This window comes from Phacochoerus africanus, chromosome 11, assembly GCF_016906955.1.
Source record: "Phacochoerus africanus isolate WHEZ1 chromosome 11, ROS_Pafr_v1, whole genome shotgun sequence".
Lineage (NCBI taxonomy): Eukaryota > Metazoa > Chordata > Mammalia > Artiodactyla > Suidae > Phacochoerus > Phacochoerus africanus.
In genome coordinates, this window is record NC_062554.1 from 10,424,485 (window position 1) to 10,562,359 (window position 137,875).

The following is a 137,875-nucleotide window of genomic DNA, read 5'->3' on the forward strand; positions in this document are numbered from 1 at the left end:
AGATATTTTCCCCTGTGAGGTGGCTGCCTCTAAGCTCCTCCTCCTCCTGGAGATGCCATGCTGAGAATTTCCACGATGTCGACAGAGACTTATAAATCACCCCACCCCCGGTCCCCGTTGTGACAGCTGTCAGTCTTGGGGAGGGAGCCAAGGCTGCTGAGGTTTCTGGTCCACAATTCAAAATGTCAATTCATGGAAGCAAGTCATTTTTCACCTTTTTTAAAATACCAATTTTTTTTTCTTATTACTCATGACTAATGTAAGTTAACTGTATTTAAAAAATCTGAAAACACAGGGGCATTGGGTCTTATAAGGTGAAAATTGCCTCCAATAAAAATGACCCTGGGTAATCTCTGAAGTGGAAGGACCTAGATACTAGAAATTCAAAAGACAAAGGTTACATTGTGTAATGACCTTCTTTTTTTAGGGCCGCCCCTGCAGCATATGGAAATTCCCAGGCTTAGGGGTCGAATTGGAGCTGTAGCTGCTGGCCTACACCACAGCCACAGCAAAGAGGGATCTGAGCCACGTCTGTGACCTACATCACAGCTCACGGCAACGCCGGATCCTTAACCCACTGCGCAAGGCCAGGGATCCATCCCGCATCCTCATGGATACGTTGGGTTTGTAACCCACTAAGCCACAGCAGGAACTCCCTGAAATGATGTTCTGATTGTTACCTCTGGTTCCCTGGAGCATCAAAGACCAAGGTCTAGTTTGAAGTGGGTGAGCGGGCAGAGTTTGGAGGTGGTGGTAGCCAGATTAAGACCTTGCTGGATACGTCAAAGAAGAAAATTAAAGTTACCTGAAATCCTCCACCTCCTCTTATTTTTTGGGTGAATACCTTCTTTTCAGCCTCCCCTTCCCCTCGCTCTCCCCACCCCAGAGTGTATTAAAAGCCATACTCCGTGGAGCACGAAGTGCCTCTTGATGTGGTGACCTGAGAAAGACACATTGCCTCTGCGGTGTTCCTGCCCAAAAGGCAGAACCTGACAGAGGAAACATCAGACAAACCCAAACTGAAAACCAATCTACGAGATTATTGGCCCCGGGCTCATCGAAAATATCAGTGAAAGACTCTTGCAGACGAACGGAGATAAAAGATAGAAGGCATGATCCCGGGTTTCATCCTAGATCAGAGGGGGAGTGGCTATAAAGGACATTATTGGGGCACTTAGCGAAATTTGGGTCCGGCCTGAGGATAAGATAGTGGTACTAGGAGTTCCCATCGTGGCTCAGTGGGTGATGAACCTGAGTGGTGTCCCTGAGGAGGCAGGTTCAATCCCTGGTCTCCATCCCGTGTTGCCGTGAGCTGCGATGTAGGTTGCAGACGTGGCTTGGATCCCATGTTTCTGTGGCTGTGGCGTAGGCTGTTTTGACCCCTAGCCTGGGAACTTCCATATGCCATGAGTGTGGCCCTAAAAAGATAAACACACACACACACACACACACACACACACATACACAAAGGCTAGTGGTATTATGGCAATGCTAAATTTCCTGAATTTGATAACTGTACTGTGGTCATGAAGAGAATGTCTTTTTTCTTAGGAAAAAGATGTTGAAATATATTTGGGGAATGATGTATGCAACTTCTCAAAGAGTTTGGGGGAAATGTGTATATAAAGAGATAGAAAATGACAAAGCAAAAATGTTAACTGCTTACAGCTGGTGAGACTTAGTGAAGGATATTTGTACGATGCTTGCAATTCTTCAGCAAGTTTGAAATAGTTTCAAAACTAAAAGGTTAAAAAAAAAAAAAAGTCCAGTCCAATTCAAATAAAAACTCCAGTCTCTAGGAGAAAATATCTAAAAAGATACATCTGATAAAGGACTGTTAATCCACAATATACAAAGAACGCTTGAAACGCAGCAAGATAACAACGCCATTTAGGAAACGTGCGAAATACCTGAACAGACAACTCACCAAAGAAGATACAGCAATGGAAATACGCATATAAAAAGATCAGATGTTATTAGGGAGCTGCAAGTTAAAGGAACATTGAGATACCACTACACACCTATTTGAATATCAAAAAAAAAAAAAAAACCCTGCCAATACCAAATGCTGGTGAGGAGGTGGAGCAACAGAAACTCTCGTTTACTGCAGGTTGGAATGTAAAATGGTACAGCCACTTGGGAAGAGAATTTGACAGTTTCTTGGAAAACAAACCATACATTTTACTATACAATCTAGCCAGTACCTTCCTTGGTCTTTACGCTTTGGATCGAAAACATGTCCACACAAAAACCTGCACCCAGATGTTTATGGCAGCTGCATTCATAATTGCTAAAACCAAGTTATCCTTCAGGAGATGAGCAGACAAATAAACTGTGGTACATCCAGACAAGGGAATGTTATTCAGAGCTAAACAAAAATGAGCTATCAAGCCATGATAAGACATGGAGGAAATTTAAATGCATGCTTCTGGAGAGAAGAAGCCAGTCTGAAAGCACTCCGTGTTCTATGATTCCAATCACATGACAATCTGGAAAAGGCAAAACCCTGGATACAGTAAAAAGATCAACGGCTGGGATGGGGGAGGTTGGTTCTGGGAAGAAGTTGTGCCTTTCAGGAATTCTCTGTACTTTCTGTTCAACTTGGCTGTGAACCTGAAACCGCTCTTTGAAAAAGTCTATTAAAACAAAACAAGGAGTTCCCGTGGCGGCTCAGCGGTTAATGAATCTGACTAGGAACGATGAGGTTGCCAGTTCAAACCCTGGCCTCGCTCAGTGGGTTAAGGATCCGGCGTTGCCATGAGCTGGGGTGTAGGTTGCAGACGTGGCTCAGATCCTGTGTGTCTGTGACTTAGGCCGGCCACTGTATTTCCAATTGGACCCCTAGCCCAGAAACCTCCATATGCCACAGGTGTGGCCCTAAAAAGCAAAATAAAATAAAATAAAAATACTTTCCAAGTTGGATAGTTTTATTTATTTATATGTCGCATAAAGAATAAAGTTATTGAAGGGAAGAAAACTCTTATCAAGTGGATTAAAAAGAAAAACCACCTAAACTGCTGAAGCTAAAGAGCAACTTGAACTCTTATTCATGGCTGATGGGAAATGAACATTGAACAACCGTTTTGGAAAACAATTTGGCAACGTCTTTCAAAGGTAAGCACACACCTGCCATAGGACCCAACATGCCCACGCCTGGGTATTTACTCAAGAGAGCTTTATTCATAATTCCAGCCCCAAAGGGGAAACAACTCGTGTTCTCCAACAGGTGAATAGTTGGACAAACTGTCATCCATCTGTTCAGTGTAATACCGCTCAGCAATGGGAAGGAGCCTTGCTACTTCCAGCTCCAAGGATGACTCTCAAGTGGGCTGGGCTGCGGGAAAGAGCCCAGACTCACAAGGCTGCAGGCTGTGCGCTTTCATTTACGGGACATTCTGGGAAAAGCAACCTGATGGCAGAAAACAGATCAGTGATTCCTAGGGGCTGGGGATGGAGAAGGAAACTGATGACAGAAGGGTGCGAGGGAGTTTTTAGGGTGATGGGAAAGTTTTACAGCTCAACTGCAGCAGTGCTTACATGACCGTAGGAGTTTGTCAAAACATAGGTCTGTACTTGAGGGCTGAACTTTACCATATGGAAATTACATCTCAGTTACACAAAAAGACAAACGAACGGCGTGTCAATTCTTCTACCCCACAGCTCTCAGCCAGACACGCTTCAAAAATCTGCAGTGGGGAAAGGAGGGCGCGTCTCTTTTTCTGTTCTGCAGCTTCCGATTGGGCTCAGGGTTGAGTGGAGGTCGGAGGAGGTAAAGGAAAGTGCCAGGGCTGCCCAGAAGGGAGTTATCATAACACTGGCGTTAGAACCCCCTGGGGGGCAGAGGCTCAAACTCTGGCCCTTGCTCTCATGAGACAAACAATTTTGGGGTCTCCCCACTGGTCCCTGGGCTTGGGACACCTACTCTCTGGCGGACCACCTGTGCTTGTCCCTCCACTCCTACTGAAGGAAGGTCCTTCTATATAGGCTGCCTTTGCCCTGGAGGGCACACTTCTTGTGCAGGGGTGTTTGGGGACCCTGCACTGTGTCCAGTTAGTCCACTAGGAAACATTCTTCCATTTTGCGGCCACGCTCTGGAAGCACAGGCTGCTCCTGCAGCAGCCGATGTCCCCGCTTTGGGGTACCAGTGAGTGACAGCTCCCACCATTCTCTCATCTTCAGACTTTTCCATGCAAGGTGTGGGCTCAGGTTCTGTGTCCTCTAAGCTCCAGGGAAGCCCCAGTGGCTTGGCTTGAGCCGTGTGGGGTGACGCACAGCACGTGGACAGCTTGCTCCACGGAGAGCCTCGGCCTCTGTCCTCCTCTCCTGGCTCGGGCTGAGGCTGGAGGCAGGTGATGGGGTGAGGACGTCACAGTTGCTGCCCAAGTCCCACTGGGTGCTGCTTCTGAGGTTCCGGGGGACAGCAGCAATTCTGGGGCAGGAAAGTCCTGTTGAGCATCCTATTACACATAACTTGTGTGCTATTTTTAACAAAACTGGGATCTTACACGTATTTTATAACCTGCTTTTCCCCTTCACACGATGTTTTGGGCATCTTTTCATGGCAAGAAACGCGCCTCTCCATTCATACCATTTAAAACGACAGGGCAGTCTTTCCCTGTCTAGATATGGTGTAATGTCCTGTATTGAACCCAGGTTGTTGGCTGGTTTTAGGTTGTTTCCAATTTTACATTAATATGAACAGTGTTATGATTGGGTCAGTTGAGGTGCAGGGTCCTCGCTTGCGCAGAACTTTTCCACCTGCCCAGGAGAGAGGGGTCTGGCAGTTTTATGTTCATGATTTTGTCTTCTTTTTGTAAAAGGAGCCCTCTAGATTGTAAAGTATGAAGTTTTTCAGGCTCCACAAAAGTTGGAGGGGCCCCTGGCTATACTAAACATCCTCACAGCCAATTCTCTCTCTCTCTCTCTCTCTTTTTTTTTTTTTTTGTCTTTTTGCCATTTCTTGGGCCGCTCCTGCCGCATATGGAGGTTCCCAGACTAGGGGTCGAATTGGAGCCGTAGCTGTCAGCCTAAGCCAGAGCCACAGCAACTCAGGATCCGAGCGGCGGCTGCAACCTACACCACAGCTCATGGCAACGCCGGATCCTTAACCCACTGAGCGAGGCCAGGGACAGAACCCGAAACCTCATGGTTCGGAGTCAGATTCGTTAACCACTGCACCACGATGGGAACTCCCCCAATTCTCTTTTGACTACATCTTTATTTCCTTAGGATAAACCCCTAGAAACAGAATTGCTGGGTTAAAGTAGATGCATGGTTTCTTTTGGGGTTTTTTGTTGTTTTTGTCTTTTTTTTTTTTTTTGCAATTTCTTGGGCCACTCCCATGGCATATGGAGATTCCCAGGCTAGGGATCAAATCAGAGCTGTAGCTGTCAGCCTATACCAGAGCTCACAGCAACGCTGGATCCTCAACCCACTGAGAAAGGCCAGGGATGGAACCCACAACCTCATGGTTCCTAGTCGAATTCATTAACCACTGAGCCATGACAGGAACTCCTAGATGCATGTTTTTAAGATTCATGGAACATATTGCCAATGGCCATCAGAAAGAGTAATCTAATTTTCACCCCCAACCCTGCCCTTGGACAAGCATACCCAAGTCCGAGGTGGTTTCTAGGGGCCTGCGTTTCCTCGTTATTGTGGCTTGGTTGTTGCTGCCATTAGCACTTTCTCCCCAGAGCAGGGGTCCTGACCCTGAGATCTAGGGGACCCAAGGGTTGAACTCTTGGGAATGTGAATTTGGATTAGGAAAAAATTACATCTTTATTTTCATCACTAGCTTCTTGTTGAAAGATAATAGCTCTTCCCATCATGAATGTGGGTCACAAGTCCTTGTAGCATTCCCAGTACCTGTGACAGTAGCAGTCCCACCAGCAACATGAAGTCACAGATGTTTCCATGTTTGTTACAGCTGCTGGAAGATCTCTCAAAATATTCTTCATGCTCCTCAGTGCTTCAAAATTACAGTCATTAGGGAGTTCCCGTCGTGGCTCAGTGGTTAACAAATCCGACTAGGAACCATGAGGTTGCGGGTTTGATCCCTGGCCTTGCTCAGTGGGTTAAGGGTCCAGCGTTGCCATGAGCTGTTGTGTAGGTTGCAGACGCGGCTAGGATCCCGAGTTGCTGTGGCTGTGGTGTAGGCTGGCAGCTACAGCTCCGATTCGACCCCTAGCCTGGGAACCCCCATATGCCGCAGGAAGTGGCCCAAGAAATGGCAAAAAGACAAAAAAAAAAATTACAGTCATTATTAGACCTGCCACTAGATTGTCATTTAACATACTCATAAACTACATGTATTATCCAATTGGTTTTGTTTGTTTGTTTGTTTGTTTGTTTTGCTCTTTAGGGCCAGGGCATATGGAAGTTCCCAGGTTAGGAGCTACAGCTGCCAGCCTACACCACAGCCACAGCAATGTGGGATCCATACCGCATCTGTGACCTACACCCCACCTCACAGCAATGCTGGATCCCCCACCCACTGAGTGAGGCCAGGGATCGAACCTGTCTCCTCATGGATACTAGTCAGATTCATTTCCCCTGCACCACAACAGGAACTCCCTGCAATTATTTTTTAATATTTTCATAGCTGCATTCACTAGGATTGACTTCCTTGGTAATCATATATATTTTTTGTTTTATGCATTAAAAAACCTTTTTCTGAGGAGTTCCTGATGTGGCACAGCGGAAACAAATCCAACTAGGAACCATGAGGCTGCAGGTATGATCCCTGGCCTTGCTCAGTGGGTTAAGGATCCAGCGTTGCCGTGAGCTCTGGTGGAGGTCGCAGATTCAACTCCGATCTTGTGTTGCTGTAGCTGTGGTGCAGGCCAGTGGCTATGGCTTTGATTCGACCCTAGCCTGGGAACCTCCATACGCCCCAGGTGCAGCCCTAAAAAGCTAAAACAAACAAAGAAACAAACAAAAAACCACCTTTTTCTGAGAAGGGGTCCATAAGCTCATGAGATGGCCAAAGGGTTCACATACAATCAAGGTCAGAATCCTTCCTGTGTGGGACTCTTGACTCATGTCCTTGAAACTTGTGCATGATACAAAAAGAAAGGAATTAGGCTTTCATGACCTCTGCCTGGAGCCAGGCTCTGTGTCAGATGCTGGGATACAGTGGGGGCAGGATGGCCCCCTGCCCTAGAGGAGTTCACAATCTAGGCAAGAGCTGCAATTTAACAGCTCTGCCACTCATTGTCCTATGGGCTGGGGGCTCAGGGTCTCAGATTTTTCAGGATTTTAAGAAAATCAGAAATCCAAATTTTTATACATTCCCACACAAAACAACTCTCAATTTCTAAAGGTTGGCAACCAATCCAGATTTTTATAAACCACTGTGTGGGCCAAATAAAGCATGTCTAAGGGCTAAATCTGGCCCATAGGGCACCAGTTTTCAACCTTTGCTCTAGGAGGAGAACAGAGTTCCAGTTAGGGTGGAACAAACTCATTCTGTGCAGCAAAGTAGCAGGGATTCTGAGCTCCCCCACCCCCCACTCCTCCACACACACACTCTGTTCTGCAAACCAAAGAGACAGGGCATTGGAGCCTTGGTCTTGGGAAGGGAAGATATGGAAGAAGGAGCTCTGTAGTGGGCAGTGGAGGGTTCCTGCAGTCCAGCCGCAGGCCTGGAGAGGAGAGGCATGGCTGGAGGCAGATGCTACTGTAGTGAGGGCTTCAAGGGAGATTTGGGAACAATGACGTCCAGTAAATGATTGTGAACCCAGAAAACCCAAGAGCCTCTAGTAGAGAGAGAGAAAAAAAAACAAATGCAAAAACAAATGCAAAAACAAAACAACTTATTTGATTTTAGAAAACCTGATAAGGTTATTAGATACAAGATAAATATACGAAACCAACTATTACTTTTCTTTATTTTGGCAATAAAAACGTAAAAATGAAAACGGAAAAAAAATGCATTTACAATCTTGACAAAAAGTTCAAAATAGTTAGGAATAGATTTAACAAGAAAAACAGGGCCCATAGAAAGAAAGCTATATGATCCTGTGGAAGGATTGAACAGGACATCTAAACAAACGGGCAGACATACCACGCTCCTGGATGGAAAGACTTAACACCATAGAAATGTCAAAACTCCTCAGGTCAGTTCCAAACAGAGTGAAACATTTATACGAAAGAGTAAATGCCTGAAAATAGCCCAAATGTTAGGGAAATAATAACGGTGCAAGAGGATTTGATTTATTTGTATCAGAACAAACTCCAAAGGCAATCAGTGGAATATCAGTATAGAAATAGAGAAACATATCAGTGAAATATGCAGAATAGGAAATCTAGAAATAGACACCAAATGTATATCAGAATTTAGACTTGTTGGAGTGAACTTTTGATTATTTAATAAATGATGCTGGCACAATTACAATCCATCTGAAAGCAAATAAATCTTTCCATCTTCATAATAATTTCAGATTCTTTAAAGATTTAAATGTGGAAAAGAACACAAGAATAAAAAGAAAAAAATTTAGGAGCATATATGAGTACTCTGAGTGAAACAAATTGAGGAGCTATGAAGGAAAAGCAAGGCCCCAAAAAGCACTGTAGAACAAAGGTACGTAAGTAGAGTCAATAAACAGATGAGAGATTTGGAGAACACTTGTTTTAAAAATGCTAGATAAAGTTAAAAACTGAAGTGTATAATGAGATCTAACAAACAGACAAGAAAATGATAATGCAACAGAAAAAATGAGCATAGGATAAAAAATAGCAGTTTCTGAAAGAATCAATCCACACAGCCAACAAACACGTGAAAAGCTGCTCAGATTCAGCAGTAGGGAAATACAGTTTAAAGTAACAATGCACTTATGATGGAGCATGATAATGTGAGAAAAAGAATGTATATATGTTTGTATAACTGGGTCACCTTGCTGTCGTACAGTAGAAAATTGGCAGAACACTGTAAACCAGCTATGATGGAAAAAATAAAAATCACTTAAAGAAAACCACAGTAAAAAAAAATAATAATAAATAAAGTAGCAATGAAAGACCACTTTGCATCTCTAGCTATTACCCGCATTTCTGGCAGCAAGTATAAGAAAAGATTATCTCATAAGTTGTTTGTGGAAATATGAAACATTATTGTCTTTTTGAAAAGTAATTTTATTTTAAGAAGTAATGTACATACATACATATTTTTATATATGATAAATATATATATATATGTATACATCTGTCCATTGATGTAGAATCTTACTTGTAAATATTTATCTGACAGAAGTACAACTCCCAGAGCCTATGGGCATATGAACAGGGATGATTTTGCAGCATGTTTACAGTTGTGAGAAAAGATAACGAAGTAAATGTCCAACACTTGAAAAATGGCTCAACGAATTACGGAACCTTCGCACTCTGGAATATTGCGTCCTGTCAAAAATGAATCAGAGCTATCTGATTCTCTTCGGTGGGATTTCCTTAAAGTATTGTTTTAAAAAAGCAAGATGCAGGAAACCGCATATAAGAGCTCATTTTTATAAAACAATGATACACGCAAAAGCTCATTTGCATATAATTTAAATATGTCTGCCCGTGGTTCCTTGATTGTGGAGAACACACACAGAAGGTTAGGTAGGAGGATGTTGGTAAGTTACCTAGGGCGACAGAGGATGGTCGGTGCAAGCCGACATGGGTGCCCCAGGAATGGCGGAGGGAGCCAAGGCCATCCAACCTCCCCAACTCAAATTTTAAAGCAGAGACCTTTGGAACTTGACTCTCTTACCCCGTAGCCTAGCCAGCCCCCGACCCCCACAGTGCTTCACCCCTGGGGTCCATCCCTTGGCCATCCTCCCACCACCCCTTATGGGTGGCCTTCCATGTTCTTCTCTATGATTCTAGAATGCAACAGCCAAGACACTTAGGGCAAGGCCAGACCAGGAGGGTCTCCATGTAGGGGGACCTCAGGGTCTAGAGGGCAGCTCTTGCTCTCCTAAGGTGCTGTGACACATTCAGGGGAGTGGAGGGGAAGAGGCTGGAAGGAATAGTCATTCACTGGCTCAACTCAAGTCCGCCTGCAGTCTCAGCTCACGGATCCCAGCCTCGGAGAGGACATCTCTGAGTCTGCGCATTTCAACTTCATCTCCCTATTATTTCCTCTCATGATGCTCATCACAATTTGCTGTCTTGTCTTTATTCTTGCGTGTGTGTGAGCGTGTACACGCGTGTTTAATGCCAATTCCCCACTCCTGCAAAAACACCAGCCCCACGAGGGGAGGGGGCTTGTACATAGAGCGCCATATGCCAGTTGAATTCGATAACTTACGACTCACGTATTGTCTTTCATTGACTCACCCTTTTATTCATTCCTTTATTCATTTATTCCCTTATTCATTCCAGAAACATGTGCTATTGGCCAGCGACTTTTCCCCTGATCTGAGTCTTCCACTTTCTAGGGTGGCTTTGGGGAGAGAGGGCGTAGGGACGTGACTGCAAAATTCCGGGAATGTATCCACAACTTGGGGGAGCTGGGTGAGTCTGAAGCACTCCAGGGAAGGAGGGAAGATTCCAAAAGGCTAGAGGGTCAGAGGGGAAGGTGCTGGAGGGTCAGAGAGGCCGAAGCTGGGAGCGATAGGGTGGAGGCTGGGCAGGGGGAGTCCCCTCTCAGCTCCCCCACCCCCAGGCCGGCATCTGCCTGCTGCCCCGCCTGTGCTTTAGCCGAGTCGATACGCTGCCTGGAGGAGGCTTCTCCATGTCCACATGCGGAAATCCTACCCTTGCCTGCAGCGCCAGCCCAGATGTCCTCGAAGTCTCCCCTCCCTCCAGCTGGAAGGCCTGCTCGCTGCTGCAAACAAACTCCCAGAACACAGAGTCTGGATCTCCCTCGCGGCGCTGACCACTTCCTGCCTGTGCTGTGCTGGGGCCTCTCCCTCCACCCAATAGGCAGAAGCTCTGCCAGCCGGTTCCCAGGGACCCCACAGGGGTGGGGGCTCTCCCCGCACACTCTGGTCTAACATGTGAGGTGGCGGGGCGTGGTCGGGGGAGACAGTGATTACAGCCCCATTTTACAGACAGGGAAGTGGAGGCACGGGCAAGCAGGGTGACGTGTCCTTGCTCTGAAAGCCAGGCAGAGCGCAGCCTAGCCTCAGCCCCGTGTCTCTGGTCTCGGAGGCAGAGCTCCTTCCAGGGGGCAGCTCGGTGGGAGGTGGGAGTGGGGTGGGGTGGGGTGGGAACTGGGTCCTGAGAACCAGCAGGCCAGAGAGATTTGGAGTTCGAATGGCCAAGTTCAGGGAAAGCACAGCTGGGGAGGAGCCAAGGTATTTATTATGCTTGGTCTCCAGCTCCAAACAGAGCTGATGGATGGAGCTGCTCCAGTTCCTATAAACAGCTCGGGCCTCCCTCCCTTCACCCCTCTGCGTTCTCAGCACCACAGCCCCGACTGCTCCCAGTGAGAGGGGTGGGGGAGAGGTGGCCAAGGCAGAAGATGCAGAAGAGAGGGTGGGGGTGGGGGAGAGCGGGGTCCCAGAGGCAAGAGGAACGAAGGGGAACGAGGCTGGGGAGAGGAGAGGCCTCTCCCCCGGGCAGCCCACACCCTGCAGTCCCCTGTGTCCCTTGGGTCTGTCTGAACAGCCTGGCCCTCATTTTTGGTCTGAGAGCTGATCTTACTCCCAAAGCCTTTAGGTCCTGGAGGGCAGCACCATCCATCCAGGAGACTTCTCTGAACTTGCCTCAGTGCTGGTTCACCAGCCCAGGAGCGCAGAAAGGATCCGGTGGGACCTACCCCCAGGAGCTCCCAGCCTGGTGGTGGACCAGGCAGACATCCCAGGACTGTGGCCCAGGGCAGCCCAAGGCCGCTGGCAGCTGGAGGAGGGCAATCAGGGCGGTCTTCCCAGAGGAGATGAGGCCAGGGGTTGAATAAGGCATTTGGCAGGTGGATCAGGGTGGGTGAGACACTTCAAATAGAGGAGGTCGGGGAGAGCCTGGTGTTCACAAGATCAGGACGGGTGCTCCCTAATGGTCCCTAAGATCACTGCCTAATGGTTAAGAGGAGGGAGGTGGACCTGGGTTCAAATCTCCGCTGTGGCATCTTACAGCCGTGGGCTCTTGAGTCTCAGCTTCGCTAAAATGAGGATGATGGGAGTTCCTGCTGTGGCTCGTGAGGACGCGCGTTCGATCCCTGGCCTTGCTTGGTGGGTTAAAGATCTGGTGTTGCTATGAGCTGCGGCGTAGGTCACAGATGCAGCTTGGATCTGGCGTTGCCATGGCTGTGGCGTAGGCTGGCAGCCGCAGCTCCGATCAGACCCCTAGCCCAGGAACTTCCATATGCGTGTGTGCACATAATAATAATAATAATAATAATAATAAAATGAGGGTCTCTCCAAAGACTAGTAGAATTATCTAAGACTATGGACACCAAGTGGTCCATGCAGGGCCCCCCCGGAAATGCTCAGTGATCATCAGCTTGAGTGAGAGGTGGGAGGTGGCCAGAGGGGATGGCGCTGGAGGGCCGTGGGGACCCAGACTTGCAGGGCCTTGTGAGCTGCTAGATGACAGGGACCCAGAAAGCAGAAGGGAGACCCTGGGTCCCAGGGGGTATGCTAGCACAGGGGACAGAGAGGGGGAGGCAGCGGCCGGCCATGGCTGCCGGCTTCTTCCTCTCCTGCCAGGCCTGCAAGCTTGGCTTCTGCTGGGCCCTGGTCCTCGTGGAGGGCCGGAGCAGCTCACTGGATCAAGGGAGCCGTGAGACCTGGCACTGCAGTCCGTCTGTGACGGGGGCTGGGCGAGGGCCTCCTCTCTCCCTGGAACTTACCGGATGCTCTGATGACCTAGTGGGCAGCTGTGTCTATGTTCGGCCGAAAACAGGAATTTCTGCCTTGCTGGAGGTCTTGGCCGGGGGCGAGCAAACTCCCCTGTTTGCCAGGAAGAGGGGTCACGGCTGGGTGGGCTCCCGGCAGGGTTGGAGGCCCACCGGCAGAGTCCTAAGCTGAGCGCAGCCCATGCTAGTGACTTCCTTAAGGCCTTCATGGAGCACCTACTATGTGTCAGGGCATCAAGCCATCTGCCCTCTCCACCCCAGCCCCACCCATGGACTAGGCAGTTCACGCTTCCTTCTGACGGGAGCAGGAACGGGGAGGTGAGGGGTCACAGCCCAGGGAAGAAGCTGGGCTGGAGGGACCGCCAGGATCCTTGGGGGTGGGGGAGGCCGAGCTGGAGCTTGCACGAGAGGAGGCAGAAAAAAGCAGGCTGGCACCTACCAAGGGGGAGTGTCTGGGGGTCAGGCAGCTGAGAAGAGGAGATGGGGCCACCTGAAGACAAGGACAGAGGCTGCAAAGTGGGAGAGCCGGGGACGCCCCTTCCCCAGGCCCCACAGCCCACCCTCGCCCTCCAGCTCCCTTCCAGGAACCAGGAACGCTCTTCTTCTGGCCCCCCCTGGCTCTTCCAAGTTCAACCTTGAACTGCAGCCTGGCTGCTCATTCTCGGTCCTCCAGTCCCTGGGAGATGGGCAGCTGTCTAGCTGGGGAGGCCTCTGGGGGTCGGGGTATCAGGGCAGGATGCTCAGGAGGGGCTGGGGCTGAAGACAGGGATGTGGGTGTCGTCAGAGCCACGGGGTGGCTACAGCGCTGAGGGCAATGACCTTCCTGGGAGAAGAGTCCTGGCGGTCGCCATGCAGATGGCCCGAGGAAGAGGAGCACACGCAGAGCCTGAAGAGGAGTGGCCTGGGAGGAAGGCCTCTGGGGTCCTAGACGTCAGAAGTGTGTCCAGGGGGTGGGGGTGACGGGGAGGACAGAGGCGAGGGGCGCTGCAGCGGAGGGTCAAGGAGGCTGAGGGCCTGAAAGGTGCATCCTTGGTGGCCTCAGCCAGGGCACCAGGGAACAAGGTGGAAGTGGGGTCGGAGGCAGCCCGGGGTGTGCGAGGCTGGGCGGGGGGGGCGCAGGGGAAGCTACTGTACCAGAAATTGATTCGGGAAGTAGGTAAAGGAGAGCAGAGAGTGGTTTAAGGGTCTTCTTATGGTTCTGGAGATGGGTGAGCCTTGGGCACAGCTGAAGCCTGAGAGGAAGAGGCCGACAGAGAGGAGGGAGGGGCGGAGGGAGCGGCGAGTGAGGACGAGAGAGGGCGGCCAAGGCCCCGGGGGAGGGGGCCAGCGGAAGCCGGGTCAGAGGAGGGAAGGCCGACGACGGGCTTCCTGCTGGAAGCCGCCATCTTCTCAGGGGGGTGGGGCTCGCGGAGGGGGAGGGGACAGAGGTGTGGCAGGGGACGTGCCAGGGGCTGAGGGGCCAAGGTCCAGGGTGGTGATGCCCCAGAGCCTCAGCCCCCCACCCAGCGGTCCTCAGCCTGTCCCCCCCCCTCAGGCAGGGGTCTGCATGAGGCCTCAGACGCCGGAAGGACCATAGAGGAGCGCGGGGTTCAATGGACACCCTGATGCCAACTACCCACTGCGAGGAAGAGGTTGGCAGGCCGCACGGGTTCTCCAAAATCCTTTTTTAATACATTCACGTGGGTTATACAAAGAGCTGCTCCCGAGGCCTGGCTCCTGGGAGGTGACAGCAGCATCGTGTAGTGTTTTCCAAGATCAGACCCAGGGCAGAGGGGGAGCCCACACCTGGCCCCCCGGGGCCTAAGGAAGAGTGTGGGGGAACGCCTGGGGTCAGGCCCCCAAACAGCACTGGAGCCACCCGCTGCCCCGTAGGCCACCGGGTTCTAGCCCCGGCTCTGCCGTGGACTCTCTGAGTCCTCGACCCTCTCTGGGCCTCAGTTTTCTCATCTGTGAAACGGGGCAGAGAGAGAGGCGTTTTCGTCGTCTCACCCTTGACTGAGCACCGTCGCGCACCTGACCGTGGGTCGGGCACAGGTAAGAGGGTGAAGCCAATGACACGGGAGCCTGGGCGGATCCCAGGCTTCCTTCGTCCCAGACAGCCCACGATTCCATGGGTATGAGAAGCAGGGGGTTTTATCTGGATGGGTGTTTCTTTCCCTCCATTTTTCTAGGGTGGAAAAAAAAAAATCCCTGCATGATAAGGACCAAAAGGAGAGTCTGGAACCAGTGTTATTGTGCAATGTGACACAGCTGAGAGAGAAGGAAACCGCTGAAGTCCAACCTCCCCCCTCCCCGCCCTCCCCGCGAGGTCCCCGAATCCACCTTCTTCCTTTAGTCACAGGATCTGCCACGGACTCGTGCAGCTCTGAGCGGATCCCATTCTCTTCCTAAGGCTCAGCTTCCCTCTCTGTGCAACGGGGAGGTGAAACTCAGTGGCTCTGCTCCACGGAGGGAGAGGAAAGGAGGGGATGGAGGGGCAAGAAACGGGGGCGCCCACCCAATCTGCAAAGGAGGGAATAAGGGAGCCTGAGGCCGAGATGGAGGAGATGCCCGTCTTCTCTCTCCCCGCCCGGGGGAGGAGCGGGTGCGTGTCCACAGCGCAGGATGCTCCTGGCTCTGTTCCGGCCACATGGGGCCCTAACAGCCTGTGGCCCCGGCCGCGGTCCAGCTCAGGCCCTGGACTCGGGCAGATGTGTGAGTCTGAACCTCAGTCCTGGCCTTTCTTGGCTGGAGGTCCGCGGAGAGAGACTTTCAGAGCCTCTTTTGTAAAACAGGATAAACTACCAACCTCAGGGAGTTGTCATAAAGAGGCAGGTGCAGGCGTGGGTTTGTCACCGCTGTCAGGCACGGTGCAAAACAGAACCCGATACCGAAGGTCCTAACTCCTGGCTCACCAGCCAGGGTGGGGCTGGGATGGAACAGGGGGCCTGGGGGGGGGAGTAGGGGGCTAGGGCAGTATTCGGGCCAGTGTGTGCCACGAGAGTGCCAAGGCGGGGAAGAGCCTGTCCTGGGCAGGAAACGGAACGGTCCAGTGCTGGGCCGGAGCCCAGGGAGACCACCTCTTAACTGGGCCTGCTGGAGCTGTCACAGCCCGCCTAATAGCACTGGATGCGAGCCGTGCTCAAGTGGCTCCAGCTCTCTTCCGGTCACAAGCTCTTTCTGTTCCAGAGAAGCTGAAAGTCATTATCAGAAGATGTGACAAACAGTCTGCTTGGAAACGTCTGAGACAAACCCTCTGGGTCTTGCAAGACCATCCGCACTCAGCCAGCTGGGGCTGCGGAGTTCTGGAGGCCTGGCTTCCACACCCCGCGTGGGCCCTGCACACTCTGCAACCCCCTCCCCGCCCAGACGGGGAGGTGCTGAGGGCAGGGATGTGTCTCGTTCCCCAGCATCCCTGATGCCCAGGCCCGGGTGTGGCCCAAAGCAGATGCCTGGCAAAGATTTCTTGATCCGATGGGTCGAACGTGCACTCGGTCACTCCTGAAACTGCCCAACTTCCGGCTTCCACAGCTGGACCACATGTGTGGCCGGGAAGCAGGCTGCCTGCTGATGCAGACGGACGCAGGGAAAGGAGCCCCGGGCTGGGATTTAGAGACCAGGGGTCTCGGACCCTGGCTCGCTGTGCGATCACGGGTCAGTCTCCCCCCTTTCTGTGCCTCTGGCTCCCCCACTGACCTGGAAGGGTCTCCTGGCTGAGCTGGTCCGCAGCCCCCAGCCTCTCTAGGCTTTGTACTGCTGGTTGAACTTCTGCCGGCGGACACAGCAGCAGGTGGCCAGCGTGGTAAGGAGGACAGCAGCCACCAGTGCGAACGTGAGGATGATGACGAGGTTGACGTTCTTGAGCCCCCCCTTCTCACAGTCCTCGGGCCGCACGTGGCTCAGGGACACTGCCTCCTGGGAGCCGAAATGGCAGGTCAGGTCCTGGGTGGCGTCCACGTCCACACGGCCCTGGTGCAGCTGGGCCGCCAGCCAGCCATTGCCACAGCAGCTGAGCGGATTCCCCTGCAGGTAGAGGCGCCGGAGGCTGGTCTCCAGGCCGCCCATGGCACTGCCTGGCAGGAGGCTGAAGCTGTTGTTTCTCAGGTCCAGCACCTCCAGGGACACGGCCTGCGTCCAGGCAGGCAGGCGGCTGAGGCGGTTCTCGGCCAGATTGAGCCGCTTGAGGCAGCTGAAGCAGGGCAGGTCCACCTGCAGGACAGCCAGCCCATTGCCCTGCAGGGCCAAGACCTCCAAGGAGCCCTCCAGGCCCGCCAAGGCCCCCGTGGCCACATCCAGCCCAGGGTTGGCGGAGAGGTCCAGCTCGGTCAGCGGCGTGTGCAGGAAGGCACCTGCCCGGAGCGTCTCCACTTTATTGTCCACCAGGTTCAGGAAGCGGAGCGAGGAGATACCAGAGAAGGCCACGCAGCCCGAGGGTCCAGGCTCACCTGGCCCCCCGCAGGGGCTGATCCGGTTCCCCTGCAGGTTGAGCCTCTGCAGGCTGGCCAGGCTGGCGAAGGCGTATGGGGGCAGGTCCCGCAGGGCGTTGTCCTGCAGCAGCAGCGTCCGCAGAGACCCCAGGGCCCCGGCGCCCAGCTCCAGCTTCTCCAGCGCATTGTGGCTGATGTCCAGGCGAACAAGGCAGGGCAGGGAGCCGGCCCCCCAGGCCCTGAAGGCCTGCAAGCAGTTCCGGCTGAGGTTCAGAAAGCGCAGCGAGGTCAGGTGCTCGAGAAAGCCCTCGGGGACGAGCTCGATCTCGTTGTAGCTCAAATCCAGATTCAAGAGCTGGGAGAGGGGCGGGGTGCTGGCGTTGCGGCCGGGGTTGGAGGCGGGCAAGGCTGCCCAGCCCTCGGAAGGCGCGTGGATGCCCTCGCCGCCCTGGGGCGGCCCCGCAGGCAGCCGGATGAGGTTGTTGGACACGTTCAGGTAAACGAGCCGCGGGAGGGAGGTCACGTCGGGGAAGTGGAGTAGTCTGTTCTCCCGAAGGTCGAGCCAGGCGAGCTGGTACTCGGCCGGGGGCTCGGGCGCTGTCTGAAAGGCCTCGATGCTGTTGCAGCTCAGGTCGAGGACCCGCAGCTGCTGGAGGCGGAAGTCCGAGATGCAGGTGAGGGAGTTCCTGGAGAGGTTGAGGTGCGCCAGGCGCGGCAGGGCCTCGAAGGCGCCGTCCTCAATGTCCATCAGCACGTTGCTGTGAAGGTCCAGCTGCTCGAGGGCCGGCGCACCCCGGAAGGTGTGGCGGGCCAGGCGCGTGAGGCTGTTCTCGGCCAGCGAGAGGGTCCGCAGGGCGGGCGCCTCCCCCAGCAGCTGCTCGGCCAGGCCGCTGTACAGGCTGTTCCCCGACAGGTCCAGCGCCGTCAGGTGCGGCAGGGGGCCCAGCCCCCCAGGGCCCAGCGCCATGCCCTGCGCCAGGCGGTTGTGGGCCAGGTTGAGGTGCTCCAGGTGGGGCAGGGCCTGGAACGCACCCGGGTGGAGGGAGCTGATCTCGTTGGCGCTCAGGTCCAGGCGGCGAAGCGCCACGTAGAAGCCCAGGGGCGAGGCCGGGATGCTCCGCAGCTGGTTCCCAGAGAGGTCGAGGGCCTCGATGTCCCTCGCGAGCATCGAGGGGACCTGGAGCAGCCCAAGGCCCTGGCACGAGGCCTCCTTGTCCACCTGGGGCGGGGGAGGGCAGGAAGGGCAGCGGGCGTTAGTGGGCGCAGCAGGAGGGGGACTCAGCTACGGGCCCCTGGGAAGAATGCGTTGAGCCCCCGGAGGGCCTGCCTAGGCCTCTCCGCTGCCCTCCCCATCCTTGTGGTTCCTCTGCCCCAGCGCTGTGGTCACCCCATGTCCAGAGGACCCCCCACCTCCACTCCCTCCCCCTGACTCTGGTACCCAGTCCATCAGGGAGCCGCTCAAGGAAGCTCTGAGGAGTAAAGAGACAGAGAGATGATAGACGGACAAACGAACTAACAAACACTGTGCCGACATTTACCCCTTTTATAGGAAACTAAGTCAGGAATCACCTAGGGTGACCCAGAGCCAGTGAGGAGCAGGGCCAAGCTGAGACCCAGGCCCCCTGGTTCCACAGCCCGAGTTCCTTCCATGAGCCCAGTGAGTTCAATTCACCCAGCTGGTGTTCGACTAGAACCTACTTTGGGAGACATGGCTCCGAAAGGGAGAAATATTATTTGCAAATCTTCAGGTTTGTTTGGGGGTGGTTTTTTTTTTTTTTTTGGTCTTTTTTTTTCAGGGCCACAGCCACGACATATGGAAGTTCCCAGGCTAGGGGTCAAATCAGAGCTGCAGCCGCCAGCCTACACCACAGCCACAGCCACGCCAGATCCAAGCCGCGTCTGCGACCTACACCACAGCTCATAGCAAGGCTGGATCCTTAACCCACTGAGTGAGGCCAGGGATCGAACCTACATCCTCATGGAGGCTGTTCAGATTCATTTCCACTGAGCCATGATGGGAACTCCCCATTTTCAGTTGTAATGTTGGCCTTTCATCCTCAGATCTCATCCAAGCCCTCACTCCATGGGGCAGAATTCTGGGTCCCACAGCCTGCCTTCCTCACTGAGGCTCCCCCCCACACAGCCTCTTTTCTGCTGTCGCTGCCCATGCCCCCCAGCCCCATGGGTGCCTCAACTTCCCGCCCAGATGGGCCCCTGGAGACAGGGTGGGGGGGCAGGGGATAGGATGACCACGGCCCCTACCCCCATTCTTTGATGACAAAACTGTGACTTTGCCGTTTGGGGCCCCTCAAATCACATCACCACTCTGGTTTCTTATCCAGAAAGCAGCGCATCCTTCCCCAGAGCCCATTCAGCATTCTACATTTATTTAGCATTTTCAGACCCTTGGTCTCACTAGATCGCAACAGCCCGCCCACTGAACCCGGCACCCTTCCCGCCCAAGAAACCCAAGCTCAGAGAGGAGAAGGGAGGTCCAGGGCACCCAGCTGGCGAGGAGCAGAGCTGGCTTTTGAACCCTGGTCTTTGAACAACAAAAGGCCCCACTTTTGTTTCTCTACCACGCGTGCCTCCAGGGGTTAGAATCCTTTCCATGCATGTGCCGTCTCCCTGTCTTTTCTAGGACGACCAGGAACCCCAGGCTTTCCCAGCAAAGGGTCTGCTTCCATAACCACCCGGCTGAGGCCCTCTCCTGCCCCCGCCTCTCTGTCGCCACTGACACTTTCTGCCCTACCTGCCAGCCAAATGCCCGGCAACTGCCCAGAGACGCCATTCTAACTGCGCTGCCCTTGGCTAAACCCCTTCAGGGTAAAGTCCAGGGTTCAAGGCTGTCTGTGGCTCCGGCTGACCAGTGCCCTCCCAACCCCCCAGCCCGGCCCACAGGCAGGGACTGCAGCTGCCCGCTGCCCACTGTGCCCGCCCACACCCACCTCTGGGCCTCCTCCTTGCTGTTCCCCTGCTGGTTATCTCCTTTCCAACCAGATCAGCCTGAGGAGCTCCGTGCTGAGCGCCAAGGCCTCCTCCACCCGCAGCCTTCCCTGACTGCTGGGCTCCTCTGGGCTCTCACAGCCCCTGTGCTTCCTCTTGCACAGCTTTGGCCCCTGAACTGGCTGTCTGCATGGGGACCTGCTAGACAGTGAGCTCGAGGCAAACAGGGACAGGTCTGACTGAGTGGATACCATGGAGCTGGCCCATAGAAAATGCTCTGCACTTTTTTTTTGTCTTTTTTTTTTTTTTTTTTTTTTTTTTTTAGGGCCGCACCTGCAGCCTATGGAAGTCTCCAGGCTAGGGGTCAAATTGGAGCTGCAGCTGCGGGCCTACAGCACAGCCACAGCCACACCAGATCCGAGCCGTGTCTGTGACCTATACCTCAGCTCATGGCAACGCCAGATCCTTAACCCACTGAGCGAGGTCAAGGACCAAACCCGCGTCCTCATGGATGCTAGTCAGGTTGGTGACCGCTGAGCCACGATGGGAGCGCCACTCTGTACTTTTTGTTTTTTCGGCATGTTTTCCTAATGAATGAAGAGGCTCAGACATGGGCTTGTAAAGATCTAATGGACTGATCCTCACTTTTCCCAAAGGAAAGGAAAGACATGACCCATCTAATCAGACTGGAGTCAAAGACCAACCGTCAGCACAAAAAGGGTCCAGCCCACCCACTTCCCAGGTCGGGAGACAGAGCCTGGAGATGGCGGTGCCCTGTGCGAGGTCACAGTGACTCAGCGGCTGAGGCCACGGGACAGGAACACCAGCCTGGGTGTTCCCTGCCTGGCCCAGCTCCGGGCTTCCTTCCCGGGGCCCCGAGGTGAGAAGCGGGGAGGAACGGGCTGCCCTCCATCAGGCAGGTGTGATTCTTCCAACTCCATGCTGCCTAGTGACTGGCCCTACTCCGAGTCTGGGGACACTCCTGCAGTTGGACATGCGTGCCGGGCCTGCCTGGCATCTTGCCCCTCCCTCCCTCACTACTTCCCTGCCAGCTGGGGCCACTGGGCATAGCCTCCCCATCGCTATATCCTCAGCTCCCTGGACCTTCCTGATTAAAGAGGAGACAGCAAAATTAACACAAGCACAATGACCATCACAAAGCAGGGCGCACCGGCTCTGAGCCAGGCTTGTGCCAAGGGCACGGACCCCTGGACTCATTGAATTTTCCTGAGCATCATATGCCCCACGGTATCCCCTGAGGAACTTGAGGCTCGAGGGGGTGGCCATCTCAGATCAGCTCGGATGGTCAGAGGCTCCAAACTGCCACTGGGAATTCCTTTTCCTTTTGGTGGCAGCCGAGTTCGACCACCTGGCCCTCAGGCGGTCAAGCACCCAGACGGATTCCTTCAGCCCCAGTAACTAACACCAGCCACCATTTCCTGACTAGTTATGGTGGGTGGGGGTGCTTATCCTATAGGCGAGCCCACACCCCACGGATGCTCAGTCTCCCTAGGCACCAGCCCTCGAGAGCTGAGCCAGGACACAAAGCTGGCCAAGCCCAGGGCCTAAGTCTTGCTTTCTGCCCAGTGCTCTGACCCAGAGGCCCAGAGGGGGCACTGCTGGGAGGCTGGGTTGCACGAGGCTGCCCAGGTCTCTGGTCCAGTTTGGGAAGGCACCTGAAGGCCAAGGCAGTTCCCGGAACCCCACCTGTAGGGCACCCAATGCACCCTGAGCTCCGAGCCCCCAGCATGAGGGAGGCCCTCGACCTCTCTGAGCCTGTCGCCCCAAGCGGAACACAGGGCTGCAGCTGGTGACGTCTGAGGCCCTCTCTGCCTGTCAGTCTGAGTTCCGGGAATTCCAGAAGGGCGCTGAGGAACAAGAAGTGAGGCAGCAACAGCAGGACACGGCCTACCCCAGGGGAGGGCTGCCGGGCTCTGGCGATGAGTGCATCCAGAGCCTCCACCCTGTGTCATGAGCTTCCAGTCCCAGGTCCACGTGGGGCTGTTGGAGGGCCTGTCCCTGCCCCAGTCTGAGCTCTAGACCCGACCTCAGTGACCGCTCAGACTTCCAAGTGAACCCAGATGGTCCCTCTTCTCTGGACCCCACAGGGTCACAGGAACGTCAGGGCTGGTCTCCCTGCCTCCAGGCAGGAAAATGCAACTAAGCGAACCAAACCTGGCCGCTGCCCTTGGGAAGCTTTTGGTCTGGTGGCTGAGACAGGCATGGACCCACTCACCAACTACCCCAAGTGCTCGATGTTGAGAGAGCGGGGAGCCCAGAAAAGAGAACAGACAGAAGCTGGGCAGCCGGGAGGGGTCGGGGGAGGCTTCCTGGAGGAGGCAGTATTTGACCTGGGCCGTAACAAGTGTGAGACAGCGCAGCAGGGATGTGGCAGATGGGTCCCGCTTAAGGAGCCCAGTGAGAGGAGGGGATCTGTCCCCAGGAGGGACTCAGTACAGAAGATCCCCTCCCAGCTGGCCCGCCCCCAAGTTCCCCACCCATATACATACGCTTCATCACCTAGCTGGACCCATGGCCCTATGGGGCAGCTTGAGGGACCAGAGTCCAAAATCAGCCCTAGTTGAGTGACCCTGGACGAGTTACCCAACTTCTCCAACCCTCGGCTTCTAATTCTATAAAATGGGAATAATGTCACTATCCCTGGCAGGGGTAACAGCAAACAAGGCGCTTAAACCTTCCCGTGGGTGCTCATCAAATGCAAGGTTTAAAGGCATTAAATGCCTCTGGCTGCTGGGGCTGGGGCAGTGGGATGCCCTTGAGAGGGTGGGGGGAGCGCTCTGCTCTCTTACCTTCTTACAGGGCACCTTGTCTCGGTGTTGGGAGCTAGCCAGGCCCAGGGTCAGCATGGCCAGGAGCAGCAGGATCTGGTGGCTCATGGCTCTGCATGGAGAGGAAGAAAGGTGAACGCCGGTAAGACCGCAGGCTCCTTCGGGCCCCCACCGCTCCATCCTGCCGGTGCTCCGGGAGCCCCAGGCCACAGCCAGACTGAAGGTGCCGCAAAGGGGTGGGAAGTGGGCCTGCAGCTGACCACAGAGGGCCTCCAATGTCGGCCAGGGAGCTAGGCCATCACCCTGGACTTTTAGCAGTGGGTGACATGGTCAGATTTGGGTTTCAAAAGACCCCACGTGGCGGAAGACATCCTGGAGGGGATGAGCAGGAGGCAGAGGGACCCTCAGGGCTGCCCTGGGCCAAGCTCCTGGCGGGGGCGGGAGGGGGGGGGAGGAGGTCAAGAGCTGCGCTTCTGGCTCCATTTCCACCCAGGCTACTCGCAGGTGCCCCCAGCCGAGCTCTTCAAGCCCCAGACAGAATTCCTCAATCCCCCCACCCGCAGACTTTTTCTTTGGCCCATTTTCTTTTGATTTTCTGACTCGCGAGTCCCTGCTATTGTTTGAAGGCCGGACCCGAAGCCTTGACAGGAAGCCCCACCAGGAGGCCTGCCCTGCCCCCAGCACCGTGGCCGTGGCCGTGGACTTCCCCAGGAACAGGCTGCCAGAACTTAACTTTCACTGACACCGCCGGCTGCTCAGTGGGACACCCAGGCCTGCTGGGCCAGCCCTTCTCTCTGATGAACCGCTCGGCAGGGGGTTGAGGGGCCCACAGGGGCCTCAGCAGGCTCACCTCCTGCTTCTGCTAGGGACTCACTCACTGAGAATCTGGGCCAGATGCTAGGAATACACAGCTCAGTCCATCAATTTCATTCATTCATTCATTCATTCACATGTTTACTGAACACCTCCTCATGTCCGGCTCTGCACTGGGAATTGAGGACACAAACAAAGGCACACAAGTGACCATAATACATACAAAACATTAACAAGGAGAGACACATAAGCTGTCCGAGAGCCCTGGACTCAACTGCCCACACCAGACGGCTTCCTCCTCTCCTCCACTTAACTGGCTGTGTGACTTTGGACAAGTGTCTTCACCTCTCTGAGCCTTGGTGACCTCTTCTGAGGTTCAGGCCCACCTCGCCAAGTTCTGTTAAAGATCAAATGAGACATACTCTATGCAAGGGTCACTTCCAGAGCCCTCACTAAGCACCAGGCCCTCTTCTAGACTCTTCACATGTACGAATTCATGGCATCCTTACACTAATTCAATGACTTGGGTCCGTGGTTGTCCTTCCCAGTGTGCAGAGGGGAGAACTGAGGCTCAGAGAACTTGAGCAACACGCCCAAGGTCACACAGCGAACCAGGGGCAGGCCCAGGAAGTCTGGCGCCCGGGTCTGTGCCCTCAACCTCTACTCTCTAAGGCCTCCTGCAGGTGTTCGATGAAGAAGTACTGAATTGCGTCTCCGAGGGACGCTTGAGAAGAAGAGGCGTTTAGAGACTCTTTAAGGGCTGAGTCTTCTCTGTCAGAACCACAAGCATTCTTGCTATGAATTTTACCTGAAGGCGGGTGCTCTGAGGTCCTTTCTTGCTCAAATAGGCAAAGGCCCCGGTGGTGACTTTGAAGCCCTGAGCGTCACCTGGAAATGTCGTTCTGCTGTTTAAGAGGCAGAACATCTCCGAACACCATTGTGCTCAGAATTGAGTGGAAACCCCTCTGCCGGGCCTTCGAGACCCTTGGGGAGCTGGCCCTGCCCAGCCAGCTCGGTGCTCCAGCTTCATTTCTCACTGTGCCCTCTCCCGCTCTGGGTCCTGGAAGCCGCCTATTTCCTTCAGCTCTCTGAGCACCTCTTCATTGCCCCAGACCTTCACTTCCTCCCCTCTCTTGTGCGCAATCCCTCCTCATCCTTTGGGTCTTAACTTGGACGTCACCTCCTCCAAGAAGCCTTCTTGAGTTCGCCACGTCCGGGCCACGTTTTGGCCCCTCCTCCAGCACTGAGCCCTCCGTGGCTCCCGGAGCCCACCCCCAGCCCCCAACATGGGAAGTGCCCCCAGGCAGAGGGGCCTCTCTCTGCTCTGGGACCCATCTCACTCGCTCCCTCCAGCGGGCAGGCTGGGGAAGGTATGAGAAGGGACACAAGGCATCGCTGGGGTGACACGGCGGCGACCTGGCGAGAATGGTTGTTCTGAGGTCCCCTTCCTGTCACACTCCTTCCCGGCGGCTCTGTCTGCTCTCCTTAAAAAGTATTCCGCGGCTCTGCCTCCCTCCCCCATCACTGCCGCAGACTGAGCACCTCCAGGACCCTGGGCCTTGACCCCAGCAACACCCCGTTTCCAGCCCGACCTCTTTCAGTCTGTCCCACACAAAGCAGCCGGAGCGATGCCTTAAGTCATGTCTCAGATCACGAAGCTCACTGCTTGAAAACCTCCCACAAAATCCAGGCTCTCCACACAGTCTCCTCTCTCCCGTCTACCCTCTGCCCTTCTCTCACCCACTTCTGGCTTTCGTGCCATTCCTCAAACCCAGCAAGTGCATTCCTGCCTCAGGGCCTTTGCCCTTGCTGCTCCCTCCACCTGGAAGGCCCTTCCCAGATCTGCACATGTCTCACTGTTTTCCTCGCATGGATCATTTCCACTTACTTCTTATTCTATGAGATCAGGGGTCTGTGAGGCAGTGCTCACTAAAGATCTATGGGACAATTAGCAAAGCCAGGGTTAGGCGTGCATGGCAAAGGGCGGAGTGGGAAGTGCAAGAAACGAACAAGGAAGGACCTGGAGCAGTTGGGAACTTGAGGGCATCGCTGCCCAAAGGGGCCCTCCTTTTCCCCTCCTCTGCCTAATTCCACCCTAGCCCCAAGGCGGGCATCTGAGCATCCAGGAGGGACCCTCCCTGCAGCAGGTGGAACTCCGCCCTGCCATCTGACAGAGAGAGAAGGCCCGTGGCTGCGGGCACCCTTCAGCAGCGCCCAAGACACAGTGCCTAGAATCTGAAGGCTCAGAGGGAGGACTGGGATCCCTGAGACCCAGGCTCCCATCCAGCCTCTACTGCTCACCAGCCCTGCTCCCTGGGCCAAGTCCCTTCACGTTTCAGTGCCTCAGTGTCCCATCTGCAGGGCAAGGAGCCTGGTTCCTGTTTTGCCACCATTTGCTGCCAATGGTTGTGATAATCAAGCCGAGAATGGCTGTGAAGATGCCCTGGACACATATTGTGTCTCCCGGCGGGGACAAACCCTCGGGCTGAGCCGCCCAGACAAGGAGAGAAGGGCTGAAGGGGAGACCCCAAGCCTGAAGACAAGTGGCCCAGGAGAGAGGAGGCAGGGGACATCCTAGAAGCCTGAACTGAGAGAGAGAGAGAGAGAGAGAGAGACACGAGGGGGAGAAATGGGGTGGGGGCGATGCCTAATACCACACTAAGCCCACCCCTACTGTTTAAGGACGTTAGACACTCCTCTAAGCACGTGACCCATATCATTTCATTTCATTCTCACAACTCCAATGAAGTAGTTACTACAATTTCCATTTTACAGATGAGAACACTGAGGCTCAGAAAGGCAAAGTGACTTACCCCACAGTTACCCAGCTCATAAGCCTGATGGGATTCAGCCCAGGCCTACATGGCCCCAAGGCTGTGTTTTCTCCAGCCCCCACAGTATCTGCCCATGAGGAAAACCAGGCTCAGAGAGGTGACTTACCCAAAGTCACACAGGCAGGAAATGGCAGAATCGGGAGCAGAATCCAGTCTGTCTGCCTCCAGAGCAAATGGTTCCACAACACCAGGCCCAGATCTCACTCCCCAACCCCCTCTAATGATCCTCTAACCTCAACACACACACACACACACACACACACACACACACAGGCTCATAGGGCTGGGCTCTGGGACACGCCCCTCCCACCTCTCAGCTCCCATCACCAGCAGAGTGGGGTCCTGGGAGAGCTGCTGCTGTCGGTCCCACCAGGCAGTGAATCACTAAGGGCAAGGCCCATTCTGGAGACATGTGCAACCCACGGGGGAATTAGACCTTAACCCAAAGGAATGTGGCTGTGATGGCGGAATTTCAGGCAGCTGAGGGTGGGGGCGGGGGTCCCTCACATCCTACCACCCAGGAAGACGGCTGGCTGCGGAGCCCCTTGGAGAGAGGTGGGTGCCCCGCCCCCCCCACCGCCCCCCACATCCCAGAGACAGGCAGGCTATCTGGTGCGGTGGAATGGGAAGACCACGTCCGGCCAGGGTCAGAGGGTGGGCAGAGGCCGGGATGCGAACCCTGAACCTCCCCGGACTCGCCGTGTGTTCCCTGGGCAAGGGCCGGCCTTTCTGCAGTTGTTTTCCCATCTGTCAAATGGGACCGCCAGCCTCGTCGTCCTTCGCGGGACAGATCTGCTGAGCTAGGAGCCTCGGAGACGTCAGGGGCCGAGGGAGGTTCAACCCTGGCTCCACACGCGACGCAGGGGACCGCGACAGGAGGGGTCTGTTGGGGATCAGCGTCTGGGTGGACTTGCCCCAGCTCAGCTCCGCGCCCTGGGCTCCAGAGGGGCGCGGGACCGCGGGTTCCCCGAGGGCCAGCCTCGCCCGCCGGGCGGCTCCTACCTGGCTCAGCGCGGCCGCCGCTCCTCTCCCGGGCAGCCCCGGCACATTTTGCGCGAACCCGCCCGCCCCCCGCCCCCCGGTTCCACCCCGCGCCAGACCCCGGGGTCACGGCCCGAGGAGGTGCACAGCCAGTCCACCGCCCCACGGGAGCCCGACCCGCGAGGGGGCGGCTCGGGCTCCAATTTAAATAGCTCTCCCGCCGACCCGCCCCACCACGCCCCCCCCCTCGGGCCAGCCGCGGGGTCCTAGCGCCCGCCCGGCGCGCCCCCTGTGACTCGGTTTATCCGGACCCCGCCAGCGGGTGAAGCATTTTCCAGAAGCTGAAACCCGGCCGGGGAGGGGGCGGGTCGAGGGGGGCGGGATCCGAGGGCGGGGAGGGAGAGAGGTCTCTGAGGAAGCGCAGACCGAGAGAGGCCGAGCCGGGCCACCACCGCACGTGCAGGTCGGGGCCCCGCGGGGTCCGGTGGGGCGGGTGGCTCTGGGAGCCGCAGGTCCGCAGAGGAAATCCGCCCTGGCCCCGATTTCCCCCGGCCCGGTAGGCGCCGCAGCACTGAGGGGGGAGCACACAGGAGAGGTGCCGGCAGCGCCGAAGGCGGAAGGAAATGACCTTTCACTGGCCCTGGGGTGGCCGCAGAGGGGGTTCCCCACACCGCAGCCACCACCCCCCACCCCCGGAGATCCAGGCCCGTCACTTCTCCTCTCTGGATGGTGCTCTAGGGCCTAGATCCGTCCTCCTCCTCCCCTTCTCCCGGTTCTGTGAAAAGGTGTCACCAAAGTCCCCAGAATCCAGATGGAGAAACAGGCCAGGGAGGGGCATGGCGAGGATAAATAAAAACCAGTGCCAGGGTCTAGTAAGGTCCCCATTTCTGTCTGGGGAAACTGAGTCCAGCGAGGTTAAATGGCTTATGCGAAGTCACACGGACTCTAAGAGACAGGGATTTCAACCCAGTCTGTCCCCAAAGCTAAGGCCAGGCCAAAGTGGGGGCCTTTTCCAGGCACCATCTTTCTCAGGTTGGCTCAGAGCGCTGTGCAAAAGCAGCCCCAGTGGCATCATTCTTTTACACCAGAAGCTGAGAGTCATCTTCCCCAAAGCCACCCCCTCTCCTACAGGCCATGGCCCTACCAAATCTAGCTATCCTGCCCTGCTGGGTCAGGCCCCCGGGGTAGGGGTGCCTAGGGGCGGAGGGGCACAGCTGTTCTCCAGACCTAGTTCCAAGGGCAGAAGAGAAATTGTCTTCCTCGATGTCTCGCTTCCCTGATGGTCACAGCCCTGAGGGTGGCACAGGTGCCCCACTTTACAGATGGGAAGTTGGCCACCCAAAGCCTTGTGGTAAATCGGGGTGAAGCTGGACTTAGAACCTGAGGTCCCTGAACTCTAGATGGCAGCTGCCTTTCGTTGTCGCCCCCCCCCCCAATCTGGCTTAATGTGGGGGACAAGCCTGGGAAGATGGGCACAGCCCAGAGCAGGGCATCTGTGATAGCTGGGAGGGGCCTGAGCTGCAATGAGGGCCAGGGTAGAAAAGGTCGCAGGACCTGGGAAGGGTGCACCCCCCCCCAACCCACAGCCCCTGGGAACCTCAGATCTAGGCTGAGGGAGGGCCCCTCTGGCCTTTGCAACCCTCTCTCTGGGCTTTAGTGCTCTTCTGGTCAAAGGAAACCTCAGTTTCCCCATCTGTAAAGTGGGTAAGATGGTAGCTTCTTCCCTGGTACTAAGAATAGTCCCAGAACTAAGAATAACGGACCTCTCGCTGTCTTTATTGCAGCGAGATTCCTCTGCCACACCCTGGAGGCTTCCTTTTCCAGATCCTTGTCCAAGGGAAGCACTTCGCGGTAGTCCTGCAGCGCGGTCAGAGCATGGCTGAGTTGGAGTCGACAATTCCCGGCCTCTCGGGCCCAACCCACCCCCTGCCCCCCAGCCCATCAGCGCCACCTCACTCTCCTCTGAGCTGCTGCCAAGCAGAAACCACTGGGCTGGTGCAGAGCTTTAGCTGGGGTAGGGCGGGGCAGGGGCTCTGGGGGAGCAACCGCCTCCCCGCACTGCCCCCGCCCCCCAGGGCCTGTGGTTGTGGTTAGTCAGTTCACAGAGGTCCACCTCACTCAGTGCCTGGATGGGGCTCCCCAAGAGTTGGAGACAGATGGGCAACCAAGCGTACCTACCCGCTGCAGATGCCTCTTGGGACTGGGGGCTGAAAGCGGGAACCCCACGTGCTCAGCGCCCCTTCCTTTATCTCTTCGCTTCTTCAGCAGTCAGGTTGCTGTGTGACTTTCAGCAGGTTGCTTGATCTTTCTGACCTCGGTTTGCAGATCTGCAACGTGAAACTCATAATAGCACCTGCTTCCCAGCTTGCTGGGGAGGCGAGATGCAGCAACGAGCATAATAAATACCTCGTCCGGGGCCTGGCCTGTGGTCCCTGCTCAGGGAACCTGGTCTCCCTTCCCTGGCAGCTTTCAGAATAAAAGCATCCAGGACCTACCCTTGTGGTGCTCCCAGACCAGATGGGAGGCAGACAAGAACATAGGATGATGGAGTCCAGAGGCTTCAAAGACCAAGTCCAGGCATCAGAACCTGATCTGAAGAGGGAACCAAGCAGGGTGAGATTTGCCTGGTGGCCCTGCGGGGGGTGACTTTCTTTTAAAGGCCACCAAGGCCAGCTTTCCATCCAATGTTGCTTAGCTCCTGCTCGCACCCATCAGGGAGGGGGCATTCTCCTGGACAGCCAGCAATGGGCAGCTCATCTTCCCTGTGTTGGTATTTTTGTGAAAATGCTTCCGCTCATTCATGCATCTGTCAGTGAAGCTAGGAGACAACTTTTCCTGTGTCTTGAGAACCTCCATTCTGAGCTGAGAAAACCCTATCAGGCACCCAGGCAGGCTCGAGGCGCCTTGGGAGGGTTTCTCAGGCCAGGATGACACCCGAGCGTCTCCAGTAAGAGTGAGTGACCCAGGAAGGCAATGTTGTACACATCCTGTGTGACCTTGGACAAGTCACTAAACCTCTCTGAGCCTTGCTGTCCTTATCGAACTGTAGAAAAGAGTGGGAAGGATCATGGCCCCCTGGACCCCACCTCGGGTTCCACTGCTCTTTGCTGAACACCTACTGGGGGCCAATCCTTCATCTCATAAGGTAAATCAGGATAAAGATAGCCCCAGACAGCCTCAGATGCCTTTAGTCTCAATTACTGACTAGGAAACTGAGGCTCAGAGAGGTTAAGTAACCAGCCCGAGTCACACAGCTTTGGAGCCAGGAATTGAACCTTGGTCTCTAGGACTCCCAGGCCAGATCTCAGTGCAAGGATGTGGCTCCCCTCCCTCCCTGCCCCTATTTAGCCCCTCTGCGGGCCCCTGGGAGTCTGGGAGTTCCCTCATCAGCCCCTTTTGAGGCCCTGCCTTCTGGGGCAAAACCCTAGGTTCCCCAGTTCTTCTGCCCGTCCTCCCTTGCTTCCTAGGGCAAGATCTTACCAGCTCTGGGCCACCTTCTGGGGGGACAGTAGGATGGGATAGCGAAGGTTGCTAGGTGTCAGCTGGGGGAGTTTGTGAGCCGAAAAGCGCCGCTGGGCACCTGGGGAAACAAACGCTGATAGAGAGATGGGTGGGGCGTCCCTTCCTCCGGGGACCGGCTTTCGTGTTTCATGGGAACGATACGGGCTGGTGGGACCAGGCGTGGTGCCAGGTACCGTCCTTGAACTGCCTCCTCCTCACAGCCAGCCAGCCAAAGGGGGACTATCATGGCCCCCCTTTTACAGAAGAGGGACGGAGGCTCAGAGGGATCCTCGGTCTTGCCCGCAGCCACACAGCTAATAGGGCACGGCTGCCATTGCCATCAAGCCCTCGGATGTCCGGGCCCTCCTGAATAGCCAGCGACTGGCTTGGCTGATTTTCTGTCCTCAGCGGGGGCACAAGGCACCCCCTCGCTAGGTGCTTGGAGCCATCAATTCGGGGAAAGCGGGTGCTGGTAAAGCCCTGGGTACCCTTGGTTGCCACACAGGAGGCTCCTGGCTCTGAATCTGGCCAGTGATAACCGGAGCTGAGGAGGCTGGAGGCTCCCAGAGGCCCCCAGGGAAGGGCGGGGGGTGTTAGGTGAGAAAATTCGAGACCGGGTGAAGCAGGCAGGACAGGATCAGAAGCGTCTCCACAGCTTGACTGTGCTGCGCTGTGGACCATGAAACCACAGCTCTCTGCACTGCTCAGGCTGCTGGGAACCTGGGGGTTTGTCCCTTTGCGCCACACACAACTTTTTCATCTCTTTTAACCATTTGAAGGTGAGCTGCGAGGTACCCTTTTCCTGATGACCCGGGGTTATCAGGATGGGCTTTGCTTAGGGTCCATGACGTCATGAGGTGTCATCTCCAAGTTAGCACAACAGAATCCAGCCTGGGGTAAGATGGCAGCAAATATGTGAGTGTCCCCAGAGGGGCTTTAATTAGAGGCCAGGCTGCTGAGGGGCAGCGACCTGGGGGAAGTCATTCTCTGCTGGTGGTCTCAGCTGCCAAATGGGGACCGTCGTTCTGCCAACTACAAGGGAGTGCTGCGAGAAAGACGCTATGGAAAGCGGAGCGGAGTGGGGGCTGGGTCAGCCTGGCGGACATCATCTTTCCCCGTGAAAGTCTGTGACTCTGTGGCTGAGCGAAGGCACCCGATGGCGGAGGCACCAGCGATGGGAGATGGTGACTGGGAGGGGCTTGGTCGGAGGGACCCTAGCGCTGTACGCTCAGGACCAGGGCAGAGGTGAGTCCTGGACCCCTTCAGGGGAAGGGCTGTGGCCCAGATAGACAACCCATAGTGGGGGGACCCTGCCTCTGGGGGTTCCTTGGAGGTCCTTCCCCCAATTTTTTTTTTTTTGTCTTTTTGGGGCTGCACCTGTGGCATATGGAAGTTCCCGGGCTAGGGGTCGAATCGGAGCTGCAGCTCCTGGCCTACACCACAGCCACAGCAACACAGGATCTGAGCCACATCTGCCACCTTAAGGACCTCTCAGATCCTTAACCCACTGAGTGAGGCCATGGATCGAACTTGCGTCCTCATGGATGCTAGTCAGATTCGTTTCCACCGAGCCACAATGGGAACTCCCCCTCCCCAAGTTCTTATCCCTTCTGATCTTTGGGTTTCTCACTGTGCTGACTCCCGGCAGGTTTCTGACTTCCTCCAGGGGTTCAAAGCCCCAAGGCCAGGTAGAACTTCCAGAAACTGGCTCCCACATAACCTGGTGATCCCCAAAGACAATGGCCACCTCTTGAAGTTTCAGAGATTCCTCCTGGCCTCCTCTATTCCTGCTCCTTGAAGGACAGCCAGTTCTGGCCCAAAGCGCATGCGGATGCGGCCTGAGATCACGTGTGGCTGAGGGTTCAATTCCCCTCCCCCCACCTCCCTACACTCGCCTCTCGGGAGGTGCTCCCTGTCCAGCAAGCTCCTCAGAGGCCTCACCCAGTTCCTCTCAAACTCAGGAGAGTGTCAGAGTCCCTGAGGGCTTGTGAGGCCAGGTGGCGGGGCCCTACCCCCAGAGTCTGGTGCAGTAAGTCCGAGGTGGGCCCGGAATCTGCATCTCGAGCCGACCCCCAAGGGCGCTGATGCTGCCAGGATGCAGGGGCCCTACAAAAACCCCATGCCTGTGAGAGTGGGAGGCATCCGGGCTTTGCGGTCCTTACAGAGGCACAGCCTCATCCCGCTGTGACGTGGAGCTAACGACAGCCCCTCTCCACCGAGTGGCGGAAATGAAGGGTGAAATTTAAGGTTATGCTTAACAGAATTATGACTCTTTCTTACCATGAGTGAAATTCTGAGACCAGCGTGAGGCCTCTGTACTTTTTTTTTTTTTTTAATGCTTTTTTTAATTAGAGCTGCATATAGAGCTTCCCAGGCTAGGGGTCAAATTGGAGCTACAGCTGCCAGCCTACACCACAGCCACAGCAACTCGGGATCTGAGCCGTGTCTGCGCCCTCACCACAGCTCACAGCAACCACAGCTCACAGCAACGCCGGATCCTCAACCCACTGAGTGAGGCCGGGGATCGAACCTGCAACCTCATGGTTCCTGGTCGGATTTGTTTCCGCCTCACCACAGCGGGAACTCCAAAGCCTCTGTACTTTTAAGTTGAAAAGGGGATGGGCTGGCCCAGGTGGCTTTCTGATGCAGCTTCCATGTTTGAAACCCATTTAATCCTACAGCACTCAGTAAGGTAGATACTATTATTATTATTATTATCTCTGTTTTACAGATGACACGTGAGGAAACCCAAAGAGGTTAGGTAATTCATTCAAGTCTGCACAGGCTCCAGCCCACTTAATTCTCTACTGTATTGTCACAGAATGGAAGATAAATTAATTAGCCAAAAGAGCGTATAATCTAGAACTCTTTAAATTTATCGTTATACCGCAGAAAGGGACAGAACATTGTCAATCACATAATAGAAAAAATAAAAACGGAATAAAAAAATTAAAATAAAACAATCATCATGACACCCACTGTGCAGAGAGTGGTATTTCTCCCTCTCTGGGGTGGGGTGAAGAGAGACCCGAGGACAGAACGAAGGAAGAGAAGCAGCCCAGGTTTCAGAGAGCGACTCACCTGAGCTCCCGTCCTCCCTGTGCTGCCCACTGCTGTGTGACGTTGGGCTGGTGGCCTCACCTCTCTGAACCTATTCTGTCTCTAAAGTGGAGCAAAGATGGACGGATGACTAGGGCTGTTTGGAGAGTGAGCCCCTTGGCGTCAAGCCCCTGCCCGCCTGTGGCGTCCAATCCGGGCGCTCACCCATCCTTGGCGCTGCTTGTGATTCCTGGTCTGGCACTGTTATCACTGGGGGCAGCAGCTCTGTCTTCTTCATGCTGGTTTAGTTCAGGGCGGGAGTGCAGTGCTTCTGGAAGCTTCCCTTGTCTGTGCTCAGGGGATGTGGGGAGGGGACCTGCCTACAATGTACCCATGACAGTGAGAGGAGGCAGAATCCCATCCTGCAGAGGGACAGGTGGGGCCCCCAGAGGGCGGGCGAAGGCCTGGCCACACCCGGCTCTCCCTGGGCCTGTCCTCTTCAGCACAGCGCGCTGTGGTCCCTTCTCGCCGCCACATCGCCTTCCTCCTCATGACCATGAGGCCTTCCCCAGAAGTCACCAAGTGCTGGCCTTGAGGGGAGGCTTGAGGGGGACAGACACTAGCTCAGGTCACACAGCCAGGAGAAGGTGAGGAGGGAGCTGCACATCGGCCCCCTCTGCTGTGTTGGGCTTGCACGCCTCCCCCCGTGAATGGATTCAGAGAGGTGAAGCCACCAGCCCAACGTCACACAGCAGCGGGCAGCACAGGGAGGACGGGAATTCAGGTGAATCGCGCTCTGAGACCTGGGCTGCTTCTCTTTCTTGTTCTGTCCCCCTCGGTCTCTCCTTGCTCCCCCGCAGACACAGGGCACCCTCCAAACACACTCTCCCCCCAACACACACACACACTCCTCACATATACCCTCGGAGACCACACAGGACACACGGAGCCACAATCACAAAAACAGGAAGCACACATCCACGCCCCACAAGAATGTCACACGGGCAGACACGCCGTCCACAAGCATTTCAAACATTTCACAGAGACACCGTCAAAAGTCACACAGCCGCCACACACGCAGACACCCCCCCGCCAAGCTCAACTCTCATATCTACGCTTCACAAGCACACTGAACATACACTGCGTGTGCAGGGTGTGTACGTCTCCCGTGCAAATGCCAGTCACAAACACGCCATACACATCGCCCGCAAACACACTTCACATCCCTGATACACAGTGAAGACTTAAAATACCCAGGCTCCCTCCCCAGGGCACGCACGCCGGACACGGTGCACAGATAAGCACGCTGTGCGTGTGTGTGTGCGTGTGTGTGTGTGTGTGCGTGCGTGTGCACGAGCCTGTTCGAAGACCCCCGGGCACACACGGGCCCACCCTGGCAGCACCTCCCATTGCTGCTGATACTGCTCTGCTCCGAGGCGGACCACACCCCAGCCGAGTGGCTTCCTTCGAGGGCTGAGTCCCCGGCGCGTGGACGGGAGGGGGAAGGACACAGTCCGGCTGCGTGGCCTCCCGGGTCCCGCGGATCATCCCCATGGGGGGATGTGGGCTCAGGACCGCAGCTTGGAGGTGGGCTGGGGCTCCAGTGGGCTGGGGCTCCAGAGCGCAGAGGGCTAGATCCTGTCTTCTGAGGAGTGGACGCCCAGCTCTGTCCCCAAAGCCAGCCCCTCTCTCTGGGTCTGGAAGCTTGGGAGTGGGTGTTCCGCCTCCTGGACCCCCGCTCTCCTGCCTCTTCTGGGCCCGGGGACTTCTGCCTGCTTCCCTTCCCCGCTGTGCACGGGGGAAGGGGGCCCGGAGGCCTGGGGTGAGGCCCGAATCAGACCCTAAAAGCCAGCCTCGCCTCTGCGGCCCCAGGGCCCGCTGGCCTCCCAGTGGGGAGGCTGAGCTTTCTGCTGGTGGAGGCCGACTCTCAGGAAGCCTTCTGGGCCGTCCGCCTCCCCCAGGTCCTCCTGTCACCTCACGGGGACACGTTCTATTTGACAGCTTTCTTCCAGGCCTCCCGGGTCCCCTCCAGCTACTGCCCACCCTCCTTGGTCTCCTCCCGGCCAGGCCCGTCCAGGCTGTCGTCGTCCTCCATCACCTCCTCCGGGATCCTCTTCTGGCCCCTTGCCTGGCTCTTCCTCCTTTTTTTTTTTTTTTTTTTTTTTTATAGCTGCACCTGCACCATGTGGAGGTTCCCAGGCTAGGGGTCCAATCAGAGCTACAGCCGCCAGCCTACACCACAGCCACAGCCACAGCCAGGCAAGATCGAAGCCATGTCTGCAACCTGCACCACAGCTCACGGCAACACCGGATCCTTAACCCGCTGAGCAAGGCCAGGGATCGACCCCGCATCCTCATGGATCCTGGTTGGGTTCGTTAACCGCTGAGCCACAAAGGGACCTCCCTCCTGATCTTCATATGAGTGCCCCTCCACCTTGGCCTTCTCGCTTCCCTCCTCGCCCTCCCCCCAGGAGAGCTTCCTGCCCTGGGGTCTCCCTTTCCCGTTCAGCCAGCCGGCCAGCCATCCTCCACGTGGCGGCCAGATGGAATCTCTCGAAAACACAGATCTGACCAGGTCACTCCCCAGCTTAAAACTCTTTGATGGCCCTGGGGGTGCGAGCGCATGTCACGTTTCCCATTTTCCTGTCTCTTTCACCATGCACGGGGGCCAGAGTCCCTATCACGCGCCCACATACATCCTCCGTCGTCTGGTCTCTCCCTTCCGGCTGTCTCCCAACTGTGTGCAGTTATCTGTCAAACTCCCTCTCCTGGCCTCCCTCGCTTCCCTCGCCCTCTCCCGCCCTCTCCCTCCTCTTCGTCGCCGTCTCTGTCTCCCTTTAGAGTTGCCAGAAGTGAGGGCTGCTGGAAGCAACCGTGGGGCCCCCACACTAAACGAGGCCAAGTCGTCTGATGGAAAGGGCCCTTCATGCCTGTGCTACAGAAGTCCCGGGGCCAAGAGAGGGGAGACCGTGGCCACAGAAGTGAGAAACCCACCCTCCATGGGCGGTCCACAGGGGAGGGCACCCTGCCTGGTGCCTGAAGGCCCTTATCAGCCCTTGAAAAGGCTCCCGGATGGTCAGAGTTAATTGGCTTCCCTGCGATTTCATCCTCCCACCACCCCACTCACACTGCAGGTTCTGACCTTGGCCTCTGTCTACTGCCTCCTCTGACGTCCGGCCCATTCAGCTCTGCCCTCCGGACACCTGGCTGTTGGCCTTGGCTTCGCCCCCGCTCCCGGGGCCCCAGGCTCACCTGATTGCCCCTCCAGACCTCACCCCAGAACCTGCCCGTTTCCTTTGGCTGGTCTCACCCTGCGGCTGGTGACTGAAGCTGTCCCCGTGTCTGTGTCACTTTTTTCTGTGTAGGAGGTGACTGTGGCTGACAAGGCAGCCTGGATGGCATACATGGTGGGGCCTTTGGAGTTGAGGTCCAATTCTGCCACCGGCTGGGTGACCTTGGACTGAATCTCAGGGGCTTCATCCAAAATATGGGGAGAATATTGGGAAAAGCAACCTAGGACCTTGTTTGGAAACAGTAATTTCATTTTTTAATTTTTTTGTCTTTTTTAGGGCCGCCCCATTGCATATGGAGGTTCCCGGGCTAGGGGTCTAATTGGAGCTGCAGCTGCCAGCCTACACCACCGCCATGGCAACGCTGGATCCTTAACCCACTGAGCGAGGCCAGGGATCAAACTCACAACCTCATGGTTCCTAGTCGGATTCATTTCCGCTGCACCTCGACGGGAACTCCAGAAACAAGTAATTTCAGAAGAATTCATTGACCATTCTGCCCCTAGACCGCTGCCCTAATCTACAGATCCTGGGCTTGCTGCAACATTTCTAGCCTCCAGCTCACCCTGCTTGCTCCAGACTGGCCTCCCCAATCTGAATTGGCTCTTGCCAGCCTGTCCTGTTACTGTTTGTCCTGACATCTGTGAGTTTTGGAGACTGAAAGATTCCTTGGTTTGTCTCGAGTCCAAAATCAAGGGGAGATTCCATCAGTAACCAAGGACCTCTCCATTTGGCCTGAGCCTTTCCTCCAATTCAGGGCTTGTCCCCATACTTGTGTGAAAAAGCATAGTTATACCACCTCTTAGATTTTGTTAGTATATTACTGTGTTTAACGTTGCACCCTTAAAGCTGTCTATGTGCCTTTATTTCAAGAATCTGAACATAAGGCATGACTAGCACGGTTTGACAGTGATTTTTTTGTTCTTTTTGGGCCACCCTGTGGCATATGGAGTTCCCAGGCCAAGGATCCGATCTGAGCTGCAATAGCAAGTCACACCACAGCTGCAGCAACACTGGACCCTTTAACCCCCTGTGATGGGCTAGGGATCGAACCTGCATCCTGGAGCTGCAGAGACACCGCCAGTCCTGTTTCGTCACAGCAGGAACTCCTGATAGTGAAATCAAAATGCTCATAAAATAGCATACCCATTAAACTATATTGGGAGAATAATGTCTGCCTTGCATGATTGTAGTGAGAATTAAGGTACAGATACTGCATCCTCATCAGTTCCTTCTTTTCAGTGAAATAAAGACTCTCCCAGAGTTCCCATTATGGCTCAGGGGTTAAGAGTCTATAAGGATGCAGGTTTGATCCCTGGCCTCGCTCAGGGGGTTAAGGATCCGGCATTGCAAGAAGCTGCGGTGTAGATCGCAGAGGCAGCCGGGATCTGGCATTGCTGTGGCTCTGGTGTAGACTGGCAGCTGCAGCTCTGATTCACCACCGAGCCTGGGAACTTCCATAGGCCGCCCCTGCGGGCCCCGAAAATGAAAAAACAACAAAAAGGACCCTCCCATAGGCTGCCTATGGGGGGCCTTGAAGACCTCCTGCCTGGAGACTGGAAGGCCCTTATCAGCCCTTTAAAAGACTCCTGGGGAATTCCTGTCGTGGCGCAGCAGAAACATGTCCGACTAGGAACCGTGAGATTGCAGGTTCAATCCCTGGCCTCGTTTAGTGCGTTAAGGATCTGGCATTGCCCTGAGCTGGGGTGTAGGTTGCAGACGTGGCTTGGATCTTGCATGGCTGTGGCTGTGGTGTAGGCCGGCAGCTGTAGCTCCGATTAGACCCCTAGCCTGGAAGCCACCATGTGCCATGGGTGTGGCCCTAAAAAGCAAAAAAAAAAAAAAAATTTAAATAATAATAATTTTTAAAAGGCTCCTGGGCCTTTGATCAACCCTGGAGGTGCTCTTTGGTAACTAACTACCAATGAAGCAGGGAGCTGAGGCTGGATCCTGGCTGACTGGGGACAGAGGGGGGGTGGGGGGGGTTGGAGGGCAAGGGCGGGGGGAGGAGGAGGAGGAGGATGGGGGTGGCCTCTGGGGAGCGCCCTGGGAGGGAGAACGAGGTGTGGAGCCATGAGTCTTGGCTGCGTGATGCGTGATGATGTCATCTCTGCTCCAGCTCCCAGGAAATTTCTAGCAAACTCCTCATTTCTGATGACTGCACTGGGACGTTGGACCTGGCTTTAGGGTTGTGTCAGAGCTGAGTGTGGGCTCAATGTGGACACGCGGGGAGAGCAAAGGCTGTGCCCACGGCCTAGCTACCCCCAGGCCATGCACAGAATGACAGCCCTGGGAACGGGCCAAAGGGATATTGTGAGGTTCTTCAGGCTGTGAGGGTTTTGCGCCTGGACACAGCAGGGACGGAGCCAAGTCACGCAGTTTCCAGGCTGCTGGTCCCAGGTCTTGGGGGGTTATTATAACTACTGATAGGAACACTTTTATAATGAAAATCCTCTAGGTTGAAACTGGGCGTCTGAGTACTTTGAGAGGACAGGATGGGGCTGCGCACAGGGTGGGGGAGGCTGGGCATCAGGGGAGATGGTGGGGGGTCCGTGGGCAGAAGCTCCATGGCAAAGGCCGTGACCCTCAGCAGCGGGGACGGGGGGCGGTTGCTAAGTAGGAAAGCAGCCCCTCTAGGGCTGCGTGGCAGGTAGGCTGGGACCAGCACAGGCCAGAGGGCATGGGGCCCGGGGAGCAGCACGGAGGCCGGGGCCATCTGAGGACCCAGAGAATGGAGCCTGGACCAAGATACGGACCATCATGGTGAGTGGGACAGACCCGGGGACTGATTATGGGGGTCAGGGGAAAGGTCACGGGAAGAGCAGAGGAGAGAGGGTGGTCACCCCTGACTCTGGCCAGGCAACGGCAGGGCACAGTCACGGTGACACGTCCCCGGGGAGATGCCTGACCGGAAGCCGGGTGCTGGACTGGAGCCCAGATGGAAGGTCTACGTCAGCAGCGGATGAGAACGGCCAGCAAGAGCCTCGCTGTCGCCCGTGTGTGGGGACCTGTGGCACCTGCCTCCAGGAGAGGGTGCGGCAGGATGCGTGAGCCAGCATCCTGGAAAGCCCCGGATACGATTAGCATCACCTACCTGTTATTTCACAGGAAGTGCAAACGCCTGGAGGTTGGACACACCTCTGACACATGCCAACTCGTGCCAGGCCTTTCAGAAGAGGACGGGGCGCCAAGGTCTGTGGTCCTCTCACTGCCCATCAGTCATCAGAGAGATTCTCCAAGCGAGGCTCCTCCGTGGGGTGGGGCTCCGCCTGCCTCTCTGGGCAGCGCCCTCCACCCTCCCTGGCAGGGGAGGGGGCCTGGGATCTTGGGGCTGCCGGAGGGGCTCTGGTTCTTTTGGGAACAGCTTGCCCGCCCCCTAGTGGACTTCTGAAGAGTCTTGAGGACGGAAACCTTTTGGAAAGAAAAACCTCGGAGATTCAGTCCCACCTCGCCGGTCCTGATGGGGAGACTGGAGCCCCAGGCAAGAGCGGCTTCTACGAGCAAGTCCAGAGGCAGAGGCAGGACAGCAGGTGGCGTGGCCGGCCCTCAGGAGAGCACCTGGGCTCTGCTGTCCCACAGCCCCAGGTGAACTCAGCAGCAGTGGCGGTGCCAGGACAGCCCCCTGGGACAGTGCTCACACATGCTGGGTCCCCGTGAGGAACTTCCCTCCTGCTCTGTGTTCTGCGTCGCTTTACCGCCCCTTGTAAGTGTGTAGATGCAGCTCTAAAGGCTTTGAGCAAATCTGAATTTTCACGCAGGTGCGTTTCCTTAAAGCGAGATTCGCCAGCCACCACAGTGTCCTCCCCCACCTCCCCTGCCCTGTGACATTTCTTCTCCCACGGAGGACGGAGAAACAGGGCGTGGATATAACCCTGCCCTCAGGAAGCCACCAGTCTGCAGGGACAGGGCAGGACAGGATGGCAGGGGGCCGAGAGGCCAGAAGAGTACCCTGCTGCTGTAGGCAGGGGTGGAAGGAGGGTTTCCAGGAGGGCTTCCTGGAGGAAGTGGCAGAGGAACAGAGACATGGAGGAGTTGGCCAGAAGGAGTGGGAAGCAGCAGAGCTGAGGAAGAGCTGCCTCAGGGGTTAGAGGTGAGAGCACCCAGAGCAGCAGGATGGGTGTTGGGGACGAGAGACCGGGCAGCCACGGGAGCCACGGCCCAACACTCACTGCCCACACCTACCTAGTGTGCAGGATCCCAGCTAAGCAGTTAGTCTACACAAGCCCAGCTGCAGATACAGCAGAGCAGAATCCAGGCAAGGGACCTCAGGAGCTGGCCTTGCAGGCAGGGAAACTGTTCATTGAAAACCTTCAGGCTGACTAGGTCCTTTGTCTCCTCCTCCATCCATTCAACCTCCAGGGCATGGCTCTTCCTGGGCATCGGATGAGAGGAATGAACTCGGTAAGTTTCCTACCGACTTGTGAAGGGCAGGCAAGGCAACTACCAATTACATACAGAGGGCATTTAGGAAAGGGTGTCAGGAGGAGGTGCCTTTTTAGGTGGGCATGGCAGGATGAGTAGGAGTTCACCAACATGTTGGCAAAAGGCTAAGGTCTTCCAGGGAAACAAGAACAAGCTGGCATCATGAAGGGTTTGGGGGAGAGTCAGAAGTCTGATGCGGCCAGAGTGGTGGACACACAGGAAGCAGAGGAGCCGAAGACAGTGTGAGCAGAGCCTTGAGTGCCAGGCTAGTGTTTCGGGGTTTCCAAGACCATCCCCAGCGGTGGCTGCCTGAAGAACCACGAACCAAACAACTCCAGATCGCCCGGCCCCTCGAGGATCTGGCGCTCCACGGCCCCACCTCCCATCGGGAGAACCCCAGCCCCTAGAGATGCCAGGAGTGCCCCATTTCTGGGAAGCCACCCCCTCCCCGCCCCCCCGCCTCAAGGGACCGGAGGGCGGCCCCAGCCTGGTGGGGGAGGGGAGGGGACTTCATGGGGACCAGCTGGCACTGATTCATCCTGAAAATCATGACTTGAGGCCCCATCGGTGGGGATACACCCGGTCCTGTGCACAGAAGCCCCATGCAAATGCTAGGCCCGCTCCTTGTGAGGGAAGGCCAGCTCCCGGAGCCTGCTCTGCCTCGCCAGGAAGCTTCTGTCCTCACTTTCTTCATAAAAAAGGGAGCCCTGTGCCCCTGAGGCCCCTCCTCCTGGGCACCTTCCAGGAACCGTGGCCATTTCTTCTCTGAGCTTCTGTAGCACAGCAGAACCCCCTCAGATCAGGAGACGGGGGCCACGTGGACAGGTCACCTCGCCCCTCCGAGCCACTGGCTTCTCTTCCAGAAAGTGGGCAGATACCCCCCGTCCCAGGGCATGGCTGTGGTTGAGCTAATGTGCATGGAAGCTCCAGGCACAGGGCCAGGCCCACGGCAGGCTGCCGAAATGTAGAGCAAATGAGCCCCAAAGCCTCTGAGCGCAGACAAAACCGGCTCAGCCCTGGGGGCGGGGGGTGCAACACGGGAGCCAGGCCGGCACTGGCTGTCCGTCCCCCTGACCTTGTCCCCCACCCGTGGGCGAAGGTTGGGGAGAGGTGAGGACCCCAGGGTGTGGCTTTGGGGACCATTTCCACCCCCTGCCCCCATCCAGAGCCCCCGGGTTCTGCCCTGGGTAGGGGGGTTCTGAACTGAGGCCTCTGATAACAGAACTGCCTCAGCCCTTCTCATCATGGCAGCTCAGAGGATGCGCAGAGAGCCAGGGGCCACTGTCCCCACGCTGCCACTCTGCAGGGCCCAAGAGCAAGGAGGCCCACGGCCCGATCCAGGCCTGCTCTGACACACCCACACGGCACAAGGCCTGCCCTGCAACACACACCACACAGGCGGACGCCTCGAGGGCATAGACAAAAATGTCAGAAGATCTGCGGCTGCTCTCAGAGTTTGGTGCCCAGACAGACACACCTGGACACAGACTGCACACAGCTGTGTGCATACAGACCCGCCAATGCCCACACATACACACACACACACACACACACACACACACACACACACACACTGATGCACGTATACACAGATGCACAACACACACACAGCCAGAGACAAGCAGGTGCAGACACAACCACGTGCAAGGGAACACGGTCACCTGCCCACTGGGGACCCTTTTAGCACGATCACCCACACACTGTACAAGAGGCCACCCAGGCCTGGTCACAGATGGGCACCCTACATCCTGGCTGCAGCACACTCCTTGGGGACAGCGTGCTCTCACAGCTATGCCTCCTCTGACCTGACAGCATCCCCGTAAAGCCGACGGGGGTGTCTGGTCCCCGACGTGCAGCGAGGAGCTGAGGACGGGCAGAGGCCCCGGGCCAGCTCCTGGGCAGAAAGCGGGATCCTGCCTCGAATCCTGGTCTCCTTGTCTGCTCCCCCACTCTTGTGCCCATGGATACACACAGAACCTCATGCCAAAGGGAAGCTCGTGGGCACTGGTCACTAGACCAAGAGTTCCTTTCACAGATGAAGAGACTGAGGCCCAGAGAGAAAACCCCAGGCCTCCGGGGGCGGCGCAGACTTCAGGGAAGGATCCAGGGCCGCACTTCGGGCCCAGCCCCTGGGTTGGACCACACAGACACTGTCACCCGTCACCCGCAGAGCCCTGAACACGCCCGCAGGCCGGCCTGTGCACACCCTCCCTTCTCAGGCTTCCAGCAGGCTCGCTCAGGGCCCCTCGGGGCATTTCCAGTGCTCTCCGTTAATTCTGAAAACAACACGGGAGGTGAGGGTGACTGGTCGCATTCCGCACGTAAGGAAACTGGGTAAAAGATTAGGCCCAGGGAGTTCCCGTCGGGGCTCAGCCGTTAACGAACCTGACTAGGATCCATGAGGTTGCGGCTTCGATCCCTGGCCTCACTCAGTGGGTTAAGGAACCGGCGTGCTGTGAGCTGTGGCTGTGGTGTAGGCCAGTAGCTGAAGCTCCGATGGGACCCCTAACCTGGGAACCTCCATATGTCGTGGGTGTGGCCCTACAAAGACAAAAAAAAAGGGTTGTGCAGGTCCAGACAGCAGGGGCATCTTCCAAAGCAAATCTAGTGCTTTCCATCACACGGCAGCTTCCAGCTCCACACACATCCTTCTCACACACACACACACACACACACAGAGCCCTCGGCATTTTCCCCACGACCCCCAGCTCAGTTTTAGTGCCAGCTCCCCCTCCCAAGGGGTCTTCGGAAGAAGGACGAGTTTGTTTAGGGCTTAACCTGCCCCCCAGCCCCCGCCCTCTCCCCTCCGTCGAGGAAATGAATTCCACGTGCGCCTGGTCTGTCTGCTCCGAAATCAGCCTCCAAGGTTTGGAAAGTCCTCTTTGATGTTGGAAGCCAGTTTAATGAGTTGGTTGGGTGTGTTTTGGGTTTTTTTGTTTGTTTGTTTGTTTGTTTCCTATAAGACAGAAGTCTCATTTTCCTAAGAACCCAAGAATTATCACTCCCTCCCCACCCCTCCCGTGAGATTCTGGGATCCCAAGGCCTGGACTCCCAACACAGTGCTCGCAGATGCCCCAGGGGTTAGGCCAGCTCGGGGAGGAGGCAGGGGCAGGGCCGGAGGCGACCTGCTCTGAATGTCTGCGGTGGGCTGAGCCCTGTGTCGGGAACAAGCCTGGCGTGGGCCCTCCCCACGCCCATTTCAGAGATGACAAAACAGAGGCTCCCAGAAGGGGTGGGACGTGAGCCTGTGGCCGGCGAGGCCCGGAGCTCTCGTCCACCTGGCTCCAGTTCCTGGTCCCCATCCCGCGTCGTCCTGCAGCCGCTGTGCCACCCAGGACCAATGAGCTCCTCTCTCTGCTCCCAGGCACCTCGCTGCTCCACGGAGCCAGCAGCCTTCTTGATGGAAGGACTGCTGAGCTCTGTAACGACCTCTCAAGCTGAAACCATTTGCCACTGCGTGAACGGAAGGGGCTAATTTCTGTTTTTATTGTTTTTGTAACAAGAGGCAAGTTGACCTGTAGAATTCACACGGGAAGACATCAATTCCTATCTCTCTAGGGCTCGTGTTAATGAGTCCCCGGGGAGCTCAGCAGGAGAGTTCTTTGTGGGGAGTGGAGCAGGGAGAGGGCCTGGGGGCGTCGAGCCACGCGCGTCTCTGGGGATGCCACCGGCCCCTGCCCCTCTCTGTCCTTCTCCCGGGGGCCTGGCGGAGGCTCTCCCCAAGCTGGCGGTGCTCCCGTGGGCTTCGGCAAAGGCCACCTTGATTTGTTGGTTTATGAGGTCCTGCCAGGGGTCTCTAGGAGAAAAGGACAGACAAGAAGGATGACGCCCCCAGCCCCAGAACAACAGTGGTGGGCTTTTAGAGCCCACGGCTGCTCATGACTTTTCGCTTCTCCCGAGCCCTGCAGCAGTCCTGCCACGGGTCACACATCAGGGGACCGAGGCCCCAGGAGGTGCAGGGCCGCTCACTCCTGTGCCCGTGTGGCTTTGGGTCCAGAGGCCTCCTAGGGGATGGGGAGCCAGTCCCAGCTCTGCCCCCCCTCCCCCGCCCGAAGCACTGGCGTGAGGAGCTCTGTGACCCTGGGGTGCGAGGCAAATCAGGACGGGGACACTGGCCCCCCAGACTGCCACACTTTCGTTTTCTCTTCTGCTTCCCACATGTACCCAGAGGAGCGTAGAGCAGGGTTACTGCCTTTGCACAAAGGAAACAAGGCCGTGAGTGACAGCCAGGGGCTCACAGAAACCTGGCAGGGGACACTTCTTCTTCTTTTTTTTTTTTTTTAATGATGATTTTTATGTTTTCCATTATCATGGGTTGACAGTGTTCTGTCAATTTTCTACTGCAAAGTGACCCAGTCACACATACGTATACATTCTTTTTCTCACATTATCCTCCATCCTGCTCCATCCCAAGTGACTAGATACGCAGCAGGATCTCATGGCTTATCCACTCCAAAGGCAACAGTTTGCATCTGTTAAGGCAGGGGACACTTCTAAGCCTGGCTGTCAGAGGCAAAGCTGAGAGAAGAGGCCCCTGTGCGGAGGGTCTCTGGGACACTTCTGTGGGCACTGCTGCCGCCTGGGTGGCTATGCCAACACCCGAGAGGAGGGTTTTGTCCCCTTCTCCGGATCTCCTCTAGCTTCCCCGACATCCCCAAATATAAAACTAAATAGCTTCTCCAGATATAGCAAATACAGAACTCTGAGGATAAAAGCATCTTTAAAAAACTTGACTTTAGGAGTTCCCGACATGGCACAGTGGTTAACGAATCTGACTAGGAACCATGAGGTTGTGGGTTCGATCCCTGGCCTTGCTCAGTGGGTTGATGACCCGGCGTTGCCGTGAGCTGTGGTGTAGGTCACAGTCGCGGCTTGGATCCTGCGTTGCTCTGGCTCTGGCCTAGGCCGGCGGCTACAGCTCCGATTCGACCCCTAGCCTGGGAACCTCCATATGCTGCGGGAGCAGCCCTAGGAAAGGCAAAAAGACAACCCCCCCCCCAAAAAAAAAACCCTTGACTTTAAAAATAATCAAGCTATAGGGGTTCCCACTGTGGCTCAGCAGGTTAAGAACTCGACCAGTATCCTTGAGGATGTGGGTTCAATCCCTGGCCTCACTCAGAAGGATCCAGCGTTGCTGCAAGCTGCAGCATAGGTCACAGATGCAGCTCAGATCTGGCGTTGCTGTGGCTGTGGCTATGGTGTAGGCCGGCAGCTGCAGCTCCGATTTGACCCCTGGCGTGGAAACTTCCATATGCCACAGGTGCAGCCCTAAAAAGAAACAAACAAATAAACAATCAAGCTATAGTGCACAATTCAAGAAACGTTTGGTACCTGCTTCCTAATATCGTGACAAGTCCCCATCCAGCCGGCCCTTCCTGCAGAGATTCTGCGTGTCTGCCTGCGGGTCTGTCTGTCTGCGGTCTCCTCTCCAAGTAAACGGGGGGTCGTTTGGTGGTGTTTCTGCTTATGTTTATATGTGATGCCCGAGAGGCTGGATGTGCGTGTGTGTGTGTGTGTGCGCGCATGCGTGCACTTGTGTGCTTGGCCCCTGGGCGCCCACCCGCTGGATCAGAGCCTGTGGGCCGGGGTGTGCGTGGGATTCTCCCTGCTGCCTGGAGGCCTGCGAGGCTCTCTGGGGTGAGCTCGCCAGGGCTAATCTCCGCTCTCCTCCCTCCCTCAGCCAAGAAGATGGAAACATTGCTGGCACGTTCCAAAGTTTCTGGCACGTTCCAGTTTCTGGCACGTTCCACAGTTTCTGTCTTGGAGCAGAAAAGTCATCAGCTGAGAGAGCTCAGGATGACAAACGGCTGCCAGACACGCTGGTTGCCACTCCCGGGCAGGGGCGGGTGGAGAGAGGCCGGGAGCAGGGCTGCCCGGGGCCCAGGGGAGCCTGTGGAGCTCACCTCCCGGGTGCCTGGCCCTGGCAGACCTTCCGGCGCGTGGGCCAGCCGGGCTCTCGTGGGGCTGGTTCCACAAACACAGCAGCAAGAAAACAAGCGCGACAGGGACCCCGTGTTGGGAGATGGGATGGGGGGTGGCAGCAGGGCACTGACTGGAGTGTGTGACAAGAGCCACCTCATGAAGGAGGCAGCAACAGAGCTGAGGCCTGCTCTCCAGGCACAGGGGACAGCGGGAGTGAAGGCCCTGAGGTGGGGAGCTCGGTGTGTCCTGAGGAGCAGCAGGGAGGCCCTGAGCAGGTGACTCACCGTGGAAGGTGCTGGAAAGCTGAGCCCAAGGGGCAGGCCCAGGCTGGATGGAGTGGGACCTCAGAGGTGGCATGAAAGAGTGGGTAGGAAGCCCAGAGGGTGTTAAACAGAGACTGTCCTTATGAACTGTTTTTGTGGGGTTTTTTTGGTTTGGTTGGTTGCTTGCTTGCTTTTTGTTTGTTTTGGGTTTTTTGGTTTTTTTGGTTTTTTGGTTTTTTTTTTTTTTTTTGTATTTTTAGGGCTGCACCTGTGGCATATGGAGGTTCCCACGCTAGGGGTCAAATTGGAGCTGTAGCTGCTGGCCTACACCAGAGCTGCAGCCACACCGGATCCAAGCCTCGTCTGCGACCCACACCCCAGCTCATGGCAACGCCGGATCCTTAACCCACTGAGCGAGGCCAGGGATCAAACCCTCATCCTCATGGATACCAGTCAGGTTCGTAACCTGCTGGGCCACAGTAGGAACTCCGTGTTTGTGTTTTACTTAAAGATCACTTGGTGGATGAGGGGACAGGCCAGGCGGCCCTGCGGTGGCCAGGAGAGCAGGGGTGGGGCTGGAGGAGCCGGCGGCCGGGGCCGCGATGGAGGCAGAGCTGCCAGACTTGCTGAGGACCCCAGGACAGCAGCCAGCTTTCTGGCTGAGGACGGCGAGGCCACCCATGAGAAGAGAACTCGGGTGGAGGCCAGGCCGTGAGCGCTCCAGAAGCAACTGTTGAGGGGCAGCGTGAACTCCCCAGCCTGGAGCTCGGTGGGGGGTTGAGGGCCGAGGCCCATGAGGGGTGTCATTGGCATGGGGGTAGGAAGGGATGGCCGGGGGCTGGGGAGCGTAGAGGAGCCAGCGGGGAGCCCAGGGCGGAGGAGCTGGAGCCAGGAGAGCAGAGCCGGGCCGCCCAGGAGGCCTCGGAGAGTACATTTCTAGGCAGAGGGAGGTGGAAAACGCTAGCTCGCAGTCAGGCTGGGCACTAAAACTGCCCACGGAGCTGATGACATGGGCAGAGGCCACCGGTGATCCCACAGAGCCTTCTGGGCGGGCGGGGGCTGGGCAGGGTGTGGGAGGGAGCAAGTGGAGTCAGCAGACGGGCCTTCTTCTAAGAAGAAGACAGAAGCGGGGTGGGCGACCGAGGGCTCTGAGCTCAGGGGACCACTTGCTCTTTGAGACCAGAGAGGCGGCCAGAGCAGAGAACCGGGACGGAACAGGGCTGGGGGCTGCAGCGGGGCTGTGAGCTGGGGCTGCTGTGGCACGTGGGAAGGCTCGGAGGCCGGGGACCTGCCCAGGACCACAGCGCCAGTCCTGAGCCGGGCTGTCACCCAGCAAGCCATCTACAAAGGATCTGGAGCTGTGTGGAGGCTTTTCTGGGAACACAAGCAGATTCTGCGCCTGCAAGGCTGGCGTGTCCTTATTCAAAGGGAGCATCTGGGGGGAGTTCCCATCGTAGCTCAGTGGAAACACATCTGACTAGCCTCCATGAGGACACGGGTTCGATCCCTGGCCTCACTCAGTGGGTTAAGGATCCGGCATTGCCGTGAGCTGCGGTATAGGTCACAGACGTGGCTCGGATCCCATGGGGCTGGGGCTGTGGCGTAGACTGGCGGCTACAGCTCCGATTGGACCCCTAGCCTGGGAACCTCCATATGCCACAGGTACGGCCCTAAGGAGACTAAGTAGATAAATAAAAGGGAGCATCTGTGTGTCCTGCCCCCCGAGGGCTCCTCACAGCACAGGACATCCCCATCCATCCCCTGCCTCCTCCCTACCTCGCTGGACCCCAGATTGTGTGGGGAAGAGACTCAGAGATGAAGATGGGTAGGGCTCTGTGTGGCCGCAGCCACTGCTCCACCCAGGTTCCTGGGGGTCCCGAGGCCTGGCAGGGGCGGCGGGGGGGGGGGTCCCTTGACAGCAAGGGGCAGGAAATGGCTGCTCTGACTGTCCATGGCCCCTTCTGCTTGGAGGACACCTGGCCTCAGCTGTTTTAGCACTGGTTTTTTCCTAGGAAGCCCACGTGTCCCCACCCATGTCTTATCTTTGAGAGATGGGAAGGGGGGAGCCTGGGGTAGGGCCAGCCCGGAAGAGTGGAGAGGAGCCAGCTGGAAGTTCAGATGAAGGCAGGGCCCTGGGCAGGACGCTCTGATGCAGCCGTGCAGCGGGACCCTGGTGGGGTCCGGACCCCGGGTCGGCTGCCCCCGTGGAATGAGCCCGTGAGCCCTGGTGCTCCCCACAGCCTCCTCATTTACAGGAAATGAATTCTCCGCAATGGGCAGCCCCTGTGCCCTCCGGCCCTCCGTGGACTGTCCACGGCTCGAGAGGAGGGAACTCAGAAACAGCACCCGGCAGCCAAACCCTTCCTGCTCCCCTGACCCCTGCACCCATGTGGACACTCAGAGGACAAAGGAAAGAGCCCAATGGCAAGGCAGGCACCAGCTCTCCGGGAATCTGCTTCTTCTGGCCCCTAAAATAAGAGGGCCTTTGATCTGTCAGTTCCTCATCTGCTGAAATCGCCTGCAAGGTGGCAAAGGCCCAGTGGCATCTATCACCTGTCACTGGCTCAGAATGGGACGGTTCCACCTGCTCAGGGACGGGGGACCCGAGCTAATCACGGCGCACCCGCACATGGCAATCCTGCCGCCCCAGGTGAGAACAAAGGGCTCTGGACGATGCGGGAGGGCGCTCAGGATGTTGAGCGGAGAGCACGGACCCGAATGAGAAGTTGTGCAGGCAGCGTGACCGCGCTCACCGCAAACCCGTCAGAAACAGGCCGGCAGGAACCGGGCTGAGGTCTAACCGTGACTGTCTCTCAGGAGCTCAGAGGTGGTGATTAAGCATTAAAGAATTCGGTATTTTTCAAGTTTTCCCTACGCGGCAGGTAATACCTTTACGATCAGAAAAATAACAGATATCAAATTTCAAACAAAGGAGGCCAGGCTTTGTGGGAAACTCCTCTTACTCACCCGGGTTTGACGTCCAGAGGTGTGGGGAGGGACCTGAGGAAGCCCTCGAAGCCCTTCCCCTGGAAGAGAGAGGAGAGGGGCTGAGCAAACCGTCTCAAGCGGAGAGCAAGGCCGGAGGCGCGAGATTTCCACGGCTGGCAGGAGAGCAGCCTAGAACCTGGAGTCAGACGGTCTGGGTCGCCCATTGCCAGCTAGGTGACTCTGGCCAGCTTTGCCTCTCCGTGCTTCAGCTTCCCCAGCGCCTCAGAGTTGCTGTGAGGATTAAATAAGAGAAATACACAGGGAATTAGGGATTCTATAAACGCAGGCCTGGAAAGCTGAGATCTCAGGATTCTGTGATCTGTCGTCTCCCAAACTGTTGAGGATCCAGTGGCCTCTCGCGGGGTGGGGTGCAGCTCCCTGGGGTGCAGGAGTGGAGGGGGTGTGAGGGGCGCTTGGGTCCAGGCTGGCCATCCTAGGAGTTTCATACCCCACCCTGGCCAGGAGTGGGTCCTGCCCCCGGAGGCCCCGAGCCAGCCTGAAGAACCCGAGGTTGGCATACTGCTCTCCCCATGCCCTCTCTGCATCCCCTTCTGTCATCAGAATCCTCTGTTCCCCAGGATGTTTAGAGCCCACGCCCCACACAAAATACACCTGCCCGGACTCCGGCTCACTCTCCCACAACCTCAGCCTCCAGGGTGAAGGATTCCGCCTATGCCGGGCCCTCCCAGGCTGTGCCACCTTGGACAGGTTCCTGCTCCTCTCTGAACCGCACACTCATGCTCTGAACATTCCATGTAATGAAGTGAGTCCGGGGGGCAACCCATTTCTGGGGCCCCGTCGCAGCCCTAGGCCTTTAAATGCCTAGGCAGCTCTAGTCATACCCCCAGGCCTGGCTCTTGCTGAGGACCTGGGGCGAATGAAAGGGGGGTGAGAGAGAGGAAGAACAGTCACTCAGAGGATAGAACCATTACCTTTCGTGAAGGTGCACATTAAAAAGAGAAGGCAGGGACTTCCCGTTGTGGCACAGCAGAAGCTAATCCAACTAGGAACCATGAGGTTGCGGGTTCAATCCCCGGCCTCACTCAGTGGGTAAAAGATCTGGCGTTGCCGTGAGCTGTGGTGTAGGTCACAGACACGGCTCAGATCCTGCGTGGCTGTGGCTCTGGCATAGGCTGGTGGCAACAGCTCCGATTCGACCCCTAGCCTGGGAACCTCCATAGGTTGCAGGTGCGGCCCTAGAAAGACAAAAGACCAAAAATAAATAAATAAATAAATAAATAAATAAATAAATAAATAAATGAAAGAGAAGGCCGAGGTGACAGACGCATCCCCGCCTTTGTGGTGCTCAGGAGCAGGTACCACCCAGTGTCACGCCTACAACCGCACAGGACTGGCCGGGGACCCCATGTGGGTGCACAGAGAAGGCATGAGAGTTACTGCCAGGGGGGCAGGGGGGAGGAAGAAGAGGGGTGTTGCTGGGTCAGGGCAGGCTTCGGCGAGAGCTGAGGTCTGTGCTGGGGTTCAGAGGGATGAGTAGGATCCCAACAGTGCTATGGAGAAGGCATGGGCTTTGACGCCTCCAGCCCCGGGAGACAAGCTACGTGACTTTGGACAAGTATTTTGCTTCCCTGATTTCATTTCCTCAGCTGTAAAATGAGGGCACGGATCTTCTCGTCATTTTTGATCTGGTGATAAATATGTTCGTACAGGTTGTGCACCAGCACCCTGCCCAGGGAGGCCACCGACAGAAGCAGCCTCTCTGCCTTGTCCCTTCTCCCCGTGAGAAGCCAAACAAGGGGGTGGCTCCCGGGAATCAAAGTGTCCTTAGAATTTGGGGAGTTTAAAGGCGATCCGCTCCCTGGCTGGAATTTCTTCCTGCCACATCAGTCAGATGAGATTCTTTCTTGCCGCCCATAGAAACTGGACCTCTGGAGACATTTCCCATTAATCCCGGGAAAGAAAGTCTCTCACCTTCAGCTCAGTCTGGCCTCGAATGTCAATTTTGTAGCCTTCATCCAGGCTGAGCAGTGTCTGGACGGTGCTTCTGCTGACGTGAATTCTATACGCTGAGAAGAAAGATAATAGTTGTTGCCACTTGGTGACAGCATACCTAGGGTTTGGCAAAAATCATTAAGAGCCTGTACCAGCTCCAGTTGCAGCCAGTAATGCACACAATTTGGATTCATGCAATATCCTTCGCCTGGCCTTCTTGTCCCCCTAGTAAATTGCTGGGCACTAAATTAGAAGTCTCAAAGAAAAGCAAATGACACAGACGGAGGGATAAGAAGAATTCGAGATGAAGTCAGAATCCTAGGAACATCGTCTCTGCTTATAGGACAGTGTGTGACGGCTGAGCCAGCACAGATAGGCAGTTCTGTTTCTTTTAAGGGCAGGACTCCCCACAAGGGCCCCACATCTGGTTATGCAGGAGGAGTCCTGAGTGACATGAGGGAACCCAAACCTGTGACGCCAGAGGCAGAAGCTAACTTTTTTTGGCTGCTCTAATCAAGCCATCAGGGTGGTTCCTGCCACCAGCAAGGACCTAAAATGGCATTTTTGAAATCGAAAGGGGGTCTCCTCACTGTAAAGCTGGAGAAACCGAGACCTGGAGGAAGAGCATTGTGTTCAAGGTCACTAAGCACTGGAGTTCCCGTCGTAGCGCAGTGGTTAACGAATCTGACTAGGAACCAGGAGGTTGCGGGTTCGATCCCTGGCCTCGCTCAGTGGGTTAAGGAGCCAGCGTTGCCGTGAGCTGTGGTGTAGGTCACAGATGCTGCTCGGATCCCGCATTGCTGTGGCTCTGGCGTAGGCTGGCAGCTACAGCTCCAATCAGACCCCTAGCCTGGGAACCTCCATATGCCATGGGAGCGGCCCTAGAAATGGCAAAAAGACAAAAAAAAAAAAGTCGCTAAGCACACAGACCCAGTCAGGGCAAGAACCCAGGTTTCCTGCCTCTCGCATCATTGTTTTCTCTCTAATTCTCTCATCCCAAAAACCCCACAGAAAGTTAAAAGAATCAGGGACATAGTACCATCTCCTTATAGTTGTTTTACTGATAACTAAGGTACGCTGCCACCAGGTGGTGATTCGGTTACTAGGCACTATTTCAAACAGCCAGGCTGCCGGAGGCATTGAGGGAGTCCTTCCGGGGGCAGAATAGAAATACGAGACACTCACGCAGCCCTGTAGACTCCATCCGAGATGCGGTGTTGACAGTGTCCCCAAAGAGGCAGTACCGAGGCATGGTGAGACCCACGACCCCTGCCACGCAGGGCCCTGAAACTCAAATATGCCCAGTGAGCTCCAGCAGGTCCTGGGTCCAAGAGAAGTCCCTACAACCATCTGGTCGTTTCCACCCTCCACCCCTACCCCCCAAATGTCTGTCTCTACCCAACCTCTTGGGCTCCAGCAGAGGGGTGAGGATGAAGCTGTATGGAGTCTCCAACACCACCCAGAGAGGACAGGGCATCTGTGCGAGGCTCCGGGCTGGGGGTAGGTGGGCGTGGATCAATCAGAGCCGGGCTCTGCTCTTAGGGAGCTCCCAGGCAGGTGGGGGGAGGCAGGTAAACTATAAACAATGAAGAGAGAAGGCCCCAGGGCTGTACCAGCCCAGGAAGGGAAATCTGACCCAGTCCGGAGGACTTGCTGGAGGGGGCAGTACATAAACTGTGTCCTGAAGGAGGAAAGAATGACGCAGGGAACAGCAGGTGCAAAGGCACAGAGGCAGTGAGTCCACGTGCCTGTGGGAAACTGCAAGCAGCTGAGTATGGATGGAGCGCCAAGTGGGAAGTGGTGGGAGGTGAGGTTGGAGAGATTAGCAAAAGGCCTTGCAGGCTATGGGCAGGGCAGGGAGTTTGGACTTAATCCGGCAGGAATATGCAGAAAGGAATGGTGGGGGCACGAGGAGGATATACTGTAGCAGAGACCCCCAGGTCCCTCCTCGTCCCCTCCCAGCAAACATGTAGTTGTTTGCATGACCACAGAAGGTGTCTGTCCTGCTTCTCAGGCTATCGGGCCTCTCAGCATGGACTTAAATACTCGGGACAGATGCTGAGATTTAAAAAAAAAAGGAGGGGAGTTCCCATCGTGGCTCAGCAGTAACGAAACTGACCAGTATCCATGAGGCTGTAGGTTCTATCCCTGGCCTTGCTCAGTGGGTTAAGGATCCGGTGTTGCCGTGAACCATGGTATAGGTCACAGACACAGCTCAGATCCCGCATTGCTGTGGCTCTGGCGTAGGCTGGCAACTGCAGCTCCTATTCAACCCCTAGCCTGGGAACTTCCACATGCCACAGTGGTGGCCCTAAAAAAAATTTAAAAAAAAATTTAGAAAAAGGTACATGAATCTGAGCATCACAGATTCTTTAATTTATGACATCTTAGAACCTTAAAATAATAGAAGAAAAAAAGAACTGTCAAACATTTCTATTATGGAGTCTTGGAATTTTAGAATTGTGGAAGCATGCCACAGGGGTTGCCCCAGCCAGGGCCGCGGGCAGGGTCGGGACGTGGGCTGGCCCATCCCGGGCACAGCCCGAAGCCGTACCTGAGTGCAGGCCGGCCCTGATGTGAACGGGCACAGTGGGCGCGTGCCTCATGCATAAGTCGCCCACGGAGCTGAGCGTGTCCAGGGCCACGTTGGCGATCTCCCGGCTCCCGTTGCGCCGGGGCAGCCCCGATGCCACCATGTAGGCATCCCCGATGGTCTCCACCTAGAAGTCACGGCCTTCCTGCTCCAGCACGAGCACACGCCCTCCGGGGGCTGACCCACGTGCATGCCACGCAAGGCCACCTCCCAGGAGCCCCTGACCCACCCCTCGAGTCTCTGCCCCACGGTGCCATCTCTACCGGCCTCCCACCGCAGCTGCTCTGGCCACGATTAGATCTGCACGTTTCAGATCACCTTTGTCTGAATTGCAAGCGCCTTTGCCTGTCTCATCTCTTCGGAGCAGACCATGGGTTCCTTGGCAGCGGACCTGGGGGCCCATCTGCAGCACGGGGCCGCAGCAGCAGATCAGGGCTTCCTCTGCAGGGGCGCGCATGGATGCTGGATCTATAGAGAGCCTATTTCCCAAACCCTGGGCCCTCCAAGGTATAAGAAAAGAATGCAAAGATCGTGGGAGTTCCTGTCATGGCGCAGTGGTTAATGAATCCGACTAGGAACCATGAGGTTGCAGGTTTGATCCCTGGCCTTGCTCAGTGGGTTAAGGAGCCGGCGTTGCCGTGAGCTGTGGTATAGGTCACAGACGCGGCTCGGATCCTGCTTTGCTGTGGCGTAGGCCATTGGCTACAGCTCTGATTTGACCCCTCGCCTGGGAATCTCCATATGCCTAGAAAAGGCAAAAAAAAAAAAAGCAGAAATCCTATAGAAGTGGATTCAAACCCTGGCTCCACCATTTACCTTGGTCGGGCCACTTCACCCGTGTGAGCCTCAGTCCCTCTTACACGGAATGCGTATGAGAGAAAGTCTTGTCATTTAGCGACATGGATGGACCTAGAAATTATCATGCTAAGTGAAGTCAGTCAGACAGTGAGACACCAACGTCAAATGCTCGCCCTGACATGTGGACTCTGAAAAAAGGACACAATGCCCTTCTTTGCAGAACAGACGCTGACTCACAGACTTTGAAAAACTTATGGTCTCCAAAGGAGACAGGTCGGGGGGGTCGGGGGATGCACTGGGGGTGTGGGATGGAAATCCTATAAAATTGGATTGTGATGATCATTGTACAACTACAAATGTAATAAATGCAGTGGGTGATAAAAGAATAATCATAGCAATAAAAAGAGAAAGTCTTGTCATAGATGCTCAATAAACAGACGTCTGTCTCACCCTCATCATTTTCACGGCCACCACCGGCAGCAGCAGCGCTTGCTGGGCTAATGGTTTTAGAGTCGAGAGAACCCCAGAGTCTCATAATTAGGAGGGACTCTAAAGGCCCCCCACCTGCCTCCCTGCTGGCTGTCCAGGCCTGCCTGCATCTCCTCCCCGAGGCAACTGCTCCAGGCAACTCTGATTTACAAAAGTTGAGCTCAGGGCCACCTGCTTATCACCCGCAGGTTCCAGCTCTGCCTCCTGAGCTCCAGCCACAAACCTTTCCTCTTCTGAAGCTCACGCTCTGTCCTGAAGGCCCTGGTCCGGGCGCTGGGGACACAGATGGGTACCGTGGCCTTCTCCTGGGCCATGGGCCAGGCCAGCCAGGTGAAGACAGAGACTCTATCCTCTACGTCATCCCATCCGTAGGCTAAAGAGCCCGGCTCCTGCACTGCCCCTCCTGCAGTGGGCACCTGCTGGCACCACATGGCCCTGGGGAGCAGAGTGGTCCCTCTGACCCCGCCTGTCTGCTCTCCCTGAGCACCGGGCGGACACCACCAATGATGTTTCCTTGCCCCTAGGGGGCGCTGTCATTCAAGCGCTCTCACACACCATTAGCTGTGAGCCGTGCCTTACTCCCTATGTCGCTCAGCCCAGTCTCTCCCTCACCAACTATCTTTGCCCCAAAGCTGGAAGTGTTCTGTCCTAATTATGCGACATTCTGCTCCGATACCAAAATTCACTCCCCATGGCAAATGCTTTAAAATTCACTCCCCACGGAGCTGGCAATCAGGGACTCCCAGGAGTTGCAGACTTGCCTGCCATTCCTAACAGGGGCTCCTCGGACCTCCTGCTTCAGCCAAATGGGAACCTTGCTGCTCTCCGCAGAGAACCTCGGTGCTTGTCCACCTCCAGGCCTGCTCCTTCTGCCTGACATGCTCACTCCCAGTGCCTGTCTGCTGTGATCTGAGCCCTCCATCAGCCCAGCTCACACTTCATCAAGTCCATAAAACCTCCCCGGCCACCCGCTGGGAAAGAGATGCTTCCTCCCTGGGGGCCGTGACCTCCATCTCCCTCCTGAGCATCTGCTGTGGTCCCCCCAGCACCTGCTTGTGGGCTGGCGTGAAGGCGGTGGGGTCACGGGCAAGGCTGCTCCCCGCTGTGTCTATTTCCACAGAGCGAGACCTCCCACCCACAGCCCTGGAAGGAAAAATATGAGCAAGCCCTGGCTTTCCCTCTGCCCACGTCCTTCTTCCCCACAGAAGGACAAAGGCACCACCCGATTGGCAAGAATGAGAACTAAGGGCTCCCTTAAACACTCATCCGGCAGTTATTATGTGCCAGACACTACTCCAAACCCCTTACAAATATAACCCATGAGAGCTGCACAAGAATTCTGGGAGGTCGGCACTAGCGCTATTGCCATTTTGTAGATGAAAACTGGGCCAGAGAGGTGAAGGCACTTATCAACGTCACACAAGCACAGATTTGAACTTGCTCAGTCCAGCTCCAGAGCCCATATGCTATGCCGCCTCTCGATGCAAAGGGTGTGGGGCCCTTCCTCTCTTTCTTTTGGGAAGAATCTGCCTGTTGAGTGGCCTTTCTCTCTGTCCCTGCCCGGGCCGTGGTCGGCACATGTGTCTGGACCAGGTCCTGCCTCCCAGAGGCAGTTCAGGAGACCTACTGCTCTCTGGCCCCGCTTCCAGCCTGCCAGGTGTGCAGCTGCACTTCAGGAGCAGTACACCTGCTCTGGGGATGGCACATGGGTGACCCAAGGTCCAGACTGGGGAGGAGGAGCAGCAGAGAGCCCCAGGCAGCCACACATCCAGACCGCACATTCTCCAAGCTGCTAGGCTGACCCGGAGCCCTCCACCTGCCAGCCCCCTGAGCTGGAAGGGAGAGTTTGGTGTAATAAATCACCACCCCGTACAACCCCAGCAACAGAAAGATGACCAGGCACAGACTCTGCCCTCTAGGAGCTCAGACTTATAAAAAGGCTCACGCCAAGACTCCTGTCATCGGCGACACTCGGCCACAAGTGAGGGCCGAGCTCCTTGTATAAAGGTGTGGTCCTTTTGCAGCTGGGAGAACAGAGCCAGAGGAGAGGCAGGTACAAAGGATTCCATTGTAACAAACACAGGGGTGCATTCTAACTCCACCACTGGCTTGCTGTGTGACCTTGGGCAAGCCGCCTCCCTCTCTGAGCCTGTATCTTCATCTGTACAGTAGGGAGAACCATGCATCCCTCTGAGAGGGCATGGCGAGGGTTAAATGAGATACCCTGTGACAATGCCGGGGCCTGGCCAGTCCTCTGCAGGCACTTACCCGGTGCTGGCGCCCACTCCCCATGCTGTGCTTTCAGGGGGAGGCCTCAGCGCCTGCCCATCTGATGCTCATGCTGGTCTTGGTAGGAACGACCGTGCTTCCTCTCCCCAATTCATCAGCAGGACCGCCCTAAGCCATAGGCTCTTCCACCTCTGTTCTACAAATGGGAGCTTGAGGCTCAGAGAGGTGCAGCGATGAGCCCAGAGTGGCTCAGCAGCGTGGCGGCGCTGAGTGACGGGGGTAAGCCCTCTCTGCCGCCACAACCCCCACGGGTCCCAATCCGAGGTTCTGTCCCCAAAATGTGCTCGTTCAGCACGTGCTGGGAGGGACTCGCAGACCCCTGCGGAACCAGGAAATGATCACCTGGCTGCCTCCCAGCCCAGACCGGATTAAAGAGCCTTAAAGAGCCGTAACCCGATCCTGCTGGGACGGAGGGCAACCCGGGGCGGCGGCGTGAGCGATGAGAGACGTGCTCACACGTGGGGAGGACACCCCCCTCCCCGTTTCCCCACACCTGGAGGGGTGTGCGGGCCTGGCTTTCTTTCCTTCCCCTCGGCCCGAAAGAGGCAGACCTCTTGGCCAGAGTTCAGAGCAGATGAGAGAGCGTGATTCAGAGCTGGGTGGGACGCGTGTGTGAGAAAAGATTAGCAGGGGAGGAAGAGACCAGGCCGGGGTGACTCAGGGCACATCAAAGCTGCGGGGCTCAGCAAGACGGGACGAAGAATCTTCTCCTGGGGCCCACGGCGGCGGCTTGGGAGGCAGGAGGGGAACCCAGCCAGCGTGAGCGAGAACGCCTCCGACCACGGGCTGGGACAGGGACGTGGGGTCCTGGTCGGGGAATAGGAGGGAAGCTGTATGGCAGGAGGGTCGATGTATGCCTGCGGTCAGCATCGGGCAGCGTGGCGCAGCGGACAGAGCGGGGCGGTGGGGGGGGGGACGTGGCAGGTTCCTGTCCTGGCTCTGGCATCCACCAGCTGTGTGCCCTCGGGTAAGCCACCTCCCTCTCTGGGCCTGAGGGAACTCCTCATTTAGGTGGCACGCATTTCCTGAGGACCTATTATGTGTGGGACATCGCCAGGGACAGGTGGTTTAGGTTAGAACCGACAGGGCCAGGGGCAGTTAGGAGAGCATCACACAGGAACACCTAACCAGGAGGGCGGGGACGCTAACCCGAGAGCAGGAGGAAGACCAGGAGCGAGCAGGAGAAGAGGGGGAGCAGGGCTTCCAGGAAGAGGGAACAGCGTGTGCGAAGGCCTCCTGGCTAAAGAGAGGAGCAGAGAGGTCCAAGAGGAGATGGAGTGGGGAGGGCGGAGGGCCCCCTCCCGGAGGGTCTTAGGGGCCTCTGTCAACCTGTGGCTTTGCCCTGAGGAGGTCTGTGTCCTGGCAGGGGCGAGCCCCTACGAAGGGGGCTTTCAGGACCAGAATGCCCAGGATCAAGTCTCAGCTTCACATCTTATGAGGACTCTATAATTACACAAGCCACATAACCCCCTGTTTTTCCATCTACAAATGAGAGGAACCATTACCTACCCCAAAGCTTGTTATGAGGATCAAATGGGTTAACACATATAAGGCCCCTGGTCTCGTGTGTGGTATACAGTAAGCACCCCATAAGTACTGGTGAGGGAGTTCCCTAGTGGTGCAACAGCTTAGGGACCTGCCATTGTCACGTGTATTCGTTGCCTGGCCTGGGTGCAGCCAAAAAAACCCTGGCAATTACTGTCACTGTCAGGATACTGTGTGTGATGCTATCAGCAGACTGCCTGGCACCCGAAAGAGGCAGTTCTCTCGTCTGAAACTTCCCATCCTGGCTTCAGCCCAGGGCCTGCCCCTGCCCCAGCCCCAGGTCCTGAGCTTCCTGGAGGCCAGTGGTGGGAAGGGGGGCTGGTGGATGGATCACACGTGAAGATGAAGGCCCGGGGAGCCCAAGGGTGGCTGTGTCCTGGGAGCTCCCTCCCCGCCTCCTCCTCTGTGCCTGACTGGCCCAGGACCCCCAGCAACTGGATGAGAATGGCGTGGGGTGGGGGGTCTCCACTGCAGGCAGAGAGGGCAGCAGGCTATTTTCACAGGCTCACAATCTACACAGCACTTCTACCAGGGGATGGGGATCTGCCCATCATCTGTGAATCCCCAGGGACTGGAGTTGACATTCCTGTTTTATAGATGAGGACACAGAGGCCCAGAGAGGGGAAGCCACTTGGCCAAAGTGACACAGAAGCTGGTGTCCAGGGTGGGACTCAAACCTAGGATTGAGAGGAGCACAGGGACCAGATCATGGAGAGTCTTGATGGCTCTGCCAAGGCCCCCACCGCTCCCTCCAACATCTCCCCTCCACCACCCTCTCCCGCGGCTGGTCCGCTCAAGGCTCACCCATCAGATCCCATTTGGCATCCCTCACACTCACTAGGTCACGTGAGAGGCCCACCCTCTCAAGTCTCAAGCTCTGGCACATTGCTCCCCCATTGCTTGCCTAGAACCACACCCAGACTGAACGAAGCCAGGAAGACAGCACCTCCTCCAGGAAGCCTTCCTTGCTCTTTACTCCACACACCTACCCCTGGCTACATGGGCCCTCTCAGCCTCCTCTGCCTCCCCCATCATCACTATCACAGTGGCTTATCTTTGTCTTTTACTACAGCATTGAGAGCTCCCCGAGGGCAGGCACAGAAGCTGACTCATCTGTTGGTCCTTGCCTGGCACAGGTGGAATTTGACTTCCCCACTTCTTGTATCTGGGCTGGCCTTTTGACTTGCTTTGACCAATAGGAAATGTCAGAAAAAGCAATGTGCCCAATCCCAGCTTAGCCTTCAAGAGCGTCTGTCCTTCTGCCTGCTCTCAGACCTCTGCCACACCAGGGAAGCGATACCAACTAGCCTGCTGGAGAGTGAGATCCCCTGTGGACCAGAACTGAGCTGTCTTAGCCAAAGCTCTAGGCATGGGAGAGGGTCCAGCCAAGATCAGCAGGGCTTCCTCTAATCCACAACTGAGCACAGCTGTCTAAGTGAGCCCAGCTGAGTCCAGAGAACTGGGCTTGTGAGCAACAATAAATGCCTATCCTTGTACATTACGGGGGGGGGGGAGTTATTTGTTACACAGCAATAGCTTACTGATAAAAACACAGAAATAAGTGACTGGAAGTAAACGTATCCCACAAACAATGGTAGAAGAGGGAGAGACGGAATGCCTGCCTCTGGGTCCTCTCACCTTGTACACGTCGTGGCTGCTCAGAACAGCATCAAAGAGCGTGTAGAGGTCGTTGAGCAAGCCCACCACCTCGATGGGCTCACTCAGGGCTGAGATGATGGTAAAACCCACAATGTCACTGAAGTGTATGGTGACCTGGCCAAAGTACTCTGGCTCCACAGGCGCCCCCTTTTTCAGAGCTTCAGCCACAGACCTGAAGGGATAGGATGGGCCAGAGTCACGAGTGAGTTAGCAGTGAGGGAAGGATATTTGGGGGAAATCCTGGGTTGAGTATCAGGGCATCTGGGGCAGGTCTGCTGGTGTGCTGGCTCCCCTTCAGCAAATACCTGCCCCCTCTCTGGACGTTACATCCTCTGGAGTCAGATGGGGGACCCTGTGCCCTCTCCTTGTTCCCAAGGGAATGAAGCAGCAGAAATGCAATGCGCACGTGCCCAGCACAGTGCTGGATACATACAAGGGCTCTATGAAGAGATGTTGGATAAACAAACAATGAAGGAATTGAATGGCATCATGGAACCCAGATTTACTGAGCACTTCCTATGCCCCGGGTCCCAATACTCAGAGCCAATGAGGCTAGAGTTACAATCAAGTCCACTCACAGTGGGAGCGTCTGAGAGAGCAATCTTTCCGTCTTCTGTCCCTCCAGCTCCAGCTCCAGCTCCTCAGTCCGCTCCTGGATCAGGTCCTCCAGGTTCTGGGAATATTTCTCCAGCATCCACAGCATAGAGTCAGCAACGCTGGTCTTCTTGCCTTGGTTGATGCTTTTGAACTGAAAATGGAATGCAAATCCCAATTCGCCCCTGCAGGTCAGCACACTTGGCTCTCAGGCAGAGAATCTGGACCACAGGAATGAACCAGACATAGTCCCTGCCTCGAAGAGCTGGATGGTGGGAAGCACATATGTAATAGACAAGGGATGCAGCTAGGAGGAAAAATGGGTTCGTTCTGTAGAGGCAGGTGGGCAAGGAGAGAACTTGGCAAAGGAACCCATGCCCAGCACTGCATCACTATTAACAAACACACTGGTTCTCACAAAAACATGGAGACATGGCCATTCTTTGTTCTTAAGGAAAAGTGGATGGATGGGTGGGTGGGTGGGTGGATGGATGGATGGGTGGGTGGACGAAGAGATGAGTACGTAGATAGAAGCAATGTATGTTGGTTACTTATGTATACAGTCTAATCTACCTCTTTATTTCTCTTCTTAGTCAACAAAAATGCCTATGATATAAAATATTACCTGCGTAAGGACACTGAGACCAGAGGAAAATGAAGGTTTAAAAAAAGTTAAGCCAGGATTGGTTGATGCTTTTGAACCATATGCATGCTGGAATTTGGTCACAGTTTTGGATATGGGCTTCCTAGCAACAAAGCAAAGAGGGAAATATTGATAATGTAATCTACGGCGTCCATAAGACAATGGCCTATTAGACTAGTTGCTCAAAAGGAACACAGCTGCTGCTAGTGCTCAGCACAGAGAAGTACCTCTTCGTAAGAGGACATTCACAGGTTGCTAAAAACTGTACCTTCAGCAATAACCCTGTAGGAAATATGGCAGCCTGTTCCCTAGGCAGACTTCCTAGAACTTTCCCCAATGTGATTTGTACCTTCCCAAAGTACAGTGGGTTGGAGAAACAAAATTAATGCTCATCAAAGTGGAGGGGTTAATTCCTTTCACTCAGCATCTTGACATGTGTGTGTGTGTGTGTGTGTGTGTGTGTGTGTGTGTGTGTGTGTGTAGGTGTGCAGTACTAACCTACTTCTCTCAGGCAAATACCTATAAGGTGGGGAGTGATAGAAGCCCCTGAAGAGCACTTTTTTTGTCTTTTCAGGGCCGCACCTGCTGCATCTGGAGGTTCCCAGACTAGGGGTCGAATTGGAGCTGCAGCTGCCGGCCTTCACCAGAGCCACAGCAACGCCAGATCCAAGCCAAGTCTGACCTACACCACAGTTCTTGGCAATGCCAGATCTTTAACCCACTGAGTGGGGCCAGGGATCGAATCCGGGTCCTCATGGTTACCAGTCGGATTTGTTTCCACTGAGCCACAACGGGAACGCCAAAAGCACTTGTTTTTTTATGCCCATTAAAAGCAGAGGCACAAGCTTTAGAGGTCTGTTGTCATGGCTGTGACAGCTGCTGACCTTGAGACAGCAACATGGACAAGAAGCTACGATCCCCAAGCACAATCGTCTCTGCAAGGAGGACCCTCGCTTTATAAATGACGGAGCAAAGATCTGGGAAGTACAGCTTGCCAAGGACCACACAGTGGAGGAAGTGAGCGGCAAACTGAGGTCTATCATACATTCATTTTATCAGCAGCCGTCCCACTAGATGACTGTATCATTCGGAATATGCTTCCCATTGTTTCCCTTGGGTCGCCCAGGAATGAAATCAGAGTATCTACAAACAATCACGTCCTTCCTTTACGACACTCATTTTCTTGCTTAATTGCTTTGGCTGGTACTCAGCGAATGTTAGAGGAACGTGACCCAAGTATTCGGGCTTCAAGGTCAGGGCTCTTTCACCTCATTCTCTCCTCAGAGAACTGCTTTTTTGTTTGGTTTGGTTTGGTTTTGCTTACTTATTTCACTGGATGGTCACACCAATATGTCAGGTGAAACCAGAGTTAATCTTTCTAGGAATCATCTGAGGACAGCTGAGGCTCACCAGTGCAATCAGCGTGGCCAAGGTCAAGTAGTAGCTAAGGGGCACCATAGAGCTGCCTCTGCCTTCTCTCCCGAAGAGCCTTAGATAAGCTCTTTTCCACCGTCACCCCTCACTCAGGGCAAGAGCCTTCTCCCCCACCTCACTGGCCATGGCGATCTCTGATCCCTGAAAAGACCCCAGCCTGGTATCTAGGATGGCTGCCCATCCTAGCGCTGCCACCCACCCTCGCAGTGGCCGCTGAGAGCTCACGGGCTCCGAGGTCCAGATGCCCCATCTGTGAGATGGGACACCACCCCTGATGCCAGAGCTGCAAGGGAGGAGAGGTGTGAAGAGAGGGACGTGGGGAGGCTTTTCCAGAAGACGCCTGGGTGTTTCTCCTGCCTTCCTACCTCTCGATCCCCCTTCACCTGTCTGGACAGCCCCTCCCGCTCACTGAGCCTGTCCTTGGCAATGTTCCACTGTCGGGGGTGGGGGGTGAAGGGCAGGAACAGGAGGCGTGAAGATGTCCCTCAGGCTTGATGGGCTGGCCCTGTGGGAGCCATTAGCTGGCTCAGTCAGGTCCACATGCTCCAGCACCATCCTGTGAACTCCGCACAGGCTTGCCTGGCGCCTCCCGCTGCAGTCCCCAAGGCAGCCCTGGGCGGGGGGGGGGGGTCCCCCTTGCTGGCACCATCCACTCCCTGAATCAGGAAACCCGTGCTGCCTCCACAGCCCCAAATGGCCCCTCTGCTCTGGTGCCAGGAAGCCCGGGACAGGGCTGGGTTCCCCGCATCAGCTCTGCAGACAAACCTGGGTCTCGATTCGGCCCCAGCCTTTACTCTCTCAGTACTTTAGCAAGTCCCTTAACCTCTTCATGCCTCAATTTCTCTCCTATAGAGCCCAGGTCGTAACAATGCTTCCTCGGAGGGCCATCAAGAGGGTTAAATGAAGTAAGCCCAGCACCCAGCGCAGGGCGTGGCGCCCAGGAAGGCACCTGACAAATGTCCCCGGGCCCCCAGCTCTGAGAAAGCTTTCCTCCGAGGGTAGACCTCAGGCCCCACCTTCAGGGGTGACGATGCGGGTCCACTGCCCCCTTTCTGCACAGAGTTTCCGGGTCCTGGGACAGCATGGGGCCCCCAGCGGGCTAGCGAGGTGAACTGGTCTGCTGTTTCTCGCAAGCAGCCAGCTCCTCTGGGGGCACTGACATGGGTGTAGACCTGGTCCAGGGTGGGTCTGTCCTCTGGAGCCTCCTCCCAGCACCGCCCCATCAGCTGGATGCACTCGGGGGGCCCGTGGTCAGCAGACACCCGTGGCCGGCACAGGGGAGGGGGCGACACCACCTTCCCGATGATTTCTGCAACAAACACGGAGTGGGCTGAGGTCCCCAGGAGGCTGGTGGTAGGGGGCAGGCCTGGGATCATAAGAGAGAGGGCACGGGGGGCCTGTGGGGGTGCAGGTCTCAGGCGCTAAGGGTATTCCTGGGCCGTCCTCCTGTGGGGACCATGCTGGCCAGGGGACCCAGGCTTGCTGCTGTCCAGGATCCGCCCCAGAGTGTGGCCAGGGAAAGGGTCTCAGCCGGGGAGCCAGGAGAGCAGGGCTTGAATTCTGGATCCGCCACCACCTCTCTAGGAGGTGTGGACAAGACAGTGATCTCTGTGCCTCAGTCTCCCCATCTGTGAAATGAGCTTAAAAAACTGCCTTCTGGAGAGAGATGCCGAGGTGCCAAGGGAGGAGAGGATAGATGTTAGCACCTGGCACCTGGTAAGTTCACCCCAACCCCTGAACCCTGTACCACTTGCTGTTGCTTCATTGCCAGCAGTGCCCACGAAAGGGTTCAAGACCCGGGCACTGCGGCTTTTCAGCCCTGCCACCTGGAGGCTTCTGGCGCCGAGTCTCCGCCAGTGTGAAGCAAGACGCTGCTTCTCATCAGCACCATCAGGGTGATGGTTTTCCCAGGACCACCCCTGCTGTGGACCTTCGTGTCCCCGCCCCAACATGATAAAGACCAGACACAAAGTCAAGATCAGACAGATCAGAGCCTTCCAGCTCCGTCTCTGCCACCTACCATCCATCACTCTGAACCTCGGGGTCGCCAGCTAACCACGGATGGAAATAACCCCGACTCAGGAAGCTGGAGGGGAGCCTGGGGGAGCTGAGGATGCACAGGTGCATCTGGAGGAGGAGAGCCTGGGTACCAAGCTCAGGCGCTCGGCGGTGCAGGAAGGGACTGCGAGATCACCACTTACGTTCTGCACAAGTTCTGCCACCGGTGAGTCTCGGGTTGCCTCGCCTGTCAAAAGGGCATCATAACAGCACAGACCTCTTAAGGCGGCTAGAGGTAGAGCAGGTCAGTGTCTGAGGCCTGGGATTCTTCCTTGGAGCCAGTGGGAAGCTCGAAGCCTCTGCCGGATCTCCCCGTGCCAGCCTCCTTGTTGCGGGTGGCTCGTGAACCACTGTCCCATTTTACAGACGGGGAAACTGAGGTTCCCAGGGATGAAGTAGGTCACCCACAGCCACAGGGCCGGTAGAAAGCAGATGCCAGAACCGGGCCTGATTTTTCTCTGCCCAAAGGCTCCCTGTCTGTAGGCGTCCGGCCCTGAGGGCCTCTGGGGGAGGGTCTGGGAAGCCGTAGGTGCTTACAAAGGAGTGCGTGCAGATGGAACCAGTAACACATCACACGCACACGTCCAGCTCTTTCTCAAAAGGATTCAGACGATGGTGTCGTGATGAATAAAACACAAATCCATTTCAAAGTGTGGCTGACTTCAGAGCAGATTTTTGTCTTGGGGCATTTTCTCAGTCTTGGGATATTAAAAGTCAAATAGTAGCACGCGAGGCTCCAGACTTTCTTTGTCATTAGAGTGGCGGCCTCACAGCAAGCTGGGCACCGCTGGCCCAGACCAGGCCGGGTCTCTTGTTCCTTGCCCACCCTGGGCCCACTGTCCACACCCAGTGTGTCGTGGTGATGGGTCGGCCCTGCCGGCGGCTGAGGGGAGGCTCTGTGGATGAGTCCAGGAGATTTAGGGCAGGAGCACGGAGCTCATGCAAAGCCCACGGGGAGTCCCTTCCCTTCCCTGAGCCTCAGTTCCTTCATCTCTGAAAAGACTGCACTTCCCCCACCCAGGATGGACCAGTGGAACAATGCAGATGACAGCGCTTTGGAAACTACAGGTATTCTCTCTACACACACACACACAGGAGCTTACGTAATGCTGCTTCTAGGAGCAAGTCTGCCTCTAAGCAGAAGAGTCAGGAGAGAACCCGGGCTTCCCGTTAGCACACCCTAAACCCCCAGCCCCCAGGCCCACCGCGTGCCAGGCATTTTGTCTAAAGCATTTCACCAATCCTCACATACTCTGGGAGGCAGGCATCATGGTGCCCACTTTACGGATGAGAAAACTGAGGCACAGCGCCTAAAGGGGGTTATGAGGTGACTTGGTGTGGAGCTGGGATTACGTCCGTGACCCCCAAAGACATTGGCATTTTACTCCCAGAAACCAGGAGGAGCGCAGCCAGGAAGGAGCAGGTCCGGGACTGAGGGCCCAAGCCGGGAGTGGCCCTGGGGTTCCAGACCTGGTCCCTAAAGCCTGAGGAGCCCCGGTCTGAAGGGCCCTGTGGCAACTTGCCGATCCCCCTGGCCTGGTCCCCCTCTCTCAGCAGGCAGATCCGGCAGCAGTGGGAGGCAGGGGGGCAACGGAGGAGTGTTAGACAAATGGCCCGACCCAGCCCCCTCCCCCCCACTCCTCCACCTCCTAAATGCGGGGGCTGGAATGCTCGTTATCGCCGAGCAGTGCTTTGGTGGAGAAAAGAAGCGAGGCTGGGCCTCCCTGTGAGCTGAGGATGATCCATGGGGGGTGGGAGGGTAGCTGGGCTCTGCTCTGTCACCGCCTGCACCGTGGGCCGAGCTGCAGCGCATCGGCAGGACAAGGGGACAGAAGCAGCAGGGGGACAACTGGAGGAGCAGCCTAGGGACCAGGGAGCTCTGACAGAGAACACAGGGGAGGGGAAGGTTTTCAAAGCTGGGTCCTGGCACTGGGTCAGAAGAGAAAATATCTAAGAGCAGGTGATGATGGCGGAGGCGAGGGGACAAAGATGTGGGGACAAAGCGTGGGGACAAAGATGCTCTGAAAGGAGCCCCGCTCAGGCCGAGACACAAGCCCCTCCCCCCCACCTCCCAGGGCCGAGCAGACTGGCCACATCACACGTGGACTGGGTGTCAGACACGTTTCAAAATTTGATTCCCACTATACAGATGGGAAAACCGAGGCTCGGAGAGGCTAAGTGATTTGTGTGAGGTCACGTAGTAAGCAAGCGGGAAAAGCTACAGGGAAAGCACTGAGGTCCATATAGACACAGTCTGTGCAGAGCAGCAGTGGGGCGGCGGGGGGTGGGGGAGAGGTTAGGGCATGAGTGCCTCTGGACGTGGCAGTGACACTGGGAGAGGAAGGAGGGAGTTGGGCTTTCACCCAGAAACCCAATGCCTCTGGCCCAGAAGCCGCTCAGCTGCCGTGCTGGCAGAGCTGCTGAAGGCAGCCCGGCTTAAGCCAAAGACACCCAACTCTCATAGACAAAGCAGGCGATTGTCTGGGTGGTTATTTTCAGGCCCCCACTTCCTGATGGTCGCGGAGCTCGTCAACTATGTGGGGACTCAGCCAGGGACAGGCCAAGGACGGAGGAGGAGGATGCTTACCTCCGGCTGAGAGGCCAGAGGAGCCGTAGGGCGGGCCCCGAGTCAGCACCTCCTGCAGGATGATGCCTACACTGAACGAGTCCCCTTTGAGGGTGTCCCGCCCGGGGGGCCCGGGCCCCCGCAGCAGCTCCGGAGCCGTCCACAGCAGTTCTGCAATCACAGGGCAGGCCACACTGTTGGCCGCTCAAGCTGCCCAAGCTGGGCGCGTGCTTCACACCTGGGGTGTCACTGCCCTGTCCCCACAGCCCCGGAGGAGGGAGCTGCTTCTGTTCTCCCCGATTCACAGGTCAGGGTCCTGAGGCTCCAAGAGAAAAAGCCATCAGCTCAAGGTCACACCACAGACCATGCTCGAGGGGTCCCCCGCCTCACAAACAGAAGCTTCAGAACCTACTGGCAGCCCCCTGCCCACCCTGAGCTGACCTTCTGGGGCTGGCCGGGGGCGGGGAGCCCGCTGAGTGTCCAGCAGCGCCACGTAACCGTGGTCAGTGACCTTTAGCACAAAGCGTCTGTCCACCACACAGTTTCTGGACTCGAGGCGGCCGTGCGGGAAATGCCGCTGGTGCAGGTACCGCACCCCCTGGAGTGGAATCGTGGGGGTCCCTTCGGTCTGCGGTGAATGAAAGGGACCCCAGGAAACCTTCCTGCCTCCCCCCACCCTTTGCCACACAGATTTTTCTCAGTTAGACAAAGTGGAAAGAGCCCAGGCCTGGGGAAGATCTGAGCATCTCTTGTCCCCCTTCCATCCCCCTTGCCTCTCACAGCTCCAGGCCTGGAAAAGGTTCTCACACGGATCAAATCCAGCAGCAGGGAGGCGTTGAAGGTCCAGTCCAGCCGCAGAGCCTCATTCCGCAGCAGATCCTCCAGGCTGCCCCGGGCACAGTACTCCAACGCCAGAGCACTGACCCCAGGGGCCACGAAGAAGCCCAGGAAGGCAGTAACGTTCTCATGCCGCAGCTCCCGCATCTGCAGGGGCAATGGGAACCTTAGCAGCCTCCAAGACTGGACCAGACATGATCCTCTACTGAGCGCCTGGCACAGGGTCGAACACGGAGAGGCATCAGAAATGCCGGATGCATGTGATTGGTGGATGGACAGATGGATGGATGGATGATGAATGGCTGGATGGATGGATGATGAATGGATGGATGGATGGATAGCGAATGGATGGATGATGAATAAATGGATGGATGGATGGATGATGGATGGATGGATGATGAATGGATGGATGGATGGATGATGAATAAATGGATGGATGGATGGATGATGAATGGATGGATGGATGATGAATGGATGGATGGATGGATGATGAATGGATGGATGGATTGATGGATGATGGATGGATGGATGATGGATGGATGGATGGATGATGGATGGATGGATGGATGATGAATAAATGGATGGATGGATGGATGATGAATGGATGGATGGATGGATGGATGATGGATGGATGGATGATGAATGGATGGATGGATGGATGATGAATAAATGGATGGATGGATGGATGATGAATGGATGGATGGATGGATGATGGATGGATGGATGGGTGAGCAGATGAGTGGATGAATGAGCCAGTGAAACCAGCAAGTAGAAGCATCATGAATAAGTGACTCAGCTGTAGCCAACTCCACAGAATAGGGATTCGGGCTCATTCCCAACCCAAACGACACTATGGACTTGAAAGCTGTGCAAATTCTCTCCCTCAAGACTCAGAAACTAATGAGAAGAAGAACAGAAGGGGTCAGGCACAAGCCGAAAGCAGCCCAGCAGGTCAGAAATCATGAGCCCAGCCAGCGAGGCTAGCATTTGGCCAAGCAAGAAAGATGGAACGATTGTCCAGCACAGCCTTCCTCACAAAGACAGTTCAGGGGTCACATGCTTATTCACATATGCGGTGAGCTAAGAATGGCCTCAAGTCCTTGAACACTCCTGCCATCAAGAGATTGGCCCTCTGGAGTTCCCTCGTGGCTCAGCAGATTAAGGATCCAGCATTGTCACTGCTGTGGCTCGGGTTGCTAAATTTGATCCCTGGCCCAGGAACTTCTGCATGCCGTGGGCGTGGCCCCCCAAAAAAGAGAGATTGGGCTTCTGACCCCTCCCTTTGAATCTGAGTGGGTTCTGTGACATTGCAACCAACAAAACATGATGAAAGTGGTCGTGTGTGCTTGGGGCCCAGGTCTTAGGAGACTGATGGCTCTCGTTTCCTCTTTCTTTGAGGCCTCTCTGGGGGAGGCCTCTCTGGGGGAGGCCTGAATGGTCATAAGAAGTCCCTCTACCCTGAGTCGCCAGAATGGGGAGACCACGTGGAGAGACCCAGAGGCGACTCAGAGCGGGAAGGCCGATCCTGCTGGGCCTCCTCTCCAACCACCCAACCAAGGCACCAAGCACAAATGAAGCCATGGAGGCCCTCTGGACGGAGGGTCAGCACGATTTTCTGTACAAGTCCAGATGGTAAATATTTCAGGCTTTGAGGGCCTCGAAGTCTCTGCCACAATCCTCCCTTCTGCCGTTTCAGCATGAATGCAGCCATAGACAGTTGCATAAACATGGCTGCGTTCCAGGAAAACTTATGTACAAAACAGGCCGTGGGCTTGATTTGGCCCGAGGGCCAACCACTGACAGCCCATGTACAAGCTGAAAACCACTGAGGGACCCCCACCCAAGGCCCAGCAGAATGAAGAACTGCAGGGCTGAGCCCTGCTCGAATTTCCTACCCACAAAGTTGTAAGAGATTATAAGACAGTTGTTGTTTTAAGCCACTACATTTTGGGATAAGCTGTTGACAGGGTCAGAGAGAACCCCAACAGCACATTAAAGGTTCTGAGACATCTGCGTCTAAGCCATGGAATTTCCAAAGTCCTCTGGCCCCATCAACACACGCTAGTGGCAAGATGCCCACTGGGAAATGCCTAACCTGACCGCCCATCACTCATCTCCGTGAATCTGATTTTAGACTGTCGTGATGTGGGAAGTGATAATAAAATTCACCGTTTACCAAGGGTCCTTGATTGGCCAGAGACATTTCTAGGTTGTCTCATATATTCTCTCCAATCCTCATAATTGCCCCGGGGGGTGGATTTCATTAGCTCCATTTTACAGGAAAGCTGAGCATGCCGTGGTGGCAGGGCTCCCTCTGGGATCTTCCGGACTCAAATCTTATGCTCTGTCCTCCACCCCACAGTGCTCTGCAGGATGGTGACAATTTTGAGGGTGAAGGGGTTTATGTGGGTAGTGATGACAAGTGACTGAAAGCTCCCTGGGGGAGGAACCCTGTCTCTCTTTTCTCTTTTCTGCTATGTCTCCGAAGCCCAGAGCATAGATGGTGCTTGATAAATAGTGGACAAACGAGAGTTCCCATTGTGGCGCAGAGGAAATGATTCCGACTAGGAACCATGAGGGTACTGGTTCGATCCCTGGCCTCACTCAGTGGGTTGAGGTTCCGGTGTTGCCATGAGCTGTGGTGTAGGTTGCAGACATGGCTCGGATCTGGCATTGCTGCGGCTGTGGTGTAGGATGGCAGCTACAGCTCCAATTAGACCCCTAGCCTGGGAACCTCCATATGCTGCGGGTGCAGCCCCAAAAAGACAAGACAAAAAAAAAATAGTGGACAAATGAATGGATGCGGGAAGGGATGGAGGGTACATGATGAGGTCCTTCCGCGTTGCCAATTATGCCATGCCATGACAGCGATGGAGGGGACTGTGCCCCTGGGCGTCGTGGTGGTGATCATAGGGGGATGTGACTTTGGGGACACTGGTGTACGACAGTGACAGTAATGCCGTAGCTGTGATGAAGTGCTGGCCGTGGGGCAGGGAGCATGAGGACAGGAAGCACCTCCTCTTTTTTTGGCCACACCCACGGCATGCAGACGTTCCCCGGGCCTGGGATCAAACCCACGCCACAGCAGTGACCACAGATCCCTTAACCCAACAGGCTGCCAGGGAACTCCGGAGCACTTCCTTCTTGGAGGCTAGACGCTTCCCCATTGAGTAGCGGCCAATCCCAACCAGTGGGGTCTCACAGCCCCGCGGCAGCCCTACCTTTCTCAGGAGGCTGAGGCAGCTCGGCCGCAGCTCAGGGGCTGTTCCAGCTTCAAACTTCTTCAGCCACACCCACTCCCCCTGTTTAAGAAAAGACAAGAACTCCCTGCTACTGGCCCCCAACTCGCGTAAATCCCTCAGCCTGTCTCTGCCGCAGCTTCTTCCCCATAAACGTGCTTTTTCTGTGCGCCTCAGGCCAGGGAGACCCTGGCCAGCAGAAATGAAGGTCAGACTTCGTCTCCTTTGGCGGACAGGCTTGATTTGCAGTCTTAACTCCACCACCTTCTAGCTCTGTGACTTTGCACAAGGGACTTGACGTCTCTGAGCCTCAAGTCCCAATTCCGTAAAGTGAGGACGGCAACCCCACCCAGACTCGAGGGCTAACAGACGGTGGATAGAAAGCGTGTGAGCTCCATGCCCCGAGGTCAGCTTTAATCTGCAGGCCTCAGGTCCCTAGGACACCCCAGACCCAGTGAAGTGAGGGGAGCTCCATCACCTGGGGGCTCTGGGGCGGGGAGGGGGGACAGGCAGAGGCCTCAGGCTGGGGTCCTCGCCCAGAGCCGGCTGTCGCCTTAGCCCTCTCTTCCTTCCTGCTCAGCCTGGCCCGCAGCGCACTCAGGGGAGCAGATAAAACACGCTCCCCATTAAAGCCTCCCTTCAGCCACGAGACAAAACAAAACAAGATGGGCTGCCCCAAGGAGGAAGGTGGAAAAGAAGGAGCCAGAGATTCCCATGGTTCCCGTGGAAACCATCAGCCCGGCTCCTGGGCCGCCAGACCCGGGAGAGTCAGCATCCGTCAGCTGATGCATCTAGAACACAGCTCCCGAGAAGTCACAGTGGCTCTGACTTCTGACCTTCCAGCCTCCCTATCGGCTGGTGGCCCAGGCTCTGCCTGGAGGCTGGCTGTCCAGGGCTGGGTGCTGCCCTGCATTTCAGGGCCTCAGGCCCTTGGAAGAAGCAGGCAGGAGGGTGACCATGCTGGCAGCGCCCAGGCCCAAGTGGCCAAGGAGTGACCCAAGGTCAGGTCACAAAGCACGTGTGACCGGGGGCTGGGAATCCTGCCACCAACTTACTGTGGGACCTGGAAAAGTCAGTGTCCCTCCCCCGGCCTGTTTCCCATTCTGTGGCAGGAGTGGGGCACACAGAGGCCCGAGAGGCTATGGGCTCCCTCAGCTTCTCCCAAACGGATGACACCTGCCCCAGAACCTGGGCCTGGGGGGTGGCAGGGGCCCTTACCTGGAACAGAGCCACGCTGGTGGGCTCCAGGGGGGCTGGCAGGCTCCTTGCCGACCCCTGGGCTGCTGATGTCAGGCTCCCACCATCCGCCACGCTTCTTGACTCACTGGCATTGTCCACGTGTAGCCTCTGGAGCGGGCAGGTGCAGTCAAGGGCCCAGACCGGCCTCAGGCCACTGCCCCCCCACTCCCCCCCCCCAGCCCGGTGCCTGCCCCACCCACCCGTCTGCTAGGGGGCCGGTGGATGAAGGTGAGCTGGGCTGTCAGCAGGATCCGGTGGGGGCCCCGCACCAGCTGCAGCTGCTGGATGCCCAACCTGGAGGTGAGAGAAAGAGCAAGACAGGGAAAGTGGTGCCAATACCACCCCCCCCACCCCCGCGAATGGCTCCCTGGACCTGCCTCTGACCCAGAACCCTCCTGCCCACTCGGTTTCCCCTCCCGTCTCCCCATCAGCCCCAGCTGGGCTGAGAGGCCACCCCCGAGCACTGTCCCCCACAGAGGCCCTCGGACCCGCTCAGGGCTGGACCCGAGGCCTGATGTGCCTGCTGGTCCCCACCCTCGGTGTTTTCAGCTCGCCTGGCGGCCTCCCGGGGCGCTGAGACCCTCGGGTAAGGGCTGGGGGTGGAGGGTTGCCCCTTCTGGATGTGGCTGAGGCTCAGGGAGCCCAGAGGACCTCGGACCCAGGAAGAATTGTTTGCAAAGTTGAAGGGCCCCAGGGATCACCCTGGCCAAACCCTCACTGCACAGACGTGTAGCCCGAAGCTCAGGGAGGACAGAGTCCTGTCCAAGATCCCAGGCTTTTTCCCCGAGTCTCCAAAGGATCTCCTGGGAGGCACACTGGCCTTGACAGAGCCCTGGCCGAGGCTTCAGGATGGACAGGCGCGCAGGGGGGTCCTGAGGTCTGGGATGAAGGCTGGGGAAGCTCCCTGCGGGCGGCCAGGGCTGGGTACACAGCTCAGAGGCCCTGTGGGGTGGGACCCAGGGACCAAGCCAGGCTCAGGCGCACGGGGACTCACCTGGTGAGGCCAGCAAGGGCCGCACCAGCCAGCAGCAGGACACAGGCCAGGGCCAGAGCGAGGAGGCCGCCGGGGGGCTGCTCACCTGCAGGAGAGCGAGGGAGGACATGAGGCCCACCGGTGCCAGCCGCTTCACTCACTCCTGCCCCTACTACTGGGCCTCCTCTGGGAAATGGAGACGCAAACCCTGCCCAGCCCCCTCCCAGGGGTGAGGCTCAGAACGGCCCCAGACCCAAGCCCTGCATGTGGTCTGGTCATCACACACGGACGCCAACTCCCCGCACTGCTGCTGGGGTTCTCATCACAGGCTCCCGGCCTCCCAGGCCCCACAGACCCTGCTTGGACCCCATCACTGTCCCGATCACACTCTGGCCCTTGTCTGCCAGCATGTCAGGCCCTTTCCCGCCAGACTGAGAGCAGCTGGAAGGCAGTGCCTGTATCTGACTCATCTCGGAGTCCCTAGGCCCCTAACACAGGTGCTGGACAGGCAAGAGGCTGAATAAAAATTGTGGATCCCTGTCAATGATACACGACGTCTTGCACACCCCCCAGGATGGGCCGCTCACTACCTGTTTTGGCAGCTAATTTTGATGTCATTCACTTTGTTAGAAGAGCCCTCATTACACTGAATCCAATATCCCTTTGGCCCTCCTTTCAGGACTGGGTGTGAAGAGGCCGCTTAGGACTGCTGGGCAAGGTGGGGAGGGCTACTTCGTTTGGGCAAGGCCAGCATCAGCCTGGGCTGGCCCGGTGGCAAAAGGCCAGGCCCATTCTGAAGAAAGGACGCTGACCTCCACTGCCACAGGAGCGGGGCCATCCCTTCCTTCTTCTTCCTCGCCTCCCTCCCTTCCTCCCTTTTCCGGAAGGCCAAGAGCTGCCTGTCTGCCCGCCGAGGAGCCTCCCCCAGTCTGAGTTGAGTCCAGATAACATGAGCCGCAGTGAACACCTTGGAGGACTTATTAAACTGCTCTACGTCGCAGCGCACTAAGCATCTATCCTAAGGACGTCACGGATTTCAATCCTGTTATTCTGCACAACAGCCTCGGGAAGGACGGGTGGTCATGATCACGATTTTATGGAAGAGCAAAGAGAGGGACAGGCCACAGTCCGTGAGGGGCAGAGCCTAGGCTGGCACCCGGGCAGCTTTTCTCAGGCATCTGGGCTCCCAGCCACCACCCACCTTGCCTCCCACCCAGGCTCCTAAGAAGGCAGCTCAACTCACGACCTGGAGGAAGTGAGGGAAGAAGCAGAGACAGGAAAGCGGGCCGGGGCTGGGGAGCGGCCAGCACAGCGGTTCTGAAGCAGGAGCGTGGCTGGTGTGCTCAACGGGAGGGCAGCGCAGAGTGAGCCGAAGACTGAGGGCAGGGAAGCCGAGGGCGGCGAGGGCTCTGGCTGCACTCTGGGTGAGACGGAGCCTCTGCAGCCTCCGGGCAGGGAGAGCCTCCTGCTGTTTGACGGAGGATGCTCCAACCTGCTCCAACCTGGATGAGGTCCAGGGACAAGGGCAGGAGCAGAGTGGCCTGTTGGGAGGCCACTGAGTAATCCAGTGAGAGATGGCGGGGTAGAGGGGGACCTGGATGAGAGAGGAGGCAGGGGAGTGGTGGGTAGGGCCCTGGTTCTGGGCAAATTCTTTTTTTTTTTTTTTTTGTCTTTTTGCCATTTCTTGGGCCACTCCTGCGGCATATGGAGTTTCCCAGGCTAGGGGTCTAATCGGAGCTGTAGCTGCCAGCCCATGCCAGAGCCACAGCAACGCAGGATCCAACCCGCATCTGCAACCTACACCACAGCTCACGGCAACACCGGATCCTTAAGCGGGCAAATTCTAAAGCTGTGTGCTGACAGGCTGGGCATGGGGTGTGAGGAGGGGGTGCCGGAGCCTTGGGCAGGCTGCGATCGCCACTGCCTGCAATGGGAAAGACGCTGGGAGGAGGCTGGGCAGACCAGGAGTTCAATTTCAGATAATGTCATATTGGAGATGCCACCTAGGCATCAGAGCATCAAGTAAGAGGGGACACTGAGAGGTGGCAGGATCCTGAAGGACACATCGTCCCCTGCCTCACAGAGCCGATGCTCTTGAAGACCAGCCTCAGGCTCCACGCTCCAGGGGCTACTGTCTAGTGGCGGAGACAAGGGCAGCAGAGATAACATCACGCAACGTGGTCAAACCCATGATGGGCGCAGCCAGGGGCTGAAGGAGCCCGGAAGAAACCTTTACAAAACTCCTCCTGCATCAGCCCTGGCTCGCAGACCTCATGCTCTGACAGGGGTTCCTTCCTTCATTCAGCAAATCCATCAGCAAACATTTCTGGAGCATCCCCTGGGTGCTGAGCTCAGTGCCAAGAATTGAAGATGCGATGGCAGATGAGGTTCACGGTCACTGCCAGCACCGTGATGCAGCTCACCTTCTACTGGGGGTGGGGGGTGAGGGCTGGTGCTCTAAGCCAGTGCAGGGACCATGGTTTATTCACTCCTCCATCCCGGGGGCTGAGCACAGTGCCTGGTACCTAGTAAGTCCTCCATCCATATTTGTGGAAGAAAAGAGGGGTAAATAAACAGGCAAAGGCTTCTTTTTATGAGTGCCCACCAGTCTGGGGAGAGATGGCATGGGTCCTTTTCAACATAGGACACATACCCTACGAAGCTGTGCCCCAGGGGCTGTGGGAAACACAGAGGCAAGGCCCCCCAGCCCTGACTGCAGCTGTTCTGGAAGGAAAGGAAGGATTTAGCCAGGCAAGGTGGGGGCACTCTAGGAAGAGGAAATGCATGTGCACGTGGAAGCCCAAAAGGTGGCAGGTGTGTTTGGGGAAAGGTGAAGAGGAGAAGCGTGGGGAGATGGAGCTGGAAGAGCAGCAGAGCCTAGGTATGGATGGGGTGGCTGCTGAAGGCTTGGGGCAGGCAGGGATGTAAGCAAGTCTGGCCAGACCTAAATTCATCCACCACCAGCAGTAACAATAACCAGGTGTGCATCTGGGGCTGGGGGTGCACTTGTGTAGACATATAGGTGTGTGTGCACTCATCTCTGCTGATGCGCTTGTGTGTCTGTGCAGTTTTGTCAAAGATGAGAGGCCGGGTGGATGAATGGCAGGAATGAGAACGTGTGGGCCTCCTGTCTCACACTCTCCCGTGGTCAGGAGGTAAAAGGAATTCTGTACTGGGAGTCGATAGACTAGGGGCTCCCTGTGTGACCTTGGGCAAATCACTTAACTGTTCTGAGCTTCACTTTTCCACTGGGACATGTGGAGGACCTTGTCACAAGGCTGAAGTGTAGTTTAGGAGGGCAGAGAGCTAGGAACAGGCTCTGTAAGTGCTTTGGCTCTGCTTGGCTGAGGGGAGGCCTTGCTAGTCTTCCCTGAGGCATAACAACCCTTGGTTCAGTCTTATCAATGGAGGGTCAAGCCTCTTCCTTGTTCCTGCTCCTTCCCCTCACCTGAATGTCCACATGGAGAGCCTTAATGAATGAATGATGGATGGATGGATGAGTGAATGATGGCTGGATGGATGAGTGAATGAATGCTGAATGTATGGGTAGATGGATGGATGGATGCATGAGCGAATGAATGATGGATGCATGAGCGAATGAATGATGGATGCATGAGCGAATGAATGATGAATGGATGGATAGATGAGTGAATGAGTGGTGGATGGGTGGATGGATGGGTAGATGAATGGATGGATCATGAGTGAATGAATGATGGATGCACGAGTGAATGAATGATGGATGGATGAGTGAATGAATGATGGATGCATGAGGGACTGAATGATGGATGGATGGATGGATGCATGAGTGAATGAAAGGTGGATTAGACAGACGGAGGGACACATGAATTACCTCTCATGCATAGCGTGTTGGGATCAAACCAGCAGCTGGAGTCACGTGCCAGAGGGACGCCTCCTGGAAAGTGTGTGGCCCTGCCCAGGGACTGCACCTGCCACGTGCCTGTGTCCAGGATGTGAGTGGGGACCAGCTGGCTTCCCCGACCATCTGTGTCCAACACGACGTACTGAGCCAGCCTCCTGCCCTTCTCATCTGTCTGGATCCTCTGGCTAAAACCAGCCACATCCAGAGACGCTGTGTGGCCCCCTAAGGGGGCTCCTGAGAGTCCTGGCCCACGGCTCTCAGAGCGGTTCAGGGCGTGTGCCAGCAGGACAACGGCATTGTAGATGGTTCCAAAGAGCGGGGACACCTGTGAAAGAGAAGGTCTCTCAACCTCAGAACCCCAGGGCATAAGCCCGCAGGTATTTCTGAGTCCTGGCCCTTCTTTTAGTCCACTACCTCGGTCCCCACGCAGAAGCCTTGCCATCTCCTCGGCCACCACCATCGTGGCAGCTGCCACCCCACATGGGCATCTCAAACTCACCCAGTATGTCCCAAACAGAACTCCGGGTTCTGTAGGGTTCTTCCTGGCTCTACTGCACCAAACCCCACTCCCCCAAATTTCAGGAAATGGAACGACCACCTGCCCAGGTTCTCAAGCCTGGCACCTTCCTGGATCCCAGCGCCTCTCATTCCCTCTTCCAGGTCATCATCCAATCTTTTCGGCTTTATTTCAGAATCGATTCCCAATCCAACTGACTTTCCCTACCTCAACTCCTGTCCCCTGGGGCCGAGCCCCCCTCACTGCTCACCTGAACCACACAGGAGCCTCCTAAGGGCCTCTCTGCTTGCCCTGGCCCTCCTGAGACCACTCCCCATCAAGCAGCCAAACCATGGCTTTAAAAAACAGAAATCAAATCTTTTCTTACTTCAGCTCTGCTGATGGTCTCCCTTTTCATTTATGATAAGTTCAGACTCCTTACCCTGATTTACAAAGCCTCACAAAACTATGGCGTTCCCGTTGTGGTGCAGCGGAAACGAATCCAACTAGTATCCATGAGGATGCAGGTTCGATCCCTGGCCTTGCTCACTGGGTGGGGATCCAGCCCTGCCCTGAGCTGTGGCGTAGGTGGCAGACAGATCCCACGTTGCTGTGGCTACAAGGTAGGCCGGCAGCTGCAGCTCAGATTGGACCCCTAGCCTGGGAATCATATGCTGCGGGTGGGGCCCTAAAAGGCAAAAAAAAACCCAACCAACCAACCCAACAAAAAGCTTCACATGATCAGGCCCCGAGACAGACACACACACTCACACGCACACACACCTATGAGAGAGAGACAGGTACACACAGTCATGCACCCAGGGAAGGCCCCGCCTGGGTGAAGAGCACCTGCACACCGGCCCGCGGCCGCACACCCCGGGCCCCACGAGGGGCCGCGCTGACCCACCTGCTCTGGGTCCAGGCGCGCAGCCCCTCCGCCTGCACCGGCCGCTTCGAAGGCCTTGTCTGCCGCGCCGGACTCCAGGCTGACGGTCAGCACCGCATCGTAGGCCTCCCGCAGGGCCCCGCCATCGCCCAGGGCCGGGTAGGAGCGGTTGCGGAAGGGCAAGGCGAAGAGCAGCGTGTCGTAGGGCAGGAAGACCAGCCTGCCGTCCGCCAGGCCCCCGGCCCACGCCCGGCTCAGCAGCGCCGTCTGCTCAGAGCCGCCCAGGAGCGCCGAGTGCATGCACAGCACCACGCCTGGGGGAGAGGCGGAAGCTCAGCCCGGAGGCTGGGAGCGGGGCTAGGAGCTCAAGGTCCACTCCGCCCCCTCTGATGCCCCGCCCCATCTGATGCCCCGCCCCCTCTGATGCCCCGCCTCCTCTGATGCCCCGCCCCTCCGTGCGAGGGAAAAGCGGACTTTCTCCTTTTCCTGCTCCCCCTGCAGCGATAATAGCCAAGGTCACCAAATCTGGGTGTGACTGACCTAATGGGGAAAAAAAAAATCCTCTCCGCTGAGGATACATTTGCGTTAATATTTCTCTTCCACCCTTCCCAGCACATCGGTGTGAGCGACTTTCCGCCCTCCCTCGACCCCACTGGCTCTGACGATGGCTGCTATTTATTGACGGCTTGCTCTGTGTTGTCCTAAAGTACTTCGAGAAACATTTCGTCATGCAATTTACAACACAGAAAAGTATGTTCTTCGTGACCTCTACTTTCAGAGGAGGAAACCAAGGCACAGAGAGGTTAAGGAGTTGCCCTAGAACACACAGGCCCCAGGGTGAGAGAGCCAGGGTTGGAATCTGGGCAGGCTGGCTTCCAGCTTATCGTCTTTTCGTTTTTTAAGATTTTTTTTTTTTAATTTAGATGATTTATCATTTGCAGCAACATGGCGGGACCTAGAGATGATTATACAAGTGAAGGAGCCAGGCAGAGAAAGACAGATATCATATGATCTCACTTATATGTAGGATCTTAAAGAAAGGATACAAATGAACTTACAGACAAAACAGAAATAGACCCACAGAGGCAGAAAACAAACTTACAGTTACCAAAGGGGAAGGGGAGGAAGGAAGGGATATATTAGGAGTTTACTATATATGAAATAGGAGTTCCTGTGGTGACCCAGACGAAACGAATCCAACTAGGAACTAAGAGGTTGAGGGTTCGATCCCTGGCCTTGCTCAGTGGGTTGAGGATCCAGCATTGCCGTGAGCTGTGGTGTAGGTCGCAGATGCGGCTTGGATCTTTCGTTGCTGTAGTTGTGGTGTAGGCCGACAGCAACAGCTCTGCTTAGACCCCTAGCCTGGGAACTTCCACATGCTGCAGGTGTGGCCCTAAAAAGACCAAAAAAAAAAAAATATATATATATATATATGCTATATATGAAATAGCCAACAAGGACATATAGTATAACGCACAGAACTATACTCAATATTTTGTAATAACCTATTAGGGAAAAGAATATATATTTAAATATATAAAAATCATTTTGCTGTACTCCTTAAACTAACACAAGATCATAAATGAACTATACTTCAACCAAAAAAAAAGAAAGTTTGTAAATCAGCTATGCTTTAATTAAAAAATTGTTTAGAAGAAAGGAACGAAAGAAGGAAGGAAGAGGGGAAAAAAACATGTGACAGGAAAGAAATATTTGCTTAAAATTTTCGATAATTTGAAATACCATAAAACTCACCTTTTAAAAAGTGTGTAACTCGGTAGTTTAATACACATAGTATGAAACCATCACCACTGTTTAATTCTAGAACGTATTCGTCTCCCCCAAATAAATCCTGTGCCCATCAGCGGTCACTCCTCGTGCCCCCTCCCCCTAACCCCAGTCATCCTCTGAGCTGCTTTCTGTTTCTATGCATGTGCCTCTTCTGGACATTTCAGGTCAATGGAATTGAACAATATGCAGGCTTTCATGTCTGGCTTCTTTCCCTGAGCATAGCGTTTTCCAGATTCTTCCATGTAGCAGCCTGGATCAGTGCTTCATTCATTTTTATGGCTGCCCAGTATTCCACTGCATAAACATAGCCATCTGTCTTGGCTCGTCCTCTCAACCGTGGCCCTAGGTGGCCTCTTAAAGGTCTCAGTAGACATGGCTACATTCCCCTTTGCCTTCCTCAAAGAAATGGGCCCAGGAAAATAAAGCAGCCGATTTCATCTGCAGGTACCAAATGGGAAGGGCAGAAGGGAAACCCACCCGAGGTTAATGGTCTCTGCATCGTGGGGCCCTGACCAGGGTTGCAACCCCAGCCAATAAAGGACCGCCGCATGCCCGTGACCGGGGCCCTGGTTCCTACTGAAATCCCTTGCTCCAGAAAATCCAGGAATATGGAACCACCAAGGAAGACCAAGGGTCTCCTTGACAAGGAGGAATTCCTAACCAAGAACGGGGGCCTGAGAGCTCCTAGTCCTGCAAACATCAGAGCCTGGAGCCCTGGACTCTGCTGAACCCCCGGGGTGGGCACGCTATGTGGACCATAGCCGGGAGCCACCCCTTCCTGACCCCCAAGTAATAGGGAGAATCCACTGGGACTGAGTGGAAGCAGAGCCAGAGCTACCTTGGTCACATCTCTGCCCCACTTCTGTCCCAGCTTCTGCCACACTGCTCCTTTCTCTGACCAGTCAGAGGCGCTGTTCTGCATCTGGCCACAAGGGGGAGCAGACCCACACATGGAGGGAGGTTAATCCGCATAGACGACAAGCCCGGCTCACTACCTGCAGGGCACTGTTCCCAGTCCTTTATCTGCAATAGCCCATTTCATCTTCACAGCCTCAGGAAGTAGGGGCTTTCGTTAATCTCATGTCATTGACAAGGAATCTATAGCACAGAGAGGTTGAGTGACTTGCCTGAGGTCACACAGCTGGTAGGAAATGGGGCCGGGAATGGGATCCTGGTGAGTTGATTCTAGAGGATGTGCCCTAATCACTCTGCCTTCTGACTTCGAAAAGCCAACACCGTAACCAGAACTCAATCCCCTGCCCACAGCCATGGTGCTCCAGCCCCGTAGAAGTGGCCATTCACTCTCCTGGTCCCGCTGGTACGCTACCCCATCCCTTTGCTCTAGCCGCCCCCTCTGTCTGGACCGCCTTCCCCTTGCCTTCCACCTGCAATCAACTCCTCACATTCAGTCCCTGCCCTGGTGTCACCTCTGGGAAGTCCCCCAGCTTCTGGGCTCCTCTGTCTCCTGTATCCACATCTGTCTCCCATCAGACTCGAGCACCTCACTGCTGGGGCCTGGCCAGCTCCTCCCCATGCCCCCCGAGCCCAGCCAGGGTCAGACACAGAGCAGTGCTCGGGGACCTTGGCTGAATGAAGCCTGTACCCTGTGCTCGGTCACATACACCTGCTCCTCGTGACCCTATGAGGTCGGTCACTTGATCCCCAACTCACCTACTGGAAAGCTGGGCTCAGAGAAAAGAGGCGCCCCTCCTGAGGGCTGGTGAGCCCAGGTGGGGCCAGGCCTCATCCTCCACTCAGCTCTAACTCACTGCCACACAAGCTCAGAGGCTGCCATCCTGCCTCTCCTCACTGGTGCCGCCGCCTTAGCTCCCTCAAAGATGGAACTTGGCAGTTGGGCTCAGTGCCTCTCAAACTCTTGCCAGCGCCAACAGTAAGAAATATGTCTGACCTTGGTGGGCTTGCAAAGCTGAGTATATGAGTACACTCGCAAAACTGGAAATTTCGCAGAATGATCCCTTCCCGGCTGCCCGCACCGCACTCTCAGCTAAGGTCCCTGCTGTCTTCCAGGTGCCCCCTCTTCTCTGGACCTCACCCCACTGTGCCCCTCCCTGCCTACTTACTTCCTTAAAGACAGGTCAAGTGCCGCCTCCTCCAAGAAGCCTCCCACATTCCCCAGGGTCCAGCCCCATGTCCACTTTTGTTCTCCAAGCCTCCACTCCCTGGGGTGACCTTGGCCTCTCTGTCATAACCACCTGCTTGGAGTTCCCAATGTGGCTCAGCGGGTTCAGAGCCCAACTAGTATCTATAAGGAGGCGGGTTCAAGCCTGGCCTTGCTCAGTGGGTTAAGGATCCAGCATTGCCATGAGCTGTGGCATAGATCACAGAGGCAGCTCGGATCCAGCATTGCTGTGGCTGTGGCGTAGGCTGGCACCTGCAGCTCCGATTCGAGCCCTAGCCTGGGAACTTCCATAGGCTGCATGTGCGGCTATAAAAAGAAAAAAAGAAAAGAAAAAAAGAACCAGCCACTTATACACCTGTCTATCACTCAGTCATTCCCAAGAGACCAGCCAATCTGCCTGCCCTGCTCACCCAGGCAACCCAGCACCCAGCACAGCAGGGGCTTGATAAATGCAGGAACCGACAAATCCATGAAGGTTCTGATTCTAACTCCAGGAAACTAAGAACGGCTCTAAAACCCTTCCTGGGGCTCAGGTCCTGCTACACTCTTGTTCCATTGACAGCGCCAGGCAGGAACCAAGAAGCCCTTGGCTCCCACTCCGCAGTTAACACACGCGTCGGAGCTCACAGTCTGACTGTACCGCTTACCAGCTGTGTGATTCGGGCAGGCCGCTGACCTTCTCTGAGCTGCAAAGTGCAGACCTCAGCAGGACTAGCTCGCAGGGATGCTGTGGGGTTAACTGCGGGGCTTTTGTCCAAGATCTGGGGTAAAAGCCGTGTGAAGTGCTCAGTGGCCATGTGAAGTCCAGGCTGCCCGTGGGAGGGCACTTACCTTTCAGGCCATCCACTCCGCACAGCTGCTTGAGGATCTCTGTGACGCCCTGCTCCCCAGGTCCCAGAGAGGTCACCAGCCGCACGGGCAGCCCATGGGTTCTGAGAGTCATGGCCACCTGCCGGGCGGTATCCCGCCAGATGTCCTGGTGGGAGGACACGATGGCCACGTGAGCCCAGCCAAAGTGTCTCATGACGGACAGCAGCACGTGGGCGGCCGAGGGCAAGGTGGGCGCCAGCTCACCTCCTCCCTCTGGAGCCCCACACGCCCAGGAGAAGAGGGTCTTGCCCCGGCTTTGGGCCAGCAGGGCTGCCGCTGGGCAGAAACCAGGATTGACGGGGCCCGCAAAAGCATCTACAGTGTTCTCGTTGGTCAGGAAAGTAGCCAGGGCGTGAGCCATGTCACAGCCCGTGGGAAGGACCACGGAAGCCAGCCGTGAGCCCCGCGCCAGCGAGGCGTCCTGATTTGCTCGGTCCACCGCCAGCTGGGCAGCCACACTGGGGAGGGCCTGGGCAAAGATGGGGTCACAGTCCCAGGGACCCAGCACCCCCAGAGTGAAGGTCCCCGCCCCCCAGGCCAGATCAAGGCGAGAGCAAGCCCACAAGAGAGAGCCAGCCCACAGGAGAGGCACAGGGAGAAGTGGCAGGAGAGGGACTGTCCTTGGACGGCCAAGCATAGACCCCCAGGGGCCCTGGCAGGGTGGGCCGGCCTTCCCGTGCAGCGGTGTCCAGGACCGACCTTCAGGGGTCAAGCCCCCCTGCAGTCCTGGGAAAGAGGCATAAAGACAAGGATTGCTTTCTAGCATTTTCTGCCAGTGCTTTCGGCATGATTTGGAGACAGACACCCCTCCCCTCAGAACCTTAGATTCCTCATTGGTAAAACGAGGATTTGGAGCCATGATGTCCAAACACCTTTAGCTTTGGGGGCTTCACACACACACACCCCGCCCAGGACTGGCTCACAGGCCCGCGATGCTCACGCAGGCCTGGGCCGGAGCTCGGTGGCTCACTGTGGGCTCCAGGTTAGAGCTGGCCAGACCCGGATCACTCCCTCCCAGCCGCTGAAGCTTCTGACGTGTCTTTTCCTCCATGTGGATCATGAAACCGACTTTCTGGAGCTACGGGGATGGATGATTCCGTGACAAAATGTGGAGCCCTTAGCACAGTGCCTGGTGCTCAGTGTTCAAGAACTCCCAACTCTTTCCACCTACTGCTATTATTTCTTCCCTCACTCATCCTCCGGAGGGGGCCGAGTTCTCCCACTCAGCTTCCCCTGCCTCCTGCCCTCAAGCCCAGCACCATCCACAGCACTTAACTCTGCCAGACTCCGTGGGCCAGAGCACAGGCAGGGGCTGGGTGTGGGTAGCTCCCTCTGCTGTGCGTTTGTGGCTCGAGGGCTATGCCATAGCCCCATCGCCAAGCCCTGTTCAAACAAAGGTCCTTTTATGTCCATTGTGTACAGATGAGGAAATCACAGGACACTGGAGTTCCCGTTGTGGCGCAGCGGAACCATGAGGTTGCAGGTTTGATCCCTGGCCTTGCTCAGTGGGTTAAGGATCTGGCGTTGCCGTGAGCTGTGGTACAGGTCACAGATGTGGCTCAGATCCAGCTTTGCTGTGGCTGTGGTGTAGGCCGGATTGACCCCTGGTGGTGGTGCAGCTCTGATTAGACCCTTAGCCTGGGAATCTCCATATGCTGCAGGTGCAGCCCTAAGAACAAAAAAAAAAAAGGGAGTTCCCGTCGTGGTGCAGTGGTTAACCATGGAACCATGAGGTTGCGGGTTCAACCCCTGGCCTCGCTCAGTGGGTTAAGGATCCGGCATTGCCTGAGCTGTGGTGTAGGTTGCAGATGCAGCGCAGATCCTGCATTGCTGTGGCTGTGGCATAGGCCAGTGGATACAGCTCCGATTCGACCCCTAGCCTGGGAACCTCCATATGCCACGGGAGCAGCCCAAGAAATGGCAAAAAGACAAAAAAAAGAAAAAAAAAAAAGAAATTCCAGGACACTGAACACAGCTGGCAGAGGGACAGGAATTGTATTAGTCTCCTCGGCTCATGTCCCACCCACACCGGGCCTCCTCGACTGGGACATTTGGACTGGGGCAGCCCCCCTCCCACCCTACTGTTCCAGGACACTCATGAATCCTGCAACTTCCGCCTGGCCTCTGCCTGCACCCTCTTTCCTCACCCACAGGACTCATCCATCTTCCTACCATGCCATTTATGCCATTAGCAGCCTTTCCCTATGGACGCTCCAGGAAGGCATGAGATACAGCGTCAGCCTCAAGACACTGCCAGGCTGGTGGGGAGCCAGTCCCAGACAAGAGAAGAGCTGACCACTGGCACCGAGCCAGTCCCAGACAAGAGAAGAGCTGACCACTGGATGAGTGGTAAGGCTCCGAGGACCCCATGTGGAGGTCCCATGGCGGGGCTCCAAGAGCCTAAACCCCTACACTTGGCAGTGAGATCTGGAGAGTAAGATGATGCCCTGCCAATGCCAACTGCCACGGATGCCCTGCCAATGCCAACCGCCACAGCCCGTGCAGAGTAGCTCCTAGAAATTCTGTTTGGTGCAGAGGGATAAGAAGAGCCTTGGGCTCACATAGAGGAATGCATCCTGATTTTATCACTTCCTAACCCTGACCTTGGGCAAAACACTTAAGTTCTCTATGGAGCTCCCATCATGGCGCAGCAGAAACAAATCCGACTAGGAACCATGACGTTGCAGGTTCGATCCCTGGCCTCGGTCAGTGGGTTAAGGATCCGGCGTTGCCATGAGCTGTGGTGTAGGTCGCAGATGCGGCTTGGATCTGGCAGACTGGGACTGCGGTGTAGGCCAGGAGCTGTAGCTTTGATTAGACCCCTGGCCTGGGAACCTCCATATGCCACAGGTGTGGCCCTAAAAAGCAAAAAAAAAAAAAAAAAGTACTCTGAGCCTCAGTTTCCTCATCTGCACAATGGAGATGACAATAGCTAGCTGGCAGAGCTGTGGTGGAGACAAAAATGTGTAGAGTGTCTCCACTGGGGAGGGTCACTGCAGTGAGAGGTAAAGAAGCAGGCGGTTCTTAAATGGAACAGTGATTCCCCACCTGCGCCGTCACCACCATCTTTGGATCTTTGAGGGGAAGCAGGTGCACCGTGGTGCCCAGAGAGCTGGGCGAGGAAGAAGAAAGGCTGAGTTTCAGCCCCAGTCCTGCCCCTGCCCCTTCCCCTCTCAAGGCCTCAGTGTCCCCACCTGTAGAAGAAGCCAGTTTGCAGGGCTGGCCAGCCCCGAGCCCTTCTGGCCTGTGAGGCTGTTTCTCCAGCTCAGAGCCTGCTTGACTGGGGGAGGGTTGCTCTCTACCTGCCTCCGAAGGACCCGCTGTACCCCCTCTCCTCCTCTGCAGTCTGCACTCTAAGTGGCCTCCCAGCATCTGCCTCACGGGATGAAGCCCTCAGAGCAGATGGGCGTGGCCTGTGCTTACAAAGAGCTGATCACGTTCAGTTGGGAACATAGGCACATGCATCTGACATGAGTGACAACCCCCTCTCCCCTCAATCTGTATTTCCCGAAGTACCCGTGCCCCACTGCTTTGCCTGGTGCTCCGAGACGCCCCATGGGGAGACCTCTTATCCTCTTTCTCGGAGGAGGAAACTGACCCTGGGCAGGGCAGCGACTTGTCCAAGGTCTCATCAAAAGTTAGGGCTGAGCTGAGACCGGAGCGTGTCAAAGATAAAAATCCCCTTTTGCTGAAGCCCTAGAACATTAGAGCTGAAGGATCCAGGCGATCTTAGCATCGGAACCAACTCCTCTGTGTACGGATGGGGAAACGGGCACAGAAAGGGGGGTGGCGCTCCCCCGTTCCCACGGAGCCCCAGCAGGCCCCCCTGGCCCCGTGGCCCTGCTGGTCATGCTCAGCATCACGGGGATTCCGCAGCGGGTGGTCTGCAGGGGGTCGCAGAAGGCTCGGGCCCTTAGCAAGGCCAGCCTGTAGCCAGGGCAGAAGCTGACTTTAGCCCCAGCTCTGCCTCTGCCTTTGAGACAAGATCCACGCCCTTTTCTCTGCCATCTGTACAGGGAAGACTTGGTTTAGCAGGTCTCCAAAGATCCTTCCTCTTCAATGTTCTAATTGTCAATAAAAGTCAGGAAACAAGTGACTTTTTGGTCTCCACAGCTGGCCACATCCCCTCTTCCAACCCTTCCCCCAGGAGTGTGTGAGCTGCCCCTGCTCTCACCTCCGGCACAGTGGGCTCATATGCCAGCCTCCTAGGGGGAGACTACGTGCCATTTGACTCAATGAGATGCACACTGTGGAGAAGCCACAGAGAGCTTGGCTCATAGAGGCACTTTCATGAAGCGAGTCAACTCTGTATTACCATCACCCCAAAGATGAAATGCCTTTCGCTGCATGAGCAGACAAATGACCACAGGAGGGATGGGAACCCAAGGAAGCGGGGCAGGGTTTTCCCATCAGAGCCTGGGCCCCTCCAACCCCTGTAGTGAAGGGTCACTCTCCTGAGCCCCAACCTGGTCCTTCTTGCCTTCCGTCAGGGCAAGCCCCCAAAGACTCACCTGCCATGTCTGCCTCTTTGCCGGTCCTAAGTTTCCTGCATGACGGTCCTCGGATGTCAGACTCTCCAAGCATTCCCACCACAGCCTGCACAGTCACACAGTCACCACTCCTGCTGCCTGTCAGCTTCCAAATATTCCTGCCTGGGGAGTGCCTCCTATATGGCTTATTCGCTCCTGTCCCCCTCGGGGCCCTGAAGAAGCCACTTGGAAAATTCGATCTGTTCAGACTCCAGGGCTCTGGGGAGCCAAGCACAGAGAGGAAGGAGGGAATGAAGGAGAGAGGTACTGATGGAGGAAGGAAAGAAGGCTGGGAAGGAGGATGGGATCAGCACTCCGGACAGCTCCACACCTGGCTGGGACTCCCAGGAGCAACAAAGAATGGGTGAGCCCTGGATAAAGCAGCCTTACTGAGCATCCAAGCCCTGTGCTGGGCACTATTTATGCAATCCACTAAGACAGGGACTAGTTGTTGCTCTTGTTGTTGTTATTCCTACTTTATATATATAAGGAAAGTGGAGCCCGGAGAGGCTAGGTAATGTGACCACGGGCACAGAACTAGAAATTGGCAGGGCTGACTATAGGTCCAGGCTTCCGATCGTCACACCACATGGATTTGGGGGCCATTGTCACAGAGGTTTTTCTAGCTTCTCTTTTGACGTGGACCCGTCTGTGGAGACAGACACCAGCATCCAGGCGACCTTTAGCCCCTCCTCTTCCACCTGCTCTCTCCTACCCAGGTGACATTGACCTTCCGCACGTACACGCAGGGTCTACTGTGTGCTGAAGATTGGACACACCCCGTGCATCCTGTCTGGGCCGTAGGTGGTGGACGCTCAATAATGCTCTTTTCCTTAGTGTGCATCCATGCTTTTGACCTCCCGGGAGTCCCAGAAACCATTGTTTCTGACAGTTAAGTGCTGCCGTCTCTCTAGCCTCCTACTATGCACATTGAGGTCAGGGACCTTCCATTAGGACAGCCCCAAGGCCATCTCTGCCCTGTGAGGGACGATCGCCACAGAGGTCTTCAAAAACCTCAAAAACCCAGGAAGGCATTCCTTAGTGCTCGGGTGAAGGGAGTGGCCTCTGGCTCCTACAGTGATGCGCAGGTTGCATGTAATAGATCCAGAAGCATTTTGTCCCTTGGAATTTGGGGGGAGACAAGCAAACTGTGGTGTGTGTCTCTAGTTAGCTGTGCTGGAAAACCGCCTCAAATTTAAAAGCTTATCACAACAGCAACCATTTATTTTGCTCATGAATCTGCCCTTGGGCAGGGCTTGGCAGGGAAGATTTCTCTGTGCCACACAGCATCCACGGAGGCCGCTGTCCTGAGGCAAGTTGGTGGGGGGGGGAGCAGGTCTAGGACCAGGAGTCAGTTCCTGGGGAGGGTAGTCAGGTCAACCATTGGTCTCCTTGGTCCCGGTGGAGACTGAGTCCCAAGCAGGGGGCAGTTGCCCAGCATCTTGTTGGGACCGGGAGGGGGCAGCCAGATGCTCTGATGAGGACCACCTGGGGACAGTACTGCCCCTGCAGGGTCAGCTCCATCCTGGAACTCTCTCCAGGGCTCTTAGAGTCCACTTCCTCTGTACCCTAGAAAAATGGAAGCCCTTAGTATGGAATTGGTACCCCAGAAAATTTTTTCTATATCCCAAAAAAATAGAAGCCTGAAGTGTCCCCTATGCCATAACTCAGATAGGACAGGAACTCCGTACCCTCTGCCCACGCCTGCACATCTCAGCTGTTCTCTGGCCTCTCACTGCTCCCTGGACGCTGCCCTGCTGTGAGCCACCCTGCTGTTAAGGCTTCTGTCCTGTCACGTTGAGAAAACTGCATCCCTCTGACCTGCACTGCCTGGTCCCCATGCCACACTCTGCCAACAGAGCAAGCCTGCCCCTCTGGCCGTCATCGGCCCCAGAGAGTCAAGAGGCATCATCAAACACAAAGAGCCAGTAAACACCACCCGTAGGGCCTTGGCAACAGCCGAGAGAGTCACAATGGCAAACGCGCTCTGTTTAGGACCATTGTAGGGGCTTGGGATGTAATGATTCATCCCATCATCACACTCCTATGAGACAGAATGGGCCTTCCGTGCCTTGCTCATTTCTGGGTCCCCAAGACACTGACCAGCACTTATTAGGCATAAAATAAGTACACATGGAGTTCCCGTCATGGTGCAGCAGAAACAAGTCTGACTAGAAACCATGAGGTTGTGGGTTTGATCCCTGGCCTCGCTCAGTGGATTAAGGATGCAGCGTTGCCGTGAGCTGTGGTGTAGGTTGCAGACACGGCTCGGATCCCGCGTCGCTGTGGCTCTGGTGTGGGCCGGTGGCTACAGCTCTGATTCGACCCCTAGCCTGGGAACTTCCATATGCTGTGGGTGCAGCCCTAAAAGGACAAAAGATTTAAAAAATAAAAAATAAATAAAATAAAATAAGTACGCGTTAAATTGCTATCCCCATTTTGCCGATGAGAAAACCAAAGCACAGAAAGGGTATTGCCTGCTGCGGATCACAAAGCTCGCAAGGGCCAGAGCTGGGATTTCGAACCAGGCGGTCTAGCTCCAGAGCCCGTGCTCTCACCCTCAGCACATGCTGACTTTATTTTTTAACATAAGGTCAAGCATCGCCTCGTCTCTTCTCCCAGGGAAGTGCCTCCAAATCCTTTCTCGTTCCTCACGTAGGTAATAACATGATGTGACATGAATGGCACATCGGTGGCACTGTGGTATGTTCTCATCTCATTTAAGCCTCGTTATAACCTCCATAGTATAAGCTCGAAGGGGCAGGAGCTTTACTGTAGCCCCAAAGCCAAGCCTGGCACACAGGATAAGCACATTAAATATAAGTTGGGTGAATTAACTACACGGAAGAGGGACTGAGGTTCATAGAGCTTAAGAAACGTGCCTGAGGTGACAGAATTAATAAGTGACAGAACCCTGATTGGCAACCAGTCTCTGTCTCAAAACACTGTTTCGACTGCACTGTGCTGCCTGGCCTCACTGGGTCTAGGTTTCCTCGCCAGATAAAATGGGGATCCTCCATCTCCTTAGGGGTGTTGTGGGGAGAGAAGGTACAGTGATGCGGAGGCTCTCTGCAAGCAGGAGAGGGGCATGTGGATGCAGGGCTGTCTTCTTGTCTTCTCTGCATCACTGAGGTCTGCAGGAGGCCTGGTGCCCAGCAGGAGCCCCAGTGAACGAAGGTGACACCTCCAGACACTGGTGAAACTGGGATGGCAAGGTGGGTGGGTGGATACACGGGTGGATGAGTGAAAGGAAGGATGGAAGATGGTTGGGTGGATGGATGGATGGATGGGTGGATGGATGGATGGATAGATGAAAATATAAATGCCCTTTTGAAAAAGACATGACTGTACCAGTGCAGACCCAGGCTGGCCTTTTAGTCTCTAGCCAGCAGAGGGCACCAAGTCTCCAATAACTGGCCTAGATTTGGGTTTCCTGGGAGTAAAAAGCCTCCAGCAGGAGGGCACCCTACCTGGCTCTAGTCTCGGCTCATTGGCAGCTCCGGCAGGTGAAAGGATAGAGACACAGAAGACCAGGTCAGAGACCGGGGGCACCGGGTGAGGCTTAAGACAGACCCCCTCACCAGCCTCCAGTTATAGGGGATTTGGGAGAGCGCTTCACACGCCAGAGCCCAGGTTCCTTTCAAAGCAAAGGGATAAGTGTACCTTTTAGGTTTGTCCTGAGGATGAAATGAGATATACGAAAAAGTCCTCGGGATTCAGAGTTCCCGTCGTGGCACAGGGGAAACGAATCCAACTAGGAACCACGAGGTTGCAGGTTCGATCCCTCGCCTCGCTCAGTGTGTTAGGGATCCGGCGTTGCCGTGAGCTGTGGTGTAGGTTGCAGATTCGGCTCAGATCTGGCATTGCTGTGGCTGTGGTGTAGGCCCGCAGCAACAGCTCTGATTCGAACCCTAGCCTGAGAACCTCCATATTCCGAAAAAGACCAAACAGAAAAAAGAAAAGTACTCAGGATGCTGCAGGTCCTTACAAGTGAGGTAGTCACAGCTCAGAGAGGTCGTATGACTTACCCGAGGCCACCCAGCAAGTACAAGATGGGAAGCAAGGATGGTCTCTAAAGACCCTCATGAGATTTCTACTCGAATGGAGAAAGTTCTACTAGGATCTAAATGGTTCTGAGGACTGGAGCCGGTTCTAGGTGAGTGTGGACATTTTGAGGGTGGAAGCTGCCCCAGGGCTGGGCAAAATTCTTGGAGACAAGCACTGATTTAAGGGAACTCATCCCGCCACCAGGGGTGAGCACCAAATAACCACTTAACTGCCCACCCAGGAGCTCCAGCGGCACCTTCACAGGGTGGGAAATTAACATTTTAATGTGGAACTTGACTCCCATCTCCTTGGGCGGCTGGGTGTAAATTGGCCATCTGTTTCAGAAGGCTGCGTTTGTCCTCAGGCATCTATTTTATGTGTTGCTGTCACTCCCGATCCCTGCCAGGGATTTATCATGGGACCAGGCCTGGCTTGAATGGCCTCGGAATGAGTTTGTCGACTGGCGGCAGCAAACGGCGGAAAGCCAAGACTTTCCCAAAGTGAACAGAAAATCAGTGTTGTGTTTCCCTGAAGCAAGTCCTGCCCGGAACACAGAACAGCAGGTGGGCTTTGGCTCTTAAGCTGGTCCCCTGGCCCTGATCCTGAGATGGAAATGTGCTCGACCCTGCAATGATCCTGTTCCAGAAAGGGGCTTGCAGAGTGCAGGGCATCCTTGGGGCTGGGAGAGGGCCTGAAGAAGGAGGAGGCTTGGTTTGCCCTTTTCCTTTTTTTTTTTTTGTCTTTTTAGGGCCACACCTGCGGCATATAGAGGTTCCCAGGCTAGGGGTCGAATCGGAGCTGCAGCTGCTGGCCTACGCCACAGCCACAGCAATGCCAGATCCAAGCCACGTGTGCGACCTACACCACAATTTGTGGCAACACTGGATCCTTAACTCACTGAGCGAGGCCAGGGATCAAACTTGCGTCCTCATGGATCCTAGTCAGGTTCATTTCCACTGAGCCATAGCGGGAACTCTCCTTTTTGCTTCTCATAAGGCAGAGTCTGGAATCTGCCAAGCTGCCAAGCTCCCTAAGGCCAGTAGAGACTTGAGCAGGACTATACCCACCCTGGTTTGAACCTGCTTCTGCAGCCCCCAAAGCTGCTCACCAGGTTGAGTGACAGGCTGTGCCACCTCAGGGGCTGCCTCTTCCGCCAGCAGCACATGGCCCCGCTCCCTGTCCTGGCTTAGGCAGGATCTTTGCATTTTTGTTTTCTTTTGTTTTGTCCTTTTAGGGCCATGCCCATGGCAGATGGAGGGAGGTTCCCAGGCTAAGGGTTGAATCAGAGCTGTAGCCAGTGGCCACAGCCACAGCCACAGCAACACCACATCCGAGCAGCATCTGCGACCTATATCAGAGCTCATATCAACGCCAGGTCCTTAACCCATTGAGTGAGGCCAGGAATCGAACCTGCATCCTCATGGATAATAGATTCGTTTCCGAGGAGCCACAGCAGGAACTCCTGAGTCTGTTCTTGATAAAGCTCTTCCCGTTCATAAGTCCACCTTGATGAGACGCACCCCTTCATGCATCTGAGACTTCAGGGTTTTCTGAGCCCCTACTCTCTGCCAGCTCTGGCCTTGGGAGACTGGACCACTAAGCCAGGGTGCCGCTCTCACCCAGTCTGGGAGGCAGGGGATGGCAACCTAGAGGAGGCTATGTGCGAGGGAGGAACAAACCTGACTCCATATTAGATTTACGTTATCTTTGTATTCTACTGCTTTTGCTTAGGATTAAGAATGTTATATAGAGCCTGAAATACACAGGACAGCCCATTCTCAAGGCTCTGACCTTTAAGGGTATAACACTTTTCCATTCATGTAAAGATTAGAAGTTGCAGAACCGATGAGTTCCCATCATGGCTCAGCGGTTAATGAACCCTCCTAGTATCCATGAGGACACGGGCTCGATCCCTGGCCTTGTTCAGTGAGTTAAGGATCCGGCATTGCCATGAGCTGTGGTGTAGGTGGCAGATGCAGCTCAGATCTAGTGTGGCTGTGGCTGTGGCGTAGGCTGGCGGCTACAGTTCTGATTCGACCCCCAGCCTAAGAACATCCATATGTCGCAGGTGTAGCCCCTCCCCCCAAAAAAAGACAAAGGCGCAGAACAGAGAATAACACTGAGGAGTTCCCTGGTGGTTCCGCGGGTTAAGGATGTGGTGTACGGTGTTGTCACCGCTGTAGCTCAGGTTACCCCTGTGGCACAGGTTCGACCTCTGGCTAAGGAACGTCCGCCTGAGGCCAAAAAAGAAAAAGAACATTTGCCTTGGCAGAGGTTTACGGGAACACTGTGACCTGACCTACATGGACAGGTGAAGGTCGGAGGATTCCGACACCAAGAGGTTTGCAACAACCCATCATGCCCCTTCCTCGCCTCACCTTTAAAAATTAATTCCAGCACCTGGACATCCGCAATGAGAAACAACCTGGCCCTTAACTTTGCATGAAGTCTCTAACAACCAGTTCTCCGTGTTACCCTCATTTAAAAAGCGCTTTGCTGAAACCCTTCAGGGAGTTTGGGGTTTGTGGGTGCTGTGGGGCACGTGCTTCCTGTTCTCCTTGCGTGACCCTGCGGTGACACTTTCCCTGCTCCAAACTCCAGTGTCTCCGTTTGGCTTCACTGCGCATCCAGCACAGGAACTTGCCTTTGGTAACAGGTAGCGGCACAAAAGGAGCTGGAAACAACCCTCTTTAGCATGGATCCCGTGGTCTGGTGAATCTCAGCCCCTCCCCTCCTCAGGCGTGTGCAGAGGAATCCCAATTTCCAGCAAAATGATGGAGCAGGACGGAAGAAACAGAGGTCAGGCTGGCAGAGACCTGTCAACTGACAAAGAGCTGGCAGCAAATAGTAAAGAGTAGACGGGGAATCCACAGAGCCGGGAGCAGCAGCACGAGGAGGAAGTGAGCCACACTTGTCAGATGGGCCCTTGCCAGGGCCCTGGAGGGCACGAGGTGGAGAGTTTGCAGCCTAAAGTGCTGTTGAATTCTTTCCCTGGGTCCCAGTGCCCCAGTCACGGCCAGCCCTGCACGATGTCTGCAGAGCTAGTCACGTTCTGAGTGCACGGGGCCGACACCAGGGCGTGGAGGCTGGGGGAGCCTGCATGGCTCCATGTCAAGGGGCTGGGCAGAGAGCCCAGAGGAGGCAGCCCCTCCCTTGGCTGGCAGAGCACCCGCTAGCCCCTCCAAATAGGCAGCTGCCACTTCCCCCACTTCCCACTCTGACAACGGGAGGACACCCTTTGGAGACATCTTGCTTCCTTTAAGATCATGCTACCCACAGTTCCCTTCATGGCTCAGTGGTTAGTGAACCCGACTAGGATCCATGAGGACGCAGGTTCGATCTCTGGCCTCGCTCAGTGGATTAAAGATCCAGTGTTGCCATGAGTTGTGGTGTAGGTCGTAGACATGGCTCAGATCCCGCATTACCGTGGCTGTAGCTCCAATTCCACCCCTGCCTGGGAACTTCCATATGCTGCAAGTGCAGTCCTGAAAAGCAAAAAAAAAAAAAATTTCATGCTATCGGTATTACCTACCCCAACCCCCACTGCCAAACTCCCTCACCCCCCCAATCAGATCTCAAGTTTTGATAGAAATCTGACTGTAACATGGCACCTGCTGGGATCACAGATGTGACCAACTTTATTGCTGTCATGCCTTTTCTGGGACTAGAACCAGCTGTCAATGGCGTCTTTGGCAGGATCTCTCAAGTTCTCCTCCCATTGTCAAATTTTCATTGTTGGGTTGGCACAGTGGGCAGAGGACACTGCAAGCTGGTCAGACTTGTTCTTGGCTAAAAATTCTGCCTCCAACTGGCCTGTGATCTTGGGAGCCTAAGAAATGGAGGACAACTGTGCCCGTGTCCCAGGGCTGCTGTGAGACTTGCGTGGGGTGACAGGTGCATCTGGCACAGATGGGGAGATGCCTGGCAAATATCCGCTAGTATAGATTCTGCAAGCAGACTGCAAGGTGCAGAAACTGTGGGTTTGGTAGGACAGAGCCAGCTCCTACCCCATGGACAGGTCAGGATTCTCTTTCCCCACTGAACTTCGATCTGTGTCTACGCAGAGAACGTTCCAAGGGCTGGAAACTTGAAATTAAGGCCAGAGTAGACTTTGAGGTGGGGAACACTCATGCCAGCAAGTTCCCAATGAGAGCTAACTGTGATACTCAAGCCCCAGCTGTGAGTGTGTGTGTGTGTGTGTGTGTGTGTGTGTGTGTGTGTGTGTGTAACATGGGATGAGGTTGCTTGTGCAGCTGATGCCCACTCGCCAGGTGTGGGCTGTGGCAGGCTGGGACACCCTGCCTGAGTGCTGTGTCTGGCTTCCAGAGCCTTCTTTGAGACAGAGACAGCCAACTGGGCCAATGTGCCTGCTGAGCCGGTCTCACAGCTGCTGTTGCCATTACAGGGAGGAGGCTGGCTCTGGCGGAGGCCGCGTGGCATCAGCTCCCAGCCCCAGGCCAGGGCATGAATGAGAAGTGGGACTCTGGGCAGGGGTACAGAGGGGGTGTGGCCCCAGGAACCCTGGTCTAGGAATAGGCTGAGGATGCACCACTGGGCAAGGAGTTCCTGCACTGTAGCAATGGGCAAAGAGAAACTGCTCAGAACAAAGGCGTCATAGACACAGAAGGGACTGCAAAGCAGAGAGAGCAGAGAGGAACAGAGACCACAGCCTTGGAAGCAATAGAAACAGAGAACAAGAGAGAGGGAGAAAGAGGGAAGGAGATTCAAGATCAAAAAATGAAGATAGGAAATGGAAGTTCAGAGAGAGAAGCAAAGTCGTAGGAAGAGGAGGAGAGATGCGCCAAGAAAATCAGAGGGGACGGGGCATGGAGGGTGATAAACAGGTGAGGAGCAAAAGAGAGGCAGGAAGAGGGGACCAAGCTGGGAGGGGCCTTAGGATCGACCACATGCAACCCTCTCGCCTATTCTCCAGGTGGGAAAACTGAGGCCCAGGAACTCCGTGGCCGAATACAGGTGACAAAGACAGTGAAGGGAAAAGAAGCTAGCAAAGATGAGAGCCTGGCAGAAAGCCCCAAAGGGGAGAGAAGCAAGAAAAGAAGGGGCTGGGGAGAGTTCCCATCGTGGCTCAGCAGTTAAGGAACCTGATTAGTATCCATGAGGATGCAGGTTCGATCCCTGGCCTCGCTCAGTGGGTTAAGGATCTGGCATTGCCACAAGCTGCAGTGTAGGTCGCAGACGCGGCTCAGATCCCCAGTTGCTGTGGCTGTGGCATCGGCCAGCCCCTAGCCGGGGGACTTTCATATGCCGAGTGTGTGGCCCTAAAAAAGAAAGCACATTCTTGGGACAATCGGAGGAACTCGAATGGAACCTGAGGAGTGGGTTATAATAATGTGTATGTTCACTTTCTGACTGTGGGGTTCCCTTTGTGGTTATGGAGGAAAATGTCCTTGTTTGTAGGAAGCACTAAACTCTTCAGGAAAATATTAATTATGGGTACTCGCAACTTGTCTGTAAATGTGAAATTGTTACCAAAAAATTTTTTTAAGTCTACACACAATAAAACTCTCAAAGAAAGAGTTTTTCATACAAACCATGACAAACCTTCAAGGAATGAATAACCCCAAATTCATACAACTCTTTCATACCAAAATCAAATTCAGGGCTGTTGACTAAAATATATGCACAACCTGGGGGTTCCTGTCGTGGCTTAGGGGAAACGAATCTGACTAGTATCCATGAGGACACAGGTTCGATCCCTGGCCTCACTCAATGGGTTAAGGATCCGGCGTTGCTGTGAGCTGTGGTGTTGGTCACAGACACGGCTCAGATCTGGAGTTGCTGTGGTTGTGGTGTAGACTGGCGGCTGTAGCTTCATTTCACCTCCTAGGCTGGGGACCTCCATATGCCGCAGGGCAGCCCTAAGAAGACACACACACACAAAAAAGATTCTTGGATTAAAAAGTCATCAATTATCAGTGTCAATTAGCTCCAAATTGATTTGTAGATGCCGTATCATTCTAACCAAAATTCCAGCAGATCTTTTGAAGAATTTTGCAAGTTGCTTTTCACATTTTTTTTTAATAGACAAGCAAAAAAGCCAAGTTCCTCCCCGCAAAGAAAAATCAGGTGAGGGGGCCTGTCCTACCAGCTATTGTAACATATCATAAAACCATAGAAATTAAGGAAGTGTGGGTGTTGACACGGGTGATAAAAGACTAGAGCAATGAAACAGAATCAGGACCCCTGAAACAGGTCCTTGCATTCAGGGAAACTTGACCTATGACAGCTGCGTTGAGAGGCACAAAGGATTGTTCACTGAATGGTGACACTTCTGGTTATCCTTCTGCACAAAATGAAGTGCGAGCTGCACCTCACACACAAAAATCCATTCCAGATGGATTAAGAACCTCAACGGGAGAGCCAAGTTTTCTGTTCACTTTTGGAGAACATGTAGGAACCTTCCTTTGTGAACTTAAGCTAGAGAAAGACTTTTTAAACCAGACATTAAAAATGCAAACATAAAGGGAAAAGTGCAATCAATGTGATTGCTCCAGAGTTTAAAACTTCTGTTCATCAAAAGATACCACAGAGACAGTGAAAACACGAGCTACCGAGCGGGTGTGGCACATTTCATTTTCCAAAGATGACTGCAACACTATTTCCCATCCCACAGGCTCTTTTTCTTATTGGCCACACCCACAGCATAGAGAAGATCCCGGGCCAGGGATCGAACTGGCGCCACAGCAGTGACAACGCTGGATCCTTAACCTGCTGTGCCACCAAGGAACTCCTCACATACTCATTTGGAACTCTGCCACTCTGCACAAGGATCTGGGCTTGTGGCCAAAAAAAGAAGCAGCAGCAGCAGCAAAGTCCGGATCCTCTGCCCTTGGACCCGGCAGGTGCTCCTTACTGCTTTCACCAATAAGGTACAGTCAAAGGATGTGTGCGACTTCTGGGTCTAGGTCATAAAAATGCCATACCTGCTCATCTCCATCCTGCTTCTGGCCTCCTCCCGCACTCCCCATCTGTGCTCTGCAGGTGACACAGGGCTGCTTTCCGGTTCAGATCCTGGCTTCGCCACCTTGGACGTGCTAAGTCTGCCTGGGCTTGGTGTCTCCGGCTGTCTCAGCGAGCCTCTCCCCCAGAACGATCGGGCCTGGAGACCCGCCTCGGCCTTACCTGGGACATCTACTTTCACAGTCTCCAAGCTGACAGGTGGAGAGAGGTACAGAAAACAGAGGTCGAAGACATCTCCGACTGGCTGAGGAGTGAGGGAGAGAGGGGCGGGCCGGAGCGCGCGCGCAGGCGTACATGCGAGTCGGGAGCCGTATGGCCACCACTGCCCAGTGCGTCCTCCAGAGTCATGCCCAGTGAGGGTGGAACATGGATGCAGTTGAAGGGATGCCCTCTTGCCCTGCCCCCCACAGTTCTACCCAGCAATCTTCCGCTCATTCATCAAAAGCCGTCTCATCTATCACCCTGCAGGAAGTCTCCCTTGACGCATCAAGCTACCTGGGGATCCCCACGCTTCCCTCCATCACGGAACTGAACAGTGAGCCCCCTGAGAGCAGAAATCGTGTCTGAACCACCTCTGTGTCCCAGGACCCAGCCCAGGGCCCGGAACAAAGGAGGCACCAGGAAATGGCTGCAGAACTAATTATTTAATTAATGCACAATGAAAGTAGTTCCTTTAAGAGGCCCCAGAGGGGTCTGCTCTGGTGGACGGCCACTCAGCATGTGGCCAGCCAGCCTGGGAAGAAAGCCCCCAGGCTTCTTTGAAACTCCCTGGGTGAGGCCCTTCATGGGGCTGTTTGGGAAATTCACAGACAGTTGTTTCCTAAATTGATCTCATGATACACAGGAGTTGGTCACGTATTCATTTCTTTTCCAATATTGGCGATATACCAAGAGTGGCATAATTTCCTTTTCTGCGAAGAGCAACCAACATATATGAGGATCATTAATTATCATCAATGCTGATTTAAATGCATCTTCACACCTTTCATGCTTTAATCAAAAGGCCCGGTGGGGGGGGGGTAGTTCCCATTGTGGCTCAGCGGAAACAAATCTGACTAACCTCCATGAGGTTGCAGGTTCGATCCCTGGCCTCGCTCGGTGGGTTGAAGATCTGGCGTTGCCATGAGCTGTGGTCTAGGTCACAGACGCAGCTCAGATCCTGTGTTGCTGTGGCTGTGGTGTAGGCTGGCAGCTACACTTCTGATTCAACCCATAGCCTGGGAACCTCCATATGCCACAGGGGCGGCCCTAAAAAGACACACACACAAAAGGCATGGGGTAAACCCAATTATCTACATGTGGATTGTCCACCGCAAGTGTGGACTTCTATGTGGCTTTCCCGAGCCTTCTCCTCCCGGGCTACCTCCCTCTCTCTTATGATGCTAAGGACTCAACCTTTCCAACTGAACCTGAACCAAGAGAAATCTGGAATTCTAGCGTTTGTCAATCAGAAGAAACTTTCATAAAGCTCATCATCACCTCGAGTATTGCCCTAAAAAGCAAAAAATAAATAAATAAATAAATATAAAAATAAAATAAGTGAGAACATACTGTATTTGTCTTTCTCTGACATACCTCACTGAGCTCTCAAAGTCCACCCATGTTATTGGATTAACCAGGTTTCATTCTTTTTTATGGCCAAATAATACTGCATTACATTATATCATATATTTTCTTAATCCATTCATTCATTGGTGGACCCTTAGATCGTTTTCATACCTTGACTCGTACGAATAATGCTGCAATGAACACGGGGATGCAGATAACTTTTCAAATTAGTGTTTTCCTTTTCCTTCGAGAATCCCCAAGTAGGAAAATGGCAGGACCATATGGTAGTTCTATTTTTTTACATTTTGAGGAAAATTCATACTGTTTTCCACGGAGGCTGCCCCAATTTACACTCCCACAAACAGTGTGCAAAAGTTCCTTTTTCTCAGCATCCTTGCCGAAACTTGTCATTGCTTGTCTTTTTGATCAAAGCCATTCTAGCAGATGTGAGGTGCTGTCTCACTGTGGCTTTGATGTGCATTTTCCTGATGATTAGTGAGGCTCAGCCCCTTTCAGGTACCGATGGTCCTCCATATGGCTTCCTGGGAAAAATGTCTATCAGATCCTCTGCCCATTTTTAGTTTTATTTTATTTTATTATTTTTGTCTTCTGTCCTTTTAGGGCCGCACCTGTGACATATGGAGGTTCCCAGGCTAGGGGTCCAGTCGGAGCTACAGCTGCTGGCCTACACCAGCGCCGCAGCAACACAGGATCCAAGCCACATCTGTGACCTACACCACAGCTCACGGCAACACCGGATCCTTAACCCACTGAGCAAGGCCAGGGCTCGAACCCGCAACCTCCTGGTTCCTAGTCGGATTCGTTTCCACGGAGCCATGACGGGAACTCCTCTCTGCCCGTTTTTAAATAAGACTGTCTGGTATTTTTCTGTGTTGTATGAGCCGTTTCACATGTTTTAAATATTGATGCCTCATTAGGTACATGGTTTACAAATATTTGCTTCCATTTGATAGGTTGCCTTTTTCTTCTGTGCAGTCTCCTCTGCTGTGCAGATTTTAGTTTGATGTAGTCCCATTTGTGTATTTTTTGCTTCTGTTTAAGATAAGGATCTTGAAAGAAGGAGTTTATCCTGGATTATCCAGACGGGTTTTAACGGCAATCACATGGATCCTTCTAAGAGAGAGGCCTGGGGAGATTCAACAGACATGAAAACACAACCAAGAGAGGTGCCGCCGCAGCTAAGGAAGGTCAACAGCCACCAGGAGCTGAAAGGGGCAAGGAGCAGATTCTCCCCTAGAGCCTCCGGAGGGAGTGGGGCCTCAGCCCAGTGAAACTGATTTTGGACTTCTGGCCCTCAGAGCCATCAGAGAGTAAATTTCTCTTGCTTTGAGCCAGGGAGCGTGTGGCAGTTTGTCCCAGGAGCCATCAGAAGTGAATACAGCTCTATATCAGCTGTCATTGCAGGGCTTGCAGGTAAGCCACAGGAACCCCGATGCTAGTTCTCCATCACCCCGCAACCCCCAGGGGCCCCGACCTCCCTCGGGGCCGTGGAGCATTCCGCCAGGCTCTGTGGGCCCATCTGCTTGGACTTCCGCAGGCATCTCCACTCTGCTCTCCAGAATCTCAGCAAGCTGCAAAGAAGGCAGGTGCCCTGGCCTCCCAGGCTCTGCTGAAGGAGGGAGGATACCGAGCGGGGCCGAGCTGGGGGGAGGCGATGCAGGGCACCTTCTTAGCACCCCCATTCCTCGCTTCCCTCTGCTCTCCATCGGAATATTCCCGGTCTGGGCTGGAATCTGGGGTGCTTGACGCTTCATCGGTTCTTCCAAATGCGTTGCTTGTACTCGAGGCAAATGTTTGCTTCCTTTATTATCTGTGTATGAAGTTTGGATGCCCCCGCAGCTTGGACATGGGCGTGGGCGCGAGGGTAAAGCAATGACAGAGAGGGGGATGAAGAAACACTTACTAGCTCGAGGTTACATTTCTATTATATTTACACAGATACAAACATACGTATGTATATATACATAGACGTGTATATATGCAAACACATATAATACATAATGTGCACACACATATACACACATGTAATTTTATAAACATATTTTTATATATACATTTACATATACCCTTTTTATATAATCTAAAAAAATACTACCAAAAACCTTAAGAGTAGAGGACACAGCCTTTAAGGCATTCGCCTGCTATGGCCCCCTTTGCCCAGCAAATCAATAAAATCCATCTTTTTCTCCTTCACCCCCGCCCCCCCCAAATAATTAAAAGTGGTGATCTTTGGGTTACATGTATTTTCTTCATAGTAAAGAATAACACGAAAATGTTAAAGAAAGTATTTAAAGGGCATAGCATTTAAAAAAACCTTTTAACGTAGGCGAGGAGAGAGCCCAGCCCAAGAATAAGGCTGCAAGCGCCGAGGTGGATGCATCTTTGCTTTCGTCTTCCCAGCAGCCAGGGAGCGTGAGAAGCGGGGCCACGGTGCTCCTGAGATGAAACAGACCAGCTGCTCAGAAGGACTGCTATTCTTAGGCCTCAGAGCAGACAGGCTTTTCTGCCAAGGATCTGTTAGACACATATTCTTCATCTGCTTTTGTGCCGAGAGGCATCTGAAGCTGAGTGGTGACCTGTCTGGCCCAGGGAGGCTGCTGCAAAGAGGCGGGGCTGGGATTTGAACCCATGGGAGAGCCCTGCAGAGGGAGCCCAATACAACATGGGCCATAAAAGGTGGTAAAAAGGTACAAACGTCCACTTACAGGATAAACAGTCTTGCAGGGGTACAGCGCAGCCCGGCAACTCTAGTTAATAATAGTACAGTGTGTATTTGAAAGTTGCTAAGAGAATCGATCTTATCCAAGTTCTCATCACAAGAAAATGTTTTGCAACCAGGCGTAGTGCTGACTGTCAGCTAAACGTGTTGTTATAATCATTAGGCATAGAGACATACGTCAAATCACTCCACTGTACACTTCAAACGGATACATCTCAATAAAATAAACCTCCAATGATGACACTCCCAGGCTCAAAACCCCCACGGTTTCTTAATTCACTCCTGGGAGTTCCCCGTGTGGCTCGGCAGGTTAAGAATCAGCAATAGTCTCCGTGAGGATTCAAGTTCCATCCCTGGCCTCCCTCAGTGGGTTAGGGATCCAGCATCACCGTGGCTGTGGCATAGGCTCCAGCTGTAGCTCTGCCAGCTTCCACAAGTGCAGCCCTAAAAAAAAAAAAACAAAATCAATACAATCATCTTTATCAAATTGTTTAAAAAGAATCAAATCCTGGAGTTCCCTTGTGGTGCAGCGGGTTAAAGACCTGGCGTTGTCACTGCAGTGGCTCAGATTGCTGCTGTGGTATGGATTCAATTCCCGGCCCAGAACTTTCACACACCACAGCCATGGCCAAAAACACCAAAAAACAAAAACCAAACAAACAGTCTTTACAACAGCCTCTTAAACCCTGGTAAACTGGCCCAGGAACTGCCCTGCTCTCATGCTCCTGCCCCCTTCTCCACCCCAACTAGCCAGGTGCGCCCCGCCTTAGGGCCTTTGCCCTGGCTGTTTCCTTGGCCGGGAACACACCCTCTGTGGATTAATCTGTATGACCAACTCCCTCACCCCCTTCAATCCTCAGCTCAAAAGCGCCTTCTCAGGAGCCCTACCCCAACCACCGCATTTCAAATTGTAACCCACTCGCCTCCCCTTCCCCCACGCGTCCCCTCGCGAGGTCCTCTTTCTACCCATAGCGCTTGTCACCTTCTAACACTCAACTATATTTGCTGTGTGTTGTCCGCTCCCGCTGCTAAAAGGCAAGCTCCATGAGGACAGGATTCGTGGCTTTGGTTCGCAAGATGTGACTTCAATGCTGCCGACAGAACCTGCCACAGTAGATGCCCGATAATGGTTGACGCTCAGAGAACCCTGCCCAGCACGCGGTAAGCGCTCAGAGAACCTGGCTCTATTTATCTTGGGAGGGTCAGGGCTGGGGCTGCGACCTCTGCACGAGTGGTGTGGGGTCAGGTGCTGCGTTAGGCAGCAGGAATGGGGATCTCCCTGTCCTCGGGGAGCCCCCGTCCTGATGGGGAAACAGGCCAACAGCAGAAGGGGGATAGCAAGACAACTGTTTTATTGGAGAAAGAAAGAAAGTGTCAGCATAAGGGAGAATTCGTGGGTCAGAATCACACTGGGTATTTTCATGAGGGTTTTCTCTCTAAATGCTCCCAAGACCCACAGCTCATGGTGAAAAATCCTACTTCACAGGTGAAGAAACCAAGGCTCTGGGAGTCAGGTTACCTGCCAGAAGGTAGGTTAGTGAGTGAGTCATTCGGACTCGGGGAGGTCTTGGTGGGGGTGGGGGAAGGTTTGTGGCAGCGCTGGCAGCTGAAGGGTGAGCAGGACAGTAACAGAAAGAGAGAAGGCGGGCCTGCACGTCCCAGGGGACAAGGACAGCAAGATGAGTTCAAGGGCAGCCAGAGTCAGGTAAGGGCTGATCTGTCAGGCTTGCCCCTCTGGCCCCTGCTCAGGCAGGGCAGGTGTCCAGGGACCTGCCTGGGGATAGGATGTGCCAGGCTTACTACCAAGCTGGGCAAAGCCTGTAGTCATGGAAACAGCCTCCAACTTCAGGCCTCATTGGCAGGACCACCCGACCCTAGTCCCTTGGGTCTGCCCCTGGCTGCAGCTTCCCTGGGTTTGGAACTCTGACTCCACCCTGGCCACTCGGCCAAGAGCCTGTAAAAACAACTCCCAGGCTCCTTCACTCAATGTCCCGTGAGCCTGAGGACCACTGAAAAGCAAGCCGGATCCTTTGCTCATGCTGCTTAGCGGCTGGGGCTTAAATGGTACAACAGGCCCCATGTGTGAGGCTAAGGATTGGTCCTTCCTTACGGAATGATTTTAATTCTTGGGCTACGATGATTATAATTTATATAAAAGGGCCAAGACTCATGAAGCACTAACAATGCACATTTACATCCCTTATTTAATTTCACTCACCTAACAACCTTTTTTTTTTTTATTACTCAGTGAATTCACATAACAACCTTTTAAAGTGGGAATTGCCTCTCCATTTTGCTGAGGTCTTGTGATCTATGCAAAGCCACCATGGATCAGTGGCTGAGATTCAGTCATTCATCCCCTCGTCCTTTCATTTATTTATTTTTCAACCCTTCTTGAGAGTCACCCCCCCATGCCAGGCTGAGAAGGTATGTCTGCATTGACACAGGTCTTTTTTTTTTTTTTGTCTTTTTCGGGACCTACCCTCGGCATATGGAGATTCCCAGGCTAGGGGTCTAAGCTATAGCCACCAGCCTATGCCACAGCCACAGCCACACCAATCCTTAACCCACTGAGCAAGGCCAGGGATTGAACTGGCAACCTCATGGTTCCTAGTCGGATTTGCTTCCACTGCGCCACAACCGGAACTCCACAGGTCTTTTGACTTTGAACTCATTTTCTCATCAGCCATTGAGATTCTATCTCCAGTAATATTTATTGTGAGACTTCAGTGTTGGGTGTTTCATTCAAACGTTTAATTCTCATAACAATGCTCCAGAAGGGAGTCTGTTGTCCTCTGTTTTACAAGAAGGAAAACAGAGGCTCAGAAAGGGGAGGCCATTTGCCTCGGACTCCCCCACTGGTGGGAGGCAGAGCCTAGGATCCAAGAGGGCAGAAAGTTAGGTGTTCAATTCCCGCCTCGGGTTTCACGTTCCAGCCTCACACTGGCTCTTGGGTCCTCTTACATCCCTCTGGCTCAGGGATGGGGTCTAAATCCTCTCACTGAAGCAGCCCTGATATCTAATAGCCCAGCTCCCAGCAGGCTCTGCAGGAGGGAGCTGGTGGAGGAAAGCAGCCGCCTTGGGGAGCCCATGAGTGCAGCCCTTGTTTGGGGGGCCTCTCCCTGGCCAGGGCTCCGGAGCAGTCAGGAGCAGAAAGGGGGCCAGGCTGCCTCCCAGCGTCAGGGCGAGGAATCTCCAGGCTGGAAAAGGCCCAGGCAATGCTGGCCATGAGTCACAGCCATGGCTCCCTCCCCTCAAGAAGGCCATGTGCAGATACTCTGGGTCCAACACGATTCCCCTGACTGTGCCGGGCCCGGCCACCATCCTGGAGCAGCATCTGACCAAGGGGAGGGAGGGATTCAGGCTGACCAGGCCTCCGCAGGCCTCGATCAGGAGCCGGGAAAGGGCTGTGGGAGGAAGAGTCACCTCTCAGCTGGGTTAAGGAGCCTGAGGCCCATGGAAGGGAAGGGGGCCCGGGGGTGGGAAAGGGGTCTCAAGAGAGGAAAGAGGAGAGAGGAACCCAGAAAAACCAAGACAAGGAGAGAGGGACAGAGAGGAAATCACAGATGCAAAGAGCAAGTGGAGAAAGACGGAGGGAGAAAAAAAATAATAAAGCCAGAGGCACAGAGGCCAAAAGACAAACACCCAGAAAGGACGGGGGGGAGAACAGCACACAGAGAAGGGGGGAGCAGGGAGAGGCCTTGGGCAGCTCCCCAGCTGGGGCTTGGCCTGCTGGACTCCAGCAAAGGGGCAGGGGCGGCCCCATCTGGAAGCAGTCAGCATCCCTCCAGGAGGAGGGTGTGACGAGGGAGCCAGACATGAGCCATGTCTGGAAAGAGGAAGAAGCAGAATTTTGCAAAGGCTGAGCTGGCAGTGGGCAGGGCGGTTGCACGGACTGGGTTGTCTGGTGTGGGATTTCTCAGCGGGCAGTCGAGGACAGAGCTCCCGCCCCGTTGCCATCTATCTTGGTCTCTGCAGGAGGACGTGGGTGGCCAGGGTTGTCGGAGAGCCTCACCTCATTGGAGACGGAAAACAGAGGCCAAGGAGAAAAAACGTCTGTCCCAAGGTCGCAGAGTCCCCAGCTCTTTGGTAAAGGCAGCCCCTCTTTCTCAGTCATTCCTTTAATCACACGTTTATTGGACAAGCATTAACTGAGCACCTGGCAGGTGCTAAGTACTGAGCTAGGGGGTCCTTGATGATTAGCAGACGGCCTCTGCTCCCCCGAGCTCACAGTCTGATGGGGAAGGCAAGCAGGGCAGCACGGTGCCCTGGATGATGTGATGAAAGGATGCTTTGGGTGCGGAAGCCAGTCTAGAAGTTCAAGGGCAGCCCTGAGGAGGGCTGTCAGGGCAAACGGAGAGGTGAGAAGGAGGCAGCCAGGGGGAGGGAGGGAGAGCATGCCAGGCAGAAGAAACCCAAAGAATGAAGGGCAGATGCTTCAGGGTCACAAAATGCGGCTCGCTGGGTGCACCCGTGCACCAGGAAGTTGTAATTATTTTGTTTGTTACTTATCCGACTTTCCTCCGAAACCCCTCCTGCCTTGGTCAGCAGGAAGAAATTACATAATGTCATCTAGTGGGGTTTAAAGCTGGGCCTGATCCGATCATTTAAACAGCCTCTTTGGGTACTATTCAGTCTGCCTTGTAAATCCCTCCAGCCCTCAGGTAGCTTCCACCTCTGCTGCCTCCCCCATTGTGTGGGTGTGGGTGTGGGTGTGGGTGTGTGTGGAGGGGGCCTGCAAGTGAGCAGCCAGGCAGATGCAGGACTGCCTGGAAGAGGCGGATGCCATCCTCCGTAGCACCATCTGCCTCTCCGGGAGATGCCGGGTTCCTCCCAGGAAGTCTCCAGGCCAGGCCCCCATTGGTGGCCAGGGCTCATCTGGCTCCACCAGCAGAACCGCAGTCTCTGCCTTCTTCCCCATCCAGACCCCTGCCCATCCTTACCTTCCCAGGGCCTATGAGCTCACTGGCTCTCAGTTCAGGCCCCAGGTCACGTGGAATGCAGGAAGGCCCAGGGACGCCCATGCTCAGCCTCCCGCTCTCGGACGGCACACAAGTCCAAGTTCACAGGGCGGCAGGCCCCTGTGGCTGCGTGGCGTTGCACAGAAAGAATGTACCATCTCCTACTCTTGTACTCTTTCCTGCAATGTTTCACTCTTATGAACAATCCTGCAATAAACATCTATTTCCCATCCTCTTTTTGCTCGTGTATAGGTGTTTCTCTTGGGTAAATTCCAAGAGATGAGCCCCTGAGCCAAATACCCCAAGGTATGTGTATTTTATCTTTGGATAGAGTCTGTCCATCGAGCTCCATAAAAGCCGCAGCAGATTACACTGCCAGCCACCCTCGTCAACCCTGGACATTTATCATCAGTGTCAACCTTACAGGCAAAAACGAATTTCCCCATCAATGTTCATCTTAAACTTTTATTCCTCAAGGCACAGGAAGGCCTTGCCTAAGACATCTGGACATGCCTAAAGCCTTGTTATTTCTTTTGTGACTTTCCTGTTCAAACACCTTACCCAGTTTCCTACTGGGTCGTCAGTCTTTTCCTACAGAGGTATAGGGGTTCTTTCTATTTTCCAGGCATTGGACTCATGCGTGGCAAATATTTCTCTTGATTTGTCATTTGTGTTTTAACATTACAATGTCTCTCTGTGTTTTTGTTGTTGTTGTTGTTGTTTTGGCTTTTTGCCTTTTCTAGGGCCGCTTCCCACGGCATATGGAGCTTCCCAGGTGAGGGGTCGAATCAGAGCTGGAGCCACCAGCCTATGCCAGAGCCACAGCCATGTGGGATCCGAGCCGCGTCTGCGACCTACACCACAGCTCATGGCAATGCCGGATCCTCAACCCACTGAGCGAGGCCAGGGATTGAACCCACAACCTCATGGTTCCTAGTTGGATTTGTTAACTACTGCGCCACGACGGGAACTCCAGGATGTCTCTTTTTTGATGAAGTTCCTGATCCATATATGATCAAATGTAACAAACTTGTCCTTTAGGGCTGTTGTCTTTGATTTTTTTCCTAAATTAAAGTTAAAACTTGTTGGAGTTCCCACTGTGCTGAAAGGATCAGCAGCATCTCTGCAGCACCAGAATGTGGGTTCAATCCTGGGCCAGGACAGTGGGTTTAGGATCCAGTGATGCTGCAGCTGCTGCATAGGTCAAAACTGTGGCTCAGATCTGATCCCTGGCCCTGGAATTCCATATGCTTCGGGGTGGTCAAAAAAGAAAAAAAAATCTAATTAAAGTTAAAATTTGTTCGGGTCTCCCAAATTGTCTCTGACACAAGGGACTTAGTGACCCCCAAAGGACTTAGTCCAACTGTCCCAGCCAGTGTGAGAGCAGCTGCTGTCACATTATGCCTGTCTGCCACCCGGCATCACTGCACAGAGACCTGCCAACCCCCTCAACCTGCCAGGCGAAGCGGGGCTCTCAGCCAGGATGCACATTCCTCCCTGGGGCCATCCCACTACTTCACACCATGCTCAGGTAAGAGTGCCCAGCATCTGGGCTCCCTGCCTGGCAGGTCCACCTGCTTGGCCCATGACCACCGCTGGTGCTGCCAGGTGCTGCCGGCTGGGGTTTGACCTCCACTCTCCCTTGGATAAGACTTCCGCCCCTTATTCTCCTCTGAGATGTGGCAGCTTTTTCTTTTCACCCACAGAACCCTCTAAATACGCTCCCTCTCCCTGACCACACGGCTGCCCCACCCAGGGGTGGCTTTTCTCCACACCCCCAGCCCCACCCCGTCAAAGGATGGGCTGAGGTTCCCAGAGCCTGGCAGAAAATCAACGCTCCAGCATCTGCCCCACTCCCTCGCAGCGCCTCACACCCTGACAGCCCGACCCTGGCCCCTGGCACTGTAGCTCTTAGGGGTCCCTTTTCTGCATTCACTCCCAGGCAGCCCCAGAGCCGGGGGTCAGATTGTTGCCAATGTCTGTCTGCTTGAGAACCCTGACCCGCTGCCAGGTCCTCCCCTCCCTAGGGACTCCTCCGCTTTGCTGTCCCCAGATGTGACACCCCCATGCCAACCCCAACCTCCATCCCAGCACCAGTGATGACAGCACAGCTGAGTATTGGGTCAGGCCTAAAGGCTTCCCTCACAGCCTCTCTTTTAACTCTCAATCTGATAAAGAAAGCAGAGGCCAGAGTTCCCGTCGTGGCTCAGCAGTAACAAATCCGACTAGTATCAAGGACACAGGTTCGATCCCTGGCCTCGCTCAGTGGGTTAAGGATCCAGCATTGCCGTGAGCTGGGGTGTAGGCTGCAGACATGGCTCGGATCTGGCATTGCTGTGGCTGTGGCATAGGCCAGCAGCTACAGCTCTGATTCGACCCCTAGCCTGGGAACCTCCATATGCTGCAGGTGTGGCCCTAAAAAAAAAAAAAAAAAAAGAAAGAGGAAGGAAGGAAGGAAGGAAGGAAGGAAGGAAGGAAGGAAGGAAGGAAGGAAGGAAGGAAGGAAGGAAAGAAAGAAAGAAAGAAAGAAAGAAAGAAAGAAAGAAAGAAAGAAAGAAAGAAAGAAAGAAAGAGGAAAAGAAAAGAAAAACCCCTGTGATAAATGCTGGGGCTGGAGAGAGGGACGGGCTGCAGCAGCCATGCTCACGGGCCCAGAAGTGTAGGCTTCATGGTTAACTTCTGTAGATGGACACAACTCTGGCCAGTTCCGGCTTCTCTCAGAGGCTTTCCCCTCCCCTCCCTCCTGAGGCACTGGCGTTCTGGAGGTGGCTAGGGTGTATAGCGCTAGGGTGTATAGTGCCAGGGCGGTGGCAAGGGCCACCTGTCCTTGGTCACCTTCATTCCACAATGGCGACCCCCACTGTCCTCTCATCCCCACGGGTGCCCTAGTCACCAGCCTCTCTCCCCACTGACATCCGTTGAAGGGCCCACCTTCCCATCTGACCTAAGGGCCAAGGGGACCCCAGCCTGGGCCTTGCTCTCTAGAGGCTTGTGCGTAGCACGAAGACTGAAAGGCAGATATAAGGATATAGATACATGGATAATGTCTGGTAAGAAATTATTTTGGAAGCCTGCTCACGGATGAGCAAACAACAAGCCCAGAGATGGAAGGAAGAGACCAATCCCCCATCCCTGCCAGGCCAGAGGCCCCAGGGCTGAGAACATGTCACTGTGTGAGCATCGAGCATGCCTGTGTCAGACACACCGAGGTGTCAGGAGGCCAGGGGGCATGGGAGAGGCCAACCCCTCCTCCCCCGCACACATCCAGGTGGGTTCTCAGCACCTCCCGCTTGCTCGCCTGATCAGAACTACTGGCACCGTTAACTTCACAGCAAGTCTGAGCATCCCTCGGAGGGGCTTTGATGGAATAATTAAATCAGGGCCAACAGGAGGCGTGGTAATGGAGGCAGCAACTTCAAGGCCCTGAAGGAAAACAGAAGCACAGAGGCGTTCAGGCAGGGCCTGGCAAGAGGAAGGGGGCAGGAGTTCCAGCTGTGGCCTCTTCCCAGGCTCACCTGGGTCGCAGAGCGGGAGGTCACAGCAGCCTCTGCACAGTGGAGAAGGCAGGTCCAGAGGGAAGCAGGGACGCCTTCAAGGGCACACAGCTGAGCTGGAGTAGAAGCCAGGTCTTTGGTAAGCGGGCTCCGCCTACCTCCCCATGCCCTGCCCTGCAAGAGCCCTGGAGTTTCTAGGGCTGGGCTTTGTTTTTTCATCATAACATTATGTTAATGAGACCACAGCACTGAGCCTCTCCCTAAGCTGGCCCTTTGTTTCCTGACTACAGCTCCCATTCTGAAAAGACAAGCAAAATCTTAAGAAGAATTGGTCAGGGGTTCCTGTCGTGGTGCAGCGGAAATGAAACCGACTAGGAACCATGAGGTTGTGGGTTTGATCCCTGGCCTCGCTCAGTGGGTTAAGGATCCAGCGTTGCCGTGGGTTGTGGTGTGGGCCGCAGACCTGGCTCAGGTCTGGCATGGCTGTGGCTGTGGCGTAGGCTAGGCTGGCAGCTGTAGCTCCGATTCAGCTCCTAGCCTGGGAACCTCCATATGCTGTGGGTTCGGCCCTAAATAGACAAAAGACATCAACAACAACGACAACAAAAATTGGTCAAACTAGTAAATTCAGCAAATAGATTCTCCGCTGGTTAGACTACTTCCCTCTCATCTGACCTGCCCCCCAACCCCAGACCCACACAAGGTAGCAGGCAGCCCAGGTCACGTCTAGGATGATCCATCAGTGGTGTGTGAGCAGCAAATCAAGGGCAGGATCCGGGTCCCTCTTCTCTAAGAGTCCCCGGCACCCAGCACAGAGCTTCTCACAGAGGCCTCAAGGGCACTTGGTGAATGAACGGATGAGTAAGTGAGGGAAGAACACCTCTCTTTTTTTAATGCATTGTATCTCTTGCCTGGAACAATCTACACCTGGCAGAGCCTGACATGGTACCGTGCCAGGGGAGATGTTCAGGATAGATAGATGGGAGGTGGGCAGGGTGTCCTCTTTTTGCCCCTCCAGCTCTATTCTCCGCCTTTCCATGCCCTGCTCTAGGTTTAGGTGGCTGACCGAAAGGGGCTGCCTCAGTAGCTCCAGTGTCCTTTGTGTCAGCTGAAGGGGAACCCAGCAGGAGGGGGAGGGAGAGGAAAGGTGGAAGCCGGGGTCCTTCCTCCTCAGGCCCCTCTCCGTGTGGTGCCTCAGACAGGCGGAAGCATCTCTTGACAAAGGGCACAGCTGCTGTCAGGTCCTCTCTCTCCCCAGGTTCCACTAATATCTCCTCCTTCACCCCCCAGGTACTACCCACCTGGCTGCTCCTAACTCTCCAATACGGCAGGTTCCTGTGTGGTTTCCCTACACACACACTCCCATCTTTATAAGCTGTACCTTTATTAAGCCCACCTTGAGCTACCTTGATCTGTTTTCTACTGGAACTCTGCTGATACAAATGGGTAACTAGTTGAAGGGTTGGATGGATGGATGGATGGATGGATGGATGGATGGATGGATGGATGGATGGACAGATGGTTGGATGGATGGATGGTTGGATGGACAGATGGTTGGATGGATGGATGGATGGACAGTTGAATGGACAGATGGCTGGATGGTTGGTTGGCGGGATGGAACAAGTATAATGTAGTAGTTAACAGCCTAAGTCTTAGAGCCTGGATTTGTGTCCTCCCTTTACCAATTATTGATGTCTGAACTTGGACATGTTATATAACCTCTAAGATTTTGCTTTCTCAGCTGTAAAATGGGAATAAAAATAGGAACTCGCAGGGCCATTGGGAAGTTCAAATGTGATAATAAATGCAGAGTTGAGCAACTTGCTTAGCACACAGTTAGTGCTCGATAAACTCTCGCTGTTACTCCCAGTCAAATGGCAAGATGAAGGCCCACCTCTGCCTTCCTCTTGAGCCACTTGATTTTCATCAACAGGGAGGTCAAGCCAGGTCTCGGTGCAAAACCTCTGTGAGTTCTCTCCCTGGGGGCTGCCCGATTCCCTCCCTTCCCCGAGCCTGGCTGCCATCATCCCTGGCCCTGCTCTCCTTCCTGCCCTTGGCGTTGTGTGGGCAGACAGCTCTCTCTGCTGGGCACGCTCGCGGACTTGGCCTTCTTCCTCTGGAATTGACGAGGAGGGCATGACTGAGTCCTCGGTGACATAAGTGACCAGGGCAGTTCATAGGAAGCCCCTAGACACTGCAGCCCCCTACAAGCTTCCTACTCTCACCTTGAGGTCAAGAGCCGCAGGCCTTTCTGTCAAGGGGCTTCCCAGGGTATGAGCTCCTCAGTGAGGCTGAGAGGGGTCCCCATAATTTCCCCTTTAGAGGTCCCCGAGGCCTGGGCAGGGAGCACTGCCTGTCACCAGGACAGCCTCCCGCCCCAGAGCAGCCGCCTTGGATTCCCTATCCACTCACTTGGAGCCTGTGATACCCACCCCACTGCAGTGCGGCCGCACACGCTCCCCCCGACCCCACAGTCACTGAGGTCTCCTCTGGGCCAAGGGCCACTGCAGGCACGGGGAGTGCAAGTGAGGCAGACGTGGTCCCAGCCTTCTGTGCACACAGCACACATCCAGGGGCGGTCACAGCGGGAAACAGGTGCATCCAAGCCCTCCCCTTACAGATGTGGAAAGCAAGGCCCAGAGAGAAGAGGGCCCTGCCCGAGGACACCCGGCACTAGGGGGCAGAGCCGTTCCACCCCTGGTTTCCCAACCACCAGGCCAGTGAGTCAGCATGTGTTTCAGGGACAAAACCAAAATGGGTTGTGGCTTGAGGTCAGAAAACTGAAGGGCTTTGGAAACTGAGCTGGATTCAAGGCCCAGCCCCACTACTGACTTGCTGGGAGGTGTTGCAGAGTCACGTGATCTCGCCCCTCCTCAATTTCATCAGCTTTGAAAGCAGAATAAGAAGTCCGTCCTTGGAGAGGAGTCTCGCGAGACTATGGAAAGCCCACTCTATGTTGTGCCTGAATAACACGCATTAGGTTGAAATATAGCAAAGTGTCAGTTTTTCAAATAATAGTTTCACCTAATAATGATCATTCTATTAGCATTAGCATAATCATCATCAGCTGTACGCCTCTTATACATATTATTTTAGCTCTCAGCCTCTTCACTTCCCCTCTCCCCACTCCCCAACCCTGTCCACCAAAAAAAAATGAAGATGATTTGCAGAGCACTCAGTGTGAGACCTGGCACATAGCAGGTGCTCGCTAGTTTCCACCTGCTCCTTGCCCTCCTCGTGTAGCCACCTAATCCATGGGAGGTTACAGGGGAACGTGTCCTCTTTCCAAAGTGGGGATGAAGATGAACCTGTAACTGAGGGATGGGAGAAGAATCTGGTTCTAAAATCATCTTCTTGGAAAACTTTAAAAAGTTAAAAAAAAAAAAAAAACACCCCAAGCAGGTCACGTTTTTAAAAACCTGACACCGTGCAATCTTTTCAAGCCCTCATGGGCTCTGGGACCAGAGACCAGAGCCCTGGCGCCAAAGCCTCTCCCTCCCCGTCCCCCAGACACTCCTCAGACTTCCTGCATGGGATTTAGCAAGAAAAAGTCCGTTCGTTGTGTTCTGGGTCACAGCTGAGCAAACAGCCAAAATGTCCTTTTGGCATGGAGATGCCATTTGGAGCCACAGCAGAACTGAAGGCCCCAGATTAGGAAAAGCCCCGGGGTCTCTGAGTCCAGCCTCCTGCCTCTAGGTAGATGGTGGCTGTCAAACCAGAGAGCAGAGGCTGGTGCTCTCTCAGGAGGAAGAGGCCACCCCACCTCTAACTCCCCCTGCAGGGCTTTCTCTCAGGCCAGTCGGGAAGCCCTTCCTTTTGTCCCGACTCAGCCCTTCCTTCCTTCATTCATTAATCCATAGACCCTGGCAGCATGTCTGTGCTGGCAAAGGGGACTCAGGCACCAATAGAATGGCCCCTGCGCACCCCCCAGTCCATCTCCCTGGATCACTGTTGCCTGTGTAGCACCCATCTCCCCACCAGTATGAGCCCAGGTGAGGATGGACCAGGTGACACAGGTCACATGGAAGGGACTCCCTAAATAGCTGTTCAAGGTGAAATGAATGAGAAAATGAACGAATGAACAGCCACGCTCCACAGGAACCAGAGGCTCACTGCCTCACAGGGAGCCCATTTCTCTGGAGGCAACAGGTTGGAGGAGGTGAACAGCTGCCCCCGCCTCCACCCCCCAAGTCTCCTTCTGCCACCATCCTTGGCAGTGCCATCCACTGGCGAGGCGGCAAGCCTTCGCCCACACACCCGGGCTCCAAACCAGGAGCCGGGGGATCCCCAGGTCTGGAAACTCCCGCGTGCCTGGCGCTGGGCTTCCGCGTCCCACCTCACTTCCCCCACGGATCTGGACCTTCTCAGCACCGTTTCTTGGAAGGAGTCATTGGCTCTTGCACACAAGTTCTGGAATTCACTACAGGAAGTGGCCATAGAAACCGGGGGAAGGACCCTGATGAAGAGCCAAGATCCAGATTCTGACCTCGACTCCAGCAATTCCGGACGTGGGCTGCACTGTCAGATGGACCTGCATTGCACTCTAGCTCTACAGAAGCTTTCGGATTTTTTTTTTTTATTTTTATTTTTGGCAAGTCCGTCACCTCGCTGAAGCCCTGGTTTCCTCTTTTTAAGAAGGGGTGATAGTATCTGCCTCAGCAGATTCCCATGAGGATTATATGCGGAGCCAGTAGGGCTGATATTCAGCTGACATGAAAGATTCTAACTTACTGTCTGGTAAACAGCGGCCGCTCAGAGCCGGCTGAGTGCCCCTCCCACCCCACCCACCACCCCTTTCCCCCGTGACTCAGCAACTAAAGGGTTAACATCTGGCCCAATAGAGGGGCTCCAGGGCCCTGGCAACGCTTCTGATGGGCTGGTACCGTACTGAACTAATGCTCTGTAAACTGCTAGGTGCTGGTGCAAACCCAGGTGTCTTATAGGCAAGGTATATCTCCGCTCCCAAACTGAACTGAGTCCTGTTAAATCCAACCCAGGAACTGGTTCCGCGGCTGCCCAGGTGCTCTTGGCAGCTTCCATACCTAGTCTGTCCTAACGCCCCTAGATCCATCCCTCCCCATTCCTGTGCTAAGTTGGCACAATATCCTCCCTGGCCTCCTGGCTCCAGTCTCTCGCCCCAGTTCATTCTCACACTGGCAGAGCCACCAAAAGCCGGGGTCTCTGACTTCTCATTGAGATACCCACCATCACGGACACCCTCAGGGATGCTGCCACAGGTTGGATTCCTAAGGAAGGAGATTCTGGGATTGATCTCAAGATGAACACCTGTGGTGAAGTGGTGGTTGAAGCAGAGCTGGGCAGAGGGACCAGTCAGGCTCTTATGCAGAACCCCCGTGGAGGCCTCAGCTCCCTCTCAGGAGCCCTGGAGCTGGAATAACTCTTCACAGTTGTACCAAACTGGGGCAAGGAGGCCGTTATACTCCCATACGGACCAGGCATTGGAGGTAGGCTGGTTTCGGGAAGGGGACTGACATTAGACGGGGTGGGTCTTTTTTAGCCCAAGGCAATGGCAAGAAGGGACGTCTCCGCAGGTGGGGGAGCGGGTCGGCCTTCAGAGAGGTGATTGCTCCTGTCGGAGCGGGGAGGCACCGGCCTCTGAGGGGTACAGCACAGCGTCCCCTACAAAGGTGCTCTGGGTTGAGTAGCTTCTCAGGAACGTTTGCACAGGAGGAAAAGAATCAGCCTCCATTGCTTTCAAGACAACTTCTGAACATCTATTTGGCGCACCAAGCTCTTCAGGGCCTGCTCCTAGCAGCCTTCCCGCTCCACTCTCCTCTCACCCCCACACTTGCTCCCAACTTTCTCACCATATTGTGCTTCTTGCAGTTTCCCAAGCTCGACAAGCTATTTCGCACCTCTCTGCTTCTGCGCGGGTTATCTCATCTGCCTGCCATGCCTTTAGATGGCAAAAGAAATCCTTTTCTTCCAGCCCATTCCTACCCTTCCATCGAGACTCTGGTTAAACTCTGCCTCCCCAGGAAACGCCCACTACCCGCTCCACCCCTCGGCCCCCTGCCACATCCAGAGGGCAGACGTTGGGTGCTGATCTGCGTGACATCTTCATCCAGGCTCAGATCACAGGGCCTGGTGCCACGAGGACCCTCGGTTACTCAGGACACTTTGTGGACTCCGAGTAAAGGGGTTTCCAGAGTGGCGGCCAGGAAGCGCAAGGCCTGGAAGAGGCAAAGACACAGCCTGTGGTCCTTCTTCTCCCCTTCGAGGCCGGCATCACCATCATCATCCTCGTCATCCAGGCCGCACGGCTGCGTGCTTACAACATGCCAGGCTCTGTGCCAAGTGTTTAACAGGCTCACTTCCCTTTAATCCTTACTTTATCCTGACTGTGAATACCCCCCAAGAGTAGGTACTCTCATGATCACTACTTTGCAGATATGGAAACCGAAGTTCAGGAAGATTAAAGGCTTCTGCCCAAGGTCACACAGCTGGTTAATGGCTTGTCTGACCCAAGGACGTTATTCGCTCGCCAGCAGCCCACTGACCGCACTGACCTCATCCCTTCCTGCCCCTCCCACCCCATCACTGTCTCCGGAACGCCTTTCCTAAACCAAAGGGCATCCTGCTGAGAAGATGGGGGGTGGGCCCAGCTGCAACCCCAAGAGACTTGGGAGGGGCTGGGGAGCCCTTTCAGAATCACATCTGCCCTTCTAGCTCAGAATGAGACGGGCGTTTGATTCAGTTGTTGCCGACTGAACAGTTGTGAGGGTTGCTTGGAGAGCCGGTCCCCTCCTCTTGGCTGTGACTAGGGAATCTGAGGCCCTGAAGGGGAAGCGCCCCCTCCAAGGTCACATTACGGGTCAAGGGCAGGTCCGGGATACAGCCTGGACTTGGGGCTCCCAGACCAGGGCCCCGCCCACTGCTAGGCCACTGCAGCAAAGGGGGAATTTGAGGAGAGAGGGAAGAGCCCCTCCTCACCCGCTCAGAGGCCTGCCTCCCAAGGCTGTTGGCGATGCCTGGAGTTGCTCCACGCCGATGAGCCTTGGACTTTCCACTCAGGTCCAAGGTCTCCATGCCCACTGGGAGCCTCTCTCCCCACTCCTTCGCCGTAGGAAATGCACTGGCAGCAGTGGCTGGTTCTCGGGAGGCTCTGGAAGGGCACAGACCCCAAACCCAGTCATAACAGACACAGATGGACAAATGAGAGGAAGCATAGTCTAGCGAGAGGCTTTTAGCCAGATAGGCTTTTTTTTTTTTTTTTTTGGTCTTTTTCTCTTTTTAGGGCTGCACCCATGGCATATGGAGGTTCCCAGGCTAGGGGTCCAATCGGAGCTACACCTGCCAGCCTAAGCCAGCGCCCCAGCAACACCAGACCCGAGCCGCGTCTGCAACCTACACCACAGCTCACGGCAACGCCAGATCCTTAACCCACTGAGTGAGGCCAGGGATGGAACCCGAACCTTCATGGTTCCTTGTCGGATTTATTTCCACTGCACCACGACAAGAACTCCCAGATGGGCTTTAATTAGGCTCCAAGTATACTGACCGTGTGAACCTTGGGGAGCTATCTGATTGCTCTGACCTCAGTTTTTCCACCTACACAATGGGAATAAGTGATACTCCCGGGCAGCATTGCTGCTGTGGTGATTCGGTGAGATTGAGGGTGCTTGATGAGGCCACAAGGCCTGGTACCCACGAGAGGCAGGTGGCAGCTGGGACTGTTACTGTCCAGGCTCGGACAGAGCTGGTGGATCTATGTCCCTCTCATCCTTGCTGGACAACTGAGAAGTTTCTCGGCCTGGCACCTGAGACAGGGCCCTGCCTTTTCATTTCTCACCACTCGTGCTTTGCTCTGGCAGGCCCGGCATTCTCTTTCAGACCCTAAACTTTTCCTGAAATTACATGTTTATTTATTGGTCTATCTCCCCACCTTGACAATGACCTTCCTAAAGGGCCGTGATCATTTCTGGTTCCTCCATGTCCCTGGAATCCAGACCAAGGCCTGGCCAGAGGGTCCATTGAACTCTACAAAATTCTGTAGCCTCCGAAGGCAGGACTGCCCCCAGTGGTTGGGTGATGGAGGTAGAGCATGAGGAAGGCCCTTCTGCTAGAACGCTCCAAAGGGAGCAGTGGGCTGCAGGAGATGCGATGGCTCTTCTGGAAGCATTCAGGCAGATCTGGTAGGTATCCGGCAGTGCTGTGATCACTAAGCACCCCCAGATCCACAGACTCTGTGAGCCTGGGGAGAATGGGTGAGCAGGAAAACTGCCCCGAGGCCCTCAAGTGCAACCCCTCAGCAGACAGATGGGGAGACTGAGGTCCCCAAAAGGGACAGATTGCCCAAGGTGAGCCAATGCCAAATCCAGGATGAGGAGCAGGTAGGTCTCCAGGCTCTGCAGAAAGAGGGCAGGGACTGCTAGATCTGTCTCACGAAAGAGAAGATCAAGGAGTTCCCGTTGTGGCTCAGCAGGTTAAGAACCTGACATAGTCTCCCTGAGGATTCGGGTTCATTCCCTGGCCTTGCTCTGTGGGTGAAGGACCCAGTGTTGCTGTGAGCCGTGGCATCGATCACAGATGTTGCTCAGATGTGGCGTTGTGGCTGTGGTGTAGGCCAGCGGCTGCAGCTCCAATTCAACCCCTAGCCTGGGAACCTCCATATGCCGCAGGTACAGCTATGAGAGGCAAAAACTTGCTGGGGTCACCAAGAGAGTCTGCGAGAGCCCATCTCTCTAAGACTCTCACTATGGCTGCCTGGGCGCAGAAGCTTCTGGCTGGAGGGCTAGAAGCCAGAAGCTGATCCCCAGCCCTAGTGAGACGGGAATGAGTCACACTTCCTGGGGCCACCGGGCAGTGTCTTCTGACTGGAAAAGCCACCACATTCTCCCCAGACTCTGCTCCATCTGCCAAAACCCAAAACCCTGCAAGGCCCTTATCACCAACCCACCCTGAGTCTCGGCAGGAGCCTCAGCCCAGAAAAACCTTACGGCCACCCTGACCTGGCCAGGCTGCCCTGACCCCAAGCCCATTCTCTCTCAGGAGAGACACAGAGAGAGACAGAGACAGACCCCAGCTCCAAGGGGGGACGGCACTCACCTGGGGAAGGACACAGTTGCAACCTCCTGGCAGGGGTGGCAGCCCTGCCTCTCCCCTGGTGGGAACCTCTGAGAACTGGGAGAAGGCCCTGGGATTGGTCCATCCCTCAGCTGTGCTCCCCTCAGACCCCGCTGGTCCCTCAGGGGCCCCGCCCCCGCCACCACCCCCCGCGTCCATCACCCCAGCAGCTGCACTCAGTGGCCCTGTCCGGTCTCCACAGCGTCAGAAACTTCTCACTCGACAAGATCTCCAGCTTTTATCCCATCTCTCCCTAGAATGCTGTCCCCTCCTTGTCCCTCTCGTCCTCATCTTTCACTTCTTCAGCTGAGGCGCCTCCAAGATGCTTCCCAGACCCTCCCACGCGGCCCTTCCTGCTGCCTGAAGCAGATCAGATGCCACCCACTCCATTTCCCCCGAGCCCAGGGGCCTCCCGCCCTCTGTCACATGCAGGTCACACCCTGGTGACCGTCTGTCTCTGCCTCCCGCAACAGGCTGGCAGCCTCTAGAAAAAATGTTTGGGTTCTGACTTCAGCGACAGCCACAAATGCAGGAAAGAGCTGACCGCAAAGGATCGACTCATTCATTCAGTCCACAGACAATGACTGACCCTACAAGCCAGGCGCTGCTCGAGGCGCAGGGATCAACACACACAAAATTCCTGCACGCGACTTGCATTCTATGGGGGGGGGGGGACAGCAGGTGATAGTGAAGATATAATAGTGCAAATAAGTGTGGCTGGTGATCAGCTCTATGACGAAAGTCAGAGTGTTGATTGAACCGGAAACCGTAGGGAGACAGGGTTGCCGACAGGCACAGGGGGCAGGGGAGGTAAATTCCACACCCACCCAGCAGCAGGTCCCTCGGTTCCATTCCCTCTGCCAGGCCCTGGGGTGGGGTTGGGGGGGGTGGAGGCTTGTAGGAAGGAAGGCTTGGGGCCCCCTGGAAGTGCCAGACGTCTCTCCCACCCACAGACACGCTTCCTGGCTCTCCAGGAATTCGATCCAGCAACAGTTACTGAGAGGTTGGTTATGAAAAAGTCATAATAGCTGCCATTTATGGTGGGCCTAGAGAGTGCCAGGGGCAGAGCTGGCTGCCCTCTCTCAACAGCCTGACGAGGCGGGGCCCTCGTCCAGGGTCACACAGCTGAATCGGGGCCCAGTCAGGATCGGAACCCAGGGCTGGTGGCTCCTGGGTCCATGTGCTTCCCACACACCCCCACGGACCCCCTAAGCCTTGGAGGGCGAGTGAGTAGTCACAGTGGTGAAAAGAGCCAGGCCTGAGTCTAGAGCTTGCAGGGGTTTTTTGAGTTGGGAGGAGCCCCCTAACTCCTCTGGGCCTCAGTTCCTCTCTGTGTCAAGAGGAGCCCATGAGCCCAGCCCACCTCAAGGGGTCGCTGTGAGCGTCAGATGAAATGCAGCGTACAAGTATTTCGGAAAATACCAGTCAGCCCCTCTGCCCCTCAAGCCCGCCAGGCCACCCTCCAACCCGCCCTGGGGTTGGGGCCTAAGCCAAGTTGGCCAGCCATGCAGGACAGGTTTGCTCCTGAGCTTGGGCAGAGGCAAAAGTCTCCATGAACTCTGATCACCTCACAGCCTGGCAGGCAGAAAGCCAATGTCAAGGCCAAAGGTGGAGCTGAGAGCAGGATTGCTAGTATGGAAAAATGTGAGGGCCAGGTCAAGGGTCAGGTGTCCTGCAAGTTTGTGCTGAACCAGGATGACTCAGGAATGTCACCATCACCCCTCCCTGCGGGAGCCAGCTGCCCTGCCCACACAAGGAGTGGAGGCAAAGCTAGCATTTGCTGAGGGCTACTGTGTGCTGGGCTTTCTCAGGCATTACCTAATTTAATCTACTGTTGGAGCACAGAAAGGTTAAATAACTAGCTCAACGTTGCATAATGAGTGCATTCATCTCATTCACTCTTAGCTGCTATAGGAGTTCCCGGCATGGCTCAGTGGAAACGAATCTGACTTGTATCCATGAGGATGCAGGTTCAATCCCTGGCCTCGCTCAGTAGGTTAAGGACCTGGTGTTGCCATGAGCTGTGGTGTTAGGTCACAGACGCGGCTTGGACCTGGCGTTGCTGTGGCTGTGGTGTAGGCCAGCAGCTACAGCTCTGATTGGACCCCTAGCCTAGGAACCTCCATATGCCACAGGTGCGGTCCAAAAAAAAAAAAAAAAGACAAATTAGCATTGTTCTCTGCTAGAACAAAGCACATGACTGGATGGCTTAAAATAAGTGAAATTTATTTTTTCAGGGTTCTGCAGGCTAGAATTCCGAGGTCAAGAGGTCGGCAGTGTTGGTTCCTCTGGGACTTCTCTTCTTGGCTTGCAGGTGGCCGTCTTCATGTTCACAAACACTCTCCCTCCATGTGTGTCTGTGCCAAATTTCCTCTTCTAAGAAGGGCACCGGTTATTTTGGAACTGAATCCACTCTCATGACCTCATTTTAATTTAATTTCCTCTCTAAAGAACTTATCTCCAAATATAGTCACATGCCAAGGTAGTAGGGGTTAGGACTTGAACACATAGACCTGGGGGGAATTCTATTCAGGCTGTAACAATGAGTAGGTGGCAGAGCCAGACTGGATTTGGGTTTTTCTGGCTCAAAAGCCTACCCTCTTCCTATCCTATCACATCACACTTCCTTCTCTCCCCTGTGCCTGAGGCTGATTTCTCATCAGCCTGCTACAAGGAGAGCTGGCATATTCTGAGTGCCTACTGCATTACCGATGCCTTGCCCCATGATCGCATTTATTTCAACAACCCTATGAGGTGATCACCTCGAAGAAACAGAAGCCGGGAGAAGGGAAGTGCCCCCAAAGGTTCACGGGGAATTAGTAGCCAAGACAGGGCATGACCTCTTGTGTGGGACCCGCTCCACCTTGCCCCATCACTGCCCCTCCCAGGGCAGAATTCAGACTGCTTGACCACAGCACAGCTGCACAATAGTATGATGGTATGGCCAAATGGAGGTTGGCATTCCTGGCTAGGGCAGAGGGCTGCCAGGCACTAACCATTAATTGCTAGAGTCTCCAGCAGCACAGGGAGCAGTAGCGGAAGTGAAGGGGAAATGGCTATTTAGGAGCCAAAGTAGAAATAGATCCATTTTGTACACTCGGTGAGGCAGTCCCCGTGCATACCGTCTGAACACGAGCCCTCTTCTCCACCACCAGTCACTCCTTTGGGGGTTAGGACCATCACAAAAAGCCAGAGTAGACAACGGCCAGGAACTCCTCTTGACCTAGAAAGGGCTTGACAAGGAGTTACCTTCCTTCGAAAATAAAAGCCGTGTCTAAGGAGACGAGGACACGGGGCTGGAGGGGGCCTGAGTCATCACGCTGGGCAAGCCCCTCACTGTACAGATGGGAGACTGATGCCAGGGACCAAGATCTGCCTGGTTTGTGCAGTAAGCTGGGCCAGACCCAGGGCTGGCATCCCAGGCTCTGGCTTCTCTGACCACATCACCCCAGTACCCTGACCCCTCTAGAACCAGCTTCCCTGCCTACCTATTGCCTCACCCCGTGGGAGCCGCATGACCCAGCATTTAACAGCTTCTTTGCCTGCTGGTTTCCCCTGGAGATAAGAAGCCCTGAACAGAGCATCAGCGTCCCTGGAGCGTCCCAGCCTGCCCTGACCCAGGCTGGGCGGAACGAGCCCGGCAACCATCCCTGGAGGAGATGCCTCATCCACCCGCCTGCCCAGGGCCAGGCCATCTGTCTGTGCTTTTGCCCACAGGGTCTGCAATGGGCCCCTATCCATGAGTGAGAGGGCAGGCACCCCATGGCATTGGAACCCCTCCACCGTGAACCCCCATGTAGGTGAAGTCATTAAGAGCATGGACTCTGAAACCAGAAGGCCTGGATTCAAGGCTTGGCTCTGCCACTTACAAAGTCACTAAGTTACATGAGTGATTTACCTTTTGCAGGCTTCACTCTCCCTTTCTATAAAATCGGGATCGGAAGAGTTTTGCCTTTCTTGGAGTTCCCACTGGGGCTCAGCAGTTTATAAACCCAACTAGTATCCATGAGGATGTGGGTTTGATCCCTGGCCTCGTTCAGTGGGTTAACGATCTGGCTTTGCCATGCGCTGCAGTGTGGGTTGCAGACACAGCTTGCTTGGAGCTGGCATGGCTGTGGCTGCAGTGGAGGCCGGCAGCTATAGCTCCCATTCGATCACGAGCCTGGGAACATCCAGGCCAAGGGTGCGGCCCTAAAAAGACAAAAAAAAAGAGAGTTGTGACTTTCTCCTAGAGTCACAAGTGTTAAACGAGTTAAGACAAGAATTGTAGCGGCCCATCCTAAGCTTCAGCTGAGTTGTTAACTTTGTCTTATGTAGTGGAGCCACTGTCACCGGTGCCAAGAGGACAAAAAATAACTTCAAGTCCCAGCTCTGCCCCCTTTTCACTGCATGGCCTTGGGAAACCTCTCTGCGCCTCCGTCTATGAAATGAAGGCTTGAGCCCCATCTGCCAGGGTCCCTGTAGGATTAATGGTAAGCATAGCAGGAAGCCTGGGAAAGAGTCTACAGACATTTAATTCCTGTGACTACTGCCAGAAATTAAATGAAAGCCCATTGGCAGACATGTATCCTTTTTTCTTCTCGGTACAGGGCCTGCCCTGCAGCTCAGAAGAGGAGGACTTAGAGCCGGCTGTGGCGGGAGGGAGGCCCCCGCCTCTGCTATGAACCAGTCATTGCCATGGACAGGTCACTGCCATGGACAGGGCACTGACCCCAGCTGCGCCCCAAGAGCTGAGGCATCCCTCACTTATGTAACCCTTTTCCCTAGGTGTTTGTTCTAGAAGCACATATCACGTGGCTGATGAACTTTCTTGGCCAGCCTGGGAGGGCACCTGAGTTCATTCAAACACAGTGCTGGGCACGCACCCTTATGTAAGAGCAGACGGGGGCCTGCCCTGCTCTTTCACCCCCTCCCTCCTCCCACCTCCTCACCTCGGCTTCCTGCCTCCCCACACGCAGACCATCCCACTGCCCCCCATCAAGCCCTGGTTTTGAGGACCCGCTGTGACCTCCCAGCTCTGGGCCTTTAGGATTTCAATCTTTGGGATGAAGGGGAGAGGTTATTAGGAAGAGTGGAAACGGGAGTTCCCATCGTGGCTCAGCAGGTTAAGAACCTAACATAGTGTTCATGAGGAGGCAGATTCAATCCCTGGCCTTGCTTAGTGGGTTAAAGATCCGGCGTTGCTGCAAGCTGTGGTGTGAGTCGCAGATGTGGCTCGGATCCAGTGTTGCTGTGGCTGTGGCGTAGGCCTGCAGCTTCAGCTCCAACTCAAACCCTAGCCCAGAAATTTCCCTATGTTGGAGTACCCGTCATGGCTCAGTGGTTAACGAATCCCACTAGGAACCATGAGGTTTCGGGTTCAATCCCTGGCCTCAATCAGTGGGTTAAGGATCTGGCGTTGCCATGAGCTGTAGTGTAGGTTGCAGACACAGCTTGGATCCCACGTTGCTGTGGCTCTGGCATAGACCTATGGCTGCAGCTCTGACTGGACCCCTAGCCTGGGAACCTCCATATGCCGCGGGAGCGGCCCAAAAAATGGCAAAAAGACAAAAAAAAGAAAAAAGAAAGAAAGAAAGAAAAAAGAAATTTCCCTATGTTGCATGTGTGGCTATAAAAAGAAAAAGGAAAAGAAAAAAAGAACAGTGGAAACAGCCAGAGCAGAGGTTTGGAGGATGGAAAGCTCTGAAGTGTCTGGGGACCTGTCACCTGGGGCGGGTGACCACTGGCTGTGTACGGAAGTGGGCAGACATGTGATGGCAAAGAAGCCTGGATGGGAAGGCAGGGGCCTCCCCTGGTGACCCCTCGAGAACATTGAGAGGGGAGTTACCGTTGTGGCGCAGTGGTTAGCAAATCCGACTGGGAACCATGAGGTTGTGGGTTCGATCCCTGCCCTTGCTCAGTGGGTTAACGATCCGGCGTTGCTGTGAGCTGTGGTGTAGGTCGCAGGCGCGGCTCAGATCCTGAGTTGCTGTGGCTCTGGTGTAGGCCGACAGCTACAGCTCTGATTAGACCCCTAGCCTGGGAACCTCCCTTATGCCGCGGGAGTGGCCCAAGAAATGGCAAAAAGACAAAAAAAAAAAAAAAGAACATTGAGAGGCTGCGATGGGCAGAGGCTTTGGGGCAAGGTCCTGCTGGTGGGTGTGCTGCTCCCTGGGACTGTAGTGCATGCGGCGTGGCTCAGCACGGGGCGCGGCTCTCAGCATGGGAGCCAGAGCTGAAGCACTTGCTCTGGGGAAAGTTCGGGGCAGGTGTGAGCCCCTCACCAGCCTCCAACCACTTCCTCTTTCTGAGCCTCAGTTTCCCCAAGTCTAAAAACAGACAGTTGCACCGGCTTCATTGAGAGCGCTCGCAGAGGCGATGCTGGCAGTCCTGGCATTTAGCACAGTGCCTGGCACAGGGCAGGAGCTCCCTGGCATGCTGGTCTCCTCCCTCCCCTCCCTCCACGCCACGACCCTCTGCTCTCAGCACCTCCCCTGTTCAACAAGGCTTTGCTGTCCACTCCCTTCTAAAATGTTTATTGCATGAGATTATTATTATTATTGCTATTGATCATAATAACCACTTGCCGAGCACGTGCTCGTGTCCAGGACCACTTTACAGAAATGAATCCACCGAGCGCCTTCGTCTACCTTGCAAGGTACTAATTTCCTTTCTTTTACGGAGAAGCAGTGGCATCTTCAAGGGGCCCAGAGTAAGCGGCAGAGCCAAAATGCAATCGCAGGTCTGTGTCTAAGAGTCGAGCACCTGTGCACGTTTTTTGGCTTTTCTTGACGTATTTTGCAGTCCCTCATTTTCCCAGCAGCCTCTCTGCTCGGTCCACTTTCCAGGACAGCAGGCCCTGAGTGCGTAACAGAGGCCGCAGGGTGCAGCCAGAACAGCACGGGCCTCAGAGCCAGGGAATCAGGTTAGAGTTCTGACTCTTCCCCCCGGGAGCTGAGTGACTTTGGGCAAGGTGTTTTACCTCTCTGAGCCTCAGTTTCCTCATCTAAACAACCGATTTAAAAAATGAGGTGGCGATCCCATCATGGCACAGCAGAAGCGAATCTAACCAGTACCCATGAGGACGCAGGTTTGATCCCTGGCCTCGCTCAGTGGGTTAAGGATCCCACTGAGCTGCTGTGGCGGTGGTGTAGGCCGGCGGCTACAGTTCCGATTCGACCCCGAGCCTGGAAACTTCCATATGCCACGGGTGCGGCCCTAAAAAGACCAAAAAAAAAAAAAATGCGGTAATGGATGGATGCCTATTCAGTACAAATTAACTCGAACTCTCTGCTTCACTAGTGAACCCAGAATGAAACCATCTGGCACCATCTGAAGAATGAACCCTGCAGAGCGCTGGCTTCAGAAATCCCAACACGGTGCCCGTTGTTCTAGAACAAAGCGCATGCCTCCAGATAGTCTAGAACCAGGAACTGGGAATTTAAGGAGGCTGACTCAGAGCTCAAAGGAGTGGATTCTAGCTGTGGCTCTGCCCCAACATGCTGTGTGACCCCGGACAAGACCCTACCCTCTCTGAGCCTCAGTTTCCCCATCTGTAAAAAAATCCAGGCTTTGGGATGGTGGTTCAGCCTGTCCTGATTGTAGAGAATCGGTCCTGAAGGGTCTTTTCCTTTCCGCCAGGCCTAAGCCTGAGCGCCGATGTGTGCCAGGCCACGGCAGAGGCTCTGTCCTCTGGGCGTCCAAGAAAATGAGCCCCAAAGTATGGACAGTGTAAGTAAACTAACCCACCCAGGTCTCCCAGCGAGAACCCCAGGACAGTTGTTTGGTTACAGAGACTCACTCGGGTCAGAGGGGGCAGGACAATGACATTCACGGCCGGAGTCCACGGTCTCACGACCCCCGGACTGGACGGTCAGGGCCTCTTGGGGGCACACTATTCAAAATCAAGCAGAAAGTCAGAGAAAGGGCTTCTTCAACTTGCTTGAGATCAGAGCTGGGAAGCGGTAGAACTGCGTATTCTCTGGCTGCTCAAATCTACGTCCTGTATATTCAGTCACTCTAGTTCCGTGATTCCAGTGTCTTACGACTCTGACTGTAACAGTGTCTGTTCCAAACCTCGGTCACTGTCCCTAACACCTGGTTCTGTTAGGCTTCCAGTCTTCGTTAAGTCTAAAAGCCCGGTCTTCTGCAGACCCTCAGGGAGTGCCGACGGTGTGCTAGGTCCTGAGCTGGACGCTGGGGACACAGCAACCAGCACAGCAGCGACTTATAGTCCAGAGGCAGAAAGGATATGTGTGAGCCTGCTATGACCCTGCCTGGTGAGAACCACGATGGAAGAGGCAGAGGGGACAGCAGGGGCACCGGGCAGAGCACAGGACCCACGCGTTCAGCGTCAGAGAAGCTCTTCTAAAGAGCTGCCAGCCAAGCTGCACCTGGAGGCAGAGGCGGACGTTAGCCAGAGTTCTAGTTCAAGACAGCAGCAGGTGCACCATCGGGCATCGGGGTGGGGGCACCTTGTCCAAGGAACCGAAGGTGGTTGCTTATGTCTGGAACTTGTTGATACAGGTGGGAGGCGAGGCAGGAGAGGCATGCTGGGGTCAGTTAGATGGGGTTCTTTTTGTCTTTTTAGCACATGGAAGTTCCCAGGCTAGGGGTCAAATTGGAGCTGCAGCTGCCAGCCGACACCACGGCCACAGCAACACCAGATCCGAGCAGTGTCTGTGACCTACACTATGGTCTACGGCAACGCCAGATCCTCAACCTACTGAGTGAGGCCAGGGATCGAACACGAGTCCTCATGGCTCTTTGTTGGGTTCGCAACGGGAACTCCCTAGGTGGGTTTCTCTATGTAATGGTAAGCAATTACAACTTCGTCCTAGAAGCAAGAGTCCTGGGAAGATTTTAAGCCAAGTAGAGACGAGATCAGTATTGCATTGTATTTTTTATTTTATGTTTACTCGAAAAAATTTTTTGGCTGCGCCCATGCCGTGCAGAAGTTCCTGGGCCAGGGATCAAACCTTAGCCATAGCAGTGACAGTACTAGGTCCTTAACTGCCAGGCCGCCAGGGAACTCCCAGTGTTGTGTTTTAAAAAGAAACCCTCTGAATGCTCTAAAGAGCCTGGTCGGGAGGTGATGATATGCAGAGGGGGAGACCTCAAAATATATGCATGATCTAGGCAAGAAATGCCATCACCTGGATCTGTCTGGATCAGATGATGCAACAGAGAGAAGAGGATAGATTTAAGAAGCTTGCGGATGCACCACTGACTGGGGCTGAGGAAGAGAGAGGAGGAATCCCAGCTTCCTGGTTTATACAGACGGGTGGGTGGTGCCACCTTTCCCTAAGATGAGGACTCTCAGAGGGTCGGGGTGGAGCGGAAGCCAAGTCTTGGATTCAGGCAAGTAGAGCGCAAGGCCTGTAGGACTCCCAGGTGGAGCCGCTCAGCGGGCAAGTGGCCAGGAGAGGTCTGACGAAGCCTGATTTGAGAGATGTGGCAAGAGACACAGGTACACATTCTGTAGCATCAGGGAGTAACTGAAGGCGGGGGGCAGGGCGGGGGGGGGGGAAAGAGCCCCAGAAACCCGTCACAGAGCGAGAGGCGTCCAGGCTGCCTAGCAGAGCCTCGGAAACAGGCATGTAGGGGCTGAGGACCTCACAGAAGCAGCAAAGGAGTCGGAGAGGAAAGCTAAAGAGAGTCAGCTGGGGTGAGGGGCGGTGAGCCATTGTCAGCAGCTTAGCAGGAGCAAAGGGCAGTTTTCTAGGAGGAGTGAAGCGGGAAAGTGAAAACAATAGACCCAGGCTGTCCTTTAAGACGTTTAGCTTACGAGAGGACGTCAGTAAATGCCCAGTAAATATTTCCAAGTGAATGTATCAGAGGAAGGCTTGAGAGGAGAATGAGCAGTGACTGCAGAGCAGCTGGGCCGAGGGCGGCGTTCTTTTGTTCCTTTGGTTTGGTTTGTTTGAACATGGGAGATATTGAAAGAGAGGTTCTCCAACTCCCCACTGTAAGCGGTTAGTGGGAGGTGAAATCCATTTACCATCGTGATTCCTACTGGGATGGCATCACAGAGCCCCACCTGTGGTTAAGGGTCAGTATTTTTCCGTCAAACTTTGATTTCAGCTTTACACAGACACACACACCTGTCCCTGGTTGTGTGAGAATATGCATTTCTTATTATGGTTGTCATCAAAAAAAAAAAAAAAGCAGCAAAGAAGGGAGAGAGGAGAGAAAGAGGAGAAAGAAAGAAGGAAGAGAGAGCGAAAGAAAAAGAAACAGAAGTGGGTCTGAAAACCTCTTGATGGAACTTGTTTGCTTAGGGATTGGAAAGATTCTGTGGGGACAGGCTTCTGTCGTTCTGTTTGTCCTGGGACAGAAGGGTAATAAATTGAGCACACAACCCTTTGCACGCAATAACACAATCATGCAACCCAAGCCTGATCCGCAGAATTCCCGGGAGTTCATTGGCCCTCAAAGACCAGACGGCCAGGGAGGCGCTGCCCGGAGGTGGAGATGAGACCGCTTCCCCTCTAGAGGGCGCTGTCGCGAGGGGCCAAGGAGGCGGTGGTCCCGCCCACTGTATCGCCGGGAAGCGGCCCCAGAGACGTTGTTATGAATAAGCTGCTCTTGCCCAGGTCAGTTGGCAACTAAAGCCAGGGCTGGAATCTCACGTCCTGACCTCCAGTCAGGGGCTCCTTGGCGGCCGAGGAACATGATCTGCTTCTTGTCAGGAAGGGAGGACACAGAGGAAGGCGGGGACTTCTAAGTAACTGATAAGGACCGACAGGCTCCAAGGAGAGAGGACAGGGACAGGGGAAGGGACAGGGAAGGAGGGCCTCTAAGGAGACTGACAGGGTGACAGCCGGACCTTTCCTCCTCCCTGGGCATCTTCACCGGCTCTGACGGTGGAAGAGACCGCCTGAGGTTTCCACGCATTTGGCACCCAGGACTGTCACCTTAGCCGGCCTGTAGAGCCCCATGCCCTGCGATATGCTCCCCTTCTCTCCGACCTGTCCATCACGGGGGGCCCCTCATGCCCTGGACCGTGACTGCCCTGAAGCTCTTATTGCTCTCACGTCTCCCTTTTGGCCCTTCCTCCTTCTGGCCAAAAGGCTCTTAACTTCCTCCCCGATGCCATACTCCTGACCCCCCGATGCCCTCTAAGCAGGGCTTTCTCAACCATCACGTCCCTGACGACACTTTCCTCATTGTCCCAGCTAGAACCGGGCCCCTCCCTGTTGCGGATGCTCTGCGGAGATTTCTATCGGAGCATCCAGAACTCTTCAGGACCTAAGACGTGTCTGTGTCAGTATCCCCACCCCAACTGTGAGCTCCCAGAGCCCAGCACCTAACCTGCCAGGTATCAGAGGTTCGACAGGTGAACGTTTGTTGGCTGGCTGGCTGGCTGGCTGGACGGACAGACGGACAGAGAGTAAAGAGAGTAGGACAGATGGGTGGAAGGAAGGCCTGGGGAAAGGAGAAACAGAGTGGGCAATGTAGAGAGGTTAAGAGAGCTCTTGATGGGGAGTTCCCATCGTGGTACAGTGGAAACAAATCCCACTAGGAACCATGAGGTTGCGAGTTCGATCCCTGGCCTTGCTCAGTGGGTTAAGGATCTGGCATTGCTGTGGTTGTGTCGTAGGCCAGTAGCTGTAGCTCGGATTCAACCCCTAACCTGGGAACCATTTGCCATGGGTGCAGCCCTAAAAAGCAAAAAAAAAAAAAAAGGATTATGCCTCAGTTTTCTCTCTAGTATTACAAATTTTTTCCTATGTGGTAGAATGAATTGATCGAAAGAGTAGTTGCCAACAGTCAGCAAGTGCTCACTATATTCAGGCACTTTCTACACATTCTACACGGATTAATTCACTTAATCTTTGCAACAGGCTTTGAGCTAGGGACTATTTTCCTCATTTTACAAATAAGATAATCACAAATAACAAATGCTGGAGAGGGTGTGGAGAAAAGGGAACCCTCCTGCACTGTTGGTGGGAATGTAAATTGGTACAACCACTATGGAAAACAGTATGGAGATGCCTTAGAAAACTATGCACAGAACTACCATATGACCCAGCAATCCCACTCTGGGGCATATATCTGGACAAAACTTTTCTTGAAAAAGACACATGCACCCGCATGTTCATTGCAGCACTATTCCCAATAGCCAAGACATGGAAACAACCTAAATGTCCATCAACAGGTGACAGGATTAAGAAGATGCGGTATAAATATACAATGGAATACTACTCAGCCATAAAAAAGAAAAAATAATTCCATTTGCAGCAGCATGGATGGAACTGGAGACTCTCATACTAAGTGAGGTAAGTCAGAAATAGAAAGACAAATACCATATTATTTCACTTATATCTGGAATCTAATGTATGGCACAAAGGAACCTTTCCACAGAAAAGAAAATCATGGACTTGGAGAACAGACTTGTGGTTGCCAAGGGGGAGAGGGAGGGAGTGGGATGGACTGGGAATTTGGGGTTAATAGATGCAAACTACTGCCTTTGGAATGGATAAGCAATGAGATCCTGCTGTGTAGCACTGGGAACTCTGTCTAGTCACTTATGATGGAGCACGATCACGAGAGAAAAAAGGATGTATACATGTAACGTAGAAAATTGACAGAACACTGTCAACTAGCTAATGGGAAAAATAAAAATCATTTAAAAAAATAAAAATAAATAAGGCAGAGAGAAAATCTAAGAACTTGCCCACTCCGAAGCTGGAATCTGAGCAGTTTGGCTCTGAAGTCTGTGCCTTGCCAGAATGAATGAATGAACAATCTTGTTCATGACAGAGGTATACAGAAGCACAGAGGAAGGGCCTCCAATGGTAGCGTTAAAGATTAGGAAAATCAGGGGAGGCATCCTGGAGGAAGTGACCACCCGAGCTGACTCTTGAATGACACGTAAGAGATGGGGTGGGGCAAGGGCACTTCTGCAGGAGGCGAGGCAGCGGGAGCAAAGACTCAGAGGCAGCAAAGAACTGCCAGAATCTGCAGGGAACCCCAACAGCTGAGGATGTTGGGGCATCAAGTCCCAGCAGGAGGCAGGGCTGGAGAGGGGACGGTACAGAGGACAGAAGCAAGTGCTTCCAGGCTCAAAGGAAGAGAAGCGGTGGGGAATGGAAATGTCTCTGTGGAGGAGGCAGCCGGGCTTGGAAGACAGGGGCTGCAGCTGCCAGACTGGGCTGAGAAAGTCACTCCAGGCGGGAGAAAAAGCATGGAGGTGGGAGAGTGGGAGAGAAATATTTAGGGAAGCATTTGATTTGGCAGGAGGAGGGTTCGTCCTACAGCGACGGCTGCAACACCAGCAAAGCCCATGCTCGGAATTTGGCCCCGAAGATGAACAGCTGGAATTGTCTCAAAGAACCAGTTTTTTTTTTTTTCTTTTTTTGTCTTTTTGCCATTTCTCGGGCTGCTCTCATGGCATATGGAGGTTCCCAGGCTAGGGGTCGAATCGGAGCTGTAGCCACCGGCCTACACCAGAGCCACAGCATCGCAGGATCTGAGCCACGTCTGCAACCTACACCACAGCTCATGGCAACGCCGGATTGTTAACCCACCGAGCAAGGGCAGGGACCAAACCCGCAACCTCATGGTTCCTAGTCGGATTCGTTAACCACTGCACCACGACGGGAACTCCCTTTTTTTTTTTTTTGTCTTTTGTCTTTTTAGGGCTGCGCCCACAGCATATGGAGGTTCCCAGACTAGGGGTCCAATTGGAGCTGCAGCTGCCAGCCTACACAGCCACAGCAACACCAGATCCCAGCCGTGTCTGCCACCTACACCACAGCTCACGGCAACACCGGATCCTTAACCCACTCACTGATCGAGGCAGGGGATCAAGCCCACAACCTCATGGTTCCTAGTTGGATTCGTTTCCGCTGCGCCATGACGGGAGCTCCCCAAAGAGCCCATTTTAAGTTCTATCTATGTGACCCTAAATGACTTGCTTGTTTCCACATCTGTAAAGTGGAGGTGACAAGAGACTAATGAGTTTGCCTAGAGGTTTAAAAACGAAAGCGTGGGAGTGCCCATCATGGCGCAGCGGAAGCAAATCCGACTAGGAACCATGAGGTTGCAGGTTCGATCCCTGGTCTCGCTCAGTGGGTTAAGGATCTGGCGTTGCCATGAGCCGTAGTGTAGGTCGCAGATGTGGCTTGGATCCTGCCTTGCTGTGACTGTGGTGTAGGCCGGCAGTTGTGGCTCCGATTCAACCCCCAGCCTGGGACCCTCCATATGCCTCAGGTGCAGCCCTAAAAAGCAAATGAATAAATTTTTAAAAATAAATAAATAAATAAATACATTTTAAAAAGGTTGCAATTCTCACTTAAAATTTAAAAAATTAAAATGAAAGGTGTGGAAGGAGTTTGCAAACCCTAAGGCATCCTGCCAGGTCCCCCAGTCCCCATACTGACATTAGAACCACCATAGGAGCTTTTAAAAAACACAACTATCACGGGCGAACCCAGAGCTACAGAATCCGAAGGAGGTTGGACTGGCGTTCTTTTTCCTCCAGCTCTTCTTTTCCATGATTGCCTCACTTGGTCCTGATGCTCCGGTAACTTTAGATCTGCCAGCTTCTGACAACTGGAA

The 137,875-nt window shown here is 54.9% G+C and overlaps 2 protein-coding genes across 6 annotated transcripts; both read right to left on the bottom strand.

Annotated features, from left to right (window-relative positions):
* Positions 1 to 14,427: 14,427 nt before the first annotated feature.
* Positions 14,428 to 27,726, bottom strand: LRRC32 (leucine rich repeat containing 32). Of its 5 annotated transcripts, none has more exons than XM_047752440.1 (3): positions 27,569 to 27,726; positions 22,941 to 23,031; positions 14,428 to 18,403 (listed from the first exon to the last, which is right to left on the bottom strand). In XM_047752440.1, exons 2-3 carry the CDS (start codon positions 23,025 to 23,027, stop codon positions 16,499 to 16,501), a joined length of 1,992 nt encoding a protein of 663 aa, XP_047608396.1. In that variant the 5' UTR covers positions 23,028 to 23,031; positions 27,569 to 27,726; the 3' UTR covers positions 14,428 to 16,498. The 5 variants fall into 5 exon arrangements, with proteins under 5 accessions (XP_047608396.1, XP_047608397.1, XP_047608399.1 ...); XM_047752441.1 differs by lacking the exon at positions 27,569 to 27,726 and adding an exon at positions 26,673 to 27,551; XM_047752443.1 differs by lacking the exon at positions 27,569 to 27,726 and adding an exon at positions 24,541 to 26,653.
* A 20,763-nt stretch (positions 27,727 to 48,489) lies between these two features.
* On the bottom strand, positions 48,490 to 121,294 carry LOC125112069 (guanylate cyclase D-like). Its single transcript, XM_047754329.1, has 23 exons — positions 121,199 to 121,294; positions 89,326 to 89,357; positions 88,993 to 89,056; positions 86,872 to 87,022; positions 85,906 to 86,670; positions 81,165 to 81,457; positions 79,732 to 80,086; positions 75,903 to 75,987; positions 75,109 to 75,202; positions 74,888 to 75,016; positions 73,652 to 73,732; positions 70,401 to 70,577; positions 70,035 to 70,191; positions 69,615 to 69,764; positions 66,130 to 66,278; positions 62,877 to 63,046; positions 62,278 to 62,470; positions 55,480 to 55,645; positions 54,111 to 54,209; positions 52,905 to 52,999; positions 50,952 to 51,010; positions 49,761 to 49,867; positions 48,490 to 49,043 (listed from the first exon to the last, which is right to left on the bottom strand). Exons 1-23 carry the CDS (start codon positions 121,292 to 121,294, stop codon positions 48,490 to 48,492), a joined length of 4,221 nt encoding a protein of 1,406 aa, XP_047610285.1.
* Between the last annotated feature and the right edge of the window lie 16,581 nt (positions 121,295 to 137,875).

Excerpts from the sequence above, each read along its gene's own strand:
- LRRC32 (XM_047752439.1), bottom strand. The coding sequence starts at position 23,853 with ATGAATGAAATTGATGGACTGAGCTGTGTATTCCTAGCATCTGGCCCA. Across the intron at positions 23,032-23,797 it reads GCATCTGGCCCAGATTCTCA|AGCCATGAGCCACCAGATCC; the intron begins GTGAGTGAGTCC and ends CTCTCCATGCAG. Across the intron at positions 18,404-22,940 it reads ACAAGGTGCCCTGTAAGAAG|GTGGACAAGGAGGCCTCGTG; the intron begins GTAAGAGAGCAG and ends CCCCCGCCCCAG.
- LOC125112069 (XM_047754329.1), bottom strand. The coding sequence starts at position 121,294 with ATGGAGACCTTGGACCTGAGTGGAAAGTCCAAGGCTCATCGGCGTGGA. Across the intron at positions 62,471-62,876 it reads CTCTCTCAGACGCTCCCACT|GTCTGTGGCTGAAGCTCTGA; the intron begins GTGAGTGGACTT and ends CTATCCCTTCAG. Across the intron at positions 55,646-62,277 it reads GCAGCCACGACGTGTACAAG|GTGGAGACCATCGGGGATGC; the intron begins GTGAGAGGACCC and ends CGTGACTTCTAG.